This window comes from Lepidochelys kempii, chromosome 12, assembly GCF_965140265.1.
Source record: "Lepidochelys kempii isolate rLepKem1 chromosome 12, rLepKem1.hap2, whole genome shotgun sequence".
In the NCBI taxonomy this organism is placed as follows: Eukaryota; Metazoa; Chordata; order Testudines; family Cheloniidae; genus Lepidochelys; species Lepidochelys kempii.
Genome location: NC_133267.1, coordinates 11625964 through 11770142, shown reverse-complemented (window position 1 = coordinate 11770142; position 144179 = coordinate 11625964). Strand labels below are relative to the sequence as shown.

The 144179-nt window shown below is 41.0% G+C and overlaps 1 protein-coding gene across 1 annotated transcript; it reads left to right on the top strand.

The window, feature by feature from the left end:
- The first annotated feature begins 88733 nt into the window (after nucleotides 1–88733).
- MMP2 (matrix metallopeptidase 2) lies at nucleotides 88734–139148 on the top strand. Its single transcript, XM_073307587.1, has 13 exons — nucleotides 88734–89057; nucleotides 93433–93659; nucleotides 95599–95747; nucleotides 97888–98016; nucleotides 100264–100437; nucleotides 113888–114061; nucleotides 118764–118937; nucleotides 120349–120504; nucleotides 123760–123889; nucleotides 129915–130051; nucleotides 132343–132502; nucleotides 136408–136517; nucleotides 138433–139148. Exons 1-13 carry the CDS (start codon nucleotides 88905–88907, stop codon nucleotides 138534–138536), a joined length of 1977 nt encoding a protein of 658 aa, XP_073163688.1. The 5' UTR covers nucleotides 88734–88904; the 3' UTR covers nucleotides 138537–139148.
- Nucleotides 139149–144179: the final 5031 nt, after the last annotated feature.

The window sequence follows — 144179 nt, the reverse complement described above, 5'->3', positions numbered from 1 at the left end:
AACCGTAAGCTATGTAGTGTTTGTACTAAGTACTGTTTCAGTTTACTAGCTCTTCACAACCAGAGTGCTTATGCGGAAAACAAATGAGGGGACTTCAGAAGTGACAGACACAGACAGGTAAGATTTAACAGTACCCACATCCTGATATAATGAAGGGTATATGTAAATATTCCTTACGAAGTTTCAATGGGAAAATATTTCTTTCCAGATGACCCCCATAAAGAACAAAAATGTTTCCTCAGAGTATATGGAATCTCTCTCCTTATATTTTGTAACAAATAAAACTTTAAAGTATGTAAAGTATTCCTATCACTTGGAGGTGAACTGATGCAGTTAAAATTTCAAATAGACTTTAGATATGACCTGAAACCCATTGTAACTGAAGCTTTTATTTTTCCATTTTTCATTTTACTTTGATCCTGAGTATAAGACATGCGCACACAAAACGGTACCATTAAATTTGTAAAATATTATGCTCACTTTTTGGCTGAGTAACAACGTGCGCAAAGCTATAAAAATTGAATTAAGACAAATTTGAAATGCTCTTTGTTTTTCAGTTGTTTTAATTTCCATTTTTCATGTTTTTTCCAGAGGCTGGTTTTAGTCTATTATATAGAATACCTGTCTGTTTCTTGCCCTGTCAATCATTTGTCCCTATATTTTACTGTTCATTGATGCCTGGAAATGTTAAGGCTTTGTATTCTACAATAAACAATATGAAATATATTTGTTGATAACAGAAAATAAAACTTCACGAGGCATAGATTCTAGTAATCAGAGATGTAAGTATTCAAATTTCTACTAGCCGACAGTAGCTAAATAAGGCACAGGAGCCTTTTCATAGACTTTAATGGAAGTTGTAGCAAGCCCTGCAACCACTATCCACAGCAGATAAAGATTTTTAAACACATCACTTCTTTTTCAGTCATTAGTGTCTGCTTAAAATAACATCTTGCTTTGTTTCCTTGATCAAAGCTATGGAGTTAAGAGTGAAAAATACATTTCACTTTGGAGTTTTACTTTAAAATCATGTCAGCCTCATAAGTAGGCTAAGCTTTGGAGATGTATTATGATGGATTGCACTTACTCATGCAAATTGTCTAAACAGTCAATGTGCCACTCATTAAAAGGAATTATTTTTCCTATGCAAATCTTGGTGTATGGTTGAAGGCTAGATGGACATCAATGTTCACATATGAGCCCTAGTAAACACCCTCTTCTTTGGGTCAGTCATGTGGTTGGTATCTAAAATTATCACTGATTCTTCAATGATATTTGCAGGCATCTTGTGGCTAAAACAATGCCAAGGGGCTGCTAAAGGCATTGTGAAGCAAGAAGTGAGAGTTATCGTCTAATTTAGAACTACGGGTTGTAGCTTTGGAGAAAAGTAATCTCTGCATTTTACTGTTCTCCTCATAGACTTTCCACAGTGATTTCCCACCTAAATAGTTGGGGTTGTATGTGCACTTATAAGTCAACAGAAGAAGTGTTTCCCTCCACCAGCACCACCCCTTTCTAGGGCTTGACCATAAAGCCCTTAAGGTAAGTCTACACTGCAATTAAACACCGGCCTCTGGCCCCGTCAGCTGACGCTGGCTCTCTGTGGGGCTATTTAACTGCAGCACAGACATCTGGGCTCGGGCTGGAGCCCTGGCTCTGGGACCCCATGGAAGGGAAGGTTCCAGCCTGAGCCCAAACATCTGGATTGAATCATAGAATCATAGAATATCCGGGTTGGAAGGGACCTCAGGAGGTCATCTAGTCCAACCCCCTGCTCAAAAGCAGGACCCATCCCCAATTAAATCATCCCAGCCAGGGCTTTGTCAAGCCTGACCTTAAAAACTTCTAAGGAAGGAGATTCCACCACCTCCCTAGGCAACGCATTCCAGTGTTTCACCACCCTCCTAGTGAAAAAGTTTTTCCTAATATCCAACCTAAACCTCCCGCACTGCAACTTGAGACCATTACTCCTTGTCCTGTCCTCTTCCACCACTGAGAATAGTCTAGAACCATCCTCTCTGGAACCACCTCTCAGGTAGTTGAAAGCAGCTATCAAATCCCCCCTCATTCTTCTCTTCTGCAGACTAAACAATCCCAGTTCCCTCAGCCTCTCCTCATAAGTCATGTGTTCCAGACCCCTAATCATTTTTGTTGCCCTTCGCTGGACTCTCTCCAATTTATCCACATCCTTCTTGTAGTGTGGGGCCCAAAACTGGACACAGTACTCCAGATGAGGCCTCACCAATGTCAAATAGAGGGGGACGATCACGTCCCTCGATCTGCTCGCTATGCCCCTACTTATACATCCCAAAATGCCATTGGCCTTCTTGGCAACAAGGGCACACTGCTGACTCATATCCAGCTTCTCATCCACTGTCACCCCTAGGTCCTTTTCCGCAGAACTGCTGCCTAGCCATTCGGTCCCTAGTCTGTAGCTGTGCATTGGGTTCTTCTGTCCTAAGTGCAGGACCCTGCACTTATCCTTATTGAACCTCATCAGATTTCTTTTGGCCCAATCCTCCAATTTGTCTAGGTCCCTCTGTATCCTATCCCTGCCCTCCAGCGTGTCTACCACTCCTCCCAGTTTAGTATCATCCGCAAATTTGCTGAGAGTGCAATCCATACCATCCTCCAGATCATTTATGAAGATATTGAACAAAACCGGCCCCAGGACCGACCCCTGGGGCACTCCACTTGACACCGGCTGCCAACTAGACATGGAGCCATTGATCACTATTATTAATATTGCAATTAAACAATCCTGGAGCCCCAGCCCTGTGATCCTGAGTCAGCTGACATTGCACGGATAGCCACGGTTCTTTAATTGCACTGTAGATATACCCATGGACTTTGCAGGGAGTTTTGCCTGAGTAAGGACTGCAGCTTTGGTCCCTTAGAGGTTATTCCCCCAGTCCAAATCTCACTGTTCATTTGTGGGTGCTACTGGTCAGTTTTTATATAAGTTCTGCCCTGACATAGTTTTCAGGCAAAACTATTGCACATTGTCTAAATGAGAGCAGGGTTTGATATTCCATGAAGCTGTAAAATATTTCCATTTAAGAAAAAAAGCTATCCCTGAAATTAACAAGCATATCTGATCTCCTGTTAAATCCCTATTCAGTCATATTCCAATAAATCCATGATTATTTATTCTCATGTGCTGAGATAAGGAATACTTTATTTATTGGCTTAACTATGTCTGTTAGACATCGCCTAACAAGCGGTAGCTTTTCCTGGTAATACAGATAATCTCTTTGAAGAGAATTAGTTCTTGGAAAGTAGAAACTCACCTTTCATCAAATTCCATTTTATACTTTCCGTTCCTGAGCGATCAGGTATTGGATCATATAAGGAAGGTAGGAAAGCGGAAAAGAGAGAGATTAAAGGTGTAACAGTAATTTTTTTTGTTCCGCATCTGCATGCGAGAGAGATTACACAATCTTCAACAGATCAGCAAAAGGAGATTTGAAACTACTAGTGTTAAACCTTCTGATCAGCTAAAAGAAACACTCAATGACTTTCCTTCCAACCCATACCAAGCTTTCCAAGTCCATAACAAAAAAACAGCATCCCACTTAGCTCTTCCTGTTGTCTGCTATCCAATTTTCTAAACCGTCAACACCACGCTTCAGTAGCTCTCCCGTGCTATCAGAGTTAGATGGTGCGAGAAAATCCAATCCCTTGAAAAGATGTATCTACTGTGAAAATGAAGGAGCCCCATGGCATTGAGATGTGAACTAAAATGCTAAGACAAATGTCATGCATTGAATCTGGAAATGAACTAATTGTCACAAATACAACTAGCATCTTTTCCATAAATGTTAGCAACAAAATAGGGAATTCTTCACAAAGGAGATGAATTATACAACTGTATTCACTTTGAATTAAATCACAATGTTAACAGGATAGAAACATTAAACACAAATGGCTCTGGACTTGTCTGGTGCAATAGTGCAATTCATTTGTAATACAAAGGAATGGCTGTGCTGGTGACGTGATTGGGTATCTCCCAGAGTTTTGGTTTTCCAGGATGTGAATATATAGATTGTAATTACAAGTATATTAAAGCATCCCGAGGAGCAGAGGATTTATTTAGCATAGGTCAAGTGTGTATAACTAGGAATAATGGGGTGAAACCAAGGATTTATGCTATCAAAAAATAATTGTCATGTCCTATATTTGTGCTTTCACCACTAGAACAGGGCAATTGTCTGCTAATGTGAAGTGGTGGGAACCCCTTTGCTTGAAACTGTTGAAACTACAGTGACAAGAACACTACCAAATAGTGCACCAGAGACAGATTAAATAATATAGCAGGTCTCTTCCATCTCTAACATCATGAGAATATGATTCTGTTATGCATGAAGGGCTTTCACCAACACAACCCTGGCAGAAGTTTGCCTGGACCGGTGGCATGAAGTTACAAAAAACTCACAACTCATGTTCCACTAAGGGCCAAGAACCAGCCAGAAAACCCCAAGGTAGATGGGACTGGGCCTACAGGAGATGTGCAGATTGTTTCCCAGACAGGATCTTCATAAGGGGCTCATCTTATGGAGCCCCACCCCGATTTTACAACCGGGTCCTAGCAAAAATCCAGCTCACAATGAAAATGCTTGAAAATTAAAGAGAAACAGATATTTCAAATTGGCTGAGGAATATAGCTGAAAAAAACACCACCACACAACTAGAATTTTGCTGGAAGATAAAAATGCACCACAAATTGCATTGTTCGATACAGGATTCCGACTCTATTCTCCAGCCATTTCAGATGAAGTATAGGAACATGAAGCCTTTGACTCTCCCCAACCTCAGGTTAACCTCCTCCATCCCGCACAATCAACAAAGGCACCTTAGTGACCTAAGGTGGAGCAACAGCGTTTCATCGATTTTAAAAGACAGGAAAATGGAAAACTCATTGTATGTCTGGAGGCAAGTCCTGCCCCCACCATCACTGACATTGAAGGTCCCTGACATGGAGCAGCTGTGGTTACCAGGCCCACATACAAGGAGTACCACCTGTACACAAAGGAGTCTAGATTCATACAGACATCCAGTGCAGTTGCATTCAGTGGTTCTTTGGCATAGAAGATAAAGCAGGGTGATCTCTGGATCCTCCAGTTCCTCCCACATGACTGGGGAGGCTAGGGATTTTGAAGGCTAAACCACCTCTTAAACTTCAGTAGTGACTGTGCAGCTGAGGGAGGGAGGATTCTTCCTTCTCCCCCTTGTAGCTATGGAATCTCCCAGCACCAGCTCCCAGTACTTGGAATGGATTCTTTGTGCACAAATACTAGTGGATTTAGCTACAGTGGAGCAAGCCCTGTTTTGTGTCACTGCAGCCTGTCTATCTTAAGCTATTACACCAGTTTCCTTGATGTAAACAGGGCCTGAGCAGCCTTTTTTGCTCCCACTGAGGTGAGTGGGAGTGGGATTGGACCTGGGCCTTAAATCATGTGAGACGACTCCCTGACGATATACAAGATGGATTCTGGATTGAGCAGTAAAATCAATTTGATTATATTTCTATTGAAGGGGAAACCCTCAAACCTTCTTCAGGCAAGACATAATGCAGTGGAAAACCATGCCAATTTGCAGAGTAAACAAAATGCCTATGCCTTCTCTTTTGTGCTATCTGCAAATCACTGACTAATGTGGTTCACTGCCCAAGTGAGTTATTTTCAAGGAGCTTGGCACATCTTTAATTACAGTATATGTAAAAATGAAATGCAAACACGTTGCACATATTTCCTTTATGGCTGCTGAACTTTTCTTATGGAAAAAGCATCTGTTTTTATAAAACTGTCTCTAAAAGCCATAAGATGTACAAGGGGTACGTTGACAATATGTTAATTTTCTCAATGCATATATTTAGCCATTCCCCTGATAAGGTTGCTCTTCTGGATGCATATGGTTGCAGATCTATTTTATAATGGGAGACAATAGCTTTTCACGTGTTATGGCTGCTTTAAGATTAATCACAATATACCAACCATGTTATAATATTTCACTTGTGACTCAGGAAGAATTTTAAAAAATTCACACTGGGCCCTATTTACTAAACATTTATGTGCCCTTTATGCATGAAAAATAAGGACTTTGCATGTTGACAATGATTATGTAAATTTCCTGTTTTGGGAATCACGTCCCAGAGGGTTCCCTGGTTGAACGCAATACCCCTTTAAAGGGACTATCACTCTTCAGAACAGTGGGCTCTTAAGACAATTTCTTCTTCCGTAACAGTAAATTCAATTGTCAATCATTTTTGTAGGCTTTACTCTTAGAAGTGGTATCCTTTCTTGCTTTTCTGAGAGTAGCCATCAGTAAAATCCGATTAATTTGCTTCCTTTGAAGTGATATTGTGGATGGCATTCATATTTTACCCTTCACTCCAGGTACGCTTGGAGTTTTGGCTCTAAATCTTGCTGTCTAGGCCAAGCCCTAAATGCCATGACACACAATTTGCAGTGTACATTTAATCCAGCAACTAAAGGGTTGATGTATTTTGTTCTCTGGGCCAAGAGTTTGGTGTTAACGCTGATGTGTTCTGGTTGATTAGGAGTGCCTGAAAACACTCAGACGACGTGTTGCTGTAACTTGTACATTAACTGGTGGGCTATATAAAATTGCAAAATATTGGTGCATTCCATTTTATTCAGCTTCACTTACTGCAAGATGCCTAAATTTGTATTTTCATGAAAAATATTAATTTGTCTAGAAATAAAAGTAAAAATGCAGTTTTTACTTTTTCACAATATAAGTAATGGCACGTGCAAATGGGCCTCTGAAAGTCATTGCACTTTAACAGAAATATTAAAAATCAACCAATTTAGAATTCAAACCAGGATTTGGTCAAATGTCTGCATTTCAAATTTGACTAGGAATGTGTCACATCACTACTTCCACTGCTCTCTCGGTTTAGTTAGGCTGACTGTCTTGCAGAAAAGAACAATACAGAACAATCACTAGTCTCAGATCAGATTGAAGTTTGGTCTCAACTTCTTGGAATCCTTTCTGTTCAATAGAAGCCAAAATTCAAGAGGATGCTTTTTGATTATCTAAGTCATGCCACTTTGTTGGTTTCCTACCACTTCTTATATAGTCTAGTAATAACACTTTGCACTTACTGAACTACTAAATGTATTTTTAAGCCAAGAGAGAGAGCACAAACTAAACCAAGAGGCTCAAATGAGCTAATCTGCATCACTGACTGCTCTCCTTGGATACTCAATTATCATTTAGTATCACTGATTTGTATTATGGTGATGTCTACAAGCCTCAGTCATAACCAGGGCGCCATTGGGATAGAAGATTTTTCAGGTGTTCTGAGATGGTCTCCTGAGCAGTTGCCTGAGGTGGTGTCTACAATGGTGGTTTAGCTACTGGTGTATCCGTGCAGGTGCAAATCCCTCATGTTGACACTTTACATCAGTGCAGCACAATTTGCACTGATGCAGTTTGGTCTGGTTTCAAACTGGGGTAAATCTGACTACTTGTAACGGGCTACTTAAACTGATGGAAGTCGTACCTAGACTAGGATCAGTACAGCTACACCTGTGGGAGAAACCCAGTGTTGACAAAGGCTAAGTCTCCCAGGGACACAACAGGAAAGGAAGATTGGATGCTTTCCCTGCATACACTCCTATTCTCTAGAGCTAGTCAAGATTTTTCAATCAAAGCAACACATTTTCTCTTCTACATTGGTTTTTCTACCATGCTCATCACAATAGTGAATTTGTCCTTTTTCCAACAAGCTCAAGTGTTCTGTGTAATCTGTTAGATAGTTTGTTCCAGCCTATGATTTATGGTCAAAAATCTTCAGAGCTCAGATAAGCTAGCTGGACAATGTAGTGACATTTTGGTGCACCTTGCTCCTTCAAAGGATCTGACTCCTCCTTCCTCGACAGGCTGCTGCCATTCAAACCTTCATCGGGAAGATACGCTGGATGAGTGGAAAGCTCAGGAGCTCTCACTTCTTTACCGAGGAGAGAGTAGGCTCTTCTAAGTTACGGAGAGTAAGTGAAGTGTTGGGCTGTGTTTAATGGAATTATTCTTAGAACTGCATTGGGCTAGAGGTCGGGCTGAATCACTCTTAAGAACAGTCTCAGGATTTATGGGGTGAGATTCTCAAGGCGGTTTTCCTGCTATTTTTGTGCCCAATCCAGCCTGGGCTGTTTTGAGGTCTGGAGAGGCCCCAGTGTAACTGACAGCTTTGGGACTTGTCTGTATTATGGCATCCTGTCTCAGGTGCCCTATGGGCCACAGTGCTGTCCTGAACCTCTGCAGTACTGCAGCCCTGCCCTGATACACCTCTCCTGCTTCCAGCCTCACCACCTATTTCAGAGTTTGCAAGAAGGTCCTCAGGATGCAACCTGATGGCCATCTTCTGCACTTCCTGCACCAGAGGATTTCTCCCCCAGCCAGATATGGAGCTTATACAATGAGTTTATGCTGCTCTTGTCTTTTTATACATCATAAAGGAGCTGGAGTGGGGATGAAGAATTCACCCCTGGTATTTGCCCCTTTGAGATTCCTGCAAACCCAGACACAGCCTTAGTCCTTCAGTGGGACATCTGGAATTGTCTTGCAGAAGCTGTATTGCATTTATGTTTGGATTGAAAACTGACGGCAGCCTTAAGGAGCAATCAGGCTTTCCCCCTAATTTATATTTTACAAGTGAGCAAGATTTTACTTTTCAAAACTTCCAGGACATTTATCTTCTAGAGGACTGGAAGAAACTTTGCTTTAAAAACATAAATACAAGTAACTGAACACTGGTAACAACAGTATAGTAACCGCATTCTCTAAACGTTTGTAACAAAAAGCCTCCCCCAGTGGAATATGGAGCTTGTCGTTTCTAATTTAGGAAAATGAATCAGTGCATATTTATTGTTATACAAAGTCCTTGCATAAAGCCTCCAGATTCTCAGATCATGAGCTGAACAGCAATGTGCTAGGCACTGTACAAACATGAGTCAGGAATGTAAACTCTTCAGTACTGAGAGAAACAGCGGATTGAAATGCTGTACCACCCCATGCACAGTGGGGATTCCTGTAGGTGATGGTGTAGGAACAATTTTCACACAGGATATGACATGGCCTCCAAGGTGAACACTAATAGCAATTATACACCATGCATTTTGCAGGAGGGGATGTATTATATAAATAAAGCGAACACATTATTTTATAGATTAAGACCCAGCAGACATGCTTCTTCTTTCTGTAATTTATTTGAACAATTACTACCAACATACACAAAGCCTCCTTGAGAAAGGAAAAAATAAGAGTTAATCCCACTGTCCTGGATAAGATCCCTTTTACGGGATGCTGGCAACAATTAGAATGTCATGCACACTATTTCCGTTTGCAGAAGGCTGCCGCCAGCGCCCACATGCTGGCTGGGATGAGTAGTTCCAGCACAAGAAAGGAGAAAAGTTATCATATGAGAGAAGACTTGTTGATTTCCTTGCCACCTTTTGTGCTAAAGAAAATAAACCATTTGCTCCATCAACAGATGTTACCAATAAGTTGGTCTAATTAATGGCAGACCACTGAGAAACTGAGAAGTGTTCTTTATCAGTGCAGAAAAGAAGCATGAGTTGGCTTCTAATGTTTAAAGTTACTTAAAGGAAACTACCTAGACATGCTGAGCTGTGAACTCTGCTTGTCTTTCAGGGGGAGAAAAAAAAGATAACACTGGTTTTATTTCAACTGATGCCAGCACACATAAGAAGGAATATTAAGCATATTTGTATGAAAGCAGCATGACACTTCCACTTCCCTGAAATCTGTTTTCTTCATAATGCCAGTGGCTGATATGAAGCACAGTCAGGAAAGTTAATCCAAAAGATTTATAGAAGGTTGAAAAAAATACAGATAACACTGTATTTATGATGTTTTTTAAAAAAAAAATTCTGTCAATCAGCACAACTACCCACTGGCTTCGCTGTTCCCTAAAACAAAGCATACTTTTAGATAGCTCAGAGTGAACAATGGTATCTCATATGATGATCTCAAAGTTAGACAAATTAGTTATGTACAGGTAGGGTAATCCTGTCTTTATTCGCTATGCAAAGCTCTTGCCAAAATATAAAGAATAAGATATTTAATTGCAATGGTTGTGTCCTGTCACCTAGGATCTCAGGTTTATACAGTCAAGCTTAGAACTAAATGAATGCGTTGATTAGAAGTTTAAGTGTTTATTTGTCTTTATACAATTAGAAAAATTGAAACATCCATTTCTCCAAAAGAAATTGATGCAGAGAAAAAATGGGTAGAAACAAAATTTCAAAATGTTGAGGTGTGGCTTGGAAATTCACAGTGAGGTTAGGCATTTTTTAAAACTTATAATAAGTAACTTTATAGCGTTTCTTCCCAACGATCCCAAACTACTTTACATAAAGAGGTGGACATCCATCCACCACAGAAATACAGCCGCACTTGGATTGAGTCGTGGAAGCCATTCTGAACAAACAATGCGAACAGAGCGGGGTTGGAGGGAATGAAAGAATGTTTCTTTCTCTTTTATTAAACTGAAGCAACAGGTGGAAATGTAGGTAGGAAGATGATAACATTTAAATAAATATAAAGAATACTGGACAGTGGTGGAAGATAAATAGCAATCCGATTTCTATCCAAGAGGACTTAAATCACAGAACTGGTGTTCAAGACAGAATGTATCCAGAATAGGATATGGACAATGAAGCCAATTTCCCACCATGTTCAAAACTACTTTCACATTAGCATTCTTTTCTTTACAGAGATAGTGATGAGGCAAAATAAAAGGTGTTAGAAATGATGGTACATGTATCAATATGCAAGAGTAAAGATACCATTGATACATGATTTTCTGATATTGATACAGATCTTAAGACTGAGTTTTGTCACTAAACAATTTAAGAAAGGAAGTTGTCAGTGCCAAAATATGAATTAATATCTATTCCAATAGCTTAATATGCAAGTATTAATATATTTCTAATTTATATTCCAATAGTTTTCCCCTTGAAATAACTTTTCACCATACTCCTACAGCAGGTATTCTCTTTCTTCCATAAAACTTGAGAATGTAACTGTAATGATTTTCCAAATAAAAAGTGAAAGGCTATCAGTACAAATCTCAGTTTTTATCCCATCGAGATATTATTATGGTAATAGTAATAATTCCATACCAGAATTACTTAGAATACCCACTCAGCTCTGACCTGACCTAGCTCTCACTAAGATGATACCTTTCCTAAGTTGGAAGAATTTATTTTCATTTTTCAGCTGAGCTCATCTGCTTCATTGTGACAAAGAGTTCATTGCTTTTGTGCAAATTGCAGTCACCACTCATGCCCTGCTATTAGGAACCAGGTACGGCTACACAAGATTCAGCCAACTAGTTGGGAGCAGAATGTTCAAATCAACACAAATAGTTCATTATGTTTACACTGAAAGGCTCTTCATGAGAATTTGTCTACTTTAATACAGCATTAATAATGCGGTATGGATCCCACTGTTAGGAATACAGTGCAACTCATTTGTTTTATCATTAAACAAAAACTACCTTCTTGTAACACCACATCTGTTACCCTTTTAACATCTTTGCAACAGTTAACGTTTACCATTTCCACAACTCCCAAATGTTTACTTTCCTGCAAAGCCTGTATTATCAATTTTTGCAAAAGCTATTTCTAACTTTTCACTCACTTCTTTAAATCACTTACTCCTACATTCAGTTCTTTAAGGCAGTGCAATGTGTCTGTAACAACTTAGCCACCAAGTACAATTATTGCCACAGAGCTGCCTTACCCTGTGCTGTCTTTACTCTGAGACTGTTCAAAAAGGCAGTAAAACATTTGTCTCCATGGATGCCCATGGATCTTTTACTCCAAAAAAAAAAAAAATCCAGTGAAATACAGCAGACCTCCCTCATACTATGGGCAGGGAATCAGGACATTTGGGCCGTTTGTTCTAAACCTTACCATTCCGTTAGGTTGCTGAATGACTTGGCTAATGCATTTAACTTTACCTGGAAACCAACTGGTAACCAATGCAGATCATAGAGCACAGATGTAAGCGATCACCTTGCTAAATAGATGGTCCCCTGCATTCTGTATTAGTTGTAAAGTGTAACCCCATGAATGGCAGCAATCCATCCTCATGGTGACAAAAATAACGGTAGCAACAACTGACATCTGAAAGAAATGCATGCAGCTTCTTGCCAGCTAAAGACAGCAGAATACCCTGTTGTCCATTTCTACCTGACCATGCAGGAGCAGCCGGGGTATTCAGCAAACCGATCAACAACTCACCTCTTCAACTTATTTTTCCTGCAGTAAGTTCTTACACACAAACACAACCATGAAAGACAAACAGTTTAAGAATGTTATTTACCTCTGGCTGCTTGGAAGAAAGAGGGGGATTATTGCCACTGGGTTTTGTTTGTTTGTTTGGTTCTTAGTTAGCGCCCCAACTATGGTGATGACTCCCATATAAAAATCTAGTTTAAACAGGTAAATCAAATCAGGTAGATCAAGTTCAGATTCTAACTCAAAGAGAACAAAATGATGGGCATACCCCTACAATTGGAAATACATACACAAACACACAGCTGGATATTTACACACAAAAAGAGAGGAACTGGGTACGTATACACATAAACACAACATTTAGGCTTTTCCAGTGCACCTTTACTTTAATATCTCAGTTATGTTTGTGCATAAAGAAAGAAAATATATTTCAAAGTTTTAAAACATTTATGATCGGAGCAAACTCTATGCCTTACAACGTGTCCAGAGCTCTGTATATAGTCAAAGCATTGTACAAATAATGAATTAAACCTTATTCTCTTTCCCCCACCACCTTTAAAAGAAGGATGTTGATACTTGCTTAATTCAAAGTCATAATTGATGCCAACTGGGGAAAACAGGTTAACTGACTTTTCCAAGGCTGCATAACAAGAGAATAAGTAACAGGGAATATACTTTGAGTTATTTTTACTTGCTCAGTTCTTGGTACTTAATACCTTTTCAGGTGGAGGTAAAAACCCAACTCTATTAAGTGTTTGACATTCACATAATACTGAACTTGGCCCATTCAAAACTACAGAATGGTAAAAAGCTTTGCTACATGTAATCAGAGTAGACAAGCATATCTAAGTGGAAAATTCCAATACTGGTATGGTATAGAGTAAGCATTTCAGTCTAAGACTCTTCATTAGGTAATAATTCATGTCACACATTATTTATTTATATACATGTTATATTTATATATTTATATACATGTTATATTTATTTTAGCTTGACAGGCATATCACTAATTTGGTTACATTATTTAATGTCACATTCTTTGACCTACAATATATGCCTGAGATTTGCTAAATAGAGGCCCGCCCATCTGGTTTTATACCACACCCCGCATTATATGTGACTGCCAGTCTACCACCACCTTTCATGAATATAAAATTCACTTGAGGCGGGGGGAAGACACATTCTTTCCCACAGTTTCAAAAAGTTTGATTGTTTTAAAAGCCCTTGGGTTTTATACAGAGCCTGGTTCAGTGAACATGTTAGATATAAAAGGACATGTCATATATTCTACTGTAGCACTAGATTTTAACTTTTTAAACCAGTTATTGTAATATTTGCAGAGAAATACTATTTTGCTTTGGTTAAATGGAGTATCATCTACTTAATTAGGTTTAAGAAGAGGAGAAGTACACAAATACTGGAACCACCTACAGGCTACATATAGGGACAACTGCCGGGAGGGATCAATATATATGCGCACGAGGCCAGATTCTGCATTTGAACCAGCTCCAGGCATTCCACCAGTGGAGTGAGGTTTCCAGATCAACAAATTAGTGCAGAAAGTCTTCCATGGCATGACAAGGGGAGGGAAATGCTATCCAGCCACCTAGTCCCAGGCTTCCACCTTACCTCAAAAATTGTTTTAATTAGCACCTGAATGGGTGGAACTGACAAACTCAGCAAGAGGACACCACAAAGATTTAATGTACTGGAGGCAAGATCCAGATTGCATCCCATCTGTGCATGGATTTGCCTCTGGCTGCACAAGAATTATGCCCCTTCTCCTAGCATTGCAGAAGGCACCCTATGGTGCTGGGCATTTGTGTGGGAAGGAAGAAGGCAGAAATGGAGAGAATGTGGGTGGGACTCAGGCACCCGACAAACAAGTTAATGAAGGCCGAAGCTTTTCCATTATCCAGACCTCTCTTGCATTGGGGAAATTCTTTTTAGTGAGATTCTAGGGTAGAGCTGGACAGGCACCACCTTAATGAACCTCACACTTCCAGTGAGTCAAACGATGCCAGCCACAAAGACAAGGCAGAAACATGAGGTTTCCTCCAGCTTCCTGTGGATCATCTGAGGCCAGCAAGTTTACTCCTTCCCCCCAGAACAGAACGATCTGGGAGACATTTGACAAAGAAAATCACATGATGTTTTCCCTCTTGTAAGGGCCCTCCTGCAGTTTCTCTCATAAATGCTATTTTGACCTGGCTCTGTGAGAGGTTGAGTTGAACCTCGGCTCCCGAAGTAGTTTATGGTGAGAAATTAAGTGGCTGGAGACTGGAACACATGTGCTTTCTACAGCTCCAAGAGTTATAAACTGTACTGGTTTTGCTATCTGATATGTTATCTCTACAGAAGTGTAGATATTATGACTAAATACAGACTAGGATAAGCTATCCCATGCGTGGGTCTACTTATTTCTCTTCTAGTAAGGAAATAACCCAGTGCTGGAGTCCAGACCCTCTTGGCAGCTTGGAAGCCATGATAAATGCAAATTCTGTCTAAAGGCAAACATCTGCTATGCTCATTATTCAGAACTTACAATTTCTACAAAGAACAGGGAGGCAGAAATATGTCTCCATATGTGAAGGAACGGTAATAGAGTGCCAACTCTCTCTTCTCAAGTCATGGTATAGCTAGTCCATACCAGGACTAGTGCTACAATGGCATATGCCTACTCAGTAAAATTAGCGTATACAGCAAAAGGATTTCTGTGGGAGAGGTTGTCTTAGGGGAGATAAAATTTTAGTGGGTGGAAACCTATCCCAAGGACACTTAACATTACAGTGAACAAAATAGTAAATATATGCCATCGGGAACAATCCTGTATTGGCAAGGGAATGAACATTACATTCCTCCATTACATTTTCCTCTCCAAGAGTATAAATTAAGATGATTCCTTATATTTCTGAAGCAGAGTTGTCATTAGCAGCATCCACTCTAGGGAGGTTTGTGTTACTTTTACTGTCCAAGTTCCACTACATTATTGTGGATGGTTATTTGGAAGAAGTTTTCCCTCTAGGGATACTATTATTGTAGTTCAGCTCTTTCGTATAATAGTCTAACAAATTGGAAAAAAAGCAAAGATAAAGTGGAGTTTCATGAATACATTGTTCAAGAACTATAGTACCCTGCAAATCACACAGCAATATTTATTGGCACTTGTGCTAATGTTGATAAAATCTATTGGGTTCTTGGAAAAAATAATCACTTCAGTCTTGTTATCAGAGGACTGAATCTGGGTCAACAGATGCATTTTGGATATGCACCAATTCTTAAATGATTTGGCACTCTGATCTGTGGCTACAAAAAGCAATTTCCTACGTCAGCAGTACCCTCTGCCTAATGTGCAATTTCATCCCACCGCCTACATTTTTGTAATCATTAAAATGTTATAAAACATCTCTCATAAAGACAAGAAAGATTCTGATATATTACTATAATGTAAACCAGTGCTTTGGATTATGGTTTGATACTACTTCAGTTATTTATATGTGTTTCAACTGAAAACATCCAACTGGATTTCCAATATCACAAGATTAATCTCACTAAGACTTTATATATACAGATGGTCAGACAAGAAAAATTAGGCAAATATGAAAAATTAATATGGTCCTCTTGTATAATATAAACTATGATTTGTCTTGTGAAAGATTATAGCTGGAGCTACTAGTCCCAAGAAAAACTGACCTAGCAAGCATGCGCCTTCTCCTTTGTGGAAAGTTCTCCTTTCTCTTCCAGCTCAGAAGCTTGAAGAGCATCTTCCCTAAGACAAAAGACATCTACAAGCATGAAAATATGCTATTTTCCTCCTTGGATTAATTAGTATCTTATTTACTGACCTCGTAAAGGAATAATTTACGACCAGATCCTACAACCTTTTTTCACCCAAGACATCCAGTGGAGTGAACTGCAGAATTAAGCCCAGGAATTTGATACCCCCCAAAAATTCTGAGCCAATGCATCCTGCTCAGTGAATGTAGTTAACATTAAATGGTGCAATATACTGTAAACACCAAACCTAGCCTCATCATTGAGCAAGAGGATAAGAGTTGAGGTGGGATTCTGGGTGGGCCAACAATGATCAGGATTTCAAAAAGTGTTTTTTAGGTGTTTGTTTGTTTTAAAGCAGGCAAGCCTGGGCTAAAACAGATGCCCCGGGGGGAGTGAACTGTGTGCTGTGAAGGACATCAGACTGAACACTAACACACCAACGAGTGGCAAAATAACTGAGCTGCTAAAAGATAATGAATGACGCCAGAGCAGAGATCTCTGACAGAATGAGTATCAGAAAGGTCTCAAATATCCAGAAAAAACAAAACATGCTGACATCAAAATATTGGCAGCCTTCACGGTTGCTTTAATTCCAAGTCAAATGGGCAAACAACAGGCTAGCTTTCCAATCCAACCTCAGTTCTCTAGCAAGCCATGTTTTGTAGCTCTAATTATATTTTTGCATTTGTATGTGCACTAGCTAGTTGACTAGGCAAGGTACATTTCAGAACGAATGTGCTTGCATGTAGAGACTAACCTCAGTCACAAAAACAGCAACAGAGTTCAGCCACCTGCAGCTCTTTACAATTTTGGTGGCTCTTGGCCATGTTGCCTTTTCAGAGGAGGACATGAGGCTCAGCAGTTCCTTTGGGGCTAACAAGACATAAGAGATAACTGGTTTATTTGCTTTTGGAGGACTGGGGGGCTGTGCTTGTTTGAAAAATGTTCTTGGTTCTGTTAATATTTTGCCTGTTTAGCTATTTGCTCTTATTTCCTGTTCTGGTGGAGCTAGTTTCTTTTGCTTCATTACCTTATTTACCTCTTAGACTTTTTCTCATCTTATTGTTGAAGATTACGTATTTGCTTATATTGGAATTTTTTCCCCACACCTCGCTCTGTCCAGAGCAGACAATTGTCAGTATGGCAAACCAGATTACTTCCTGATATTACTGTCCAAACTAACCCAGACTTGGCCACAGAAATAGGAAAAAAGTCAACACTCAACAGGCCTTATTCACATCTCATACTGGTTTCAGGCCAGTCCAATGCTATGGGTCTAATTTTTGGTTTAATTGCACTAGTTTGTACACTGCTGAGCTACTCTTGCTTTACACTGTTTACAACAATAGGACAATCGAGTCAATTGACTTTGGTGCTGTTACCCCTGACTTACACTAGCGTGAGATGAGAGTTTTCTGCTAAGTCTGAATGCAGCTCAGTCTGAGTGCCACAGGGAACAAACGGTAGCTCCCTGGCTGCTTGGCTTCAGAAGTTAGAGCAACAGGGGGCACACTCTAACCTTTGCCATGGCAATAGCTTTGTAAGGGAGTTTGTGCCAGTGGGTAAGCAGGCATGGTCTTCCATTGTTCACATACCTCTTCTCCTGCGCATGCAGGGTGTTGTGGAAGATGGCTGACAGAAGAGTCCACCACACTGCCTTCCCTAGCTTTATGCCAGCAGACCTACCCCCTAAACAGGGGGAATACCCAGCTGGTTAAAGTTTGCTTTGTGCTATACAGTGCAAAGTGAACATACAGACCATAGAACCCAGCCCAAGAAATTTCCATCTTTTCTGCAGCTCTGAAAGTTAAGTGTTAACAAGATATCAGAATTTACAGGGGCATCATTAACCCTAAATCCAGTATATAGCCATGCAAGGATTCACACATAAGGTGACAGTCGCTCATTTGCATTGCAGTCCTATACTCCTGCAGTTAGAGCTCATGCTTTGGGCACATCTGGGTCTCAGATATTCCCTCAATATTTGAAACAGTCATATACTTTGAATTTCATTCTCCAGTGGGTGTTAGATTCTTGGGAACAAAAAATTTGACAGCTAAAAATGCCTGCTGAAGAAGGCAGGAGTGACACAGGTTGGGAGCTAGGTAGGAGGAAGGAAGTCCTGAACACTTTTGAGACAGAAAGACAAGGGCACTAGCGCTTGTCCTAACTATTAAAGTACAACACAATTTGGCTCAGTTAACTAATCATGTCAGAGAGCCCAATTCAAGGGTCCCGTTTGCTGGTCTGCCCCCTAAAACTAATAATCTAAATCAAGACAAGGCTCAAACCATCAGTAGTAAATGATAATTAAATATTTCATAAGGAACAATAGAAGCAAGGTCATGGTGTTGCTGGTCTATCTGAAAGATGCACATGTAGTAACAAAATCAAAAGGAGAACATTAAATGAACATTCTCCTTCTTAACGAGAAAACTCAGATTATAATTTACTGTGTTATTAAAACAGTCGAAGGTCAACAGAGTTGGTAGCAAAAAAGCCCAAATTTGTTTGTTTGTTGGATTTTGTTCAAAAATCAAATCTGGAAAAAAAAAGCATCACTGAAAATTTAATATCTGGAAATTTCCACTCTCTCTATGATGGCATAAAAAGCCACAACCACATAAAAACAGACACCAGAGACTGAGACCTTCACATCAGGCTTTAGCATACCTTTTCAGAGCTGTCATTTACCAGAAGCCTTTCTATACTTCACCTCAGAAGGAAATGAATGTGGAAGAACTTGAAAAAGAAAGCACCACTTCCACTTTCCTTGTGGGCTCTTATAGAGTTACTCAAAACTCAGAATTTTCATTTTGCAGAAAATCATATAATTTGGGAAAAGAGTTGGTTTGGTTGAAACGACTTTTTCCTATGGAAAACCGTTTTGATGAACATTTTCCAGCCATCTTCAGTATCTTGTTTTATGAAAGTTACACTGAACCAGAGCAGATAGAAATTCCAGACTTGCTTTTTCTTCTGGCATGCGATTAATGAGCATGCTAGCCAAAACAAGCAGATAGTTAACTTTGTGGGAGAGGAAAGTACCTCCGCAATACCTCTCAAAAGATCATCACAGCAAGAGTCACAGTTAAGTCTAGTGTTTATCTACTATGCTCCTTGATTTCACACCCTGATGGGCTTTGCAAAGGCACATTTCCATGATAACATTACACAGTGTCACATTTGTATAATATCGAATCCAAATTTAATTGAACAATCCCAGAGACCAAGCAAGCATCAATAGACATGGACAAGTGGACAAACAGCTCCATTTACATGAGTGCCACAGTTCACTGGGTGTCCTTCCAGAAAGCATCTGCCTCCACAGTCTCATCTGAATTTGATGAACAAGCCCAACTACACGGTGCATTTCTGAATGTAACAAAGATCACACAGCTGCCAACATACTATCAAAGCTGAAAGACCAAATAAATGTTTGGCTTCCCTCCAAAAGTCCTTCCCCTGGTATGATTATTACTGACAATAGAACCAGAGAAGAAAAAGCAGCGAGATGGCAAATTTACACATGTGCCATGTTTTGTACATTGTCTACATCTGCTGCTACAAGATTTTAAGTAGAACACCAGTGAACATCTTCTGGCAGAAGTCTGACCCATTTCAAAGGCCCATAATATTCTTATCAAAATGTAATAAGAAGAAAATCTGCTCCTCGACAAACTGATCTAGGAAACACCAATTCAAAGGGCTTTATTCATTTCCCCATTCATCTAGAAATAGACAAGAATTCTCTTTTCTGGATGGTATATTGGCCTAACCAATTTTGCCCTTTTTAAAAGCTATATGATATCCTTCTGCTTGGAGAGGTGCATAAAATCCCTATTCATTATAATGGGAGAAGCAGGCAAATACTGAGGGCAGAAGTTAGACATAACAATTCTTCTCTTTGACCCGCCCGATGGATCTTTACTGTATATTTAAGAATAATTACTAACGGATCTCCCTTGTGACAAAGTGCCAGGGTAAATACAGCACTATGGCAACAACCACTGTATCAATAGATACCGACCCCTGCCATGTGACAGTGGTATAACATTTTATAATCTGGACCCTGTCAGATGACTAGGGCCAGTCCTCCAGCTTGTCAACCCTTTAGTATACCTTTCCCCTGGTGAATTTCCATCTATGGACCATACAGTGAGATCAACATGGAGAAAGGAAAATGTGTGCAGTTTGCCTAGTTCATCGCCAACTGCAACAGATTCAGGGCACAATCTTGCATGGTGCTTCCTGTGAGGTGCTGAGAACCCTCCACTGAAGTTCATGGGACTCAAAAACACTCAGCATCTTGCAAGATTGTACCCTTTGTTTTTGTGAACAGCTTTGTTCTGTCTATTAAATTAAGTACAGAGAGAGACTCAAGAGGAGAGAAAGAGGACACTGCAGCAGCCTCAGAGAGGAGCAATATTTTGGCGTTCTTGTTCCAAATTTCATGCAGCTACTTAGTTGCCAAGACACAGCAATACATGAGCTGCATCTGTAATTATTAGCCTCTTAAGACATAGGGCACGGCATTGGGTTCTCACCTTCCATTGTTGTCTCATTGTATTTCCCACAGTACATGACAATCTTTATCTTTCAGATATCCCATCCGTTGAACCAGATGAGGGCTGGCATCCAGTCCTTATGGCTTTAGGACAGAGGGTTTTTGTATTGTTTACTTCTGCCCTAATTTCCAACCACACCCCTTCTTTTATATTTGCAGTTGATTTAAATTAAGCTTGCTCTAGGCTTGCAAGCTGGAATGGCTTCTTTCTAAATAAGGAAAAGAGTTCTTGCTCACTAGGCAAGATTACCACAAGCTTTAATGTTGATTTATCTGCACAATGTGTGAGGCAGCATTGGGAAATGAGGCAACCCTCCCCCCACCACAATATTGAGCAAAAAACAAGACCAGCGTGTTTTTAGAAATATTTCTTTAAAATGTCCCCTTGACCCTGAAAATATTGGAGCTTGGGTTTTTTCAAGGCTTCTTTTAATGTATTCTTTCTTCAAAGTTTGTGGTATCTATGTAATTTTTCAATCAAGGATTAGAAAGGATTAAGTCATTGCTAGACCATGTCTCCCAGGGAGTGTTGGCAAGCATAGTTTACGCACATTTCCAGTGCATGCTCAGTAGAGATGAATAGTGGGTCATGTTATATGTTACAGGATAAAGTCAGGACCACCCCAACTGTAAATTGTTTTTTGCAAAACCGTGACTGGTCTTTCATTCATTCTGCCTGTGTCTTTTAGGTAGAAAGTTCTTTGGTCAGGAACTGTCTTTCTGTGGCCTGGTCTACACTTTAAAATGTCAGGTGTGAAACATACCCCTGGCCTGACTGGCATAGCCAAGCTGAACTAATCCCCAGTGTAGATGTAGCTATGTCGAATGAAGAAAGGTACCATCATTCAGGAAGATGGTGATCCTACACAGAGGGGGAAAAACTGCTTCCATCAGTGCATGCTGAATCTATACTACTGGCTTATGCCTTCAGTGAGGCTAAATGAGGGAGCAATTGAATTCCCATTTGAGTGGTGATGGCTGAGATGCTGGAGACCACCACCTAAAGGCAAAGGCCAGCATAGCAGGGGTTGGGTCATGTAGGCTGAGGAGTTTGCCCATGGTCTAATTGCAAATACAGGGGCTAAAGCTTTGACTGGTTGTGTTAGAGCAGAAAGCCAAAAGAAAGCCAGAGTAGAACTCGTTAGCGTGATCCTGAAAAAAAGCAGAGACAGAGTTCATTGGGAAACAGGACTTAGCTGGAAAAGGCACGTGTGGAATTTATGAGCGGGTAACCTGCCCCATGGTGGTTCCTAACACGTTCAGAGAAACAGGACTGTGTCTACAGTCTTTGTAAATAAACAGGATTGGACCAAAGAAATACCTGACTCATATCATCAATTTATCCTTCTAACAGAAACATCCTAGCAAGGCCCTGAATATTGGCTAACCATTCAAGCCAAGGGACTACATTACTAGTAAGAAAAGGGATGAAAGTGATGTTCAGGCTCCAGCTCTGAATCCAGTCCTGATTTCTGGGCTGTGATTGCCATAAAGGGTATGAAAGGGCACAGAATCAGCTGTGGACCCTGTGTTAACAAAATGTGATCGCAAGGGGTATTATCATAGACAAAGTGGATTAAACTAGTCGGATATTCATAGGAAGGTGTAAGTACTCATATCTGTACTAGAAGTAGATATTGAAGAACTGGATTCAATTGCTAAGGGAAAGCCAATTTTAAGTACTTACTTTGACTAAGCATGTTTGCTAAGGAGGCAGCAATCAGTGTTAATGATTTCATATCTTGTATTTAACTAGTCCAAGCTCCTTCAGAAATGAACATGGATGTCTAATTTTTTTTAAATGCTGCTTTTAATTAAAGAAAAAACTACTTTAGATCATAAGTTGCAAAAAAAGTACTTGCTCCCGTTCTGGTTATGCTACCCAGATCTGAATTCCTTTATCATTTAAGATCCCTATTAAGTCACTTGCATGGTATAGATTACAGTTCAATCCTAAAATTCCTCGACATTTATGTTTCTTGTGTATTTTACTTTGATATCCTGCCTGTTTTAATGAAGAACAGGATGTGCAATAGCTTGTTACTTACGGCACTACTTTGACAAGGAACCTGGATCTTAATAAAAAACAGGAAATAAAATCCTTCATATTAAATCAATTCTTTAAAAATAAGCATGTGAATGTCATATTTAAGATTAAAGGTATTTCTCTTTCCAGGAAAGGATCATAATAAGGTGGGCATGTGGCTATTTCAGAAACTGCACACATTTGGTAAAGAGCTTATAGAAAACAGTGTCAAATCCCATATTGAACCCAGCTGCTGGTACTTACTTTTTGATGTAAGGCTTACTTCCTGCAGATATACATCAAATTAAATTCTTTACTAAGCTCACAATGGTGTTTTCCCTTTAAGCGGAAAGGCAATACTTACCTGAATGAAATATTATCTCTCTTTAATGGGTTTCTACAGCAAAGCCACATTTTACATTTAAAAAGGTGCCGTGACAGTAGGAATGAATAGGGACTTGCCATCTATTAGAACCATTTTCTTTTCTTTTTTTTAAATCACGATAGTTTGAATTAAGCCAGTTGGGGTTTGTCACATTGATGGTGCATCCGGACTCTTGGGAGAGATTTTCACAGGATTGTTCCAACAACTTCTGACAGCCAAATATATAATAGGTTGATATTAGCATCAGTTCAGACTTTAGAAGAGTTCCTTTTTGTATCAAGGTGTAGATGGTTGCGATGGCAAATGCGGCTAGAAGGCGATGATAATGAACAATGATATAAAGGCAATGGAGGGATTTCTTCTCTGAATTCTGCCAGGTCTCATTTTCTGGGGCCTGGGACTTCCTATGGTTCTTGTGGCTGGAAGGACCAAATACCATTAGATGCAAACAAGCAATTTTTAGCTTCTAATTTTAATTCAGCAACAACTGCAAACTCCTGCTTGAATTGACAGGAGAGTGTTTCCAATATATAAGGCCAAAAGAAATCTGCCTTCGACATTGAGGTATGGCAGACCAAAGTCTAAGCTGAGGGGGTAACATGTTGTAAGTTAGTCTCCCTTATATTCAGTTAGGCTCCTCAGACGTTTAGATATACATATGCCCACACACCATTCTCTAAGGGAGTCTAAGTCAAAGTCAAGGAGCTCGAAGACTCTGCAAGCTACAGAAAGGAGGCAATACCATCAATGAGCTTCTCTTCTTGCAACATTCCCCTCCTCTGGCCCTTGGCTTGCACATTACACCCAGAGAGAGTCACACATCAATACTGGACCTGTCCAGCTACGTCAGGGTATACATTGCACACTGATGGATGGGCAAGAGTCCAAGTAAGCCTAAAACAGTCTTCTAAAAGTCTAAGTGTGTTTAAGCCTAGAGTCTTAATTTGTGTGGAGGGAAGCACTGGAAGGAGGTGCAAATCTCACCCATTTACAACAGTCTCTCCGGACTCTCTTTCCTGGAGTTTTGATAGCACGGGAAGAGGTGAATGAATTGTTGTCTAATCAGCCTTCAGTACCACTGTCAACGAATAATGGGGGGACAGAGAAGAAAACAAAAATAGAAGGAAATGGTACTGACCCACCTATCGTGCTTCCACTTAAAGCCCTTTCCATGTTGAAAGATTCTTTAGATTTAAGAGGTTTCAGAGTAACAGCCGTGTTAGTCTGTATTCGCAAAAAGAAAAGGAGTACTTGTGGCACCTTAGAGACTAACCAATTTATTTGAGCATGAGCTTTCGTGAGCTACAGCTCACTTTATCGGATGCATACCGTGGAAACTGCAGCAGACTTTATATATACACAGAGAATATGAAACAATACCTCCTCCCACCCCACTGTCCTGCTGGTAATAGCTTATCTAAATTTAAATCTAGATTTAAGAGGTATTTTCATACTTAAAATGGAGAATGCTAATTGGGACAATAATATCTTAATAGGGGGCACCCTTTTGTAACCCTTCTGTTAGGTGTTTGTGGCAGTAACTAGGGTCTGGTTCATCACCATGGGTAAGTCCACACTTGATTTTCAGCTCAGGGAGACAGCTGCATTCTAACTTTGACAAATAGATTCAAGCTAGTACACTAAAAATAGAAGTGTATCCATGGCACCCTGGGCAGCAGGGTAGGCTAGCCACCCCAAGTACCTATCTAGGATTCTGGCCAGGACTGTACTCAGGGTGGCTTACTGATCCTAATGCCCGCGCTGGAGTGGCTACACTTCATTGCTAACGTGCTAGCTCAGTCAAATCTAGCACCTGAGCTGGAAGTTACCGCCAGCATGAACATACCTTTTATGAATCTTGGGGACCTTTCTAAAAAGGTGGCCTCTGGCTCAGAAACCTGCTTAAAACATCATTCTCTCCTCACGTTCAGGAACTTAAATCTGAATCTCCTCATCACCTTTCTGAGTGTTCCTTCCCCACACCCAAGCACCTCCATCCTCTAGAATATCGATCAGAATAGCTTTTCTTTGGGAAACCTAATGAAACAAAATGATCATAACCACAAAGAGAGGAATATGGTAAGACCCTCAATCCTTGGTAATTACATTGTGTGACTTGTTAGGGGTAAGCATGTGAGTAAGGCACACAGCCCTTACCCACACTTCCGAACAGGTTCAGTAATGGTTAAATGGGTAGGAGCCTGGAGGTTTCCTCAGCCTGTCTGTTTTGGTCCATCCACCCAGACCTGTGAGTGCTTTGCTGATCCCAGTACAGTCCTGGAGAATCTGCTTCATTAGTCTAGTCCTCCCCAAATTGCTCCACACCGGGTTGAGAATCTCTGGGATGGAAATTCAGAGCAAGGAAAGACCCCTGGCCAGAGTCTTTGCCCTTTAAACACAGCCCCGATCTCACAAAGACAGCCCTCACTTCCTGTTGTGCATTTGGAATTTTCTACTTAACCTAAGTCCTCTGTGTGTCAGCTCAGCGTGACTGCCTTTCCCCAAGCTGTACCTTTCACAGTTTTTCCCCTAAGCCTTCTAGTTCTGGGCCTTAGACATTTAAAGTGTGACTGTTGTATTTCTTAGCCCCATCTCTCAATCGCTAAACAGTAGGGGGGAAATGATTAGTTTATAAGGGTATTGCTTTTTTGCATGTATGAAGAACCTCTTGAAGAAAACGTAGGCAAAGAGAAGAGTGTGCATTTAGTACAGAATTTGGCATGGTATAGAATCACTTCTCTTTTAGGAGGATTGTCAGTCTTGGTCCAGTTCCTGTGATCTTTCTGTCTCTGAAGTTCCTGAGTTTCCCCCTATCGATCAACAGTTTCATTGTCATTTGTGATCATGCTCTTTCCCACTGAGGGCTTTGACTAGCAGTAGGACACAGACCTTGAACAGGACTCTGCTCTCCAGTTTTTATTTTGACCCTGCAGTAAAAGCTAACAGATATGGAGTCTCGTAGGACCAAGTCTGCTCAAGTTTTCAAAAAAACCCAAAGTTTCCAGGTAGTTCCTGACCTTCCTTCCTTCCTCGCAATATAATCAGGATTTGCCTTGTTTATCCCATTCTTGAGCCCCAGTAGTCAAAAGTCAAACAAGGATCCAGGGCAACTTGGAAGAGTGTCACTGTGGTGGAGCTATTTGCAGAACTACCAAGCTCTTTGCTTATATTCACTCTGCTTTATATTCCCAGTACTCAGTTTCAGCTTTAAGTTTAGTTTGTTTGAAACAAGATTAGTTTGCTGTGTGCACTCCTCTCTGTGCTATTAGAGTCTTAATATCAATATACTGCAGCAACTCATTGTACTGCATCATATATTCATTCATGACTCATTCAGTTAACCTGTGCATCTGGCTTGCAGGATCCAAGACAAACTTGTGAACATCAGGATTACCCTGGCAACTTTGGGCAAATGCCAGCCCAAATTTGACTAGCAGGATCACTCCCTATTTTAAGGATCCTATAAGAACCTGCCTTATCTAGAACCAGCCTTATCTAGGGGTAAGGGCAACTAACTTCTCAGTCCAGTTTGTCTTGAACATATGGCACCAACACTAACTTCCTGAGCAGCCATCTCAAGGCATTCAAAGCTTGGCACGAGAATAATTTCCATTACATGTCATTCACTGATTGTTCGATCCACTTTTATCTACCTATGATACAAGGCCCAAAGAGATCAGATTGACTAATTATTTCACAATGATTATTTTGCAAGGCTCCAGTTACCGATGTCAATGACAAACAGGAAACACAAAACATAATACAGTGAGGTGATAACTACCTGTCTCAGCTCTGCTGTGCAAGAGACCCTTTTTGGGAGAAATGGCACTGGTGAAATGGAAAACTTCAAGTAACCAAGAGGATTCAGGGTTCTGAATGTTCCAACACATTTGTACTCTTGAATTCTATCAGCAGCCTCCCTATCTGAATATAGGTTATTCTCTCCTCATTATTGTGTATAAATACATGTACCCTCCACATGTACCCTCCACAATACATTATTGTGTATAAATACATGTACAAAACTGCTATCATTTGGTCATAACCACAGCTATGTTGGCCACCATCCTAGGAGTCACTCATGGGAGTAAGAGGGGCAGTCAAGTCATCCCTAATTATGTCTTATTTAACGTGACCGTTTAAAGAACTAAACTTTCCAATACTTTGCTCTTTGAGTTCCAACAAGCCAGATCCTCAGTGGGGTAAGTCACATATGGAGCTGTGCTGATTTACAAGTCAAGGGTGTTTATGTGGCTCAGCTGCTCTTTTTGTAAGTTGGCATTCTTTTTATTCCCGGCACAAATTGTTTTGCTCAGATTGCAGTGGTATGCAAACGCATCACATTTCTATACAATACAGAGCTGGAGAGGAAGCGGGTATTTCTGGCAAAACCAAACACTGGCTCTGCTGAACATTTTATTTCGTTAGTTCAACTGATGAAGCAGACTTCTCATGGCCCTATGGGTGTTTGGCTGGTCTTCTCAAGGAATTTTCTATGTGGCTTCTCCAGCCTCTACTTATCCCCTTCAGTCAGCTGGTTTTTCTTTCCTCAGAGCTACTTCTCTTGTGTTTTGCTTTTGATGCCAAAGCTGCTTGAATATTTTTGTATTAAGAGGGACATAAGCCAAAATGCCAGCTAACCAACTTCCTGAGGTGCAACACATCTGGCTCCCCATCTTCAGCTCAACTTAGGAGGCCTTCTTCCAAGCAAGACCTAGCTGCAGTGAGCTAATCTTATTTCACGTCCTCGAGGTGGGCTGCTTGCCATGCACTTGCCTGGGCAAAAGCAAGACTTGAGGCTCCATGTTGCTTACAGTGGTGCTGACAAAACTCTAAGCCAGAGCTCTACAGGGCAGTATAAGGCAACATTTCACAGCACAAGCATGATTCGTTCGGTGGTGCCAAGAGAGTGCAGCCCTGGGGAGGATCTGCTAAAAAAATCACCAAAAAAATGAAATAAAGAAAGAATAGGGGCCAAAAGGGTACAAACAAACCAGAAATAGCTACTAAATCATTGCTGTAGTTAAAATATTGGAGGGGATTAATTTTTTGGTTAAAGCTTGACTTCACCAAAGCGATATCCACCAGGTTCTGCAAGTCTTATTGCTGTTGCATTTTAATATCACTAAAATTTTCAGCCATGTACTTGCACAGTATCTTTTGACCAACACAGCCTGTGAACACATCATTCTGAAAGCCCATAACACAATATGGCATCTGCACTTGTAGGACACTTATAAATACAAACTATGCATCCTGCTGTGTTTCTCTCCCCAATATAAGCTATAGCAGGGTCATTATTATGCCTGCACGTTGGAATAACTGAGTTTCCATACTGTCAAAGCTGTTTTATAGCTTTAAAGATTTTTTTGTCAGCACTCCAAAGAATAGATTGGAAAATTAAGCAATCTGATTAGAAAATCAGGTTACAAGCATGATATAATCATTGCCCTCTGAAATGTGGATTACCCGACTGCTCCTTTTACACATATTTCACATGCACAATAGATCAGAGAAGAGAGTTTTATCCATAATATGTTAGCATTAGTTTGTAGGGAACTCCATGTGGTATTGCTAAACTCAATGAGAAACTCAATCCTTTTGTTTCACAGAGATTCGCGTAAATATTTCCTTCAATTTCAATGTGTGAGAGTCTGACATCACTTTGAAATTTCATATCAGTTAGAACCCAAAACTTAAAAAGTGACACTGACATAGAAGCTCACACCAAAGCCATGCAAAGCTGGGACAGTCACATTTTTTGGATGTATAATACAAGGTTTTCTTTGAGGTTACAAGCTCTTTGGGGCAGGTACTGTATTTGTGTGTTCATTTTGCAGTGCCGAACACACTGGTGATGTTCAACAAACCTTGAAAGCCACTTGACAGACTGGGGCTGATTTCAGTTTGCAGTGAAAGCCCAACCCCAAGCAAGTGCCTATGGAGCAAATCCTGATCTCATTTACACCACTAAATAGTTTTACTGCCTACAGTGAAACAGAAATTAAAACTGGGCGCTTTGTGAACATTTCATAAAGCTCAAGACACCCGTTGTATTTGAAATGAATACCATTATCATGGAGACAAAGCCAAAAGAAAGATGTTATAAAAGCTCTTAGGGTATTTAATTAAGACAAGGTAGGAAACTGTTTTCCTACCCCCACAAGAATTTTCAATATTTAAATATTTTTTCAATCCCAAATCAGGACAATCAAAATCTTGAAAATTTTTGGGAACCAAGAATCTGAAAAAAAAAATTCAAATGGGTCAATAGAAATATTGAAATAATTTTTAAGAAATCATTTCAATTTCACTAAGTTTTTAACATGTTTTTACTATACATTTACTTAAATTTTGAAACAGTCATTTTGAACCGAAAAATAGGGTCACCCTCTGCAGCCAGGCTCCCTAACTCCAAATAGTAACAGCTTCACAGAAAAAAACCTAAGATGAAACAATGCCCCTCTGCCATGTTCATTGACCAAACCGGACAGTCTCTACACAAAAGAATAAATGGACACAAATCTGACATCAGGAATCACAACATTCAAAAACCGGTAGGAGAACACTTCAGCCTCTCTGGCCACTCAGTAGAAGACTTAAGGTGGCAATTCTGCAACAGAACAGCTTCAAAAATAGACTCCAATGAGAAACTGCTGAGCTTGAATTAATATGCAAACTAGATACCATTGACTTGGGTTTGAATAGAGGCTGGGAGTGGCTGGGTCATTACACATCTTGAATCTATTTCCCCATGTTAAATATCTTCACATTGTCTAAATGGGCCATCTTGATTATCACTACAAAAGTTTTTTCTCCTGCTGATAATAGCTCATCTTTATTAATTAGCCTCTTACAGTTAGTATGACAACTTCCACCTTCTCTGTATATATATCTTCTTTCTATATGTTCCATTCTATGCATCCGATGAAGTGGGCTGTAGCCCACGTAAGCTTATGCTCTAATAAATTTGTTAGTCTCTAAGATGCCACAAGTACTTCTGTTCTTTTTGCAGATACAGACTAACACGGCTGCTACTTTGAAACCTAAGATGAAGCAGTTTCTTTAAGACCTGCTTTGACCTCTCCTGCACTCACCTCCCAGTCTCCCTTACAACACAACCTTCAGCAACAACACTTCCACTAAAACTGATCTTTCTAATAAGGACTAAAATTGGAAGAGCCTTCATTTTAAAGGGCCCCAGCCTCCTCTCCTTCCCAGCATGCTTCGTTAAAAGGAGATTGACAAGCTAGCCTTCTTTCCTTCATTCTTTAGGGAGATGTACCTGGTTTACACCATGCCCAAAGGCTATTCTTTTGACAAGGATCTACTTTTTGCTCTGTTTACTTGAACATAAACACCAGACAAAATGAAAAAAGTAGATGTGTGAAAACCTGGTTTTCCCCCGTTTCCCCACAACTTCGAAATAATTTTTTTTCAAAAATAGTAAAAACTTTTATATTTTCGAAAAGATTTGTTTTGAAATGATTTTCAAAAGACAAAATCCATTTAAGCAGCGTTTTTTCCCCCCATGAAATTTTCATTTCTGAAAAGACCTAATTTTTTGAGAAAAGTGCGTATTGCTGAAAAGTTTTAATAGATTCATAGATTCCAAGACCTGGAAGGACCACTGGGATCATCTAGTCTGACGTCCTGTATAACACAGTCCATAGAACTTTCCCAAAATAACTCCTAGATTAGGTGATGGGGTAGGTGATGACTGGGTGTGAGATTTTGGTTTGGGCTTGTCTCTAGAAGAGACCATGGGCATACCCTGCAGTAGCTCTCCTCCCCTGCCCATCCCTGCATCCCACCCCACCCGCTCAAAATATTAAAGAGTTTCTATTGCTTGCTACGGGTTAACACACCTCATTTCATGAAGACCAGGTATGCTCCCAATGAAATAAAAGTGATCTTGCCTGACCTATGGCTTCCAGTAGGTTGAGAACCCGTTTATTATGCTGAAATTTGACTCCTATTACAAGAATATTGATTTTAGGAAACTGTTTTTCCACTGAAGGAATCTTTGAAATACATGAAGTGCTAAAATAACCCTTGAAAGTGAAGTTCTGGGAAGGATGTACCATGATCATCGAGAAATGGAGACAAATTATTTGGTGAACTAAACTGAACCAGTTCTGTGTAAAGATATTTTTCTGCCCGGAAACAAATTCCTCTGTATCATCTAGTTTCAGTAGTAATTGCTGAACCATTTACCCAGGTGTGGAGTCTTGGATTGTGGTTCAGGAAACACTGAGTTTTTATTTTTGCAGTAGTACCCAAACTGTGGTGGACCTCTTCCAAACAGAGATCAAGACAATCTCTGGCTCAAAGGGGTTGCCATCTAATGCCAAGTACCGGTACTTAAGTTCTAACTTTTCATAATATAAAACAAAACAAACAGAAGTGTTGACAGCAAGGTGGTGTTTTTTGTCTTTTTTTTTTTAAACTGTATTAAAAAAGGTAACAGAGAGAAAGTAAAGGAATACAGCTGAATGGAAGCAGTATAGGTTGAGTTACAGTAAGTATAATGAAAAGGAGGACTTGTGGCACCTTAGAGACTAACCAATTTATTTGAGTATGAGCTTTCGTGAGCTACAGCTCACTTCATCGGATGCATACTGTGGAAACTGCAGAAGACATTATATACACAGAGACCATGAAACAATACCTCCTCCCACCCCACTCTCCTGCTGGTAATAGCTTATCTAAAGTGATCATCAAGTTGGGCCATTTCCAGCACAAATCCAGGTTTTCTCACCCTCCACCCCCCCCCCCCCACACACACACACAAACTCACTCTCCTGCTGGTAATAGCCCATCCAAAGTGACCACTCTCTTTAAAATGTGTATGATAATCAAGGTGGGCCATTTCCAGCACAAATCCAGGTTTTCTCACCCCCCCACCCCCTCCAAAAACCACACACACAAACTCACTCTCCTGCTGGTAATAGCTCATCCAAAGCGACCACTCTCCCTACAATGTGCATGATAATCAAGGTGGGCCAATATCTACCTCATTTGTAAAACACTTTGCGATGTACTGGTGAAAAGTACCTACCTAAGAGATAGGTATTGTAGCTATTGCTATTATACGAGTTATATCAAAAAAATGATCATCCCAAGCTACCCATGGGTGTCTCTAAGGCCTTATCTTCATTAGGAAAAAAGGTTTGTTCTTAATATTTGGCTCCCTCATCTTTTTTACTTCAAGCTGCTAAGCTGGGTTAAAGCTGGGTTAAAGCCTTGTTTTCACTAGGATTTTACCTCATGATGTTCATTGCATGTTAGCCAACATAAGGTAAGAACACATCTTTTTTCCCCCCCTCAACGAGAAGATGCATCCATTGTTATGTTAAATTTAATTCTTATTTGCTTTCACTTTGATAACTATTCCATTAGTGGATATTTGTGGTTAGCCTGTACAACTAGCAGGCACATTCCACAGCTAAAGTGTTTGAACATCTTTGTTTTTATGTATCTGATTTAAATACCTTCAAAGCGTGGGTGTTTAGTATCCTTCAAGTCCTCCCCCCCAAAATGGAGGCACCCAAAATCACTAGTCACTATTGAAAATGTAGGCCCTTGTCCATTTGAATGTGTACAAGTGATTGACAAATGGTAGAAAATACCTACAAACCAAGTTTTTGAACCCTTAGTTTTCCTCAGGTGTTGGTCACAAAATTAAGATATGCTGGGTGGATATGCTGTAACGAATCAGATGGTTTGAAATGAACGCAGTTTTATTAGTCAGTTCAGGTAGTGTGTTTGTCCACTAGATGGCACAGTGAAATAAAAATACAATGACTAACTCGCCTATGGAGTGTCTGTTCCAGGGGTTCTTGTTTGCTTTAGCTAATGAACATCATAAATATTGTATCATTACGTCTTCTCCATGTAAATGTTGGGTTATTTAGAAAGCAAGGTTAAATGAAAGTCTAACAATTCTTTAAGTGTGAAGCTGAATGGCATTTTTTCCCTTTGATAACCTCAAACATTAGACATTTCAACTTGAAACTTGCAGTACAAAAATGCAATCCTCTAAACATGAAAGGTAAATAGAGTTTGTGAGGTAATTGTTAAGTCAATGGTGTTCTAGCAATATTTTAACAAGAGGCTTCCACAATGTTTTCCACCGAGCCTGTGATATATTATACTTAAAACTCTGTAAGTTTGTTGATGGTGAAGTTGTGATTCAAGCCAATGAAAGCAAGAAATACCAAAGAGATGAGAGAAATGATCCTTAATTCTCTCTGTGTCGCAAAATTCACATTGCTCAGTCACAAGTTCTCTATTTTTCTCCTTTGGTGCTTATAAAAGTACTTTCTTGCATTATCAAGATACATAAGTGAGTTGTAGAAGTCTTTGCCATCTGCAATGATATAGAAATATACATATATATGGAAATCTGAGCTCTCATCTATCCTAATTAGTCATTACCACTTTTCCTTTCTGTTAATTGTACTGATTTATTAAGACAACTGTTAAAACAGCCAGGAAAAAAGCAGTCCCTTTGGTAGATGTTTACAGGTTTCACTGTGATGTTCATCATACATTTATTTCCACCAACATTCAAAACAAGTCACCATATTCAGAGGGAAGGAACAACTTTTTCCACTGGACTCAGGTGTTTCAACCAGCTTCGCCCAGTGTAGTCTTCTGTCTGTCTCCATATCTACAGAAAGCACAGGAGTCAGGCTATGTGAGGTCATCTTTAAATATGTTGCATCATGTTGATGACTTTATTTAGAATGTGATGGAATTCATAGACTAATTAACTTGGGTCCCATTTCTGCCACCATTGCTCATGTTGAGCAACACTTAATCCTGTTAGTAACCTCATTGAAACCAGCAGTGCTACTTCTGGAGTGAGGAATCTAGTCCCTTAAAAATACAGTGGGACAAAGTCCAGCCTCTGTTATACTGACATCTGGAGCTGCACAGGTGTAACTGAGGAAAAACATTCCCCAATTTGCCTGTATTAGCAGCATAGCTCCCAGCAGCACCACTCTGCTCTGCAGGAATTCTCAAGCCAGGTCCACATACATATGTCATATCATCCCAGATCCCCTCGCCCTGGCCAGTCCACTGCCAAGAGTTTTTATTATATATCTTAAGAGATAGCCTTAAAACCAGCTTTTGCTCGTGGAAGTTCCGACAGTTACAGCTGCTACTTTCTAACTTCCTCCCTCTTGTTGAGAGTTTGGACTTACTAAGCCATCAGGAAGCCCACTACATGATAGTTAGGTCCGAACAATTTCCCTTCTGATTGCATCCAGACACTTTTTAGGACAGTGCTCTTTTGGACAGCCTCTCCTATACAGTACAAAACTCTGCCAAAAAGTATACCTGGCAAGTATTATGAATTGCAATAAGAGATCTGATTCAGAAGCCTTGTTATAGCTTACTACATTGCTAGTGAAGTAATGAATATACCAAACCCATAGCTATTTCAGTCACTTTCTAAGGGTTTGGCCTTTCAATTTGCCTACTTTTTCCTCTAATGTTAGTATTTCAGGCGCTTCATCAGAAATCTCAGTTGCCACTAGAGGGCACTTCGAACCAAGATGTCATTTCAAATTACTGCAGTAGCTGCAACCTAAAAAGATGAAAAGGAGTACTTGTGGCACCTTAGAGACTAACCAATTTATTTGAGCATGAGCTTTCGTGAGCTACAGCTCACTTCATCAGATGCATGCCGTGGAAACTGCAGCAGACTTTATATATACACAGAGAATATGAAAAAATACCTCCTCCCACCCCATTGTCCAGCTGGTAATAGCTTATCTAAAGTGATCATCAGGTGGGCCATTTCCAGCACAAATCCAGGTTTTCTCACCCTCCACCCCCCCCCCCCACACACACAAATTCACTCTCCTGCTGGTGATAGCCCATCCAAAGTGACAACTCTTTACACAATGTGCATGATAATAAAGTTGGGCCATTTCCTGCACAAATCCAGGTTCTCTCACCCCCTGTCATAAAAATAAAGGGAAGGGTAAACCCCTTTGAAATCCCTCCTGGCCAGGGGAAAGCTCCTCTCACCTGTAAAGGATTAAGAAGCTAAAGGTAACCTCGCTGGCACCTGACCAAAATGACCAAGGAGGAGACAAGATACTTTTAAAAGTTGGGAGGAGGGAGAGAAACAAGGGGTCTGTGTCTGTCTGTAATCGTCTTTGCCAGGGACAGAACAGGAATGGAGTCTTAGAACTTTTAGTAAGTAATCTAGCTAGGTATGTGTTAGATTATGATTTCTTTAAATGGCTGAGAAAAGAATTGTGCTGAATAGAATAACTATTTCTGTCTGTGTATCTTTTTTGTAACTTAAGGTTTTGCCTAGAGGGGTTCTCTATGTTTTTGAATCTAATTACCCTGTAAGATATCTACCATCCTGATTTTACAGGGGGGATTTCTTTATTTCTATTTACTTCTATTTTTTATTAAAAGTCTTCTTGTAAAACACTGAATGCTTTTTCATTGTTCTCAGATCCAAGGGTTTGGGTCTGTGGTCACCTATGCAAATTGGTCAGGCTTTTTATCCAACATTTCCCAGGAAAGGGGGGGTGCAAGTGTTGGGAGGATTGTTCATTGTTCTTAAGATCCAAGGGTCTGGGTCTGTAGTCACCTAGGCAAAATGGTGAGGCTTTTTACCAAACCTTGTCCAGGAAGTGGGGTGCAAGGTTTTGGGAAGTATTTTGGGGGGGAAGGACGCGTCCAAACAGCTCTTCCCCAGTAACCAGTATTAGTTTGGTGGTGGTAGCGGCCAGTCTAAGGACAACGGGGGGAATATTTTGTACCTTGGGGAAGTTTTGACCTAAGCTGGTAAAGATAAGCTTAGGAGGTTTTTCATGCAGGTCCCCACATCTGTACCCTAGAGTTCAGAGTGGGGGAGGAACCTTGACACCCCCTCACCCCCCTCCCAAAAACCACACACACAAACTCACTCTCCTGCTGGTAATAGCTCATCCAAACTGACCACTCTCCAAGTTTAAATCCAAGTTAAACCAGAACATCTGGGGGGGGGGGTGTAGGAAAAAACAAGAGGAAATAGGCTACCTTGCATAATGACTTAGCCACTCCCTTAAATAGAGACTGGGAGTGGCTAAGTCATTATGCAAGGTAGCCTATTTCCTCTTGTTTTTTCCTACCCCCCCCCCAGATGTTCTGGTTTAACTTGGATTTAAACTTGGAGAGTGGTCACTTTGGATGAGCTATTACCAGCAGGAGAGTGAGTTTGTGTGTGTGGTTTTTGGGAGGGGGGTGAGAGAACCTGGATTTGTGCAGGAAATGGCCCAACTTTATTATCATGCACATTGTGTAAAGACTGGTCACTTTGGATGGGCTATCACCAGCAGGAGAGTGAATTGGGGGGGGGGGGTGGAGGGTGAGAGAACCTGGATTTGTGCTGGAAATGGCCCAACTTGATGATCACTTTTGATAAGCTATTACCAGCTGGACAATGGGGTGGGAGGAGGTATTTTTTCATATTCTCTGTGTATATATAAAGTCTGCTGCAGTTTCCATGACATGCATCTGATGAAGTGAGCTGTAGCTCACGAAAGCTCATGCTCAAATAAATTGGTTAGTCTCTAAGGTGCCACAAGTACTCCTTTTCTTTTTGCGAATACAGACTAACACGGCTGTTACTCTGAAACCTAAAAAGATGGAGAGCTAGGCCTTGAAAAAGGGTTTTTGGCTTCCACTAATTGTGGGTTGATTCTCCCATATAACTTTCATAATATAAAATCATTAGAGATGGGCTTGAACCAAAGCATCACATCCTAACACTTGTAGCATTTGGAGGCTCAAAATCTGGATCTAGAGCTATATTTTGTAACTTGGGCCCAACTCTGAAGACTGCTTATGATACAAAAATCTTCTTTTGGTCCCATATTAAAGTTTTCAGGCAAGCTATGAGTGATCTGTGGCCAATCCTCACTACTCAACAACTGTTACTTAATGGGTTCAACTTTACTGTAATGGAAGCAAGGGACGAGCAGTTCTTTGCCATTGTGCTTTTAACATGTTTTAAACCTGGAAATCAGAGACAGTGTAAAAGTTATGAATGAGGATGGAAAGCAGACAGGAAATGAGAATTCCTACAAAGGCCTGCAACTCAAGTGCTTGAATATTGCATCAGTTCTTATCCACAATAACAATCTTGAATTTGTACAGCACTTGAACTCACAGCGAACAGTTTGTGGTAAGCTATGTCTTGCTGTTTGTGAATTGTCCATGAGCCAGTTTTAGCAAAATGTATTATTTAAATGTGTAAAGCAATCTTCAAGTCCAGAGGAAGGTTCTGTCCCTTCCATGAAGAGAGTACAGTAAAGAGACAAGTGGTGAGGCAAGGAATATAACTTAAAAGCAGGATGGTGATTGGTCCCCATCTCTTCCCTCTTCCCTCTACATAAGTAAACAGTCCAGTGGTAAGTCAATGAGAAAAGTAGATTACTTAGCTAGTTTCTTCTAGCCATCACACAAACGGTGGGGGTGACCAACTCACTGTGGCTTAGCAACATAGGAAAACATTTGGGAGTGTTCCACAGACTGATTCCTATCTTTAAGAAGTTTTCCCTGCCCGTTCTCCTGTACAACTGGGATCAGTTGTCTAGCAGCCACAGAAGCTGTTTGCTGCCTCTTAAATGGGATGCACTTGAAAAGATCCAGGTATCCATTTACGTAGGAAGAGGGTTATAAAAGAAGTCACAGGAGCCTACTGCGAAAAGCTCCATCAGGTAAAGTTCTCTTTGTTTGTGCTATGAGTGAACCATAGATTGTCTAAAGTCTTTATGTGAGGCTTGAAAATGACTCAGTCATTCAGAATTTTTAATTCATGCACTTCAGACATGGGTACCAAGCACTCTGTATTTCATAAAGCAGATTGGGAACAGAATTTTCCTTCTCCGTTCCCTTCTCAAGACCTACCAACACAGTGGCTCTTCATGAGGGATTTAAAGGAGCACAAGGTGGCTCTGCACTTCACCTCAGGAAAAGCTTACCATGTGTAGGTGTGGCATGGAAAAAAAAAGAAGATTTGGGGAGAAGCAGACAATGGTGCAATACTGGCCGCACTAGCAGAATGGGGCGGGGGCATAGTATTCCAATAAATCTAGTCTGTAGATTGTTCACAAGCCATATGTTGTGCATATTTGGTGTTTAAATTTTGAGGTGTTCGTTGTTTTTGGTGGGTCGCATGGTTATCAACATTTAAGGTGTTATTTGCTTTTGAGACATATACCGTCTGGTTAACAGTTTTTATTCATTTACTAGATAAACATTACCCTTGACTGGAGTTTGCTGAGGGTAAATCTACTCAGATTGATCTCAGCTTTTATTCAAGTGAATATTTTTAGAGAAACATTTGAGGTATTCTTCCAGCTTTGTATAGGGTGTTTCCTACTGAAGGTGCTTTGTGATAGGCACATGGCTACACGGGGCAAATTCATCCATCAGTTTGATGCAACCACTTCGGTGTAGAAAAAGACATTTATTAGAGGCCGTGGTCCGGCAACATATTGATTACTCTTAACTCTCATTAATGTCAAGAAAGCTGACTGTGCTGACAATGTCTCAGGATCCTCACAGTACCTTGCAGGGTCAGGCCTTATTAGTACAAAGCAACATTACACTTTACTTTAGTGGACAAAGGGAAGCATACCCTGTTCAATGAAACTGCAGAGAGAATTTGAATAGACAGAATTATCACTATAATTCCCACATATACATAGAGAACAACTCTTACTTTAAGCATGGGGTGTCTTACATTCACAGAATCTATATGCTTCTTAATAGCTTCTCTCATTAGCACTGTTGCTGATCAGAACTTTGAAGCAAAGCACAATTGCTCCAGGGCTTGAGAATATGGTTTGTTTTACACAATTGGAGATCATTAGTCTTAGGAAAACAATCCAGAGAATCCTGTCCTTCAGTACTGATAAGGGGGTATGGATTTTTATTTTTACTAGTAATGCAATCATCATAAAAATGTAATATGTATGAAGTTCATTAGCAGTGTGCCAGATGCTGCCCTGCATGAAAGTAGAACTATGATTCTGAAACCTAATTCAAGAGAACAGGATATTTAAAGAGCTTAAATCTTAGTATACACATCCAAAAATAAGGGGAATAGACATGAACATGGGAATTGCTATACTGGGCCAATCCACTGGTCCATTTAGTCCAGTCCCTTATTTCCAACAGTGGCCAGTAGCAGATGCTTCAGAGGAAAGTGCAGGAAACCCTACAGTAAGTAGTTATGGAATAACCTGCCCAAAGGTTTCTTCCTTACCCTCAGTAGAGGTTGGCTTAAACTCAGAAGCATGAGGAACATTTATATTTCTTCCAAAACATATACATATTTATTATAATTTTGGATACTCTTATTTATCCCATTATCTAATGCCTTTGTGAATCTGCTATATTTGGCCACAGAGATAGTTAGCTATATTTTTAAAGACTATTTTTAAATGATCATGTTAACAAATAATTAAAATTATTAACATCTTAGAAAATTAAACTAAGTCACTTTTTAAAATCTAACTTGCTTTTAGCCATATGCTCTGTAGTTGAACTGTTAAAGCTGAATGAATTCCAAAAATTAGACTAATCATTTTCACCTACCGGCTTTCAGACAATAACCATGACTGTGCTGAGAAACTGGTTAATCACCACTACAGGAGAACATTTAATTGAAAAAGAAACTTAAATCACACTTTAAATGGTTCAGTTTATTTGGCTTGTCACAAAGGAAATCTGTGTATATCATTGACAAATCTCATAATTTTATTGTAAGTCTCACTATACTTTTTTCTTAAATCCCCAGCTCCTGGAGTCATGTGAGTAAATGCATCTGTGTTCTGAATGTTAAAAAGTAAATTTCTAATCCTCATGGTTATGGAGAAAATCTAAGGCTTAAAAACCAGAAGGCAAATCAAAAGAGCCTGACTTTTTAAAAATCTCATTTTTGAGGGCTGCCTAATGATTTCTGAATGCTTAGGGTTGGCAATAATGAGCTCATCACAGAATTTTGTAACCATAAAGCAACTTTCCACAGGTGCACCTTGTCCAGATGTGATGCATGATCAAATTTGGTAATAGGTATTTGTAGGGAACTTACTCCAGGTAACTGTTCAATGTGGCAATATCAATATCTATTCTTGCCAGCCCCACATAGAAAACATGTTCATGAGAATATTTGTATTCACATTAGGTTTTATAAAATTCTGCTGCCTACCCCTACGTCTTTTTATCAAAGACTAAATTATTTTGATCCTATTGCCTGACAGTTTCCATTTCAATAACTGTTCCCTGATCACAAATCAGAAGCAATGAACAGTCAGAATCAATGAGCGGATAGTGTTTTTTAATTTTATAATGCTTTATTGTAACAGGCTTCTTGAATTTAGTGTCAGAAAAATCTAATTTATGCTCCAAATGAAGTCACTTTAATGGAAAACAAAACAAACAAGAGCTGGTTGAAAAGTGATATATTTTCCGTGAAATTTCAAAAAAAAAAAAAAAGTGTGGAAGTTTCCCTTTTTTCATGAGAAAACCAAACATTTTCACAAAAAGGAAGCATGAAATTTTTGGTTTGATAGATTTTTAAAATTATTTTTGTCTGAAAAATTCTGACAAAGTTTTGATCACCTCTAATAAAAACAGGTTAAGGGTCTGATTTCAAAGGCTACTGAAGTCAATAGGAGTCTTTCTACTGAATTCAGTGGAGTTTGGGTCAGGCCCTATATGTTCAGTAAAGTCCCAGTTCTTTGTCTGAGCTGTACTGTAGCGTAGCATATGCTAAGTCTGGCAGATGCAGTCCTTTACTTTCGTATAATTTGCTTAGTCATTTGACATGTACTTCAATGACTATAGTATGGCACTTTTGCATTATTCTAACATGCTTGAGAACTGAAGCTACAAAGACTCTAACTGCTGTTCTGTGTACATAAGATCACTGGAGATACTGGCTGGAGCAGAGAGAGAACTGCTGACTCTCTGGGCCTGGATTCTAGCTTGACCCCTTGAATTTTTATCTTCTATCATCTTCAATGCAGTATACGTAAAGCACTTTTTACTGTGTGTTTCTACATGAATATCCTTGAAAGAGCAAAAAGAACCAGCATGGAGGCAATGATCATGAAAGCTCAGCTTAGATGGATAGGTCATGTTTTCAGAATGGGTGATGATGGACACCCAAAAGGTGTGTTCTATGACAAGCTGAAGCTCAGAAAGCCCAAGAGAAGCAGTCAATGAAAATGCTTCAAAAGCACCCTTAAGCAGAATTTCACCTCATACAGCGTAAATATGGATAACTTCAAAGACAGACAAGGACAGAATTGAATGGAGAGCAGCTATCAATAAAGACTGTAAACACTTTGAGGAAGACAGACCTGAAAAACTTATTGAAAAAGGACCAAGTTTTAGTGGGAACCTGTGTGACATCTGTTTTTGATCTTGCTCCTCAGGGCTCAGACTATATGGCCACATGAGAACACACGTGATGGCGTGACATCATCGTCAGATACAATGGACAACCATACTATGATGTGTGGACACTTAAAAGGAGCAAAGGCCTGTCCCAATTTTCATTGGAGTCAATGGAAACCTTCAAACTGAATTCAATGAGCATTGGATCATGCCCCAAGGCACAATCTGCACATAAGACAAGCATTCTGCAGCTATTGTATTTCCAATCTAAATGCTGGTGTTGTAAGTAGAACTGACTTCTTTTAGGCCAGTGATTTGTGAACTTCATTATTGGGAGCTAAGAGGGACTCCTGTAGAAGCGAGCCAGTACTAATATGTACCCAGAGGGTGTTGTTGTAATGTCATCAAATGCAATTTTCAATGAAAAGATACTAAAAGAATAAAAATGTGTGCAAGTGGCTTTTAGATACTGGGCTAGCATGACAAATTTTGTCAAATCAGGTGCTTAGGGCTAGCATAAACAACATTGAACACATTTAAGACTTCATAACACCTAGGATTCTTGTCCATAGGCCACAGGCCAATTTAGTTCTGGAACAGACTGCAAGCCAGTTACATCCATCCAACACTACTGAAATCAACGAAGTTGCACAGGCAAAACTAAGGATAGAATTTGGCCACAAATGTCTGTGTTGTCTGCTAATTTGTCAACAACTGTGGCTTACAATAGATATTTCAGCAGACGGAAAACTCCACCCTATAACTGTCTTGACTAATTGTAGAATGATATACTGGGCAGTATATTTTTTCCTGACTCCATCTTATATTTATTTTTTATTTGTATTTGTATTTTTTGTGTGGTCCTTGCTAGAATAACTGCAAATGCTATTCATGTGTGTGTGCTATTGTTAGTATATAGGAAAATTGGTCTTCTCTGGAGCATTCACAGTTTTTAGATTGTAGCCATTACAAAAGCCTCTAGTTGCATTTACAGGAGTAAGAGCAAAGCAATGTGTCTGGGAGGTTTGATGCAGCTCACTAGTCAGCCTTTGCTTTAGGCTGTACCTTAGGGCACAATCTTGCCTGAATAAGCACCTGGGTACACCATTCCCTGGATGTTAGAGAGGCTTTGTTTGCATTTCCACACCTGGCAAATATGTTAGGGGAAATTTTATAAAGAAAATAGATATTGGAATATTGGAATAAAACCCTGAAGTTCTTACACTAGTGGATGTGTTCTTTTTCTCCCAGGAGTTCAGCCCATAGAACAGAAAGGGGGCCTCAGGCATTCTGAACTGCAACGTGCCATCCTAAGGAGATGCAGTTTAGTGTTGAACTGACGGAAAAGGAAATGTTTCAGGTCAGTTCAACAGTCTGACATATTTTGATTAAGGTCAATTGGACCTAAAATGAAGTTTTGTTTCAGCATTCCCAATGGAGAAGTGAAAAAAATCCACAAAAGGTGGTGGTTGTTTTTTCAGGAAATTTTGATTGCAGAAATTTTCAATTTTGAGAAACTCCATTTAACCTGCTACACAACCAGGTTCTGAGATTCATACACAGCACCACACTACGGAGCTGTGCTGCCCAAAAGGGAGTGCATCAAATTACTATCAGAACAGGGGTCTCATTGGCTAAAAGCATGATGAAGTAGTTTGCACCAAGGTACACTCATTCACAGGGTTCAGGTAGTGCAGTGGAATGCACTGTGCCCGGAGAATTCTTAAATAGCTGGTTAAACGAGCTTTATGGCCCCTTAATGCTGCCAGCTCAGTACACAGGGAATGTATTGAGTCTGAGGAGCAGGCTTAATATTTCAAGTACCTCCAAGAATTGTAATGCCCAAGCACTTTGGGCCAAATCCTGAACCTTACTGAGTCAAATGCATCGACTTCTAAGGGATTTTTGTCCAACTGAGGACTGAGCAAAAACTGAATAAGAATCTCAAGATTTAGTGCTCAGCTATTAACAGTATAGATGCAGAGAACTGTTTGGTTTTTTTTGTATTCCAGGGGAGAAAAGCAGGGCTGGACAATCCAGACTTTTAAACTGAACTTAAACCAGATGTTACTGGAAGTTCAAAACTGTTCAGCCAACTTCTCTCTTTAATTTCTCTCTCTCTTGCTTCTGCATTTCCTGGTTGTGGCTGGAGCTGGAACAGATAATACCAGGGCAACACAACCATCTATTTTCAGAAGATTCCAGTTCAGCTTGGCAGACTGAAGGTTTTCACATATTTCAAAGGGTGTCTAAAGGTGAAATCCCTCTCTCTATACATGAAGCCCAAATTAATTAGATTTGTGGTGGAGGGATACAACTAATCACACACACACACACACACACACACACACCCCTATCTTGAATGCAGGAGACAGTGACTCCTCTGATTGGCCCACACACACACACACCTATCTTGAATGCAGGAGACAGTGACTCCTCTGATTGGCCCACAGCCACCCAACCCCTGCCCCACATCTGCCTATGTGAGAGTCCTTATGGCTCCTGTAGCCAACTTTGGGGAGGAAGAGGTTGGTAGGTTTCCTCACAGAGGAAAAAAATGCCAGAACAACAGTTGAAGACATATCTCCAGTGATCAGCATCCCCCTAACACCACACCTGTCAAGATCCGTGGGTCCTACACATACCTATCACAACATGCAGTGTACCTCATCCAGTGTACTGAATGCCTTAATAACAATTATGTGAGTGAAACCAGACAACCACTATGCTCTCACACAGGAAAATGATAAAAGATGAAAACACCCTATAATCTGTGGTTGAACACTTTTCACAAAATAATCACTCTATAGCTGACCTATACGTCCTTGTCTTCAAAGGGAACCTGCACAACACTGTCAAAAGATGAGCCTGAGAGCTTAAATTCACAACTTTGCTAGACACTAAAAATCATAGTCTCAATAAAGCCACTGGATTTATGTCTTATTACAACAATCTGTAACCCCATATTTTGTCCTATGACTACAAAGGTATTGGCAGGCCAGTTCACCTTGAATAGTCCCTTAGCATATGTGACAGGTTTCAGAGTAACAGCCGTGTTAGTCTGTATTTGCAAAAAGAAAAGGAGTACTTGTGGCATCTTTTTTGAGCATAAGCTTTCGTGAGCTACAGCTCACTTCATCCGATGAAGTGAGCTGTAGCTCACGAAAGCTTATGCTCAAATAAATTGGTTAGTCTCTAAGGTGCCACAAGTACTCCTTTTCTTTTAGCATATGTGATAATTACTATTCTAAACTATCTGTCCGATCTTGTATTTACCTGTGACATTCTCAGTACCTTTCCCAGAAAGAAGAGCTGTGTGTAGCTTGAAAGCTTAACCAACTCAAGTTGGATATTTGCACTCAACAAAATATTTCCTCACCCTCTTGTCTCCTTAATATCCTGGGACTGATGCAGCTACAACACTGTATACATCAGGGACTGTCAGTCCTGAAGGGAATGACTAGATGCACCTTGTTAAGGAAAAAGGCTTTTAAGAGACAATTGGGGGGCCATAGGAGAGGCCTTGGGTTCCAGAGAAGAACACATTCTGCCTAGAATTCAGTCCAAGAGGCCCTTGGCCAACAGGACCTAGAACCAGAGACTCAACCTTGTTTTCTTAGGACACATGGGACTGTTCATTTAATGTTCCCTGGAGAGAACCAGGGGTGTTTGTGAGTTAACACATCACAGGGGGAGGGCTTTGGACTAATATCTGCAACAGAGTCATTCACCTTTGTGTAAATTCTGACATGGGTTGGAGCCCAACCAACCCTCTTTGTGAAGGGGCTATGGTAAAGTGCCATGCAGACAGGGGTGAGTTGCCCATGCTAGGATGAATTTCCTAAGGGTCCCATTCTGCAAGCGAGTGAGAGCAGCAGTAGAGCCTAAATATGCAGAGAAGGCTTCATCCTTATTTCCCCATCCTTCTGGTTTCTACCCATTCAGCTGTTTTATGCACAGTGATTTGGTGCCCCATCTTTCTCCAGCTGAATTCAATAAGAGCAGGAGCAGACAGACTGAGAAACTAGTATACTTAACCTTTACACTGTAAGCTGAGTTCAAAATAATTTTGCTTTATACTGTACCACTTAGAATTGCTCTCAAAGGAATAGGCATACTTTCACTGAGAGGAAATATAACAACTCTATAAATATACATTTGAAAATATTCCAGAATGTTGTATTCCTATCTGTAGGTCATATAATAAAACTAGGGTGTAGGGACTTTATAGAGAAAATTTTAAAGGAAAAAAAATTCAGCTGGATTTGTCAGTTTGAAATGTTTTATTTTTGATCCTAAAATCATTTTAAAAATCTCCTTAGTAGCAGCTCTAGAGAACATACTAAAAAAACCAAATGAAAAACACAGTGAAATATCCAAGACTGTGGAAGTTCAGTTTCATGATTTTTTTTTGTACTTGAGAAGTGCATGCATCAGATTTTATTCTCTACGTTGAACAACTTTAATATTAGATTTTAGAAATGTTGTGAAGACAAATGTGTGTCCTGCTTTGTCATAAAAAAATTCCCTGAATTCATTCAGGTGACCTTAATTTCTTTAACCTGTGAAGAGGGCAAAGATGCATTGCAGACCTAGCAAATCTCACTTTTGCCTGATGACACCCTTTTAGTTGAGAATTCTCAGTAAAACCTGGATATTGTAGCTAGTTGTAGTCTCTCCTACTACCCAACTGTCCCTTTACAATAGGATTTTATTAGGCAGAGGAATACCAGCTCCGGAAATGGGGTAGTTAAAGGGTATTTTTCTCATTTTCTCCAAAGTGCCTCTCCTTTCTGGATGCTGAAATATTTGTGGGAACCTTCCATCATAAGTTGAAATTTGCTTCTTCCACCTTCTCACAGGATAAAGGAGGCTTCTTCAAATTGTGAAGACCCTTGTCCTAGTGGTGTGAAGTTATGGACAGCATTAACTAATACCAAAGACTAAATTACGCACCTGGGTGCACAGATAGGGGAGACATTTTCCCCATGACAGCTTGCTTGTGCAGGAAGCAGCCATAATATGGTTGCAGCCCTGAGTGTTGGAAAGGCTGGCCAGAGATTGTATGTTGGAGTGTACTGGTAACATGGACACACAGCTGCACCAACCCTGTGCTGTGGAATCGCCTGCAGGCCAACCCAATGCCAGCTAAACACATAGGACAGATACCACAAAGGACATTGCAAAGTACAATCCAGCATTATCCCTGCTTCTTCACTGTGTAGTTAACCTTGCCTTCAGATGTTGCTCCTCCTCTTCCCCCTCCCGGCACATTGCAGATCAAAGCTTCTTCAGTGTTATATACGGTGGTCACAACTAATTCACCATTCTCACAAATGCCTTTTGCTGATGATACCTGTGAGCACAAGTTTCTCACACGGAAGGTCACTTTTTTGTGGCAACTCATAGAATGTTAGATGCAGACTCTGGACCCTGATTCAGGAAAACACTTGAGCATGTGCTTAAAATCCCATTTAAAAATCAATGCTTAAAATTATGGCCCCTACATCTACTCCATACCAGATTTTACAAGAAATTAGTGGTACTATGGCCCCATGTCACTTGCCTGGATTTCCATCCTAATAACCCAGTTATACTGTTCTTTCTTCTCCCATGCTGGTGAGGGCTGAACACAAGAATTTGTGGGGAAGTGGTGATCTATACTGAGTGTTGCTGGAGGAGGTCTCTTATGAAATGATCACCAGTAGACTAGTTAAGTTATGCTTCTAGCTGTCACTTGTGCTAACGACACAAAGTTTACATGCTTACACTTGTTGAGATTGAGGCCCTAGGTATTGACAGAAAAAATATCACAGTCACAAGTGAGTTCAAAACTTAAAATGAGGTGTATGTGTGAAAACAATTACTAATACTGCTTAAAATGCAACAAACGTACCAGTTGAACATTTACCAGTTGAAGCCTGTTAAAACTGTCATTGAGCAGTCAGTTTGCATGTTAATGTTGTCCTATTTCAGTACCACACTGCTTCATATTTATTGGAAATTCTGATAAATTGAGACTGCTAAGCACTTTCAAAAAACAGTCTTGCCTTTGGTAACACTCATTTCTTTCGGAATGTTTGTGGAGCATCACTTTGGAATTGATTGAGTTTATCTGACCTTAGAAAGTGCATTTCAGAGCATTTATGATGTGTTATGTAACACTGTCCAGACCTGCCAAGCCTCTCGGTTTTGCTGCATCACACAGCTTCGATGGGGAATTCCCACTCAGATGATAAAACTTTTTTTCTCCCATTATGCAGTTATCCCAGCTTCATTATAATCTCTGTCAAGATGCTCCTGGAATGGGAATCAGCCATCAAGACAACAAAAAAAGAGACTACTTGATTTAATCAAAGGAACATTTCACCTTATATTTACTTCTTTTTAAAAAGAAATCCGCACAAATGTTCCTAAGGTCCCAAACTAGGAACATATTCCACAAGGCAACTTTGAATGATGAACACATTAAATGTACATAGCATCTTTCATCCAGGGATCTCCAAGCACTTAATCAACTTAATCTGATTCTTTACTTATACTGAATAGCATTACTCACTCTGTGAGGAGTTGTTTAATTTCAGGGAGACAATTTGTAGAGTTAAGGAACTTCTCAGTTTGAGCAAGGGTTGTAGGATTGGACCTTAAACATGCCTGTATGATAGGTCATTATTGTTATTATTACTTTCCAGATGGGGAAACTGAGGCATACAGGTTAATTGACCTGCTCTAGGGGACAGTGAGTAGAACCCATTCAGATTTAGAACCCAAGAAGTTCAGATTTCCAGTCTTACGCTACAAAGATAAGTCGACTTAAGTTAAGTTGATGTACAGCCACAGCTGTAATTAAACCTGTAATTAAACACGCTGTTGCATGTCTACACTACGCTCCTTGTGTCAGCAGAGCGCAACCCCAGTAGTAGCTCTTGAATCAACGCAGAGAGCAGTGCACCGTGGGCAGCTATTCCACTGGCCGCAGGGTGCTTTGGGAAGGGTTTGCAATGCCTCATGGGGGCAGGTTTCTCAATCCTCTCATTCTGAGGGTATCCTACTAGGTTTCCAGCCGCTTTTCAACCACCCTGGTAACCTGTGAGCCAGCCATCTCTGTCAGAAAGCCTGGATCCCGCACGGCTCCTCAGTGTTGTGCTGTGCGTTATGAACACAAGACTATAAGCAGAGCTCAAGGAGAGGGAAAGAGGAGGCTATTCACCTCCACCCTGACCCTAGCCCCCTTCTTGTAGAAGCAGGACGTCTGCAGCTCTGCACCAGAGGCAAGTATTTGCCTCCCTAGCCCTCTGCTGTGCAGGGCCAGATTAACATTTTGTGGGCCCAACACAAAATATATTTCTGGGCCCCCATGTGGGCAATGGTGCATGGCATGGGGAGGTCAGTCTCTGGAGCAAGGGGCCAGCCAGGGGCAGTGAGGCATGGCATGGTGGGGGTGGCCCTGTCCGCCTAGCCCAGTGCGAGAGCACTGTTTACAAACTGGCAGCTGCCAGATGTACACTGGCCCCCACTGCACCACACAGCCCCCACCCCCCTGCCCAGCACCCCCGGGCCCACTATGCCCAGCAGCCCCTCACCCCGCTATGCCCAGCACCCCCCACAGGCCTCCCACCACAAATGCACAGCAAACCACCACAACTGCCCAGCACCCTACACAGAATCCCCACTCTCTACTGCCTCAACACACAGACCTCCCCCACTGCCCTTCTCCACAGCGCCACCACCACAACTACACAGCGGCCCCCACTTCCCAGCACCCCAACACTCACAGACCTTCCCCACTACCCAGCACCCCCCTTCCAGCCTCCCCAGAGATCCACTCCCCCACACCCTGGCCCTGGCCACACTCATCAGCCCAGCTGGGAGGTGACTGCGTCCGCCGGGCTGAGCTAGCAGCATGATCAGGGCCGGTCCTGGTCCCAGGGCAGGGAATTGCTCCAGCCCCTCGGGAGTGGCGTGATCATCCAGGCCACTTGCCTGGAGGGGCCCTGCCAAGCCCCCCCTCAGTGCCCACCCCATCCACCCCACACACTGGCTGACACTGGCAGCTTGGCTCTGAGAGGCAGGCGGGATCCCACAGGCGGTGGGCAGCAGAGATTGCCTGGAGCTGACGCTGCACTGGGGTCTGGCCAGGGGGCAGAGAGGAGCTGGTGGGCGGTGGTAGGGGGCAGAGAGGAGCCAGCGGGGCCTTGGTGCGCAGAATGGGACGGGACAGGGCCCCTTCTGAGTGTGGGCCTGGCACCAGGGTGCCATTGTAAACCCGGTACGCTTCTATGCCTGCCACAGCTCGTTGACTTTACACGGCACTGCTGCGTGTCCCTCTCGTAGCCCTTCTCCTCCATGCCCCAAGCAAGTTCCTTCAGCTGGAGCAGGGCTGTGGCTACACAGCCTCCTCTCCCCACACACCCAGGAGATCCACCACCTCCCGCAGACTCCAGGCAGGGGCGCGTTTGCGGCATGGAACTGGCATGCTCAGCTGGGCAGTTGCTATGGGAGCTTGCCACACCAAGCAAACAGGAAAAGCAAGATCAAAACTTCCCAGAGCATTAAGAGTGGAGGGGCCTTCACCTGTGTACATGGCTGCGGGGCAGCGAAGTTCAAAACAGTGACCAGAGCAGTCACAGTGGGCATTGTAGGACACCTCCTGAAGACCATCGTCAAAGGTGATGTGAGCAAGGCAGTGTTTACACCGACACTGCGTCACTGCATCGCCATAAGCTCTATGTCCCTCACTGAGGTGGCTCTATTACGTTGGAGTAGCAGGTGAGTTAAAGCAGCAGGAGGAGCATTGCAGCATGTACATCTCCATAGTTAGAGATGTTAGCCTGTTTCCTCTTGTTTTTTCCTACCCCCCCCCCCCCCGATGTTCTGGTTTAACTTGGATTTAAACCTGGAGAATGGTCAGTTTAGATGAGCTATTACCAGCAGGAGAGTGAGTTTGTGTGTGTATGGGGGTGGGGGGGATGTGAGAAAACCTTGATCTATGCAGGAAATAGCCCGACTTGATTATGTAAAGAGTTGTCACTTTGGATGGGCTAGCACCAGCAGGAGAGTGAATTTGTGTGGGGGGGTGGAGGGTGAGAAAACCTGGATTTGTGCTGGAAATGGCCCACCTGTTGATCACTTTAGATAAGCTATTACCAGCAGGACAGTGGGGTGGGAGGAGGTATTGTTTCATGATTTCTGTGTGTATATAAAGTCTGCTGCAGTTTCCACGGTAAACATCTGATGAAGTGAGCTGTAGCTCACGAAAGCTCATGCTCAAATAAATTGGTTAGTCTCTAAGGTGCCACAAGTCCTCCTTTTCTTTTTGCGAATACAGACTAACACGGCTGTTCCTCTGAAACCTGTCATAGTTAGATCAACGTAGGCTACTTTATGTCGACAAAACTCTGTAGTGTAGACATGGCCTTAGTCTCTAACCACGACACAAACTCCCTTCCAGAGCAGACTCTTCATTGTACTGCAGAAACAAAGAAAACCTGGGCATATTTCATGATGTCATAAATTCAAGGTGAGAAAGAGACGTGCAAAATCCTGTAGATAAAATAAATTCTTCTGTACGTTGGTCACATTATACACCAGATAACATACATCTGACTTGAATGGTAGGAAATAGCATAACTATACTACTAAGGACCAGAGTCAAAGTTTGGATCTGATGTTGAATAGACCCAAAGCTCAGGTGATGTTCATGATTAGTGTTCCAACTCAGTCCATTAAAGAGATCTGAATTGTAACGTATGGACCTAAATTTCAGTGCAGAGGTGTTTGGTTCAGACCTATCATAAAATACAGAGGACAAATCTCCAACTATTCCTTTGCACATCTAATGTCATTGAAAACTGCCCCAGCAAACAACTTATGCTGCAGCTCTTCTTTTGTTTTTTTTGTTAATAGAATGAACTTTTTGCACTTTTTTCAGCTAGAGAGGTGTATTATGTTGCCATGTATTTTTGGCAAGTGGTCAGCCATTTATTTAGTTAGAGTGTGTTTATCGCACACTTTTTAAAGTAACTTAATAACAAGACATTCCTTCCCAGTGAAGCATCGGCTTAGGCTTCCTGCTTCAGAGAGCAGAGGATTACAACAGGGGAGGTGGGGTGGGAGCAGAGAGAAAATGCTATCTCCTCATATCAAGTTTTTGCAGCTGGGATAAGGGGAGAGCCAGTGGGTAGAGACTATGATGCAGTGATCATCTGCATTACATGGAGATTGGAGATGATATAAATGTTCTAAATTCAGTCATGTTTCAGTTCCTGGTGAACGATTTGGGTCAAAATGTGTTTTTCATCCTCCCCCTCTGATTATGATCATGAACAGTCATAACCTAGTGTTACACTCAAGAGGATATATCCTGATTTATTTAACGGCTCAAATTACCACTACTTAATATGTCAACCCTTTAATTGCATGAGTCTTCCCCCCACCCCACCCCTGCCACATAGGATCTTCCTGCCTCTATACATGAGTCTTGTAACATAAACCTTGGACACAAGATCCTCCAGGTGGCAATTCAGTGGGAAGCTCTGTTGAAATTCATCATGGGGAAATATTTATTTATCTTTCAATTAAACAAATTCACATTCATCATAAACCAAAAGCTTGTCAAGGTAGATTGTATAAGCTCAAACATGAGGCTGTAAACCTGAAAACTAGCAGCGTTTCCCCACTGAATGTTTTCAACAGTCTTTGAAACGATGAACGAACATTACTCTTGTCCAGTTGAGTGCCTGGCATTTCATTTTGTGAGAGTTCCAAAGCAGTATACTACATGAAAAGCAGTTATCCTCCCCTAAGCATAAACTAAACAACATCACTATGAAAGAGAACTTCAGGCTAACTCTTCCAGTCCATATTCAGGAAAAACTACACTTGACAACACAATAAAAAGCCAAGATTAAGTTGGGAGTGTGGGATTTAATCTTGATTTAAACTGTTTGGGGCAGTGACTGTCTATTTAATACGTTTGTGAAGTACAAGCAACAAATGGGTCACTGAGGAACCAACATCATGTAAATGATGATGATAATAAATTGCTCCTATGGAGTTTTGTAGATTTAGACAATGTTTTCTTACAATACGTAGTAACAAAATTCCCCAAAAGCACAGAAAATGCAATAATTTCCTTTCCCATTGAGGTATTTCCCTAGAAGGGGATAATACAAACCCTAGTGACATCAAGATGGGAATGTTCCATAACAATGAACATGTGATCAGAAACACTAAATGGCAAGATACAGGAAAAGCCATTAAATGATTATAGAAAATTCAAAGTTAAAATAAGTTTGAACTGGTAGAGCAGTGCTGATGTGAAATGATGAGCAGAAGTGGTGGGAATCTTAACAGGAAAAGAAATGGACCGAGACTGTGGAAGGTTAACATTTCTGAATTATACTAACTAGGTTCATCTTGTCTTTTATATCCTGAAAGACTGCAATTAACTTTCTAAAACTATCTTCACAGAAAAGAGGAACATTGGGTTTTACTTTGTGTCTGATGAAGGATATACAGTGTTATTTCATCTGTGGTTTTGGTGAACAACTTTTGATTAATGCTTTCAGAACACTAATGTAGGATTATACTGGATTTATGCTTCTGGGTCTGACTACTTTGTGCAAGGAATTCCAGTGTAACCTATTTCTACTAAGTGTAGAACGTCTGCTAGGGAACATATATTTAGTTAATTAAAAGCATATGTCCACACAAGGAGTGCAGCACTTTCAGCTTGAACTTTAAGAGTATAAAACAGTTGGAAGAATAACCATTTGCAGTCACTGAGTTTCAGATTAAGATACTTGTAATCCCTTTACCTTGGAATACACTGGATTTTGTTCAGGTATAAAATCCCCTGGCCAACACTCTGTACGCCCTGGCAAATGCTGTCTACAGTTCCAACTTCAGTCTCTGGTCTTTACAAAATGATTAGCTCTGAGATATTTGACCATCTCCCAGTGAAGAAAATGGCAAAAATCCAGTTAACTTTAATGATACCCTTTATTTCTCTGAAACACAAGGACATCACCATTGTTCAGTCTCCTACAGTCTCTTTGTAACTCTCACAGTCTCCATGCCTAGACTCCTCCAGTTCCAGAACCTTCCCTCTACCCCAGATGTTCTATAATTTCTGAATGTAGAGAGAGTAATTCTAAATGGCTGTTAAAACTAATACCGTCTATGGTTCTCTTTCTAATTGTCCTGGTAAATTTCGACATTGCATCCACCATCAAACTGCACAGAAAATACATTCTTAAATTAACCATTGTTTTAAAGCTGCATAAAAATGTAAGAGCTCCAACCCAAGCCCACTGGAGATCACCATATAAACATTTTAAATCTTGGAAACGTTACTGAAAGTTAAATTATTACCCAAACAAAGCCAAAACTATTCTCAATCAAACGTTCAAAGTTAAATGTGATTAATTTGTGTATTCCAGCACCATAATTGTGGCTATAGGTAGATTATCTGCATCTGCACTCAGTTTAATGCACGAGTATCTCTTTACCCATTTTGAACATTTAATTAGGCATGTGCTTGTATGGGTGAAACCTTGGTTCCACTGAAGTCAATAGTACAAACTCCCACTGATTTCAGTGGCCCAGGATTTCACCTACAGTTTTGCTCACGGAATTGTGCCCATCTGATTTTGAAAATTGGGTCCCTGTTGCTACTAAAAAGTGCACATTAAAACTAGGCTTCCAAAGTTCTCCCAGTGACTGTTAGAGCACTCTCCGGACAGAGATTTAAGTCTGGAAAGGGAAGCTGGAGACACAGTAATCTTAGTTAATGCTTTGGGCAGTTAAAGTTCATGATAACTTCTATAAAGCTGCCCACGTTAGCAACATAGCATCAACACTCTCAGTAATTAGAAGTAACTCAAATAAACTACACAGAGAAAAAGGGGAATGATAGTTCATCAAAATCCATAGTTTCAGAATCAACCAGTTTCACTAGAGTAAGAGCTCTTTTGTGTTAAGATTATAGCAATTCCCTTTATAAGAAGATTTCTAGACAGGAACAAAATACTTGGACATTATATTTCATTAGGAAACATTCCATCCCACACATTTGTTTTCTTTTCTCCTTTTCAGACGCTGAGAAATCCAGATATAGTATTTTACAGTCTGCAGTATCTCCAGGGTCTCCTGGCAGAGTTGCAATATATAAAATAATCATCATCTTAGGAAAAAGCAGTAAATGGGCTAGAAAATACCACACTTATGATTTAGCCTGCAGTGAGTTTTGCACAGTTCAAATATTAAGTTAGCCCAATGACAATATCTGCAGAATTTCAAGTCGCTGTGCCAGGGTTGTTTCTTTACTTTGTGCTTTGTTTAACTTTGCCAAATGGTCATTCAGTTTTATCACAGAGACATCACAAGACTCCCGTATACCCAGAAATATGCAATTACTTGCCTCTTCTCATATTGTTTAAGTGAATCTGCTTATTGTGAAGGAATGAAGCCAAATGACTACAAACCAGACTTGATAAAATACAATTATTTCTGAGTTCACTTACTCAAACACAGTTTAAAACATATTTTATTACTCAGTAGCCTGAAGTGAATAACTAACTGTCCACTCTGTTTTATAACGTGGATCCCCAAGGCTCACTTAATCCCATTTAAAGAAACATGTCTAGTTATTTTGTTTCCATATTTGTCTCTCAAATTTTGGGCCAGAATTTTAGGTATAGTGGAAACTGTGCAGTTGTATGCTGATGAAGCTATGCTGATTGACACCAGCTGAGGGTCTGACCCAGTCATGTTACCTAATTAAATTAATCTTGGAGATATTTCACGGGATATTTCCAGAAGGTAGTTTAATAGAGAATACCACTATGTCTTAATAACTCTGTCAAGCCTTTCTAAAATAGTGAAATTCATATTGAACAGAAAAAATAGATATGTTCCACAAGAAAATTCTAAAAAATAGAAAATATTTTAGTTTAGTTGAAATTTTTCATTAATTTTTTGTGGGTTTTATTTTAAATATATTTTTAAAAGGGTGTATGTGTGGCTGAGGGAGTGGGAGACTTACTATCTTTTTATTTCTCTCTCTCTTTTCCAAGTGGGAGAAAATGGTGAGGAGAGTTAAGTGAAAAAAGTGGGATTTTCCCCACAGAAATGAAGGAGAAGCTCTTGGAAAAATTTGAAATTTTTCATTTCAAAATTTTTTTTGTCGAAACACATACCAAAAGGAAACCTTTAACTTTTCATTGAAAAGCTACTTTTACTCAAAAATTCTTTTAAAGACAGATTTTGACAGACTCTAGCTTTCAGACTTAAAACAGGAACGATCACACTTTAGATATGCTTTTTCTCTCATGTGCAATGAGTTCCATCCGGAGTAACTCCACTTAAGTGAATACAGTTACACTTATCTAAGGGAGAGCAAAATCAGCCCCATCAATTTTAAATCCAGATTATCTGTCAGAGCCTCAGCTGGTGTAAATCAGTGTAGCGCCACTGACTAAAAGGTCTTTTGACTTTAATGGAGGTAAGTTGATTTACAACAGCTGAAGACCTGACCCTGTATATGGGCTTGCTCACTAAGACTTAATACATCAAACAATTCAGGAAATGATATTCCTGTCTGGACTGGACAGAGGTGAGTCACAGGCCCATTGGTTGCAATAGACATGACCAAGTGCACAGCCATTTGTGCAATTCAGTTCATGGTCTTGTCTGGTTTAAGTTTCTTTACTTTGTGCTAAGCAGTTGGGTTTTTTTGTTTTGTTTTTTACCTCCTGTACCATGATTTTTAATTCAAGGAGGCCAACTAGGGATTACTTAGAACGGATGGACCAACATGAATTTCTAGTTCCTTTTGGTGTTCAACAAAAGCTCGGAGTTCAGACATGGAAATGGGATTTGGGAGATATGGGTTCTACTCCCAGTTCATCCAGACTTTAAGTGACTTGCTCAAGGTCACACAGAATCACTGTTTTAGTTCCTTGTTTGTAAAATGGAGAACATAGTCCCTTTGTCTGTTTAGATTGGAAATTCTTCATGGGCAGGGGTTGTCTTTTGTGTGTTTACACAGTGACCAACTCAAAAGAGTCCCAATGTTGGCCAGAGTCTCTTGTAATACGAATATTAGGGGGATAAAGAGGTTATTGTAGGCCTACTGCCTGGCATAGAAGACATGACAGATATAGCTATCCATTTCTTAACATTGTTAGACAACATCAATTCTCTCCTCCTCCTGTGCAGAACCAAAGTGATGGTGCCTAGTACTAAGAGAAGAGCTGTGGGAATATGTTATTTCAGAATTTATGCATTACATGGCAGGAGTAAAGGATAGGAAACAAAAGGGCCTGCTGCTTTTTGGATCACCAATAGTTAGAGGAGTTAATGTGATAGACTAAACTAGGTTTCAATAAAGCATCTCAAGTCCTCCATACTCAAATCCTTATTCTGTTAAAAGACCTCATTAATATGCAGTTCACTAATCCCCAGGCTTCATAATCTGTACCAGAAAAACTGCCCAGCACTCCCTGCCCCTCAGAAATTTAACTAGCAGAGGTTTCAATGTCCTCTCCAGGCTTCATTATTTAAAAAAATATATATGTTGCAGAACATTTGCTAGTGTATTGCAGAGTTTCATCCTAATCCATTGAAAATTAACAATAAAGCAAGAGTAATTGTAAGTCTGTTATCTTTATCGGCATACTTGCTAATACACAAAATTCAGTAATAGACAATAGGTCTCTCCATCATTACTGCAAATTAGTGCGGTTCTGTTGTATTTAACTAACAGAGGTCTTTTAATGGTGGTTTTTGTATTGCAGGGGTTGGTCATTAAAATGGAAAGTGCTTTAAAACAATGACTTTATATATATATATTTCTCCAGGAGTGCAAGGTGCCAAAAGGGGGCACATCCATCTCCCACCGCATCAGTCAGCAGAACTGCCTGGTCACACAGAGGGATGTAGTAAACTGCAAAGGGGTGTGGTAGCAAGCATGCAGCCTCTGTATGACTCTCTATGGGCCAGTACCTCCAAGGTAAGTGAAGTCCTGTGATGACCCTACCCATAAACTGTGCCTAAATAACTTAATCTAGCATTAATGGAATTAATTCAGTGGGCCAAATCCTACTCTCAATGCTGGTCTAAATGCAGAGTAACTTAAATTCAGTGAATTTAAACCACTGCAGTGGAGAGCAAAATTTGACCTACTTTCTTTTGGACCAACTGTCCTGGATACTCTGATTCAATGTATGGGCCAGAGTCATCCCTGTACTTATGATTGTCTTTTCTGTTCGTTCCCTCTGAAGCACCTGGCACTGGCTACTGTCGGATGACAGGATACTGGGCTAGATTGACAATTTGCTCTGACCCAGTATGGCCGTTCTTATCTACTTCACCAGGTTTAGTCCATTGAAACGAATGGAGTTACATAGGCATAAAACTGGGAATAACAACTTTGTGAATCAGGCCTTCTCTTTTCTAAATAAGCATCTTTCCTCCACGTATGTGGACCGTTGAAGGAGGAAGGTGATTTGAAATTTTGTGTTGCCTGGGTTGCTATGTTTAGTTGCACAGCTGCACTTCAGTCTCAGCTAGGTAATATGTATGTTATATCTTTAAGTTACATAAAGGATACCTCAGACTTGAACAAATGCTAAAAAAAAAAATTATTCACAAATATAGTACGATAAAAATATAGAAATTGAAAATGACAGAGTGAATTTTCTTTATTTAGATTTTATGAAAAGTTCCAGGCAGAATTTGGTAGTCTGTCTACAGTACTCTAATGTAAATCAGGAGTAATTTAAGTGAAGTTATTCAAGATTTATACCGGTGTAACAGAGAACAGAATTTGGCCTAAGGGGATTAAAGGGGATCATAGCTGCGGATTAAAAAAACCCAACAACCTAATTCTCTCAAGCAGCGTGCCCCCTGTCACCAGACCAATGCACTACCATGTAGATTGGCAAACGATGTACTGTTGGAGAGAGAGAGGTGTCCCACAGCAGCCCACAACAACACATTACCACTGTTCAGACTAATAAGAACAAGCATTTAGCAAAGCTGGTGCAGAGAACTGGAGTGATCTGTATATGGCAGTAAGTGACTGCAGCAAAAGAGAGATCTATGAAATTTGGAACAGTACATGGAACAAAGGTACAGCTCTCCTCCCACCGTGAAAGAGCCTCAGGCTGTACACAAAGTACTGGGCTTTAATCTCTCCTGTATTTCTCAGAACTGAAACCATAATCAGTACCAGATAAACGGGCATTTTTTAGTATTTATTTATGTTCTGGAGGAGCAAGCGGTGCATGTAATCACTTACATGAAATATTAGATATCTGATTTTTTTTTGCATGTCACAAAACATTAAAGAAAAAGATCTCTCACTAATTTACTCAAAGGGATGATAGTTATAAAATAACTTTATAATCAAATAGTTGCACTGGCAGCTAGTTTTCTTTTTTGATGTTGTATCCCTGATAGAACATTGCCATGGCATATCCAGCTGCGCCTTCACTCCATTACATAGTTAGTGCATATCTGCTAAGCTTCCCCTCTTTTCCACATGAACTCTACAACTTTGGACCAGAGTTTGGACCGCAGGAACGGACCAAATGGCGAACGATTGCTATGGCCGACTGTCTGGCTAAGCTTTGAAGAAGACACTGCAACTTGGAAGATGGGCCTTAGTCTTACTCACTTCCTCAATCCCCAATTAAGAGCCAAAAATTCTGGTCATTTACATGGATGTAGATCAGGTATACTTGCATTGACTTCAGTGGACTTATAGCAGTGTAACAGGCCAGAATTAGACTCTTTTACCAAGGGATACTGTCTGGGAGACTTAGGTCTGGTCTACACTATGGGGGGGGTAAGTTGACCTAAGTTACGCAACTCCAGCTACGTGAATAACGTAGCTGGAGTCGATGTAGCTTAGATCGACTTACTGCAGTATCTGCACTGCACTGAGTCGATGGGAGAAACTCGCCTGTTGTCCTACATTACGCATCTCGTTCCGGTAGAGTGAGCAGAGTCGACGGGAGAGTGATCTGTGGTTGATTTAGAGGGTCTTCACTAGACCCGCTAAATCGACCCCAGTGCGTCGATTGCAGTGTTGATCCCCGGTAACTGTAGGCATACCATTACCAAGATTCTTCCCTGATATACACCAGTGAAACTATTGTAGCTTCAGCACAGTTACTCCTGATTTACATAGGTGTGAGATAAAGACTGTTCCTGACTAGAACAGCACAACTGTAGAAGGCTGGAAATTGTTGATCAATTATTATTTATATGCTCCCCAAAATGCACTGAGCATTTTGCAAATACATAGATAACATAGCTGCATAGAGAAACTTTAAATCGAAGCATTAGACTGACTAGCTGCTTTAGGAGATGGAGCAAGGGATTAGGAGGGTCTCCCTCCACCTCTTGAGCCCCTGCACAGAGGGCAGGCAAAATGCAATCCCCATGCTCCCCTAGAATTGTCATAAATATAAAGGGAAAGGAAACACCTTTAAAATCCCTCCTGGCCAGAGGAAAAACCCTTTCACCTGTAAAGGGTTAAGAAGCTAGGATAACCTCACTGGCACCTGACCAAAATGACCAATGAGGAGACAAGATACTTTCAAAGCTGGAGGAGGGGGAGAAACAAAGGTTCTCTCTGTCTGTGTGTTGTTTTTGCCAGGAACAGAAAAGGAATGGAGTCTTAGAATTTAGTAAGTAATCTAGCTAGATATGCGTTAGATTCTGTTTTGTTTAAATGGCTGATAAAATAAGCTGTGCTGGATGGAATGTATATCCCTGTTTTTGTGTCTTTTTGTAACTTAAGGTTTTGCCTAGAGGGATTCTCTATGTTTTGAATCTGATTACCCTGTAAGGTATTTACCGTCCTGGTTTAACAGAGGTGATTCTTTTACTTTTTCTTCAATTAAAATTCTTCTTTTAAGAACCTGATTGCTTTTTCATTGTTCTTAAGATCCAAGGGTTTGGGTCTGTGTTCACCTATGCAAATTGGTGAGGATTTTTATCAAGCCTTCCCCAGGAAAGGGGGTGTAGGGTTTGGGGGGGATTTTGGGGGGAAAGACATTTCCAAGCGGGCTCTTTCCCTGTTATATATTTGTTAGACACTTGGTGGTGGCAGCAATAACGTCCAAGGGCAAAAGGTAAAATAGTTTGTACCTTGGGGAAGTTTTAACCTAAGCTGGTAAAAATAAGCTTAGGGGGTTTTCATGCAGGTCCCCACATCTGTACCCTAGAGTTCAGAGTGGGGAAGGAACCTTGACAAGAATAAACACCGAACATCCTAGAGGGGTGCATAACACCTAAAAAGAGTCTGGGGAGGAGGATTCATTTCCCTTGTATTCCTTAGGTACCAGCCATCGGAGCTGGCTCAGTGAACAGGAGTCAGTATACTCCCTGAATGGGTGTATTCTTTGCCTTTACACTTTGGGTTTTTGCAAGGTGTCCTACATGAACTGCCCATGGAGGCCAACTTGGAAGGGACAGCAAGAGCAGAATGCAGCTGCCCAGCCACTTAGGGTATTTCTACACTGCAATCACAGGGTAAGCCTGCAGCTCAAGTAGACATACCCAAGCTAGCTTTAATCTTGCTATCTTGGGTCTCAGACCAGTGAAGCCACAGCAGCTTGCACTTAAGCAACAGGCTGTACAAGTTCATCCAAACACCTTCTCAGGGAATTTCTTTTGGCAAGACCATCCCGGAGCCACAGACCCTAGGCAGCTGCTGAGTGACATTGATGTTCTTCCAGGTACTAAGGGCTCAAGAAACAGATTTCCTTTTGGGAAACACTCTATTTTTCTGGGGGATTTCCAATTCACCAGGAAATTTTATATCATTTGGTTGTGTTCCAGCTCGGAACAATATCAGATTTTGAAAACATGAAATTTCCTGGTGAACAGGAAATCCTGCATTTTAGCCAGCTCTACCTGAGTGCGCTTTTCAATCCACATCAATGTGCTCAGAGAAATACTGGGTACTTCTTACCTGGCGTGTGGGCTGTGAACATCCAGTACAAAGGTTGTCTCTCACTACTTGGAACAACTGCATATTCTACAATTTGGCTGGCTCCCCTTAACACCATTTTTCTTGAGCTAGTTTGGAGTAAGCCATGGGCTCACGCAGAGCCTGCAGACATGCAGCATGTGACCTTTCATCCCCACATGTGTTCTGAATGAGCTTCCCAAGCATCTAAAGGAACACAGCCTGCTTGTCAGCCTCATCCTCTCCTCTATGGGTCAGGGATGCTGTATTTTGGCACATGAATGTGGAAAGTCTAAGAAGGCACGTGGTACCAACGTGGCATTACAGTGACAGCGGAGTTTGCAGAAGGGATTGTACAGCCTGCTTCCTAAATTTCATTGCATACAGCGCGATGTGTGACTTGACGCACCCAGTAGCATTCGTGCTGCTAGTATAAACGGAGAGCCTGACATAGAAATGGCATGTCTATTTTTGGCATGTTTCGGTTTTTGAAAGAGGAGAAAAAGTTACAGTCAGCTGTTTCATTTCCCTTTCTTTTACTCGACTTTACTCTCCAACCCGCCCTTGTCCACATGCACCAAACCAAGTTCACCAGGGATGTAGCTCTGGACTTTGATTTGGAACATAGCCTCACTCCTATTACACACCTCATTGTTCCAGAGTGCGGCCTCCACCCCCTGCAATATAGTGGGGGCATTGCTGAAGCTTTGGCTCAGTTTCCGCTTGGTTTTCTGCTGCCTTCTAAAGCCAGAAAAACAGTTATTGGGGCACTGGTGGACCATGGAGTTTTTATAGCATATTGGGGGGCTCAGAAAGAAAAAGCTTGAGAACCCCTGCTCTACCGCCCTCTCCCTAGGGTCGTGCACAGTCCTCTTTATGCCCCCCATAGTGCCTGAGGTAAACAATGGCGATGTGGCTGACTGAGTTTCTTTGGATTTGATACAGGGCTCAAATTTGATCACACTTTTTCCTCAGGTATTCTGCAGCTGGCAGCAGTGAGAAGTGGGTATATGACATGGCCATTTATATCTTCCCTCCTTTTGGCTGGAACAGAGCTCTCCTGCTGCCTGGAGAATGCTGCTGTAAACTAGCTATCCATCTGCATTAGCCACAGGACGTCTGAAAGGGTCACAAAATGATTCCACCAGTAATTCACTGTTGATGTTCCATATGCCTCTATGGGAACGCCCAACAAAAAAAATAGTAAATATGGAATTCAGATCAACTATTTGCCTCAGGACATGAAAACATACAGGAACTTTCATTTCAAGAGTAACTGGCAGAGGCTTCCAATATTGGTATAAACAACACCATGAGTCATGGGGGGTGGGGGGGGCTGAGAGAGAAAGAACAGATAGTGGTGGGAAATATCTCCAGACCCACCCAGTCCCCAAATGGTTAGCCTTTTACAAAAATATATTTCCACCCCTTTGCATTTCCTTGTTCTGACTAAAAATAAAAGCAGAAGTGCCAAAATACCACAACAAAGGCTGTTCTTGTGGCATTTCTGGCCTGACTAGAGGAGACAGGAAGTTCAGGAAAACTTATGAGAGATAATCAAGGACAACCAACTTTTATAATATGATGTGGCCACAAGGAATACCAATCTCAGAAGCAAGAATACTTGCAAGCATAGAATCATAGAAATGTAAGCCTGGAAGGGACCTCAAGAGTTCATCTACTCCAGCCCTCTGCTCTGAGGGAGAACAAAGTATACCTAGACCATCCCTGACAAGTGTTTGTTTAGCCAGTTCTTAAAAACCTCCAATGACAGGGATACCACAACCTCCCTTGGAAGCCTATTCCAGCACTTATCCATCCTTCTAGTTAGAAAGGTTTTCCCTCTCCCCCAATATCTCCCTTGCTGCAGATTAAGATGATTACTTCTCGTCCAACCTTCAGTGGACATGAAGAACTGTCTTTGTTATAAGAGCCCTTAACATTTTCAAAGACTTATCAGGTCTCCTCAGTTTTCTTTGCTCAAGACTGCCCAGTTTTTAACCTTTCCTCATAGTTCAGGTTTTCTAAACCTTTAATCGTTTTTATTGCTCTCCTCTGGACTCTTTCCAACTTGTCCACATCTTTCTTAAAGTGTAGTGTCCAGAACTGGACACAGTACTCCAGCTGATGCCTCACCAACGCCAGGTGGAGCGGGATAATTACCTCCCATGTCCTTCATAAGACATGTTAATACACCCCAGAATGATATTAGCTTTTTTCATAACTGCATCCCATTGTTGAGTCATATTCAATTTGTGATCCACTATAATCCCCAGGTCCTTTTCAGCAGTGCTACTTCCTAGCCAGTTATGCCCCATTTTACTACGTTTAATTTTTCCTTCCTAAGTGTAGTACTTTGCACTTGTCTTTAATGAATTTCATTTTGTTGATTTCAGTTTTCCAATTTGTCATAGTCATTTTGAATTCTAATCCTTGTCACAGATCAGGGCAATTGTATTTATATTCCACCTCCATGGTTCAGCAAGGGCACCCGCACAAGGCTCCTGGTTTCTTAGCCATCTCTCTCGGGAGGAGACCTGAATCTCTCTCCCTTCTGGCTGGGGTATTCCCAGGCTGAAGAGTTCTCTGCCTGTTTTATTCCCCAGCAAGATAGACTCAACAGGCAAGTTCCTGCACTCTGTTTTCTCTTCTGAGATTATGAACAACTATGATTTCCCATAGTTTCACATTACCACACAACTTTTCTAAGCACATTTATTCGTAGGGTAAAAGTATTACAGAGAAAACATTAAAAAGAGTAAGAGAATCTACATGCATGGTAATAAGCTTATCATGATCAGCCCTCACTCCAACAAGGGTTCTGGCTGGTGATTAGTCCTTCAAACTGCACTCAGTGGTTTTATCTGTGGTCACAAGTTCATCACAGCTTCAGATCAGAACCAGCACCCTCATAATTCAGGTACTCATTTATATAGTTCATCTTTGACCTGTCCACATGTTACAGGTGATCGTCAGACAAAAGATTGTCCACACCAGGGCAAAGCTTCAAAGGCTGAATCCATATGTGAGATTGCAATCCTGTTCTCCCAAATGCTTCCTAGGAATTCCACTTCACACATATTGTCCCAACAGATCATTCATGTCTGCTACATTGTTCAACAGAGTCTTTTGAATTCCCAGAGACTGCATTAATTCTGTCTGCCTCCCACAGAAATTCAATTCAATCCCACAATAATACATAAACATTTGCATTTTTAATAAAATGAATTCCTAAAATACTTAAACTTAATTCAGTAGGGATATTGCAGAAAAAATGCCATAACAGTCACAATCCCGTCCTTCGAAGTGCGAGCAACTCTTGCCAGGTTAGTGTCATCCACAAATTTTATTAGCATACTCTCCACTCCATTATTCAAGTCATTAATGAAAATATTGACTAGTACCAGACCCAGAACAGACTTCTGCAGGACCCCACTACATCCCCCCAGTTTGACATTGAACTGTCGATAACTACTCTGAGTATGGTCTTTCAACCAGTTGTGCACCAATCTTATAGTAATTTTATCTAAATCAATTTCTTTAGTTTCCTTATGAGAAGATCATGTGGGACTGTGTCTAAAACCAAGATATCATATTTAGAACTTCTCCCCATCAACTACGTCACTAACCCTGTCAAAGATTATTTGTTCTTGATCAATCCATGTTGGCAATTACTTATAACCCTATTATCCTCTAGATGCTTACAAATTGATTGTTTATTAAATTTATTCCAATATCTTTCCAGGTATCAAAGTTAGGCTGTTTGGTCTATAATTCCCCAATTTGAAGGTACCTGATTTATTCCAAACCATCTAGGCTCATCCCATTTTTAAAAGATCTATTTTATGAAATATAAAGCAAACCCGTTCCAGTTGGGACACCATGGTCTCATGCTTCTGAGCGATAGAACCTTTTCAGTGAGTTGCTTCCCTTTGTGAATTTGTGCACACCACGATCCTTTGAAAAGTCATATCTGGCAGTAAGTGATGTATGTGGGGTGAGCCAATACATTTTTAATAAAAAAGAAGTCATCCGAGAAAATTGTTGCTACTAACTCACACCAGTAGCCCCAGCTCAACTGTTTATGCAAGAGGAGTACGAAGCCCAAGTTTTTCCTCTTGTACCTTCTAAGTGGCAGGCAGGCAGGCAGCCTGAGGCAGGCCCACGCCTATGTTGGAACACCACCAGGGAGCTGAAACATTTCAGACTTATCAAAAAAGGAGAAAATTTCACAAAGAACCTTGCACTTTAATTACTGGCAATTAGAAAATCCTGGTTTGGGGTGTTTACAGCTCAAAAATGTTCATGAGTGCCAGTTGTGTCAGAACATTTGATGAAGCTCTTTAAGCCAAGCTTGCAAAACTTTAAACATTCACTGCATCTTATGATCAGAGTGTCTTGGGGGGCTTTCTAGATGACGCACAGAAGTCAAAAGTGCTTTAGGAGTCTCCACACGGTTCCCTGTGGACTAGAGTTTGCATCACAATCATGCGCACCCGACATGTTTGGCAAGAGACATTCCAAACTGGCAGTTTTATGGAAGACTGGATAGCATCTTAGTAATACTGGAGGTCATTATCTGAATGATAACATGGAATTCCACAGCTGGGGATAAAATGAATAACCCTGGTGTGATAGGTTTCAGAGTAACAGCCGTGTTAGTCTGTATTCGCAAAAAGAAAAGGAGTACTTGTGGCACCTTAGAGACTAACCAATTTATTAGAGCATAAGCTTTCGTGAGCTACAGCTCACTTCATCAGATGCATATCGTGGAAACTGCAGCAGACTTTATATATACAGAGAGAATATGAACCAATACCTCCTCCCACCCCACTGTCCTGCTGGTAATAGCTTATCTAAAGTGATCATCAGGTGGGCCATTTCCAGCACAAATCCAGGTTTTCTCACCCTCCACCCCCCCACACAAATTCACTCTCCTGCTGGTGATAGCCCATCCAAAGTGACAACTCTTTACACAATGTGCATGACAATCAAGTTGGGCTATTTCCTGCACAAATCCAGGTTTTCTCACATCCCCCCCACCCCCATACACACACAAACTCACTCTCCTGCTGGTGTGATAGTCGGGGGATAAGTGCATAGGAAGTGGAAAAAAGGTTAGTCTGTGTGGGTTGGTTACCTTTTAACATATGGTATAGCTGTGTTGATAATTAGCTCAGTAAATTAAAGACTAAAAGGAAACAGCACGGGTAAGTAATTATTTTAGAGTAAAATTAGTATGAAAAATACAACAAGAACAAAAATTAATTCTGGGGCCTAACAGATGATACATTCCATCACATATATAATGCTGATGATGAATACTCGCTACACAAATCTCCATGTGTCATAAAGCATAAGCAATAAAATCAAGACAAAGAATTGGAAAGACAAATGACAAAGCTCTGTGCATCATTAATGATTCATGAGGATAGAAAGGCAGATGATAACCCTCCATGCATATAATAATGACAACTTTGACTGGTGGTACTTCTCCATGCCTGAGTGTTTAATAATATGTGTTGGAATTAAAAATTTAAAAATCAAGTCTATGCACTTCATAAAATATGAGGAAAGAAGTAAGTCCTGCCAAAGTGAAGATGTCAGCATTGCACATATGATTAAAGAGTGAGATGTATCTTTTGATGCAAATGCACTTAAGTGAAGTGTGGTGGCATTCTAATACTAATGCCAAAACAAGTAGTACAATCAGTAGCTTCACATTTTGTTAACTTAAAGGAAGAGTTTTGATCCCTATCAAAAGACCTGGGGAGCCAGCATTAAATTTTATGCATCCTTGTATCTGCTGTCCTTTTTGCGAGCTACTTTATTTCGTGATAGGTCTTCAGATCTGAAGACCTGACATAATAGTCAGTCATCCAGTATGATTTCTTCATATAAGCAACAAGTGCATTAGAAAGAAGATCTAAGAGAGGTCATCTTGCACGCCTGCTTAGAGCACTGTCAGTTGTTCAAGAACTGAACATAACTTGTTTTTTGTGCATAGAGGACATCGAGTTTTGTGTAATCCTTTCAGTAACTTATGCTCCTCAAATTGAAGAGATGGCAGCAATGAGAACTCTTTCTTCCTTCACAACCACCGGTGGCATCTTTATGCTGAGATCTCAACTCCACTGGATTCTAAATTAATGCTGCCAAATTCTTTGCACCTACATCTGGAGCTACGATTGAATTTCAATCCTCATCTCAGTTTAATGATTTATCCCCAGTCTTCCCCAGAAATCTCAAATTGGTTTGGGATCGGGGTTTGGTCTGGTTAAAGTGCTGCGGCTTAGTCTGCTTCCCCCTCCCCATTAGGTAAGGCCAGGGAGCTCAGCTCTTTTGTTAAAGTAATGTCACAGAGTTCTATAAAATCCCCATTCCTTGGGGGCAATTCCTTGTCATGCACATATCTGAGATCATGGTCTCTTCAGAGATTGCCAGTACTTGCTTTGACATGCCCATATCACAGAGAAAGAGAGGGCTATGACCATTTATAACTCTGTTATATATTGCTGCGTTTTAGGTTAAATAATGTTAAATCCAACAGCCACAAAGGTGTTGAAAAGCAAGAATTGGAGATCTCAGCCCTGCAACCCTTATATAATGCTGCAATGCATGCCCATGGCATGATTCTGATCACATGTACACAGGTGTAACTGCATCTACCTAACTGGAATCGTTCCTGATTTACACGAGTCTAAATGAAAACAGAGTATGCCTGCAATCCTTGGTCAAGTCTGGTTTACAATAAGAAGTAGCTAAGGGTTATTGAAAGCTAGTGGCTGAAGTCAAGATAATTCTAACTAGTAGTTACAAAAACATGGGAGTTGTTAGTTCCCTGGGTATTTTTATGACTAAGAAAAATGTTTAGCTTTACCAAATATGGGCAGTTAGACTACACCAAAATTCACGTTTTTCTCTTAATCATATCTTGATCCTGTTGCATTGTTTTTGAAAGTATCCAGCAATCATGTACTAGTCTTTTTCTTTGTTATCTTTATGAGTCACTGCAAAATGTGGACTTTTCTAAACCTACTCTGTCTCATTCATTTATGTACATAGCAGGGGTCAGTTCCAAGCATTCCTTTCACTGCCACTTCTTATTACTCTAATTTCCATGTCTTGTTCCTTTAACTATTTAACATGCAGGAAAGTACAAGATGTAATTTACAGTAAAAATACAATATTCCCTGTATTGTAAACATTATATACATGGAGAAGGAGGTAAGTGTAACACCAGGGTTCAATATTACCAGCACACTCAGGCTGCTTTGCACCACGGCAGCAATGCAAAGCAGCCATAAACGCAATTCAATTGGCCAGGTAAGATGAGTTTACAATTGTTTTCCATCACTGGGCAGAATAAAGCTGACAAAATGTACCAGTGCTTCTGGGCCTTAATCTGTATATAAAAAGTCATACTGAAGATCAAAGTCACTGTTGACAGCCATTAGTATGGCATGAGCCTCCAAGCTTGGAGAAGATTCAGCATCCAGGTATCCAGATGCTTATCTGAAGCTCATTTGAACCTAGGTTTTGAAAACTGGGAAGGATACCTTTCCTGGAAGCAGAAATTGCCAGATAATTTGCAAGATGGAAACAGCCTGGGTTTGGTTAGTATTCTGAATAAGGTGGTGGTGTTGTTGGGGGGAGGTCTTGGTTTGCCAGTCCATCAGCAATCATCAATTGACTGCCTTTGATTTAATCCACCAATGACTTTACTCCATGTCCTGGGTTTCAATATAGTAGATCTCCAAAGCTGGATCCCTGGTGCTGGGTTTAACTCATCAATTTCTAAGAAAAAAATAAATTGCTGGCAGAATTCTTTTATATTGTGACAATGGCAACAATTTAAAATACTGTATAAAATGGAGGGATGGAGAAGGAGATCCCAGGTGCTAAAATGAACAACAGTCGAAACAGGATGCATTTACACTGTGATAATACTCTGAAAAGTGACTGCAAAAGTGATTTATGGGTTTTTATGACCAACTTGTGACTTCGCTTGTGTACAGAGAGTGGAAGGAACAACTAGCATGGCCAATGGTGTTCTAAATCCCAAGAGGGTATGTCCCATTAAGGTAGGATAACAGGGTGGGGGGCCTCTAATCCCCTGCAGATCTACTTGTATCCAGGAGGAGCATGCTGGTTTGGGGGGCACTCCTTTAAAAGAAATTAACTCTATCCATCACACTACCCCTCTTGTTGCTGAGATATTCTGTTGACAGTGGCACTAAACCAGTACCTCAAGCCACCTCTTGTCTGTTACAGCTCTTCAGGGTCCCTAGCCTGGCTAATGTGCTTTAAGGCACCATTTAGCCTTTAGTATACAGTATCTCAATGTCTTCCAGATCAAGTCTACTCAGATTACAAGTCAAAGGATGATTTTTTTTCAAGCAGCTAGTTCTGCGGACTCATACTGGGATCTGAAAGTCAAAGTGTGATCCTTATGGCTCATGCATCACTACCAGTAATAAAGATCTGGCACGTGAAATTTAGCTAACAATGATGTTGATTAAGTGCCAGGCGGAACAGAAAGGCAGCTCACTTCACTTGCCCATAACTGTGTCATCTCTGCATCATTTCAGTTGGTTAAATAAGCAGATGTGACTCAGGTGTGTGGATCGCAGGACTGTAGGGTATTAGCCCCTTTCCCGACCACAATGGCATTTTCAAATAAGTCACTTGCACCCTGCAAACTAGGAGTATGGTGGCATCATAATTGGAAGAAATTGAAAGGCTTCAGTACAAGAGTTTTCTCCTGGTCCCCAATGAAGCAAATGGTAAAACTCATAGAATATCAGGGTTGGAAGGGACCTCACGAGGTCATCTAGTCCAACCCCCTGCTCAGAGCAGGACCAATCCCCAACTATATCTCCCAGCCAGGGCTTTGTCAAGCCTGACCTTAAAAACCTCAAAGGAAGGAGATTCTACCACCTCCCTAGGTAACGCATTCCAGTGTTTCCCCACCCTCCTAGTGAAAAAGTTTTTCGTAATATCCAACCTAAACCTCCCCCACTGCAACTTGAGACCAATAGAATAATAGAATATCAGGGTTGGGAGGGACCTCAGGAGGTCATCTAGTCCAACCCCCTGCTCAATGACAACAAGACCGTACCCACCCAAACTACTGGGAGCAAAATTCCACCCAGTTATTTCACCACAGTTTAACACTTTATCACCAATTCCTGGTCAGAACAAAAGTGGGTTGTTTGTCCATCCTGGAGTACTAATAATTCTGAGGTTCTTAGTCGTCAATGGGCAATAACGAGGCAGGAAAGGCAGATTCTATAGAGCTGACAATAATGAATGCAAACATTTTTTGGCAGGGGGAGCCACACAGGTAATCCTATAGAGAAAACTTAGCAAACATCCACTGTCTGGATCTTGTTACAAAAGAGAGAAAGCAAACAGGTAATAGTTTTGGCCTGAAGGAGATTGTAAAGATAGCTGTGTCACTAGTGGTATGGAGGGAGCTACTGCAGATATTTCAGAGTGTGGTGTCTCTTCTAAAAATATGGTGCCACATAACTAACTGAGGACAGGATCCAGTAACCTACCTCACAATTCCTATTGAACCCTATTATGGGGGTCATGAGGCATATTACACCCACTTTTCTCCCCTTTTCACGTCTTCCCATTATCCAGAGTTTTATTACAGAAACGTATTGATATCGAACAAGCTGACTTGGCCAGCCTGGCTTTTACTGTACATTAGAAGTCAAATGCAGAATGAAGGCAATAAACATTACATCCAGAGGCAGTATCACAAAAGAGAAAAACAAAAACTCTGTATCAAAAGAAGCTCTGAAAGAGGGAAACAAGTGTAACCATCACTACATGGAATAGCTTTTTAAAAATGACTCCCCCCTCCACCTCCAATAGAATGACAAAGCCTGTAAATTATATGCTGTGTAAATAATTTAACAGTTGGGGTGAGCACTAGTCGCATGACCGTCAAGTCAAGATTCAGTTCCTAGGCCACTGAGTCATTTGGATAAGTCACTTAATGGTTCCATGCCTCAGTTTCCTCATCTGAGAATAATATTTAATTTAACTCACAGGGGTGTTGTAAGGGTTAATCATTTACATGTGTACAGAATTTTGTGCTCCTGGGATGAAAGGTGTTATGTTAGTCTTGTGACCCTAAGACCCCCTTGATGCCAACTGGCAAAGGCTTCACTGCTCTGTAACAGAAGCGCCTATCAGGCCTGACAAACTCACTACACCTAAAACTTTTCTGTCTAGCATTTATTTATAAAGACTGTCATGTGAGATTTTCAATGAAAGTCAGGATCGTGGGATTATTATCATTGTAAATGTATGTACTGATTATATTTTAAAAGTTGTGTTTATATAATCTACATTGTGAAAATATGTCTTTATCGTTTGTATCAAGGGGTTACTCCCTAGCAGAGGCAAAGAACTGGTTTTGCCAGACAAAGGGATGTATATTCATGTCTGCCCCAGTTCACATGTAGATTTAGCATTGCAAGGCAAACACAATGGGAGCTACATTTACATTTCAAGTCAACAGAAGGATGTGAAGACAATTTAGAGCCATCATAGTGGAGAACAAACAACAAGGGGCCATCCTCACTTTGGCATCATAACAATGAGGTTTGGGAAACATAAGGAAAAGCAAAAAGCCATTTGGTATCTATTTACTGAAGAAACCCCTTGTAGGGTGTGGGGTACTCATGAAAACTTGGACCAATAACCAATAGCTGTGTCAAAGACTGAATCCTGGGGAGAAAAACTACTTTATAAAATAGAAAAGATAACCATTAATAAGTGTAGACCTGGGATTGTATTTTATATTTTGTTTTATATCTGTAACCAGCTCTGTTTTCACTCATTATCCGTTCTAAGTTTCTCTTAAATCTTAATCTTTGTTAATAAATTTATAATAAATGTATCATATAAATAAATTGTTCTCACTATAAATATATTTGGTGATGTGCTGTTAGAAAGGACCTGATCCTGAATTGTACCACTCAGGCTGTGTGTACACTGTCTCTCTGGGGACAGCTTACTTAGTAATTACTGTGTCCAGTGGCAGTGGCTAGCTACCACAGGGAGTGTTTCAAGGACTCAGGGGTTGGTGTGTACTTAGCACTAGGCTGCACAAAAAGGGTGAGGTTGTCTGCGGAGAGTTGGAAGTTAGTCCTTGGGGGACAAAGGCTGTTGGTTGTGGGGAGCTGAATGCAGGCAGAGCCTTTTCACACTAAGGGCAAGTAGTGGCAAGGTCTCTCACAACCCAAGTACTCCTGGGGAGTATCACAAGTATAAAATGTTGTTTTTCTTACTCATGTGGCCTAAGAGGTGTCTTCTTCCCGCTTCATGCTACTTACACGCAGGGCTATTTACGTGACTGAACTTCACCTATTAAAGCTCATCATAGGGAGTGGAATTTACTCTTTCAGCTATGACAAATATATTTTCTTTTCCTCAAGCAATAGACCCCAGTCCAGTAAAGCTTGTATGTATATAAGTAGTCCTCTTGGCTTGAATAGGACTATTCATGTGTTTAAAGTGTAGCACATGCTGAAGGTATGCAGAAGCCAGGCCTGCTTTCAGCCACTGGCTTCTCCCTCTCCCCACACAACGGGAGCAGATGTATAGGAGGTTCCCCTTTTGGTTCAGCCAATCACCGTTTAGGCCCATCTGGTAGTTCCTGCACACTTGCCAAAATAAAGTAAACTCATTCCCATGGCAGAGGAACACTGGAGTTTGAAAGAATGTTTAACCCGGCTTCGTTGGAGAAACTGTGCACGAGCAGTTTACCATTACATAGCATTGTCCAGAAACAGGGGTGGGGTGGGGTTGGGTGTGTACAATCAGCTTGTCGTGGCTCTGTCACTGCCATTCTCAAAGGGTAACCACCTTTCTGTATACAGAACTATAAAATCCCTCTTGGCCAGAGGCAAACCCCTTTCACCTGTAAAGGGTTAAGAAGCTAGGATAACCTTGCTGGCACCTGACCAAAATGACCAATGAGGAGACAAGTTACTTTCAAAGCTGGGGGTGGGGCAGGGGTGAAACAAAGGGTCTGTTTGTCTGCGTGATGCTTTTGTCGGGAACAGAAAAGGAATGGAGTCTTAGAACTTAGTGAGTAATCTAGGTAGATATGCATTAGATTTCTGTTTTGTTTAAATGGCTGGTAAAATAGCTGTGCTGAATGGAATGTATATTCCTGGTTTTGTAACTTAAGGTTTTGCCTAGAGGGAATCTCTATGTTTTGAATCTAATTATCCTGTAAGGTATTTACCATCCTGATTACAGAGGTGATTCTTTTACTTTTTCTTTAATTAAAATTCTTCTTTTAAGAACCTGATTGCTTTTTCATTGTTCTTAAGATCCAAGGGTTTGGGTCTGTGTTCACCTATGCAAATTGGTGAGGATTTTTATCAAGCCTCCCCCAGGAAAGGGGGTGTAGGGCTTGGGGGGATATTTTGCAGGGAAGACATCTCCAAGTGGGCTCTTTCCCTGTTCTTTGTTTAACACGCTTGGTGGTGACAGCATAAGGTCCAAGGACAAAAGGTAAAAGTTTGTACCTTGAGGAAGTTTTAACCTAAGCTGGTAGGAATAAGCTTAGGCGGTCTTTCATGCAGGTCCCCACATCTGTACCCTAGAGTTCAGAGTGAGGAAGGAACCTTGACAGGTGGGGTGTGTATAATCAGCTTGTCGTGGCTCTGGCACTGCCATTCTCATAGCAACCATTGTCAGATGAATAGGTTAACATGATGCCGTGCTGAAATCACATAGTGTACCCTCTGTTGTCTTGTGCAACTCTAGTAGATTGTCACATAAAAAGAAACATCAGGATTTCAGTGTCCTGTATCCAAATGTAATTTTTTCTAAAAAAAGGGTATTTTCAAATTGGGGAGCAGGGATTATTTTTTCCCCTGGGGGTTATTGGCTGAAATCATGGCAGATTAGCTCCCTTTTTGGCACTGGGTATTTAAGACAAGCTGGGTGTCTGTCTCATATTGATGGCCTGAATCGACACCCAGGGAAGTCAATAGGAGGCTTGACATTGACTTTAGTGTGCAATCAAGTAGAACCCTAACAGTGCACAGTCTTATTTTTGTCTGGTCATCGGGTTAATTCATACATCCAGCGCTTTCCTTTTTCTGCCCTTCAAACACATCTTTCATCCCCACCCTTTCCCCATATGGATACTATGATGGATACTACCAAGACAAAGAGAATCTGGTTTCTTCAAAGACAACTTTTAATATGTAGCACACCAACCAACACACTAAACAGTAGTTACTCCCCACGTACACAGTACAGGAGGCAAAGTTAAGAAACAGAAAAGGAAACTTACTGTACTTAGACAAACCAATGTTGCTGTATCAACAGAACAGGCTGGATGTTTTCACTCTGCTTTTTTATCTATCATAGGGCACATATGTGCACGGAGAAGAGTACCCATTACTTGTTTTACTCTTAACAGAAAACATGGATTGATCTGGTCATGATCACACTTGCCCAACCAACTCCTTTTGCCCAGCTATTCAATTTCTCTACAGCATCAAGAAAGGGCGAGATGAAAGACAGACATCTAGGCAAAGTAAATCTTCATTTAGATTCCTAGCTAAACCCTTAGACATTTTATTCTTTGGAACAGAAAAATTGGTGTGATCCAGAGCTGCCACAGGCTTAAAATCAGAAAACAATTCAGTTTGAATCAGTGGAGTTAAGCCAATGTAAAACTGGTGCCCGGGAGACTAGACTCAGGCCCACTAACTGGAAAACATAGAAGTAGTGTAAGGCTGATCAAGTTGCCTTTGGAAGCAGTTTAGCCATTTATTGGTCCTGTATTAATAATAGTCAAGTATGAAAGAAATTAACAGCTCATAAAAAGCATAGGAAGGGCAATAAAAATGTTGATAGACAAAACACTGGAATTTAATCTTTTTACAGACACATTCTCATTGGCCATTTAAATGCTGCCTTTATTCAACTGTTCCTGTTAACAACTAACACAAGGCATCTGAAGAAATGCAGGTGGTGCCACTGGTTCACATTTTCCTTCTAATGGATGGTTTCTTTTGAACTCAATACCTCTGAAGGCTGTTAGGCTTTAACCAGCTACTCCCCTTTGGGATTCCCATTGCTTCCCTATAGTTTTCCCCTCTACTGGCTTCCAAAGGTCATAGTTCTATCACGTCTGCCTCCTAGAACTAAGACCTATAATGATACAGGTCTTGCTCATGCTGCCTTATTGGTCTAGTTAAAAGGAAACATGCTGAATGTTACAGATAATAATACAGAAAAGAAAGTCACTAAATAAAATTAAGAGACCAATTTTTCAATTGCATTCACAAATTGGGTAATTGCATAGAATCATAGAAATGATGACCTATTCCAGTCTTTTCTAGTCCTACTAGTCCAATCCCCTGAACTGAGGCAGGACTGCATATGTTCAAACAGGGAGTTTCTTGTGTGTATACAGTTACTTCAATTGCTTGCAAAATCTTGGTACTTCTGTACACAAATTGGACCTGCAATTGCACATGGCTAATTTTGAAAGTAACCCAAATTGCCTGAAATGTAAGGACTGCTAATCAGACAGGAAGACCCCATAAAAATGTATTTTATTTAAATTTAATTTTTAAAAAAATCCATGCAGAACTCTAAATGCCCTGATAATAACTAGCCTTGTTAATACTAATACACAAATACATTAAGTCTGTCAGGCAAGCAGCCTTAAATAATCAAACTGATGTAACAGTTTACTTTACCCAGCTGATAAAAAAAAAAGTGGAAAAACTCTAGAAAAGCCTCTCACCCCAAGATCATGCCCACTTGTTAAGACACTTCTCAATTTTTAGTTTTAACAGCTGGTTGAATTACTATGTGAAAAGTTGGTAATATAAAGCAGGCACACTTTGTAACTCTCTCCAAGATTTATTAATATCTTGAATACCCACTCTTGCTATTCTCTCTTTTCCAGGGAAGTTATTTTTTATATGAAATAAGCTAGAATTTACTACTTGGATATAGGTAAAGATGGCAACTACGGCTGGTTGAATGTTATTCAAAAATAGTTTAATAAATACACTTTCTGTCAGCTATTGAATAAATGATTTGCAAATAAAATTTTCCCATTTCTGTGGCTAGTAAATAAACTCTTCCTGAATTTGCCAACATAAAGTAATTTCCCCTCACTATTCAATCACCTGTAAAAGCTGGCCTACACTGTTAAAGACCATCTCTGCCTTATTTTGACTTATTATCCAATTTTCCTGAGCTCTGGTAAATTGTAACGTGTTTAACTTGCTAGCTTTTGTAAGTTTACGGGTTTGAGTATGTTTGTTTGTTTGAGGGAGAAATAACAGAAATAGGTTTCTCTATGTAGTGGGGAGAATTTAGCAAAAATAAATGACTGTACATCAAGTAAGACACAACCAGCCAATTAATAAAAACCAGCAACACCAAAACACCTTTAAAATAATCTGAAATTTTAAAAATCAAACCCACAAATCCTACGCCAAGCAGAGTTTTCGGCCCATAAAAGGGAAGTGGCAGAGAGTCTGTGCAGCCCACTGGGTCTTCACTATTGCTATTGATTTTATGTGGAAGGTGCTCAGATACTGAAGTAATTGAGCAGCAGTACAAATCCCTTAGATAAGAAGTTTCTTAAATTAAGAATTTCTGGTTAAATGGGAGTTTTATTTTGAATAAGAAAGAAGAAAATGAGTGGCAACAAATTAAATGCCTTCAAACAAACACGTTCCCCAGCACAAACTACTGTATTTGAAACAGAGCAATGGAACCTTAATGTTACAATGTTTGCTAAGCTTGGTTATAACATAGCCATCAATAAATATAATTGATTAGCAGTCAGATTGCAGTCTTTAAGTTACTCACCAACTTCCACTCCATCTTCTGGATGAGAATGGTAGCAGTTGAGGCATTCTCAGCTTTGCCTCAGCAGAACGTTGCTGCAAACATCTGAGTCTCAATCAGAGCAAGGCCACATATTGTCATTTGTCCTTAGAAGGGCTGAACTGTTGCAGGTGTGACCTGTTTAGAAATGTTGTTAACATTAATTCCTGAATGACTGTTTGTGGTCGTGTTCAAAATCTGTGTCTATTTAAGGATCCAGCATGGAAAGTAAGTTTGTGCTCATGAGAGAGAGGCAAAAACTCCTGCTGATTTTAATTTGCTTTGGATTGGAGTTCTAAGTAAACCTGGCTTCATTGTCTTCAGCAAGTGACCTCACTCTTGTGTGCCTCAGTTTTAGCATCTGTAAAAGGAGCATTATCTTGCTGATATCTTGCACAGGATTCTTGAGATGATTATTTAGTGCGCTTTCATAGCATTTGCCACCCCAATATTAATATATAAGCGCTAAGCAAACCTGTGCAAATTTCTTTTAGAACAAGCAGACTTTTCACCTGTATGTGAACTCTGTAAAGAAAATAATAGAATCCAATGACTACAGGCTCTCAGTCTTTCCCCTTTCACAAAGAGCATGACAACAGGGACCTCTTTGCTTTAAGAAAAGCACATTCTCGTCTCTGAATCTAGCCTAATTAAAAGTCATTTGCATTCAGGGTATATGCTAGTGGTCAGAGGGAATCACTTTCCCCATCAAAGATTGTGCACTTCAAATCCTTTGCTATTTCAACCACTATGCATTTGATTTTAATTAAAGTTCTGCCATGAATTATAAAAGACCAGATCTCCACAGTCATTAATTAAAGCCCCTTGGTGTCTGCAGACTAACATTATAATGACGAGTGAGATGGACAGTGCCTATCAGCAAGCGGCTCTACAGCAGCGACAGCAAAGCAAGCAGAACTATTATTGTGACATGCTCGGGACTGCGCTTTCCAATTGTGACTGAAAAGACATCTCCCAAGAATATAAACACACCCACAACGGGGAATAGCGACACTTTGGAATGGCACATGGCGGGAAGTACCATGCACATCTTCAGACTAAATAAATAGGTCACTCAGTGATCTACTCCTCAGGGTGAACCTAAGAAATTAGAAAAAGCAAAGTAACAAAGGCCCACATTATGTGGTTGTGTATCTGATCCTGCAAGCACTGGTTGCTAAGTCTAATGCTCACTACTGTAAGTAGCCATCATTTTAATAGGAGTACAATTGCAATGTGGCTTGCTGGCTAAGGGCTAGATTCTTCCATGCTTACTCACATTTAGGCTTGACTGAATTAGATTCATTTTTAATCATTTTAACAGGTAATAGCAGTGTTTATTTGTAAGCATTTTTTTTCTATTTTTATTCATTTAAATGCTCACACTGGGTCTGAAGCATTTTTAAATTTTATTTATTTAATTTTCAAAGTTGTGGGAAATTTTGGAAGGGGTCCAACAATGGGGAGGTCAGACAATTCATGTTTAACGATGGTAGACGTTGGGATTCAAAAAATTAAAACTTTATAACCATTAACACACAAATTGTAACATCCCATGTCAAAGTGCACAAAGTAAATATCCTGACATCAAACGCCAATAAGTTCTCAAGCAGCGTTTTTCTTACTTTGCCTAGCTGTAGCTTTCATCAGTACTTTTTCATCAGTTTGTGTGTGTATGGTGAAATCAACATTTACTGATAAAAAAAAAAACCCTAATATTTCCAAGCCTACTCACATTGAGTAGTACCTTACTCTGTTAGTAGCTCCAATAAGATCAAGGGGATTACTCACAGAAAAAGACACGATTCAACATCAATAAAGGTGGTAGAATCTGCCCCTAATATTATTTATGATTATGCTGTGTTACGCAGGCTTAGGTAAATCTAGTAACGTCAGGACTACATTCTTCTGTCAGGCCTTAGGGGGTGATGTATTTCTTTTTAAGGCAACTGAATTTGTCTTAACATAGAATTTGATTTTAAAGACAGCTGCAATCAGCCAGAAGCTTCTTTCTTTGCCCAGGTTAAGAAGCGGGACTCTTCACAAAGTGTTGCTTAATGTGAGTACAGGACACAGAATCTGGCGTTCAGGTTTCTAGATATTGTTTTCTTATGTTGACGCCAATGAGGCTTTGTGCACTAGTAAGCAGTAATCTCAGTGGTAAGGGTTTGCCTGATCAGGTCTTTAAAAGAAATAGGGCTAGATTACAGCAGAAAACGGTAGTATAAATTGCAGGCACTAATTCCCATGATAAACTTATTTGAATATAGGTTTCAGAGTAACAGCCGTGTTAATTTTCAAGCCTACCCTGCACCCTGGGTACGTATTCTCATTGCTAGCCCATACCTGGGTCCATACTGTCCTAGGTAGCTTATAGGTATACCTACCTGAGCTGCAGTCACAGCTCCAGCTGCACTCGAGAATACCTAAAAACTAAGGCAGGGGTGGCCAAGCTGAGCCTGAGAAGGAGCCAGAATTTACCAATGTGCATTGCCAAAGAGCCACAATACTACATCAGCAGCCCCCCATCAGCTCCTCCCCTCCCCCCACTCCTAGCGCCCCCTGCCCACTTGCAGCCCCGCCGATCAGCATCTCCCCGTCCCTCCCCACACCTCTCAATCAGCTGTTTCGTGGCATGCAGGAGGCTCTGGGGGGAGGGGAAGGAGCGAGGACACAGTGGGCTCAGGCCCATGTTGAAGCCTGTGCTGTCAGGTCTTTACTTTTACTGCTATTTCTGCATGCTAGATTTAAGCTCACCTGGGTATGCCCACCTGAGCTACATCCACCCTTCCCACTGTAGTGTAAACATACCCTTTGTTTCACATAGCAGCTTATCTAGCAGCAAAGTCAGGCTGCTTTTCTTTAAATGAGGGTGCACCTGTATGGTAAAAAGGATTCAATTGCTACCCTGGCTGGATTCTGAGATGACGATGATGTACATATCAATATTCAATCTCACAGTGCTGCACAGTAGCTGTTCAATTTATTATTTCTTTAATTAATTGTTCTTATAGAAAAACGATTGTTCTGGGTAATTTCATAGACTCACCCTTGCGTTGTGTCCCCTTCATGGGGTTTTTGGAAAGTTTCCACCTCACAGACCTCATGATTTAATATTTTTAATAGGCTTTTGCACTTACTGGACTTCTGGGCCATTTGTAAGTAGGGCCTGTCAGCTTATGGTAAGTACGCATCATCGAAGAGACATGATTGCTGTTGCTTCTGTTAATAAATTAATGACCTACTGTGCATAACATCTAAATTATCAACAAAAAACTCCATGCCCTTTGAACTCCCTGTTGCTTTATCACACTTGTCCATATGATGGCACAGGAACTACATATCCTGTAAAACAGAGACTTAAACGTAACTCCACCCACCAATAGATCCCTATGGAGGAGGCATGCCCTATGCTTCATAATTAGGGGTTTGACCTGATTTTCTACCCGTTATGGATTTCTACCTCCTTCCCTGGATTTTGCAAACCCTAGCTCAAGACTCCTTCCCATCCAGGATTAACCCTGCTTCTATAGCTCTACCTCTGACCATAGTCGATCCTAAACTGTCAGACCTTCCCCCAGGCCCTTTCCCAGTGAGAGGGAGCACTCTCCTGCCAAACTGAGCTCTTTCAGGTACTTATACCTCCTAGGCCCACCTCCTTAGTCCAGGAGGCAATCAGTTAATCACCTCCCAGTGTGGAGCATCCCTAAGTAGGTTCTCTCTGGCCTTGCAAGTGATGGGGATTAAGCCCTGTCACATACCTCCCCTTCTTCTCCTTACTCAGTCCTCACTGGGCCACATTAACATCCATATTTCAGACTGTTCTGCATTCTCACAAGCTCCTTCTTCATCTGGTCCACTTCCACAAGCAATTGCTCCTTTTCCTCCTGGGCTTTCCATTTGGTGTCTTTCATAGCATCAAGTTCTCTTCACTACTCCTCTGTGGGGAAGGGAAGGAGGCTTCCCATGTCCTCTCCTCTGAAGGCTGCATTTGTGCCCCACCCACAGCTTTGTTCTCCTCCCAAGTTTCAGAAAAGGCCTCCACCACCAACTCCTGTTCACTTAGGATTGCCAATAGAGTCCGCCTAACATCACCTGGATCCTCTCATGGGCTCTTCACTGTCAGCTCTAGGCGCCCAGGGGTCATTTCCCTGGGCACTGACGCCTCAGGGAGATTTGCATCAGTGGACATAATTATTTCATTCCACTCTCCTTTATCCTTGCCCAGATGGGTTTGCTGAGCACTTGTCATTGTCTCCAGTAACAGCTGTGCTGCAACCTGCCTTCTAGGCATTCATGCCCTCTGCTTCCCCTACATTTCTTCTTTTCAGCATCTCCACCTCTTCAAAGGGCAAAATCTTTTTATGGGGCCCACGTCTCCACAACAAAAGCAATTAAGCCTTGTCTATCTTCCAGCCACTGGCAGAGTTTCTTTGGCTCTTCCCCTGATTCACCTCGGCAACTCACCCCAGCAACTTTTCCCCCTACTTCACCCAAGGGAAGCTCTTCTTAGATGTCCCATCTGTCCATTCCATAACATCTCCTTGGCTGAGTCTCCAGTCCTTTGGGTCCCGCCTGTCTACTCGGTGTGGTAGCCATTGCTGTCTCTTTCCCAGACGATCTGTGAGCCTCACTGAGCTGCTAAAGCTGCTTTACAGTCTCAGTCCTCCCCAGAAATGGGTGTATGAAATTCAGTGTCCGTATCTGTCCCTCTACACACCAAGGAAGAAGGGCAGCAGCACCAAAAAACTTCCTCCTTGTATTCTGATTTTCTCTCTCTTTTCTTCGTTCACGGTCCATCCCTTCTTTCCCCTTATTCCAGGTGCCATTCAGACACCATTTCTGGTACCACGTGTAAATGTATTTCCTGTTCTGGCAGCTGCTTACCCAGTTTCGAGGATAAGGCCCAGTCAATCCCTTCTCTGGACTCCCTTGCTCGGTCTGCTGAGGCTCAGCCTCTGACCAAATCAGACACAATTAAGCCCCCTTCTGGGGTTTGGTCCTAAACCAGAACTTCCTTTGCCCCTCCTGGGCTTGGCTTCACACACACACGGTCATTCTCCCATCCTGGGCTCACCTCCAAACCCAAACAGTAAATCTTTTGCCCCTCCCTGGCTGGACCCCCTTTTTTAGCTTTCTGGCCACCCAAGCTTTATTCTATCTATTTAGTGATTTCTTATGCGTTCATTGCTGTCACATCTTGGTGAGCAATCTAGACAGAATGCAAAATGGATAATAAATCAAAACATAGGGTGACACCTTGTCATTGCTGAAGTCAACAGCAAAACTCCCATTGACTTTGGGGGGGCCAGGATTTCAGTCATAATAGAAAAGGCCTTAACCTTTGATTAATTGAATTGCCAAAAATTCATTTCTAATTCAAGGACAAGCTGACAAACTGATTCCATTCTTGTCGTTTGGACCTAAATTCCAGAAACTAAAGGAAAAGAAAAACAACAACTGCTGTTGCTACTTTAAATGCTGTAAGCCAGATCCGGTGACAACCATTGTCTTTTCCCTCCGGTTTCCAATAGTTTAAAAAAGACTACCTTGTGTGGTAGTCGGAAGCTGCACATTTGCATGTTGGCATATTCAGTACAAAAGCAATGGCTTGAGCCAGTAACAGTGCAGGGAGAAAAGAGTTGCAAATAAGAGGGAAAATGAAGGGATTGAGAAGTTAAGGCTTATTATGTGTTGGAAAGGATCTATCACACAGCAAGCAATACACATTCTGTATTTAGATGAGCTCACTTGGCTTCCGTGTATACTGGTTTTGCTCCAGTTATTTTTTTTAAACTCACATTAGAGCTGCTGTCGCTAATCACTGTCTCCTGGAGGCAGTTCTCCCCTAACAGATAAACTGTTAGTATTAAGTTTTCCTCTGTTGAATATTCCTGTGTCAGCACTTGTCAGCCACAATGAACTTGCATTGTTCCTGTTACACTCAGGATAAAGCGGACTTCAGACATATATTAGGCATCATAGAGACAGCGGCAGTGGGTAGATAGATGGATCATATGCAGCTTGGAGAGGGTGGAGCACTGGGCTGGCAGTTCTCTAGTGGCCCTCTCAGTGCTAGATTCTGGCTGCGCTTTGTGCTAGGCAGTGGAAAAAGAGGTGGTGTACAGAGTGTCGGCTTCTCTTCTCTGCCTCTGTCAGCATCCATGCCTGGCCTTTTCCTCTGGCTCCTTGACTTCCCTGGTCCTTCTGAGCTCCTTCTCCCTGGACAGGGGAAGGAGAAAGAACTGAGGAGCAGGACCAGAAGAAGTTATAGAACATGATCAACATGCAGCAGAAGGAGCCATGTAGCAGCCACAGGGAACAGGGAAAGAGCTCAGGAGCAGGGAAGCTGGTAGCTGGGAAGTGTTCGAGAACACAGTTGAGCGATGCAAGCATGGGGGGAGATTAAGTTGGCAGGGCAGGAGGCAGTTCACTAGTGTAGCTGGACAGGACCCTAGAGGTTCCTCTGCTGCCCAAGAATTGCTAGTCCTGCTTTTCTAGCCTTCCTGCGATTGTTTCCCTAACTGTTCGGGAGCCTCTGTCCTACTAACCGGCTTACCCTGTGTTCCAGGGCATTCCCCTCTCCTTCCCCTATCTACCTGGGAACTTAAACAGCCCTCATTTCTGTTATAAATGAGCATCTCTCAACTAATTACAATGTAACAATTACAAATAAAGTCTCAAATGTTGCTCCTCTTCCTACAGCTTCTCCTCCTAGTCCCAGTCCAATCTAGGCAGCTTTCCCAGTCCAGCCCCTTAAAAGAAGAGGGCCTGCCACTGTCAGAAGCCTCCCGCACACATATCTACCCTGTTCCCAGCATTGCCTGCCTCACTGTGACTTGGATTTCGCCCCACTCAGAGCTATTTCTTCCTGGAGGAATAGGATCGGCCCCAGAATCCTGGATCTGAGAAGTGGAGCCACCTGGTGCAGGGGGAGAGGAGGGAAAGGGAAATACAGGATTTACTCTCCCCACTACCCTAAATGTATGATTTACTTGAAAGGATATTGCGGCTAGTGTTTTGTTACTTTGCTTCCCAGGAGCCTCCCATATTTTAAAAAATATGGTGAGAGGATAGGAACCACAGAAGTGGGGTGAGGTGAACCCTACTTGTGATTTATAATGAGGCACAATGGGATGAGCTGAGACAGGAGCATCCACCTAAACATCGTGTTTCCTTGTTCTTCTCAGCAAGTTTCACCATATTCAGTTCAGGCAATACTGAGGTTCCACCAAGTTCATCTCTGGTGTTACCCCACTGATTCCAGTGGTTTTAAGAAAGGGATGGATTTGGCCCACTCTACAAAAGAGAAGGGTGCTGCCATAAATAACTATTTACTATAAATGCAACCATTTTAACATTCTGATTTTTGAATTATGTGGGCCCATAAAACACAAACTTTTAAAAACCACAACACATTCCTAGGTTCCAAGGCCAGAAGGGACAATTGTGATCATCCAGTCTGACCACTTGCTAAGGAAGTTAGATTGGAATTTAAGGAGGCCAGAAATAAACAAACAAGTTGGAATTTGGCCAGAATATGGCAAACACTTGTTGAAAAGCATTGCCATAGGATTTTTAACAACAAAAGTGGCTTTTGTCTTACAGCAGTTCTTACAACATAGCGAGTGCCCTTTCACACTATTCTGGATCACTACTGATTTCATACTGACTTAGAAGGAAGAATGTCATTCACTGAAACATTAGCATCATCTCCAAATACCCAGTATTCTTCTGTTTATTAAGGTTCCTAATTTAACATAAGTTGCTGAACAGCTCACCAGCTGAAGTGGTGGAATGTATCTGTTCAACTAATGTCAAAGGTTAGAAGCAACATTTCAGAACAAAGTCTGTGACATCTTTGTTGCCATGTTAATTCAAAGAGGGATTATATAGGGGAATTCATTTCAGTGGGAACCTTCAGCAACACCTGTTGTCAGTGCTGTTGGGAAACAAAAGGGATTTTTCAAACTGCAAGGGATCTCACATTACACTCATGAGTTTCCTCATTCCTTTCTGATGCTATATTAATCAAAATGCAATGAGAATGCCTGAGCACTCATGTTTCAATAAGGGTTATGAGGGCAACTAGAATGTGCCAGGAAATATTCAGTTTTAAATGGCTGGCGTTACAATACCCTTAGAAAATGAAATACACTAAGCTATATTAAATTAATGTTAAGGGTTCCATGAAAGTCAGAAAATCCTTATGTAATAAGACTATCATAACACCCGACCTATTGCAAAATGTATCTGTAGATGGAGGATCTCAGAATCCTGAATCACGGATCCTAAAATTTCTACCAACTTAATTAGGGACAAATTAGCAAATGTAACTTGGGATTTCTTAGTTGTTGTTCTTTTATAACTGCATGAGGCCAGATATAAATAGGACCTGCCATTACAAACAGAAGACAAAAGCTGCCCTCCTCAATTTAGCATAGGGCTGTGGAAAATGGGTCCATATTTTTTGTATTGGTGTTTGTGCAGAGTTTAGTGACATGTCCTTGGAGAATGTGGGCATTCAAGGAAAAGTTAAACTGGGAGGTGTAGTTCCAAACTGGACCAGTGGAGGGAACCGTTCATTGTAACTCCTGTGTGGCAGACCAACTGCAAGGCATACAGAAGCATGAGAGGAAATGAAATGAAGAGGGTGTGGAGGATGTAGAGAGGCAAGTGGCCCTCTCAGCATGGCTGGAGGACATCTCCTGAATTGGGTAAATTGTTGGACAGTCAGAGAAGCCCTGTGCAAAGGAGAATTAGGGCAAATCAAGATTCAGAAGAGCTCTGTATAGAAAGGGGAGCTCCAGTACCCACTCTCAGATATTAGCAGGCTATGCAGGGATCTCCTCCCCTCAGCCCTGCTCCACAAAGACCTCATGGCAGCAGCTCCTGGACTGCCCTTCCCCTTGTGGTGGTTCAGCACTTCCTCCTATGCTCCTATTCCTCCAATGGCTGCTCAGCTCCTGAAGTTTGGTTTTTCCTGAGGGAAACTAAGCTCATTTCATGACAGTAGCACTCACTGAGACAGAAGCTCCTTCTATGGATTTCACATGGAACCCCATGACCACAGTGAGATACACATGGCAATTTCCTGCATATCCTTGGGAGACCTTATTGAATTAAGTTTAAGTATATTTGGGGTCCATTGTATTCAATGCAAAAGTTATGTATTATTGTGGGCCAGGATTTCACATAACTTTTCTAGGGGGAGATGTGATGTGAGGTCTGTGAGTTCAAAGACTATACTAAAAATATGCCAGAGCAGAATGGACTTTTGAGACACTAAATGTGAAGTGGATTACCTGAGGACTACCCAGGGAGAGATTAATGCAAATTCCCCACCTGTGGTTATACAAAAACTCAGCCTTTCGAAGCTACACCCTGAAGAGTGGGTCATTGTCTGCTGATCAATGGCCAAGATCAAAGGCCTGAGCTGTATAAAGAAACAGCTGCTTCGTCCAGCCTTTGTTTTGGCTCTGAATATAAGATCGTTATGAACTTGTAACTACAAGCAAACCACGTGGGTTTTGGAGGACTGGCATCTGCCAGAACCTGAGGTTGGAGTTGGGATGACCTCTGGCAAGCTTATTATTGTGTCTACAGGTTATTTTATTGTTTTAATATGTTTTCTCTGTAATGCTTTCACCTTAAGAATAAATGTGCTTGCTTAGGAAGAGCTATGTGGTGACCTGTGCCTGCAGGCAATACACTGGGCATAAACTCTGGAGAGAAGAGAAAGTGCACAGCTGGGAATATCACAATGTAAAGCAGGAAACTCTGCAGCCTGGAAAACCCCTGTATCGTAGGGAGAGAGTTGCAAGTCTTGGCCCAAGAGAGGTGGCAGCTGGCCACAGGAAGCCTGAGAGTGGGTGCCATTGGTGAACCACAGAGGGCAAGTATAGGTGCAGTTGCCCTGAAACTGTGGCCCGATTATAAGAGGGTTGTGTTCAGAGACATGGTAAAAGCCCCTTATTCTTTCTGTTGGCATGCAGTTAGCACAATGGCTTGGCAATAGAGCAGATACAAAATGTCCAATACAAAAACTTTTTGTGAACAAATTCCCATTTTTCAAACAGCTGCACTTGGCAAAAAACACAAGTTCCAGGACATCCTGCAAAAATTGCATTCAGTCGTAATTAGTATGATGCCAATGCAATCTCTGTGGTGCCATTTGGATCACAGGAGCACTGGTGAACACTTTGCGGGCTGTTTCACATTGAACAGAACATATTTTGCGGTTTTCTGTTGATTAGAGTGCACACAGTATGCAGTATTACCAAACCCAGGCATTCAGCATCATGAGTCAGGCCCCAGAAGCCATGAGATTAAAAAAAACTCACGATTTTTAAACCAAATTATGGGTTCTTTTAGGTTTTTTTATTCCGAGCCTTTAGAGGACACTTGGGTCACATCTTCAAGTTTTTCTCTGCAAGCATAAGGCCTAGAAATTTATTTTTATTTTAAATAAAAGCTGAGATTCACACCTAAGCCTGTCACTCCAGGAGCTGGGTCTTTAAGAAAATCGTTGAATATCATGAGACTTGTGATAAAACCATGAGAGTTGGCCGCACTGTGCATGAGATAAAAATGAAAAGTACCCAGGAGTGTGGCCAAGTGAGGTTGCACTGGTAGAGTTACACCGATGGATAAAATCCCTAGCATAGACAAGGTCTGGATCCCACTGCATCCACATGAGATTGCTATTGTATCTGCAAAATCAGCCTGAGTGTAACTGTACTGAGAGGAGGAGAGAATGTACTTTGCTTTCAGCGGACAAAGCCACATGTCGGTTATACAGGTTATCCCAAAGGAGTGTTGATCAAAATTTTATATCACATACTATGTGTTCTGTACATGCCAGAGAGGGAGTCCCAATGAGTCCTGTGTGCATAGATCCATGGTTCATGTAGCCTGACCAGGAGTGTAACAAGACTTCTCTCTCCTGTGTTGGTGTACAATCTAACTCCAAATGTAGCCCAAAATGTTTACTAAAATGCACCCTAATGTATTGAGACACACAGGACTGAAGCATGTTTGGGGCAAGAAAATAGTTTGAACAAAATGATGCAAATACCAAACTTTAAAAAAAATCCTTAGGCTTTTATTTTTAAAATTTACTAACCATGCATATGATACCTCATCAGCAATTAATCTTCAGTCAGATTTTGTTCCCAGTTGCACTTGGGCAAACCTAGGGCTTGAATGTAATTAAATGAGGGCAGAATTTGGCCTTTTGTCTCTTTCAGCCTAAATCACTATATCTGCCTGTGGCTACCTTAAAATCACAGCAAATCACATCTGGTAACTGCCCTTTTTCTCATGTTTCCACTGGTTTTCAGACTTCCTCTTGTGGTAGCTTGAGACTGCGCATCTGGATGTTTTAAACATACAAAGGAATTGCTAGAGCAAGCAAAAGGGGAAACGGTGCAGAGAGTTAAGATGTGCCGATAAGCAACTGGTGGACTGTGCAGCTAAAGTGACCGACAGTCCGTGAGGAGAAATCTCTTTGCAAAGAGGGTAACTCGAGTTCAGGCAAAATGAAGACTCACATTGTTTTTAGCCTTTTTGCCTTCATTTTTAAAGTACTCGTGCTCCAGTTATATTTTTTTCACCAAATTTTAGCTGCACCTTCCCCAATCATTAAGTTTCCTGGAGACAGCTCCCCCAAAACAGACAAAGAACTAGCAGTGGTAAGTTTTGGTTTTTGCTTCAGATTGATATTGTTGTTCTCCATAGCAGATGTTTCTTTCTGGTTTCAGCTGAGACTAGGGAGTGACTGACTGTAGCCTTTTCTCTCTAGAGTCTCTGGAAGGGAGAGCTGGTTAACAAGGATATCAGCTTTCATATGCAAAAGCTAGAGCCAAATAATGTTTCCTCTCTTAAAATTTTTAAAGCCAGAATGGAGAGTCTTTTTTTCCCCCACTCTGAAGTCTGAATATGTCAGAAGAATACTTTCATTAATTGCTGTGACTTTCACTAAAGTGGTAAAAGGAGGGGAGGGGGGAGGGAAATAGATAAATTTAAATTCAAAGTAAATAAAATGGAATAGAAAAATATAGGAAAACACTTACATAAACCTGAACTTATTGTTTGCAGTTTCCACAGCTTTTCAAAAGTTTGTTTTCCCTGTTGTTTACTATGCGTTGCATAAGCACAGCTTTAAGGGACAATTATAGCTAAAAGCTGTTCTGAGCTTCAAAGAAGATAATGACTAGTTCTAACTTTGCAATATACTTTCCTAAGCCAAATTCAATCCAGAACAAAGGAAAGAGTTTGGGATTTCTGAATTTGACACTAGCAAGTTATGGATATGTAGGATTTTATCCTAACCTTATTGTAACCCTGTGGACCTTCTTAAAATGATATAATGGGGAAATCCATTTTCGGGGAGACTGAGATAGATTATCCTTATTTTAGCATATAAATTATAGACATTTCTCTTCTTCAACAGTAAATCCATTTTAAGGAAGATTGAGATAGATTATCCTTATTTTAGCATGTAAATGATAGAAAGTTGGTCCCTCTTTCTTTAGGAGTTGATGTGCATCTCAGGGAAACTTGCCAGGCAGAAGGGAGGTTTGGGGACAAGGGGTGGAGAATTTCCAAAAGGGGGTGGAGATGTTAGCAAAAGCAAGCTAACTGACCCAAAATAGCAATTTCCAGTCTTGGCTCTCACAGGACAAATCACCAAAGGTTTTACTGACCTTGGCAGCATGACAATGGGTCATATATTTCTAACGGTACCTCAACTGTTCTTAAATACTCTCTCCATTTTGTTAGACACAGTCAGGCTTTTATTGAATAACGGTAATCATCTCATCTGCATTTCATTCAGCAAACTGATTTATTGTGTATATTCCAAGGAAAATCACCGGCTGCTTGAATGTGTGAGTTCTTCTTGGTTTCTCTTGTAGTATTCCTAGATAATGCTACATGACTAGGTTTTCCTTGGGCCTTGGATCTGAGTAAACTTACAGCTCAGAATCAGAACCTAGATCAATATTTTGCAGCTGGACTCTGTTTCTATGATGGCCTGAATCAAAACCCCAGAGAACCACACTTCCCTCCTGACTTTGAGAGAGGTGAATTTTGTAGCTCAGGCCAAGATATAATTTACATTACTAAAAGCCTGTTCTCATAGAGAAGCTGGCTGTGTTCATTTCTCTTCAACCCTAACTCCATTGTAGGGAAGATTGATATGGGTTATCCTGATTTATATTTTAGCTAGTAAATATTTTTATTGTGCCTCTTTGGTCTTATTGTTCAGCTATGTCCCAAACTATAGTATATGGGAACAGAAGCACCCTGCCCCTTCAGACTGCCTATAAACTTTTGCCCCATACACCCTAGTTTTGAGACCATGGCACATATTTGAGAGTTAAGGACAGAGGCATGATCAGGATATTTACATGCCAATATGAAAATCAGGATAACCTATCCCAAGTGCTGATATGGGTAAAATGTGGTGTTGAACCATTTCACATGAAGCTAATAGGCCCCATTAACTATGCTCTGGTGGAAGGAACCTCATGGTGGCAGAACAGCATGAAGAATTTGCATAAGATTTGTTTGTTAATTTATATGCTGATGCAATGGTCTCCAGAGCAAAAATGCCACCTCAGACTTGTGTCTCATCAAATCTTATAGCTAAGCAGGGTCAAACCTGGTCAGTACTTGAATGAAGCATCTTCAGAGGAACCCAAGTTGTTGCACAAAGTTAGTATATTGCAACCTTCCTTCTGAGTCAACAGTGAACTATTTCCTTGGCACGGTGATATGGGGTGCTGAGTTGGTGGACGTGCCAGCTTTCTGATGAGGTCCAGGCCCTGACCACTTTTAGTCATTAAAAAATCCCTTGCTACTTTTTACTGTTGTAGGGATGTTTGCCCTGGTATCTTGTTTAAACTCAATTAGAATAACTGTATTCTAGCTGCCATGTTTTCTGTTGGTTTAGGATGGTTCTTCACTTTTTGAATACAGCACATACCCTGCCTTCCATTCTACAATGTGTGTCAGGAATGGCTGAAATGATCCTTTTATACACGCACACAGAACCTGCACAGGGATTTGCAGACAACAGACTTCAACATGGAGTTCCACTGAAGTCAATGAGTCTGTTTCTACACAAAAGTAAAGGTTCCCCAAGGATCACTTTGTGAGATCAGGGCGATTAGTTTGTAGCTAGTTTGTCAAGGCATTTGGGATCTTTGGATGAAAGTTATGGTCTAAATATCAATTAGTCATTATTATTATTACAGATGTACCCAAACCAATATCCTCAATATGTATCTGAACACCATCAAACTTTAATAGGGATATCCATTCCCAAATTGGAACATAGTACCTAATCCAAATCTCATAGTTGGTCCAGTTTCTGTTATAAGCCAAACCAGTCCCCCAGGTCTGAACACCTTGAGCTGTGAAGATTAGGTAGGGCTTTTGAAATCGATCTCTGGATCCAAATTTTGAAGCTAAGCCCTCTAATTATAATTTAAATTAACAGCCTTTTGTGTACCCACTTCTGTTTGCTTTGCATCCTATAATAGCGTGCACTGTATGTATTAGAAATAGTTTAAAGTCTTCTAAAAGCTCCAGGGGGGGAAAGGAGAGTATTTTGAAAGGGGAAATGAAGGATCAAGTTTTGAAACTCAGAATAGGACTGCTACACAATGTTTTATGTATTATTTTATGGCAGCTTCCACAATATGGTAGGTGATTTCCAGACATTCAAACAGGGATGGTCTCTGCCCCAAGAAGCTCACAGTGAGACAGACCAGGAAATTATGGGTTAGGGTAAGGGAAGCATAAAATAGGGATTTGCTTTTTTGGTTGGTAGGTTGGTTAGTTAATTCTATGCGTATACACATTTGGGGGAGGAAAACACATACCTTAAAAGGATAATCATAACAACGATGGTATGCCTAATTCTTGTGTTAAACAGAAGTATCCAGTTAATCAGCATACAGATGAATGGTAGGACTTCTTAACTGGGATGATTGCTAGGAAACAGACTGAGTGTAATACACGTCAGTGATTAGACACAACAGGCCACAAAAGGCATGCCCTCATCCATTTTAAATGGAAAGTTATTTCCAAGTGATAAGCGAAGCAAACCAGTACCTTACATGCCTTTTTGTTCTCTTCATGTGTTTTAACCGTACAAGGGCTGATGAATGAATCAAATTTATGAAAATAGAGTTGTTTCTATAGAACAATGTAGAGGAAACACAGTGAGAAGGAAAAATGGGTAAGTGCTGCCCTTTGTGTTTCTTTACAATTCATCATGAAGCCTGAATGTTGTTTCTTAAAGAAAGACTACTTTGTGGCCTGTTTGTTACCATGGACCTATCGGGAAGGTCAAGGTTAGTCTTTCCTTGTTCTGTTAGAGGAGGTTTCAGAGATGTGGATTGTGCGCTTCTCATATTTGATTGTATGGGGGGAACAGTAAGTGAAGCTTTAGCAGACTTCTTTTCTTCCAACTGTTTCTCAAGCATTTGAGTTAAACAGAGAAACAAAAAACAAATCTAAAACCCCAGTCAGTTCTAACAGTCTGAATAAAAAGCACTTTCCCTCTTAATTAATATGGTTCCATTGGTTCCCATTGATATCATGACCTCAGAGTTCTTCAATCATCCATAGACTCTTCCAGGAAAAAAAGGATAGACTAAACCTGAAACTCTAAAGTATAAAACAAGCAGGTTTATACACAGTAAAGAAACCCATAAAAGATGAACCCATCATTTCCTTTGTAGTTCATTTTTAATGCTTTGTGCTCTGCTTTTTATAAAGCAATTCATGAAATAAAGACAACAAAGTGTTCCAATATATTTCTAATAACTGGAACGACTGCTTAATTTAGCAGTATTTTGTGTCCCAGGAGGTCTGTGTCAACTAAGAAGATTATCTGATGTTGGTTGTTAACATAGTAATTTTAAAAAAAACCTTACAAAGTATAGACAGAAAAGTTAACATGCAGTGTCAATAATTGTAGGGATGTCTCTCCGGTTGCAGAGTTTTGAAATCTTTGTTACTCTGTGTGTTTTTTTTCCTTTTCCTTTTTTAAAGCAATACCTGAATACATACTATGGGTGCCCAAAAGACAACTGCAATTTATTCGTGCTGAAAGATACTTTGAAGAAAATGCAGAAATTCTTTGGGCTGCCTGAAACAGGAGATCTGGATCAAAACACTATTGAGACGATGAAGAAGCCCCGCTGTGGTAATCCAGATGTGGCTAATTATAACTTTTTTCCAAGAAAGCCAAAATGGGAAAAAAATCAGATAACGTACAGGTAATGCCTTAGCAATATTGCTTTTTCACAAACTTAGGATGCCTTGAGAATTGAAGTGCTGCAATGTGGCATTTAGAAATGGAAGAATTTTCTGGTGGCCTGAGCTCCAGACTTTGAACCAGGGATCTCCAAATTATAATCCCTTTGTGTGTGGACAACCACTGGAAAATGTCTGTGAATCCCCAGAACTTAAAGTTTAATGAACATTCATCCAAAATGTGTGCCATAAATTCAAGGAGAGAAAGGATTGTCTTGTTGTTAAAGTGGAGGAAATCTGAGTTTTATTTTGTTCTGCTGCAAACTTCCTCTGAAATTTTGGGCAAGTCATTTAATCTCACCTCTGTCTGTACAATAGGCATAATAGTATTCCTGACTGCACTGGATAATTATGGGGATAAACCCAACAGTGTTCAGAAACTATGGCAATGAAGACCAGAAGCTACTAAAACAAAGGCATTAAAATTATTTCCTTTTTACTGCTCTTTAGTGTTTAATCTTAAGATTTTTCATCCAGTCAGGGACCTGAAGGAATACCATGTGACTTTAGTAACTCATCGTAAATAAGGAATAATGAGTAGTCAATAGTGGAAGTAAACAGTTTTCAAACAACATGGAGGCTGAACATTTTTCACCCAAGTGTGAATACTTATGAATGACAAGGCCCTTACAGATCCAGACTGGTTCATGAAAAACTTGCAAAGGTGAGGGAAAGAGGGAGAAAGGATTAATATTCCTCACAACAATTTGACCAGCTTTATTTATGACTGTGAGGCATTCTGTCTAAGAAGCAGCAAACGTATTTCATGGATGATAAAACCACAAAGAATTACGGTCCGATCCTGCTCCTGTTTAAATCAATGGCCAAACTCCCACTGACTTCAGTTGTCCAAGATGAGGCTCTTAATGAGGGGATCAGAAATCCTCACAGATTCCTCCTAGCTGCTTTTCTGTGTTCATCCTTCTTTGGCTGGGGGCGGGGTGGGTGGGTGTCAGAGCATCCTTCATAGTGTGAGTAGCCCAGCGAACTCTGGAGAACATTGTGGTAGATTTGCAGGCCTTCTTTTGCTGTTGTGCTCCAGATGATATCATCCCACTGCAGTAATCCCAGACACAAAGCCAATCCAGTAACCACAAGAAGCCGCACAGTGTTGGAAGCTTTTCTTTAGCAGGAAGATCATTGTCTGAAATGAGATGCATGAATAAGTCCCGGTCAGCATAAATCAAGATGAAGAAAGAGGTGCACTTGTGAGCTGTCCCTCTATTTTATGTGCTTGTGTCTCCCCTTCTCAGTCTTCTCGGTCTGTACCGCATCCCTGATGGCAGGGTTGCTGGGCATACCGGCAAGGAATTAACTATCATTTAGTCGACCCAGAACATGACTAAAAACAATAAGGTGATTTTTAAGCTTAAGGGGCAAAGTACCCATTTTTGGAGCTCCAAATTGCTTCTGGTAGTTAGGAGGCTCCCAAAATTCTGATGACTCAGTGCGTGCTTGTGTACACATATGTCTAATAGGATGATATGACTGGAAGGACCTTTAATTCTAGTGACGCAAAATATTGTCAGCTATGGCTCTTCCAGTATGCCAGCTCTGACATACAATTCATATTCTTAGTTCAGAGTGCATTAAAAATGTAAGTACTGCAGACACAGGTCAAATCACCGCTTATGTATGATGCTGTTTCCTGCAGTGTCCTCATTCTTAAAGGAAATATCACTAACTCTCTGGCAGATTATTAGAGATTGTTCCCAACAAATTCTCAATACCCCTGAGCGTGGGGAATGTCCCCATCTTTTTTGCACAGTTGGCACCTCCCTTTACCAAAGGACTTAATTTCACTGGTACTTTCAATACTTTAGACAGCAAGCTGTAAAGATCAACACATTTATGTGTCGTTTAATTTCTGAGACGGTGATTTTTTTTCCTTTTACCTTTAAGGATTTTAGGGTATACACCGGATTTGGACTCTGAAACAGTAGACGATGCCTTTGCCCGAGCCTTTAAAGTCTGGAGCGATGTCACACCACTGTCATTTTCCCGAATTAATGATGGAGAAGCGGACATTATGATTAATTTTGGACGATGGGGTATATTTTCTATTTTTACATATGCCTTTGGTTTTCTTCCTTCCATTAATCCTCAGTATTGGAATGACCTACCTTCAAGTGAGCACTCCAATGAGCTTTTCTGGCAAACCATGACCTAGTTTCCACTTGGTTTGTACAGACTATGTCAGATTTCACAAAGGGGTGTGCGTGTGTGTGTGCATACACATACACCTTTGATTTAGCTGTTACAAGAGAATTGCTAGGGGACAAAAAGTATTTCTTAATTTAAACTATCAGTAATAGAAACTGGGAAATATTGGGCCAGATCCTTAGCGGATGTGAATTGGCATAGGTCCACTGAAGTGAATGGAATGATATTATACTGTTAATTTATAGATCTCTGCTAGGTTTTCAAACGTCTTCAAAGGTTATTTGCAGAGGGTAGACTATTCTAATACTCCTAGACACTACAGATGAATTGGGACATGGCATCTGAACTTCACACTTAGCCTCTATTTACTTTTATGGGCTGAACTGAGGCCCTTAATCCAAACATAGTTAGCTTTGGGGAGTTCCGAAATCTAGATCTGAACAGCAAGTTGATCCAGACTTGCTCCAGTTTGATTTGTTAATTTTACTTCACACAGAAAGAGCCTGGGTTTCATAAGGGACCTCTGGCATTTTAACCAACAAGCTGTAGAGAGCCATATACTTTTTAATAAATATATTCACATGTTCAGTATTTTGGGAGACGGCATTTGGAACCAAAGGGAACAGCTCATGGAAAAGCTAAACTCTCTGAGGAGGTCTGTGTTTCAAGCTTGTTTTCTTTGCTTAAGTTAGTGATGGGTTAACCTCAGAAGGCTCAGAGATGGATAAGCACCCAAAATTTCTGATTCTTATCAGGCCTGTTTGGTCCACAAAACTGAAGTCTCACAAAATCCAGAGTGCTCATGCTGATTTTAGTACCTCTTGATTACAGCAGCCCAGAAATAGCACAAGAATTGCTTCCCCTATAGTATTTTATACTTAAGTATACAATATAGACATGTTTCAGTTCTTTGTAATCACTGTTCACGCCCCTGTGTGTCAGAGTCAAACTGGTGGGGACCCTATACAGCGTTTTGTTGTTGTTGTTCACAAGTTTTCTTAAACCAAGTCTTTACTGATGAAGACTAATGCCTGATACTTGGGAATATTGGGGAGAAGAAACTCCATTAATGTCAATGGAGTGAGGCCAGCACAAAATAGGTACAATGGAATAGAGACTCCAGCCTGCGTATTTAGGGCTTCTGTCAAATGGCAACACATCAGACCAAAAGGCTTTTAGTGATGTAACTGGAGACACTGGCAGCTTCGGTGGTCAGGTCACTGTGGTGAGAGAGCTGTGAATAACAGGGTTATGCCCTTGCCAGCTTGCGTTACCCAAGGTGGTGAGCTTCCAAGAAAAGCCTTCAGTGTAGTAACAGGAGAACTACTGAAAAGGCAGTTGCCCGGCAAGCGGGCTGAGGCTAGACATGGTTGATGTGGAAGTAGGATGGACTGAACCACAGACATCGGGACACTGAATAGGAGTCAGCTTTTCAGGGATTCGCTACTGAGAAAAATGAAGCTAATTTGCCTTCCTGTGAGCAGCACTGGTAGCCTGTGCAAAGAGAAGGGGACATACAGGGGAAGATAGCAGAGTACATTGCAAATTAATAGCTTGCTGTGTAACTGACTAAAGGAGCCTGCAAAGACAAATAGGTCCTCATGTCTGATGCTGTCAGTTGCAGACTGACAAGGACAGTTATATTCCTCTGAAAATATCACTTAACTACAATGTATATTTTACTGTTCTCACCAGTCAAAATCAAGAACATATCATGGATGTGTATAGCACAGTGTAATGTGTAAGTATCTCACAGAGCTTCACTAACTCCGGAGTACCTTCCAAATATCCTTAGTGCATATAAAGAAACATGCTGTAATACACACACTAATCTTGTGTGCTTTCTTTTTTATATGAAACAGTTTCCTCTCCTAGGGTCCAATCCTGCAAACTTTCTGCATGTGATGTATTCCCAGTGATGTCTTCATTGGGAATACCCATGTGACTATCTTTACTCATGACTGTGTTTGCAGGGTTGGGCCCATTATAACTTGTAAGTGCTACTCTTCTGTGTTCTTTCTTGTGCAGAGCATGGTGATGGATATCCATTTGATGGCAAGGATGGCCTCCTAGCTCATGCTTTTGCACCTGGGCCAGGTGTTGGAGGTGACTCCCATTTTGATGATGATGAACAGTGGACTCTGGGAGAGGGACAAGGTACCCAAACATTTTAATGTTTCAAAGCATTTGCAATATAGACTGCAGTGTCTTAAATGGTGGCCAGAGATCTGTTACTGAAATGACTTAAGCAGTAAATGCTAGAACAGAACTATGACTCTGGAAGCTGATGGTTATGCATTTTAATAATTTGAAATTCTGCTTTTATTGAAAGTTTATATAATTTTTTAGAAAAAGTTGAATATTTCTCCCCAAAATTAGAATTAATTATGGACCTGATCCTGCAAAGCTTTACTCATGTGAGCAGAGAGAAGTGAGTAAAGAGCCCTCAAAGCAGAAGGGCCAGGCCATGATTTTCAAGAGTGACTAGGGATTTTGAGTGCTTCCATTTTTGGGTCCCAACCACTGAGATACCTTTAAAGGGGCTTCCTTTTTAGAGGAAGAGAGCTCAGTGCTTTCTGAAAACTGGGCCTCTCTAAGTTGGACACCACAAATTAGTGATCACTTTTGAAAATGTTGCCCCATTATCTTCAGTGGGACCATTCAGATGAGTAAGGATTTGTCGGTTCATGTAATCTGTCAAAAGCTTCTGAGTTCTGAGCTCTGCAGGTTTATGACTTGAATTGAAATATAGATCCATATCAGGGCTGAGAAAAAACGGGACTTAGAGATGTCTGCAAGTTTGTCTTTTGGAGAATTAGGGGATGTTTTCTTTATGCAAACTATTGACCAAATACTGTTTGCCTTATACCTTGTGAACCAAACTCTGATCTCAATAAAATACTCACCTGAGGCATGCATGATTTGGCCATTTCTTTCACCTTTTAGAAGTAAATATTACTGATGTTTATTGTCATTTTTTCACTTTAATTTGACAAAAATAATAGTCTACTGATTATAATTCTTTGTGCCAGAAATTTAACAGGAATGGAAGCTCACAAAAGCAGAATTTAAAATGCATACTTATTTCTTTATTTCACTTCAAATTCAAAATTTCTGAAGTAATTTGTTCATTGGAAAAATAATTGAATCCTTATATCCTGGTAGTCAAGTTCCATCTCTTTTGGCTTTCTTCAAACTTTAGCAGAAGCAATAGATTTGTGGCTGTCATTATTTGACTGAATATTTGCCTAAGAGTAACAATGAACAGGAAACAATGAACAGGAAACTGTATTTGGATTTATTCTACAAATGGTCAATTTGTGATTGAGGTCTATAAAATTATGACTGGTATAGAGAAAGTAGATAAGGAAGTGTTGTTTACTACTTCTCATAACACAAGAACTAGGGGTCACCAAATGAAAATAATAGACAGCAGGTTTAAAACAAACAAAAGGAAGTATTTCTTCACACAATGCACATTCAACCTGTGGAACTCCTTGCCAGAGGATGTTGTGAAGGCCAAGACCATAACAGAGCTCAAAAAAAGAACTAGATACATTCACAGAGGATAGGTCCATTAATGGCTATTAGCCAGGATGGGCAGGAATGGTGTCCCTAGCCTCTGTTTGCCAGAAGCTGGGAATGAGTGACAGGGGATGGATCATTTGATAATTACGTGTTCTGTTCATTCCTTCTGGGGAACCTGGCCACTGTCGGAAGAGAGGATACTGGGCTAGATGGCCCCTGAGTCTGACCCAGTAGGGCTATTCTTATTTTCTTAATTAGTTCTTCATATTGAGAAATCACTAAGGGAAACTAGGTCAAATGCACTTTAAAATAAGTTACCATGTCAGTGTTGTATTCTTAAGGAAAGTTTCTATATATTACAATCTCCTGAAATAAAAACCAGGTTTGGGGATGTATGCATGAATGTATCCACTAGCACAGCAGTAGATCAGATTAAATTCTGACTGAAAATGCCAAAATGGATTAAGAGGCATGTTAAGATTACGCTGAAACTACTCCCTGGAACCTTTTGAATTATCGTGCACATTTTAGATTATGCTATTAAAGGATCTAAATTACTAAACAAATTAACAGCTTGGGTATAAATTTGCATTGTTATAGCAACTACTATAATTATCTTTCTGGGCCCTTCAACACAAATAATATCCATGCTTTTTTTTCAAAATTACTTGTTACAGTTTCAGCTTTGGTCATCATGCCAATTGGGAAACCAGAAGAATTTATTAGTTCAAAGTGTAAATGCACCTGAAATTTCTACACCAATGTCCCTTATAACTAAAGTTTCACTGCAGAAAAGAAACAAACCTGTATGCAGACACCATAGTGAATGAAAACAATTGGTGACGGGATGCACTGTTGTGTTTTCTCCCTTTACAGTTGTTAAGGTGAAGTATGGGAATGCAGATGGCGAATACTGTAAATTTCCCTTCCTGTTCAATGATAAGGAATATAACAGCTGTACTGATGCAGGGCGCAATGATGGATTCCTTTGGTGCTCAACCACATACAACTTTGATTCTGATGGCAAATACGGATTCTGTCCCCATGAATGTAAGTTGAACACTTGGGTTGGAGGATTGTCTCATGACTGATTTTAGCCGAGAGGTGTCAGCTGTAGTTATTCTGCATGTAAGGATATCACTGTACCTTTCTACTTTGAATGCTCTAAAGTATGTTGAAACAGATATCGAGACTTCAGTCCCAGGAACAAGTAGCAATATCAGCTCCTTTGTGTCCCTTCCCTTCCCCCTTTCAGTGCACCCAGCAGAGAATCTGGGCCACTATCTTCAGCTCCTGGAATCTAATTATAGCATTGACTTCAACGGGAGCACAGTCAGTCCTTATTAACTACATGAAAAAAAAATCAAAAAAAGGAATTACGAGGAGGATGTCAACAGAAAACACTAGCTAAACAACTCCCCACCATCTCCTTCTTGGCATCACAGAGGAAATTTGTGCTCAGGTCAGGTGAACTGAATAAAGTAAATGATCTGCCTGCTTAGTAAGAAATCCTCCTCTTTTTTCAGTCCTGTCAGTTGGCCCCCTCCAAAGAAAGGTCCACATAACAGGGGAGCAATGGAAAGGACTAGCATTTGGTTTTTGACTTCAGTGGGACCAGGATTTGGCCCAAACTGGGCATGCAGCCATTGCAAGGGTAAGCACTCACATTTTAACGAGCAGATTAGCATTTTCCCCCACACAGCACAAGTGAGCCTTGCAAGGAACTAATCTTGATTTATACAGGTCCTAAGTTTCCAAATGTCTTATGGCGCATCGAGGTCAGCTGAGGAAATCACAGGCTTTTCCACTGGATAACAGTCCCACTAAGGGTGTGGTGTAATTGCAAAGAGAATGAGAACAGATAAAAGAAAGATTTTTTCACTTGATTCACCATGCCTAGATTTTTAACTTGCTTGATATTAAATATCACCAATATAGGACCAGGTTGAACCTGCTGCTCAGCAGGAGGAGATAGCACAAGAAGCCTTCTGTGCGCTTGTTCCTTGACACCCAGCAGCCAAGTACAAGCACACTCCCCAAGCTCCCTGAATCATAGGGTCAGCTTCTCCTAGCAAGATGGGGCCAGATTCAGAGAGGGGAGTGTGCTGCAGTTATCTACGCATTGGGGCAGCAAATCTTTCCCCTTGAACACCATGCCGCTCCAGCAGGAATTGTAGCTCCCACAAAAGCAACAACTGAGACCACTGTTTGTGAAACTCACAAGGTGAAGGCAGAAAGAGTCAGAGGGCCAGAACCTCTGTACCTCCATTGACGTCACTGAAGCTCTGTCAATTCATACAGCTGAGGATCTAGCCCATTGTCTTCTGTTACAATCCAAGCCCCCCTTCTCTGCAATGGAATACATTGTTACATCACATTACATTACACTGAAATGCTCTGACTCCTTTACAGAATTCTGATGGTTGGAAATAAATGTTATGAAGTGTGACAAAGTTCCTGCTCTATCTTGGCAGGTCGTGCGCTTATTGGCAGATTTGCTCGTCTTGGAACTTCACGGCAGCCCTCAGCTTGGCCGTTTTTCTGAATTCACAGTCCAGGTCGACTCCTCCTGTGTCTGACCAAAAGTTGGGAGGATTTGGGGGGGGAACCCGGGCCCGCCCTCTACTCCAGATTCCAGCCCAGGGCCCTGTGGAATGCAGCTGTCTAGAATGCCTCCTGGAACAGCTGTGCAACAGCTACAACTCCCTGGGCTACTTCCCCATGGCCCCCTCCCCACACCTTCTTTATCCTCACCACAGGACCTTCCTCTTGGTGTCTGATAATGCTTGTCCTCCAATGGTCCGCGTTCTCACTCTCAGCTCCTAGTGCCTCTTGCTCCCAGCTCCTCACACGCACACCACAAACTGAAGTGAGCTCCTTTTTAAAACCCAGGTGCCCTGATTAGCCTGCCTTAATTGATTCTAGCAGTTTCTTGATTGACTGCAGGTGTTCTAATCAGCCTGTCTTAATTGTCTCCAAAAAGTTCCTGATTGTTCTGGAACCTTCCCTGTTACCTTACCCAGGGAAAAGGGACCTTCTTAGCCTGGGGCTAATGTATCTGCCTTCTATTACTCTCCTATAGCCATCTGGCCCGACCCTGTCACATATCCCCCCCTCTGCTCAACACTGCGGGGATGGGCAACTTAGGACGTCAGGCAGCGTACTCATGACAAGCCATTTACATTGCCATGGTGGCTTCCAGCCCGGTGTTGTATGGTGAATTGGGAAGGTTGTAGGGACAGGAACCATCTGGTCATCCTTGTGTTCTTCTCTTTATTTCGCTGCATCCACTAGAGGGGTGCATGGTCGGTCACAAGGGTAAACCGTCGTCCCAGAAGGTAATAACGTAGTGTTTCCATGGCCCATTTCACAGCTAGGCACTCTCTTTCAACCACGGCATACTTCTGCTCTCTTGGGAGGAGTTTCCTGCTGAGGTAGAGGATTGGGTGTTCTTCATCTCTGACCATCTGCGATAGGACAGCTCCCAATCCTACTTCAGATGCATCTGTTTGTAAAATGAATTATTTGTTGAAGTCTGGGCTATAAGCACGGGATTTTGTAAGCTGTTTGTAGATCCATGAATGCTTTCTCTGCAGCATCTGTCCACTTCACCATGGCTGCACCCCGGGCTTTTATCAGGTCTGTCAGGGGACTCACTCTGGTAGCAAAATGGGGAATAAATCATTGGTAGTACCCCACCACATCCAGGAGTGCCCAGACTTGCTTTTTCCGATTCGGCCAGGGCCAATTTTGGATAGCCTCTAGTTTGTTTAGCCTCTAGTTGGGGCTTGACCATGCCCCTTCCTACAATGTAGACAAGGTATTTAGCCTTGGTTAGCCCTATAGCATGCTTGGCTGGGTTGGCTGTGAGGCCAGCCTATCTTAGCGTGTCCAGAACCGCTTCCACCTTTCCTAAGTGGGTTTCCCAGTCGGGGGTCTGAATAATCACATCATCCAGGTATGCCGCTGCATAACTGGTATGGGGCCGTAGGAGCTTGTCCATAAGATGTTGGAAGGTGGTAGGTGCCCCATGCAGTCCAAAAGGAAGAACAGTATATTGAAACAGACCCTCTGGTATAGAGAATGCTGTTTTTTCTTTCGCATCTTTGGCAAGGGGAATCTGCCAGTATCCCTTTGTTAAATCAAGGGTGGTCAAAAATCAGGCATTGCCCAGGCAGTCAACTAACTCATTGATATGGGGTATGGGGTATGCATTGAATTTGGATATCTCATTCAGCCAGCGAAAGTCATTAAAAAACCTAGTGGTGTCATCGGGTTTGGGCACCAACACAATCGGGCTTGACCACTGACTGTGGGACTCTTTGATGACTCTTCCAACATCCTTTTTACCACTGCCTTGATCTCCTCCCTTTTTGCCGCTGGGACCCGATAGGGCCTTAAAGTTACCTTTGCCCCAGGGTGTGTGATAATGTGGTGATAAGCTTTGGTGGTCCAGACTGGTTAGGTTGAAAACATGTCCTGGTATCGGTTGATCATCTCAGTTACTTCCTTCTTCTGGTTTGGTGTCAGATCAGTGGATATCCTGATCTGCTCCTGCATATTACTTCCCTGGATTGGGGTCTCTTGGGCCACTACACACGCCTCTCATTTGGTGCCAAGGCTTTAAGAGGTTAACGTGATAAATTTCCGGCGTCCTGGCTGCCGCACCTTGTAGGTTACTTCCCCCACAGGTTCAACCACCTCATAGGGCCCCTGCCATTGGGCCAAAAGCTTGCTTTCTGCCGTGGGCACCAACACCATCACCTGATCCCCTGATTGGAACTGTTGGACTTTTGCCTGGCAATTGTAATGGGTTCGCTGGGCCTCCTGCGCCTTGTCCAAATGTTCCCGCACAATAGGGGTGACCCGGGCTATCTGTTCTCGCATCTGCAACACATGGTCAATTATATTTCTCCCCTCATTGGGTTCCTCTTCCCAGATTTCTTTTGCAATATCTAGTGTGCCACAGGGGTGGCGTCCGTATAATAATTCAAAGGGGGGGAAACCCCAGTTGAGGCCTGAGGTACCTCCCAGATTGCAAACATAAGGTAGGGTAGTAGAGTGTCCCAATCCTTCCTGTCTCGACTTACCACTTTCCTTATCATTGTCTGGAGGGTTCGGTTAAACCTTTGTACCAGCCCATCGGTCTGCGGATGATAGACTGAAATTCTCAGGGTATGTATATGGAGCAGAGTACAGAGGTCTTCATTAGCTTTGACATAAATGGGGTACCTTGATCTGTTAATATCTCCTTTGGTAGCCCCACTTGGGCAAAGATCCTCACCAACTCTTTAGCTATCGTTTTAGAGGCCGTGTTCCGCAGGGGGACGGCTTCTGAGTAGCGAGTAGCATAATCCAGAATGACAAGTACATATTGGTGGCCCCGGGCTGTCTTCTCCAGGGGTCCCACTAGGTCCATGGCTATTTGCTTGAAGGGGACCTCTATGATGGGAAGGGGTACTAAAGGTGCCCTCAAGTGGGGACGGGGACTGTGAAGCTGACACTCTGGGCAGGACTCACAGTACCTCCGCACTTCTTCATATACTCCGGGCCAGAAGAATCATTGCAGGATCCGTGCCAGAGTCTTCTCTACCCCCAAATGCCCCCCAAAAAGATGACTATGGGCCAGACTTAATACAGCATTCTGGTGTTTTTGAGGTACTAGGATCTGCTGTACCTTCTGCCCCTGTACTGGTGCAACCCGGTATAAGAGATTCTTCTTCATTATGAAGTAGGTCCTGGTCCCTGGATTTTCCCTTCCACGGGGACCCCATCTATTTCGGTAACCTCCTTCCTAATGTTGTCGTACCTTGGGTCTTCAGCCTGGTCCCGTCCAAAATTTCCTCTCCCAGGGCTAATCTGCCCAAGATCTAGAGGGCTAGTCTCTGTTGCCTCTACTGGTTCAGAGGCATTAAGGTGTGGGTTAGACTCGGGTGCTTCTCCCTCCTGGGTGGCCTCCTTTTCAGCTGCTCAGGTCTGCCTACCTACGAGAGCGACCCTCTGGCTTTGGGCCAGTATTCGGGTTCCCAAGGCCGTAGTGCCCTTCTTTCCCTTTTCATCTTTCTACGCTGTCTGGGAGTGGAGAACAAATCTGGGGATATTTCAGAGAAGGTTGGGGGTTGACAGTCTACTGTGGATGCCTCACTACTTTCAGGGCTTCCCCCTTTCTCCAATTCCCCTACCGGGAGTAAGTGTCCAAACCCTGGGAAGTCCCTCCCTATGAGCACTGGGTATGGGAGTTTAGGGACTACACCTGCTGCTACCTCAGTAGTGTTCCCCTGAATCTCGATTTTTACTGAGATGGTGGGATAATAATCAACTGTCCCAGGGACGCATGTTATCCCCATACGCTTAGCCCATGGCAGCTGACTATGCTTCACAAGCTTCCCCGAGACAAGCGTGATAGCACTCCCTGATCAACCAGTGCTGTGGTCTCTACCCCATTTAGCTTCACTGGTCTAGTGTACATATGTGGGGTTAGTGACACCCCCACAAGGTGGATTAGGGAGCATGGGTCTGCCCAGTTCCCCAGGTTACACTGCATAGGCTCCTTGGCATTGGACACTGTGCAGCTATGTGTCCCCACTCCCCGCAGGCGTAACATCTGTCTGGAGCCCTAGGCATTCCCTGGTCTCTTGGTTTGGGTAGTCTAACATCACAATCCTCTTCCCCCTCAGTGCTCCGACTCTTTGCGGCTTCTGGTGGGCCTTCAGCCCCTCTCTTTTTCCACCTGGGTTCTCCTGGTGGCCCAGTCACCCGAGCTCTAGGGCTTGGTGCTGCTAGTGTAACCTGGGGTGCTTCTTCCTTAACCGGTCAGGTCAGCTCCCTCACCGTCCTTTGCCTTTCTACCAGCGCGACAACCTCGTCGTAGGTGGAGGGTTCATTCTGGCTTACCCAGGCACGAAGGTGTGGCGGTAGTCCTCTCATGTACTGGTCGATGACCAGAACCTCTAGTATCTCCTCCGGACTCTGGGACTCAGTTTGTAACCACTTTCGTGCGAGATGGATGAGGTCATATAATTGGGACCGCGAGGTTTTGTTTTCCTGGTACCTCCACTCATGATATTGCTGGGCCCGCACTGCAGTCGTTACCCCAGATCTGGCCAGGATCTCTGCTTTCAGCTGGGGGTAGTCTGCCACAGCCTCTTCAGGCAAATCATAGTAGGCCTTCTGGGCCTCCCCACACAGGAATGAAGCGAGGATGCCAGACCACTGTTCTCGGGGCCAAGCCTCCCACAGGCCAGGAGGTATGCCTCTACATCATCCTCCCGCGTCGTTTTCTGCAGCCAATTGCTAGCCCGCATGATCTGCGTCCCCTCATGACTGCGGTTCAGCTCTGTAAGGGCCTTTACCTGGTTTACCAGTTCCCGCAACATAGCCCAGTCTTGAGCAGCCTGGTCCATCAGCAGGCGATTAGTCTCTTGCTGCAGCTGCACTGCCTCCTGTTGGGCGGCTGCCTGGACACGAGTAGCCTCCTGCTGGGCAGCCATGGCTTGTATCAGTGCCTGCACTACCTCCTCCATTGTGGTGAAAAATAATAAAAATAGACCCTCTTCCCTTTTTTTTTTTTTCCTTCCAAACACCCTCCTTCTTCCGCCGCACTGTGGACACCAGATCCCACTGCTGATACCAGTTGTGACAAAGTTCCTGCTCTACCTTGGTGGGTCTTGTGCTTATTGGTGGATTTGCTCACCTTGGAGCTTCACGGCAGCCCTCAGCTTGGCTGTTTTTCTGAATTCACAGTCCACGTCGACTCCTCCTGTGTCCAACCAGGAGTTGGGAGGTTTGGGGGGAACCCGGGCCCGCCCTCTACTCCGGGTTCCAGCCCAGGGCCCTATGGAATGCAGCTGTCTAGAGTGCCTCCTGGAACAACTGTGTGACAGCTACAACTCCCTGGGCTACTTCCCCATGTCCTCCTCCCCACACCTTCTTTATCCTCACCATAGGACCTTCCTCTTGGTGTCTGATAATGCTTGTACTCCTCAGTCTTTCAACAGTCCGCGTTCTCACTCTCAGCTCCTAGTGCCTCTTGCTCCCACCTCCTCACATGCACACCACAAACTGAAGTGAGCTCCTTTTTAAAACCCAGGTGTCCTGATTAGCCTGCCTTAATTGATTCTAGCAGCTTCTTGATTGACTGCAGGTGTTCTAATCAGCCTGTCTTAATTGTCTCCAGAAAGTTCCTGATTGTTCTGGAACCTTTCCTGTTACCTTACCCAGGGAAAAGGGACCTACTTAGCCTGGGGCTAATATATCTGCCTTCTATTACTCTCCTATAGCCATCTGGCCCGACCCTGTCACAGAAGTTATATAGTTAATGGTATATTGCAAAATGCTAGTCAGGTAAGTGAGCATGCTTTTAGAATTAGGTTTTTATTGTTAACAAATGCCAAATGAGTCTTTTATTTAAAAAGTACTTTCAATTTCCTAGTGCAGACAGAGGAATGACACTGAGTATTTCAGAAACCATATATTAGAAACCATATTAATGGAAAAATTCTAGTGGGTTTTGAAAAACTGAGATCATATGTAGGGTATTTTTATTAAGCTTTTTGAATTGTGAACAGAGCGCTAGGACTCACAGATAATTTGGAACTTTTTTTAGGAAAGATCATATACAGATGAAATAATTTGTATAACAATTTCATTCATTCAGCAATTTTTGCACATATACGTAATGTGGTGATTGTTTTTAAAGTAACACTAATTTGGTGAACATTTTTCCCTTCATACAGTTTTAATATGTCCATTGTTTAAAACTTGAGGGTCAGTCTGCAAAGTAGAAGATTACAGAAAACTCTTATGTTATGTGAACTTTAATTTGATGTAATGGATGTCAAACTGCAGGAAATATTCTGGAGAGGAAGTGTGGCCCTGTGAGTAGGGCTGGGGCCTACAGCTCAAGATAACTGGGTTCTATTTCCAACTCTGCAACTGACCTACTGTGTGACCTTGACCAAGTCATTTTACCTCTACATCCCCCTTCCATTCTTTTTCTACTTGGATTGTAAGATCTTGGAGTCAGGAACTGATGTGTTGGGGGGAATCGATCTGAGTTACACAACTTCAGCTACGTGAATAACGTAGCTGAAGTCAATGTACTTAGATTGACTTACCATGGTGTCTTCACTGCAGTGAGTCGACTGCTGCTGCTCCCCCGTCAACTCTGCCTGCTCCTCTCGTGGCGGTGGAGTACAGTAGTTGACGGGAGAGTGCTCGGGGGTCGATTTATCACGTTTAGACTAGATGTGATAAATCAATCCCTGCTGGATCGATCGCTGCCCACCACTGACATACCCTCAATGTTGCTCACAGCTGTACGCATGTTGTGTATCATTGGCAGGGGCACCAATTGGGGGACAGAGCTGCCCAGAACAGGGGGAAAAAGGGGCCCTATTTGGGAGGGCCCCCAAACTGAGTGGCATTGCAACCTGCCATACAGGATCATGGCATCACTCAGATTTCACCCGGCAGCCCCTTGACAGAGGGTCTGCTGGGATAATGAGTTGTGCTGAGACCCCACGCTCCAGGTCGCAAGCGCTGCTCACTGAAATTTGGCCCATCAGCCCCTCTGTCATGATTTTTAAGTTAAAGTGAGAGTGGTTCAGCTGTGCACAGCATATGAAAAATTTCTGGAGGGTGTCCCTGGTGTATTTTATACTGTGCCCAGAACAATGGGCTCACAATCCCATTGGAAGTCTCCAGGTTCTACTGTAATACAATAGTTAATTATATAATAATGAGTCAGAAAGGAATGATTGAATGAAATATATTGGAGGTTTTGTTTGAAACCAAAAATTGTTGGAATTATGCTGTTCCTCCCTGGAACACTTGAAGTGCACCTATTTGCAAGGTTGAGGCTGGAGTATATCTAGACTGTAGATTGTATTGGGAAAGGGAGTGCATCTTAATAAACATCTTATCCAGTGCTTTAAAATAAAGCTAATAAAACCAGATATGCTCAGTATCTTGCAGGATCAAGCCCATGCCAGCCCAGTCTAACAACCCTAACTACCATGTAACATATACTGCGGAGATCAGCAGTGGCTCACATAAAACAACTGCCCACATGGATATTTCTATTTATATATTTATCAGTCCAGCAGCCATAATTTTTGAGACAATAATAGCTGTTGTGTAGAAAAAGGTTTTCTCATACCCTCCTTTTCAATGCTTTCCTGCTTGTCTTCTTGTCCTACGAGTGATCAGAGGCAATCATCATCTGAGGTGTTTCTTGGGCTCCCTTTTCAGAACAGGAGGTTTTCACTATTAGCAAAATGAACCAGGGTTTTTCAGAGTCATCAGTAGTTTCAGGTATAGTGGCACATACTTCATTATTCCAACCCTGAGGTGACAGAAGGGGGTCCTTCATTTCTGAGGGCATGTCAATATTGCAAAGCACTCTGAGGTGCTGTGTTCTAATTGCCCCAAGTAAACCCTGCTGGTGCACTCAGAGAGGTACCGAGTTCACATCATCTTAGTGCGCACTAGGTACTCTTGGAGTAGGTCAGCAGTTACACTGGGCAGTTCGAGCTCAGCTCATTAGAGCATTCTAGAAATCACACTGCTGTGGGGCACTTTGCTTCACCCATGTCAGCAAGCCCTCAGTCTTTCCGCCAACTTCCCCACCTCCCCGAAATCACTCCCTTATAAACTCATCAAGTTACTTTTCCTTCAAGCTGGAAAGGAGGAGTAGAGAGAACTTACGGTTGTTACTTCTTTAAAATACTAGAGGTGCTTAGATACTGCAGGGACGATGGTTAGGTAGGTAGGTGGACAGATAGACATTCATGTATCTTGGGCTATTTCTGGGCCTAAAATTACATGGGTTAGAGAATTTAAACAGTCTCTTCAAATGTCAAGGGGAGTTATGATTCTGAATGACCAAAATGCTGGTGTCAATGTTTTGAAACTGAATTGGTGGTTTTGAGCTGTTTGTTTGTGATGTAATTGTTTTGCAAGATCCTTGAACAGCTATGCACAGATGTTTCTTGTTAAACACATGGTATTGTGCACTTATTATTCCAAGACACCATTTTCTAAAACCTAGGAATACATTCAAATACGGCAGGATTGGGGATTTACATCATGGAGTCTGTTGGGTCAGGAAAGATTTCTAATTGTCAGTAGGTTGCTCTTTTATTTCTGAAGTCAGTGTCTTTAGTTTTCCTGTAACATTATATAACCAGAGAATACATGTGAAATGATTAAAAGAACTGTTTAAGCCCTGAATATGCACTGAAGGCTTTTTTAAAGCTATTCTGCCCAGAAGAAGTATAGGTATTTTAAACACTATACGTGCACCTTTCAGAACGCCAACCCAGCTATCAACTAACATATATAAGTCAGGTTTCAGAGTAGCAGCCGTGTTAGTCTGTATCCGCAAAAAGAAAAGGAGTACTTGTGGCACCTTAGAGACTAACAAATGTATTTGAGCATAAGCTTTCGTGAGCTACAGCTCACTGCTGAGAACATATGGCCTTGGTTCTCATTTACACTGAAGTCCTTCGACAACATTCTGGTAGTGTAACAGGGCCTAGGGTATAACCCACTTGCAGGCCCCTTTATACTGCCTAAGTGGTGTAAAAGGCCCTCTGTGTAAAGGATAATCAAACTCAAAGGTTTGTTTTGTGCAGTGGGCAGGATAGGAGTAGAGAACCTTTATCTCATTTTATGGGGCCCATGTGAAGCCCGAACTGCATCGCAGACCTGGTGCTCCGGGGAGTAGAGGGACCGTGGGAAAGCCATGCCTCAGTCCCACACACACCAGCCAGCTGAGAAATGTTCAGGGTTGAATGACCTTCCTCAAAGAGTTGAGGGTGCTGCACCCCTCACAAGTTCGATACTTAATTGAGGGCTGGAAATACTGGACCTGATTGTACTCTGACATTAGTGTAACTTTGCGTTAGCGTTACTCCTGATTTACCCTGCTTTAACATCAAAATCAGGCCCTGGATGATGGCTTGATGATAAGTAACTGCACCTTTATTTCAGTTCTCTGAGCAAGTGATACTTTTATTTTTCATTTACAATAAAACTCAAAGAGGTTTAAGTTTAAAAAAACTTGTAACCCTGTAAGAACTTTGTTGGAATGAGGGACTTTTAGCATCACATGTCATTACCTGTGGGTAAATTGAAGAACCTTATTTTGACTGTGTTTTAATATTGTACTGAAATGATTTTGCAATGTATCCCTAGAATCATAGAATATCAGGGTTAGAAGGGACCTCAGGAGGTCATCTACTCCAACCCCCTTCTCAAAGCAGGACCAATCCCCAATTTTTGCCCCAGATCCCTAAATGGCCCCCTCAAGGATTGAACTCACAACCCTGGGTTTAGCAGGCCAATGCTTAAACCACTGAGCTATCCCTCCCTCCATTCCTCCCTGTTCAAACCAATGAAAAATTCTACTCATAGACCGAGGCTGCCAGATCTGTACCTGGAAGCCGAATATGCAGCAAATGAGTCATCCAAACAACTCAATTTTGTTTTGCTTTCCAAGTGTCTTTTCTCTTAAAAATCTTTCACCAATCAAAATAAAGACAGCACTGTTTAATGTATGTGTCCTGACTAACTCACCACCAGAATCTGAGACATAAATACTGAGTCAGACACTTGTCTCCAGCTCTGTCACTTTTGCCCTGCTCCCCCAGCATAGGGGCCATATGTTTGGACATTGCCAGAGCGTCTCGAGATCCAGAGGTCCCTGAAGGATGCAGTGCCCCCTAGAGATAGGATCCTATTGTGGCCGATCGCAGGATCAGTGAAGCATAAATATGGCGTTAAGCCTCACTCTCCTGGATCCTGTGCAGAGGATAGCTTGGCCAGACCAGAAGACCATGCTTGCTACATTTAAGCAATAACTTGTTCTTTTATAATTTCTGACCCAGTCCTGGAAGGTACCGAACACCCTCCCCCCAATGGGACCAAAGCACGCTAACTGGAAAGATTGGATCCTTAATGCCCTAGTCAGTACATACTTTAACTTGGAAAGGCAGTCATCTGTGTCACAATATTTCCCTATTCAGCAGTGATGCCACTCAGTTCTGTTAGCCCATAGAGCTAGAAGGTGGTTTTCCCCCTAAAAAAAAGCAAATCAAGCCAAGAAACAATGGATTTGTAAATACAGCCATCTTGCTGTTTACATAACAGATTAAGCCCAGGGAAAAACTAATCCCACAAATACAAAGTGCCTGTGATAATTTTTCAGTAGTCAGAACTGGCTGAAATATAGACTTAAAAGTAACATACACCTTAAAGGAAAGATACCGTGTCCTAGGTGCAACTTTCTTACCCCCTAGATTTTGATGCTCCCTTTAGATGGATACCAGGTCATTATCACACACATACATTACTCATTTTCACACCTATTTTTGAAAATCAGGCCAAGACCATTTAATTGCCCTTTCCTGGGCCACACAGGATGTCTGTGGCAGACCTAAGGAGATAACCCAGATCTCCAGCCATAGAGTTAGTTCTGTGGCTTCACTTCAAGACCCTTCTTCCCCATTTATGTGATAGAAGGAGTCATGATTCTCAGGGACTATAGAAATCTTGGGAATGTTCATAAGTCATGAGGCTTGTTTATGTGTGGGTGGGTGAGAGGGAGGATGCAAACCTGAACTTCTTGAAGAGGAGCATCTCATGTCCAAAACTATTAACTGGGAGGGAACTCAGGAGGCATGCCCATCTGTCCCTCTTTGTCAGAGGAGTGAAGTTCAGTCTATCTAGCTTGGATGTTTATAGAGTGTCAATCACTGCAGCATCAAGTGACTGTTGTGTGGGCATTCAGAAAAGTAAAGCAGAGCTATTGAGAAGTTAAAGGAAAGAAAAGTGAGATAGTAAAAATGCCAGGGTATGGTCTCCCCTGCTTGTATCTTCTATTGCAGTCTGCAGACTAAACAAACAGAGGAATGTCACATAACATGCTCATTAGGAAAACTGTCATCTAAAGTGACAGCGGCAGGCTACAAACCTGTCTACATGTTTAAGATGCTATTTTAGCAACCTCTGTAGCACAGTGTAAATTAATTAGCAAAACACTAAGGAAAATAGATGGCTTCCTGGAACACTCCCTCAAAGCCTTGTTTGAAGCAGAAGTATTAGCTACAAATAGGCAGTAATATATTATGAGGCAGGGTATAAAAGATATATTGCCATAAACTCGAGTAGCCCAGTGGACTTCACTTGAGCCATGTTAATAATTATTGTGAACAAGTCACTTAATCTCTCTGTGCCTCAGTTCCTCCATCTGTGAAATGGGGATATTACTTCCTCTCTCCCACCCTTGTCTGTTTAGCTTATGAACTCTCTGGTCTCTTACCATGCGTATGTACAGCACCGAGCACAATGGGCCCCTCATGTTATTTGGGGCCTCTTCATGCTGCCATACTACACATAATTAATCAATAATGTTTTTTCTTACCAATTTCTAGTTATAATGTATACAGTTACTCCTTAAAAATATTCTATTTTTTTTTCTGCTTCACTTTCACTTCAGCTCTTTTCACGATGGGTGGAAATAGTGAAGGGCAGCCATGTAAGTTCCCCTTCAAATTTCAAGGCACATCCTATGACAGCTGTACAACAGAAGGAAGGACAGATGGGTACCGGTGGTGTGGAACTACAGAAGACTACGACAGAGATAAGAAATATGGCTTCTGCCCAGAGACTGGTAAATAGATATTTGTTATGCTGGTCTAGTTTGTCATTGATCTGTATGTCGCACAAGTAATTCTCCATCCTTTAGTTGAAGAGTTACAAGTAGTTGAGTTGGGGGCATATGTGCTGATATTTCCACTTTACTGAAAATCTGCTGATTGTGGCTTCTAGGTACATGCACAATATAACCTATAAATAAGCCCATACATAAACCTACATGAGTTTATATGCAATATAATATTAAACCAAGGCAACGTCAGTTAACAAGAATAAAGAACTACTGAATTCCCATCTGACCCTCCAACCCCCAGGAAGAACAAAAATCCTCCAGTCATTTCTGCATCTCAGGAAAAGTCAGAGAAAATAAAATAGCTGTTCAATATGCCTGGCAGGTAGGGAGCAGTGCTCTGTCAGACCAAAAGGGAAGTGGATTCCAGAATTCTGTCCCCTTTACTGTGTATGCTCTTCCAGCAGGCCCCAGATAAATAAATCTCTGGACTATCAGCCCAAGTACTGGAAAATAGCTAGGGAGAGCTGTGCAGTACAGATCAGAACTAACCCCTTGAATTACACCCAAAAATGAATTGAGGCCTTGGTATGTCTTTTTCCTTCACCACTCTAGTCACCTGACTAGCAGTGAATATATCCATTCAGATGTAATCAGAACCACACTTGGAACATTGGACCAAAGCTCAGAGCTGAAGCTTTCCTGAGGTTTGAAAGAGTTTGCTTGCATTTTTCTAACATAAGTCACAAATAGCAACTTTCCCAGATTCCTTGGCTCTTTCAGCTTCCAGATGGAAATGGAATTACCCACAACAGTCATATATCTGAGGTATACTGCAGGCCAACCAAAGGATGGCCCAAATTTGTAAACCCATATGCATCTAAGGTTGCATGCAATTTTGCATATACCCAATTCAGATGAAAAAATCTTGGATGCATACACACAATCCTAGATAGCTTGCCCATGGACATCAGGAATTTGCACAGCTAAATCAGGAATGAGCATAAGCACACATGTATGTAGGAGCATGCCTTCAAATTTTAGGGATAAATGTCTACCACTACATGGTAAATGTGGGTAGATGATTACTTTTTAATATCCCTGAAACATGAGCCGCAAATGAAAAAAGCAGTACAAAGGAAATGTGAAACTTAAACAGCCAATGACTAATGCTCAACATTTAATTTTTTTCTTTTTTTAAAAGGGTGTTTAGCACAGTCAGATTTAACTCAATAAACATGCCTTTATGAATTTACAACATACTAGGAAACAAATTGAAAATTATCCCTTCACTCCAGAAGAATGATCTTTCTGCTTTCTTGACAATTTTTAATGCTTGTTAACTTCAGTTGTTACTACGTAGCGTGTCACAGGGACAAAATTAGTTTAGAGGATTGTATAACTTGGCAGGGATTGTTTTTCTGAGATACAGACTAACGGCACAGTTACTCATTTAAACTGCCTATGATGGTTCAGAATTCTTGGCACTTAAGGGAGCCAAGGTGAAGCCACCAAATGTAATGAAACCCAAACTAAATGTAAGCCTAACTCTGGAGCAATGGCTGGCTGATGAACAAACAGATTGACTCCATTTCCAGGCTTTTTAAAAAGCCATCTCTGTTTAAAATAGGCACTTGGAGCATTTTGATTGGTTGCTGATTATTTCTGACCCTCTGAGCCACCATTCCTCTTAACAGTAAAAAAGAATGTAAAAGTATCAAACTTTGCATAACTGGTAATGGGGACACAGAAAAATCTAAGTGATAGTTAAATGAGCAGGAGAACACTGGAACTAATATACTGAAATTCTTACACAAAACCTTAACAATAACTAGAAGTAGTTCAAACACTTACCTGTAAGGACCCTCTTTTTGTTTTTTGGACAGTGTCTAGCACGGTGGGGTTCTGCTCCAAGACTGGGGCTCCTATGTGCTCTGGTAATACAAATAATTACTAACTTTTGGGCAGAAGTTACTACATAATCAGACTGTTGTGCTTTGCATTTGTTTATTGTTTATGTCTGGTTTGTGCAAAATACCAGTCTTCTAAGTGGCCTGGTTAGTCCTGATTCCAGCTCTCTATAGATTTACAGCAAATATAGGAGCTCTTTCCAAATTATGGCACAAAGCCCCCTATGCCATTTAAGCCCAGTGATGCCTCGGTACAGTGGGTGTGGAAGTGGAATGACCCTATGGCTTTGGCATAGATTCTGCAAATCCACAAAGCAAACCCCAAATCCTGCCATATTTAACTATCCTATTTTCACAGCATGAAAGTCCGTATGTCCCACATGAATCCTGTACAATCTACATGCGAGCTGGCTAAGCCAGGCTCCTGCACTGTAGCTACTCAATACCCTTCATTCCAACCTTGAGCAACAAATAGGGTGCACTGTTCTTCAGCATCCTTTCCATGAAGGTTCTGACCCCTTGGCCATATTTAAAAGCAGATCCAGCTTCCTCTCTCTTAGTGGCCCGCACTGACCTGGTCAGAGTTGTAATGCAGCCCCTTTCCACAGTTCACAGCAAGACCTTGCCCTGCCTACCCAACTTCCAAGTCGGCGATGCTGGCTTCATGCAGGAGATAGTGACTTTCCCACTGTGTAAAGAAGAGAGTTATGTAAGGCAAGTTTGGGGTTTGCTTGGTGGATTTGTTTGTTCCATGTAGGAATGGCAAAATTAATAACAGCCTAAGGCCCAAGTCTTGAATCCACAAGTGAAAATTCCACTAAACACTGAGGAATAAGGGGAAGAAACATCCGCCCTACAGGCCTATAAAGTTGGGCTGCAGCACACTATAATCAGAATCTAGAGCAGGGGTTCTCAAACTTCATTGCACCATGACCCCCTTCTAGCAATAAAAATTACTACATGACCCCAGGAGGAGGGAATTGAAGCCTGAGCCCACCTGAGGACCACTGCCCCAGGCAGGAGGGCAAAAGCCTGAACCTCACGGTCCTGGGCAGGGAAGCCAAAGACATCACTGTCCCGGGTGGGGTGACCAGAGCCAAAGCCCAAGGGCTTCAGCCCCAGTTGGGCGGCCTGTAACCTGAGCCCTGCCATTCAGGGCTGAAACTCTCAGTCTTCAGACCTGGGCGGTGGGGCTCAGGCTTCAGCTTTGGGCCTGGGCAGTGATCCACTTTGGGGTCCCAACCCACAGTTTGAGAACTGCTGGTCTAGAGGCTGGAATAGCCGTAACAGCCCATGGATAGCCACTAAGCAGTTTTATGGTTCAGTGGATCTGTTCTAGTTTTGGATGCAGTGGCCATTTCTCTGGCCTTCTCCCAATGCAGAGAGCTGTAGAGATGGTCACAAAGACATGCAAGGGAATATGGTGTCTTTTTGTACTGGGTCTCTGTAGCCCCTGTAAACCTGTTTCACCCACTTCAGTGCTGTAGGTGGAGGATTTGAGCATTAGGACTTTGCTTCATTTGCCTAAGTGCCTTATATATTTTCCTTATGTCCATATAAAACAAATTGTTGATATAAAATTAATGTTACTACTTGCATTAGCTTCTGTTCAGGAACCATTACCACATAAACAACTGACGGGATGTGTCCCAATTAGCATTAAACCTGGACTTAGAAATATTTGTTACTGTGCTGTGTGTATTGTATGCATTATTGAACACTACAAGCTGGAGTTTCATGACTGCAGGAGAATTACATACATTCCACCACTAAATAATTATGTATTTAAATTTCTAAGGCAATGTTCGGCTGCCAACTATCATTTGAATCCTGTACAAGAACAAGTGACTTTACAACAGCTAGCTAGTACTGTACATGTGTTAAAAAGGCAAATGATTTTTTTAATGGGGGGGGGGGTAGGGGGAGTGTATTCTCTGTTTGTGATACTTGCTTTAGAGTATAATTTCTACTTTGGGTACACACAAGTACAACTGTGGTCTTCCTGATGCACTATGCTCAAATAGACATACATGTTTGCACACATAAACATATATACATGTCTCTCTCTCTCTCTCTGTATGTATGTTTACACATGAGTACCATATGTAAGTGTGGGTGGATATGGTAGAGTAGGAAGACAAAAGTGGTCTCCATGAGTACCAAAGGTAGAAATTTTACCCCACAGCATGTATCACTTATAGCTTATATCCTTTTCATTAGAGTTAGTTTAAAAACTACAGCTTTTAAATTGATCCTTTCTATCAATACACCTCAACTATCTCAGCGTGCAAGATCTGACTTTTTGACTCCTCTAAGATCTTCTTTTGTCCTTAGAAGCTAATTAAACCTCAGTTCAACACTTCACAATCTGCTGATATATAACAAAATGATAAAGTTTCTATCAATACATCTACTTGTGGAAGACACGTGAAAGCATTATCAGAAAAGATCTTATTAATTAGGCTGATACCAGGTCATTTGTTAATCAGTTCCCTCTCCAATTGCACATGCCATTGAGCTGCCGTAGAGTAACTGCTTCTTTTAAGTGGTTGCCAGTTGCAGTTTTTGTCTTTAGCTTCAGTGGCTTTAGCAGGAACAGTTAGACTTTATCTCTCTTTTCCTCTGTTGCAGGCAATTTCCTTTTCAAACTGTCATTTTCAGTCACAGTTTCCCTGTTTGTTACAACAGTTCAGATTTTCCAGTTGCTTTCTGGGCTTAGGTATGATTTAAGAGAAGTTTTATGTCACAAAAGCTGGTTGATTCTCTACTTATTGTATTTAAATATTATTTCCCCATAGCAATGTCAACGGTTGGTGGAAATTCAGAAGGAGCTCCTTGTGTATTTCCTTTCATTTTCCTTGGCAATAAGTATGAATCCTGCACAAGTGCTGGACGTAGTGATGGCAAAATGTGGTGTGCTTCCAGTGGTAACTATGATGATGACCGCAAATGGGGCTTTTGTCCAGATCAAGGTAACACAGTTTCTTGAAATACTTGAAACCCTTTAACAATGTGTATTACTCCCGCCTCTGTCTCAGGCTAACCACAGATAGAAGAACATTGACCAAAATGCTGTGAGTAATGGATGTAATTGGCATGACATCCTGGATAAGTTTGGGCCCATATTTATAATTCATGTACACTTGCATGACTTTCCCTAAAAATTTGGGAATGCATATTTTACTTTTGAAAATAAAAGAACACTCTCTGAGTACATCAGGCACCCAAAGTTAGGTTTTGGAAAAAGCTTGTCAAAATAAATACATACAAATGTTCGCATGATATTTTTAAAAGACAACAAAGGAAACAGGTTTTTTAATCATAAATGTTCCCTTAAAGCAGTGGTGGGCAACCTGTGGCCCGTGGGCCGCAGGTTGCCCACCACTGCCCTAAAGGCTAGTAGAAAAAAACGCCCAAAGCCCCCCAAAAACCCACATCTCTTAAAAATGTGGGGAAAAGATTTTTTTAAATAAATTCTTTTCATTTTAATAATCTTTGGTGTTATTTGTAAATAAATTAGAGATCTTTTTAAATGCAGTATTTGCAACTTTTACCAACAATTGCTAAATTTGGGTATCTGATATACAGAAGCATTTTCCATTTTCTTAGAACAGGAAATAACTGCTATATTCAGACACTGTGATTTGGTAACTGTTGGTAAAATGCTGCCCTTTTGCAATATGGATGATTTTTCACCTATCGGTAGTACTTTAACAGTACTGAATCAATGCCCTTCTGTACTAATAAAGATTATGGAGGTGACAACGTGGTGTTGACAAATATGTACTAGACTCTAAGATGGCAAACAAAATTACTAGTGACCTAAGGTAGGTTTTAAACTCAGAAATCCACAGGTGAAAGGCTACTGCACTAATCCTAGGCCTCCTCCCACCTCATCTTATTTTCAACTCAAGCAAGACAAATAATGAAAACAGCTATTTTGTTAAAATAAAATAAAAAAAAACAGTAGATCTGTATATCCCCTGGATGGTTTTTAATGATTGAAAGCAAGATTCAAGGTCCAGATTAATTCTTCCATGCTAAATAAATCAAACGTTTCACTTAAACTACTTCCTTCCTTCTCAGAAGTACTAAGTTAATGTTCAAGGGCACTTTACATGGGAGACAGTGAAAGTATATGCACGTGTCAACTGTACAATAGGATTTAAAAGAAATCTTTCTGTAGAATGAAATTTCCTAAGACTTGGCAACATGCATGGCATGTTTATTATTATTATATGAAATTCCACATCAAGCAATATTTATTATGGGAATCTTTTAGTGGAGTGAGGAGTGGTGGCAATTTTATGGGACTAGCATAATAGAGGTAGTATATCTTTATTTGGATACAATCAACCTGTGTTGACTCATTGTGTTGTTCAGGTTACAGTCTTTTCTTGGTTGCTGCTCATGAATTTGGCCATGCCATGGGACTAGAGCACTCCGAGGACCCAGGAGCTCTAATGGCTCCAATCTACACATTTACCAAGAACTTCAGACTATCTCAGGATGATATTAAAGGAATCCAGGAACTTTATGGTAAAGTATTCAGCATCTATCAAAAGTACAGGCTGCTCTATTGTTTTCAGATGCTATTGTAAATAATGTGCACTTCTGACCAATTAGGGATGCAAATTTCCATTTCCTCGCCTGCCTCACTCAAGATATTGTTAGTGTTCCTACTTCCCATTAATGGTACAATTCAGTAACAAGTGGCCACTTAAGCTTCTGAGCTGTGAAAGCCCCAGAGCTGCATAGGTTAATCCCAAATCTTTAGGTGGAACTTTCAAAGGCCCTCTCTCTCTTTGGCTGTGAAACGCCATACTGGGAATTGTGGGCTACTTGTTCTCTAACATGGAGTCCTTAACTCAGGAGTCATGACCAGGTGTCAGGGGATCATAATCTCCTTGCCCTACATATTGCTAAATGGGGTGGTCTGTCTTGACTAAATGGCAGAGGGCAGTACAAGGGTCCTGGTATGGACCCTCCCCACTCTCCCCATGGGCCGCAGCCCTGGGGGAGAGGAGCTCTTTCTTTCTCCCTGCTGAGGAGTTCTGCGTCCTGCACCATGCCCCACCCCCAGTGCAGGAGGAGCTCACTCTGCAGCCCCGGGGGGGGAGAAGCTCTCTGCCCCCCCTCCCCTTTTTTTCTATTATGGTATTTCCTCCTAACATGCAGTGCACAAACTCAGTGAGTCATACACGTATCCCCATAACGTGAGGTTATGGATGTACGTACACCTACTTGGTTTGCACATGTTCCCCCCATATGGTTAAGGAGCCCGTATTAGAAGTGGATTAAAGATACAGTTCATTGAAATAGTGAATACGCAGCTGTTTATTTCTTTGCATATGATGCATGTGTTGATATGGTTTAATGTGTATAATGTGTGTGTGTTTAATGTGCTCCCCCCAGCAAGAGGTAACATTTAAATTCCTGCCCACACCCCTGTTTCTATGGGAGATGTGCATGCACAGTTCCGGGCAGAACCTGGGCCTAACATGGGGGTAGACATTTCCCAAGGACAGTGTACTACCTACCATCAGCCAGAGAAAACTTCATGCCAGATATTCAGCTCTTCATTTAGTCTCCTTAAAGCAATGGGGTGATAAAGGTTAATGGCTGGGTATACACTTTTCTTCTTCTGACACCAACCAGGGAGGTCACTCTTTTAGCCTGTAAAGGACATTTAAGTCTGTACTCCAAGGGCCTTTTTCGTCGAAAAGCAATGCAAAGAGGGTAAAGCTATTTCACAGATGGAGACACACACGTCATCTTCATCCTCATACAATTGTTTTCAAAGATGGATGCTTCAGAAGATGAGCAATTCTACCTTGTTCATTAAGGAGTCACTCCCTAGACTTAGATACTAGTGATTGTTGGTGGTGGTTAAAATGAAAATAAATTGTGCTGGAGGGACAAGTTGCTTTTCATGAGTTTCTTGTCTCTACTCTGCTCAATTTAGTGATTATTCTCCACATGATAGATGTTTCTTGTTATTTCCTGATAAGTTGCAGAACGATATGTGAATAATAAACCTCCTCACCTGATTGATTTATTGATGATGGACCAGAATTTGCTTGTATAATGTGCAGTCTGTTACCTCTATCACAGCCCTATCAATCAGCCAACGATTTAGGTCGTACAACAGGAAAAACAACATGTGTAGATAATGTGTGGAAGGTGATATCTGTATATACAAGATGTTTCTTGTGGTTTCTGTGGGGAAGAAGGGGATATCAGATATTTGTATTCTGCATTCATCTTTAATATTAATTTATTTTTCTCCAGAGATCATTTTAGCTTATAGTTCATGGTGGTGGTTTCATGACTTTGATCAGTTAAAATCCATTCAGTCTGTACACTTGGTAAACTACTGTGTAGGGTTGCAAATACCTCTGAATAGAAGGCTGCTGATCAGTTTGAAAGGATCATATCATTTCTCTAGCCAGGCTTCTCACTTTTCTACCTGCATCACTTCTTAATTACTGGTGCCTTGATTCTGTAGTTCTGGACACCTTAGAAATGCTAATAATAATACCAAATAACCACCAGACATAAGTTCTTTATTCAAAAACCTGACTTGGATCTTCATTCTTTCCAATTCCTGGGCTCTTTAATTACAATTATTTAATCATTTGTGTAAAGTCTGGAGAGCCCAACCAAGATTGGACCTCATTGTGCAAGGTGCTGCACATAAACAGAAAAAGTATCCCTGCTTGGAATATTTTACAATCTAAATAGACAAGACAAAGGGATGAAAGCAGAAAAGGATGCAGCATACTACCAAAAGATTGGGAAGTGAGGCACACTAAGGTTAAGTGGTATTCAAAGTTCATAGAAAAAAGGCTCTGGAAGAGCTCAGAATTTAACCCAACTCTCTTAAGTCACAGGTCTAAGCCTTAACCAGAAGACCATCCTTCCTGCCTCTTTAAGTAACTGAAGTAATACTTTAACTCAAAGAACTTTTCATTTCTGCAAACAAACTTGTATTTTGCTTTTGGGATTATATTCATTACACATTTCCTAGCATTATTCAGAGCTACATAAAATCAGCCGGAGTCACATTTTGTTTAATGATGTAAAACCACCTGATTGCTAAGGAGCAGCCAGATGCTACACCAGGCAATGCAGCTGCGGCCAAATAACAAAACAAAATAAAATCCAACAGATGGCAAAGTGCATGTTTTGAAGAGAACATTTTGATTCTTAATAAGGGGAGAAAGGCTATAAATGGCTCAAAATGGGTATTTATGACTTGCAAACTATTAGCAGGCTGGAAAAACTGCAGTACAAAAAGCTGGTATGTATAGTACTCCTTATTCAGAATTATCTGCACATCAGCTCAGATACCACGGCATAAACTTTAGTTTGTTATATTTTAAACTACGCCATCACTGAGAAAAAAATTCTCAAAATTAATAATTGCAAATTGCTACCAAAAATTGTCAGCCCTGAAAATCTTCCAGACTAAATAGACAAGATCAACTATGAGTAGGAGGGGAAATACAGTCACATAGAAGTGACGTGTCTTGACAAAGGTCACACAGCAGGTTAGTGGCAGTGCTTGGAATAGACTCCTTCTGCCCCAAGACCTTCTGAGTCCTAATCTAGTGCGCTGTCCACTGAAGTACACAGCCTCTGAAACATTTTCTAATTTCTATCAAATATACCCTCCAGACAACTGAAGTGATTGCTTCCCTTAAACGATTTATAGCAGTTGGGGGGTCTTCACATTACATTAGAACAACAATACACTCAAACATTACAGTATAAATCTGTTCTTCATTGTAGGAGGATCCACTGATTTTGGGCCAGATCCAGCTCCAACACTTGGACCAGTCACCCCAGTGTTATGCAAACAAGACATTGTATTTGATGGTATCTCCCAAATTAGAGGAGAAACGTTTTTCTTCAAAGACAGGTAAGTGAGAGAAATTGCTTAGTGATAAGAGGCTGCCATAAAAAAGATGGAGAAAAGTTGTTCTCTCTTGCCACAGAGGGCAGGACAAGAGGCAACGGGTTCAAACTACAGCACAGAAGATTTAGATTAAATCTCAGGACACTAGTCCTAACTGGAAGAACAGTAGGACAATGGAGCAGACTGCCTAGGGAGGTTGTGGAAGCTCCTTTACTGGAGGTTTTCAAAAGAAGGCTGGAGCATCTGTGGATCTTTAGACTAGATGACCCTTGTGGTCCCTTTGAACCCTGTGATTCTATGATTACTTGGAGCAGAAGGAAAGTTTGTGCTATACTGTCAAAGCAATTCTGTAAAATTCTGGTCGAAAACTGGAATTTCCATCCAAGAGAAAATTCAAAATTCTGAACAAACTGAATGTTCTGTTTCAGAACAAAGTGGAAATGGTGAAATTTCCAGTGGAAGGGAAATCGGGAGGAGGGGGTGATTTAGAAATAATCTTGTTTGTTTGTTTAAATGACAGAGAGCCAGGAACCTAGAAGTCCTAGGAGCCTCAGATTTTCAGGGCTTCCAGGCTCTCCTCTGCAGGTTTGGGAGGTTTGTCTAGAGCTGGAGCTGCCAAGGGCTTCCAGGCTCCCATCTCTGCAGTACCTTGGGATCTGCCACAGGGAGCCTGGAAGCTCTGGGGTCCCCAACTCAGAGACGGTCTGAATGGCAGGGGTGCTCCAAGAGCCACTGGCCTTGGGAGCCTGGACTTCCCAGCAGCACGCCAGGTAAGGTGGCAGGAAACCAGGCAGGGTTCCATTGGAACCCACTTGTGTTTTGCCAGAAGTTCATTGAAATAAATATGTTTCTGCAAAATAGTTCAGTTTTGATGAATCAGTCATGAAAAAACATTTAGTCAGAAAATTCCCAACCAGCTCTAGTTGGGGGGAGTGTAAACAGCACCTTTGTGCTCCCCACCCCACATTGCTTATTTACACCAAGCATTTGCTGGCTATAGCTAAGGTTCTGGCCATGTGCATATAGAGTGTGTGTGTGTGTGTGTGTGTGTGTGTGTGTGTGTGTGTGTGTGTGTGTGTGAAACTCAAACACAACAGCTCAGATTTAGGACTATAAATTGAACCTGGCCAAACTATCCAATGGAACTGACCCATCCAATTTAGTGTCTGCGAGTTGCAAAAAGTAACACAAAATAAAAGAGTGAAAAGTACATTCATTGTTCCAATAATCCAATGTTTTATTATTGCCACAAAAACAGACAACTCTGTTATACAGGAGAGTAGACTAAATAATCATAAAGGCTCTTTCTGGCTTTAAATCTATGAACTCAGCTTATGTGTTTATGTACATGATATGTGTGGGGGAGTATATATGTATGCACATTCACACTCATTTGTGCTTGAGTAAATTCATTTTAGAAATTATGCTTTTTAATAATAGCTAAAAATGTAAAAACGAATCTAACTTGTTTAAAAGAAGCAGACTCCCTTGTTTAAAACTGCTTATGCAGTGCTGTAAAATATGAAATTGGCATGAATCAGAATGTCAATGGTTATATTATTGTCCCAGATAAACAGGCACAAAGGCCATTTTTCCAGCAGTACTGGAAACCACAACAGCTATGTGCTCGGCTGAAACACAAGAGACTTGGATGCACTGAACAGAATTAAATAACCAACTGGGCATCCTCACAAAATATCTGCAGTGGAGCTTCCGATCTCAGGCCATTCAATAATCATTTGTGCCTGATGGTGTTGTATGCCCAGAAATCTCCTCCACGTTTAATTTGCAGCTGGAACACTTTTGATTTTCTGCAAAATAATTGTACCTAAGCCATGTTCTTTGATCATCCTTTCGGAGAAAAAGATAGAGCAGAAGGGAGAAGCAAGCTCTTGGGGCCTGATTCACCACTATGTAACTCCACTGGTATAACACCAATAATTTAATGGATTTACTCCCACTTTACATGCATGTGAGATCAGAATCAAGGGCCAAGGTTCGGAAGATTTAACTTTTGTTCTGTTACTGGGTTTCTGGTCGAGTAACAGAGACTGGGGTGACAGATGGAGGAGAGAGGAACACAATAAAGAAACTATGAAGACAACTCTTGCTGAAGCTCCTTTGTGTTGCTAACGGTATAAGGGGCCTCAGAAGATTTCCCTTGGGAAGGAATCTCTGCTGGCACTGGGGCACATAGAAGTTCCTGTGCTATTCCTTTCAGCCCCCAAAAAAGTAGGTGTGGGCAGGGTTTCCCTACAATCTGGTGATGTGCAGCTGCCAGAATGGTCCCTTGTGGTCTGTGGGCGGTTGCACAAGCAGTCCATGGATGGCAAACATTGCAGAAAGCCACCTTTGGACCATTCCATGCTGCAAAGGGCTGGACCCCAGGACCTGAACCACTTCCTGTTTACCATACATATGGCACACACTTCTGCTAGCCTCGATATTTGAGGGCAACCCTCAGCTCAGGCTTCCTTTTAGCTAAACACATGGCCTTTCAATAAAGTCGATCACTTTTAAACAAAACAACAACAAATTTTAAATGCAGGGGGGAAATAATCTGTGGAGGCAAATTTGTTTCATTGCACAAAAGTAACTTGAGACGTTTGCAAAACCTGCCTGACTGGCGGCTAGCTCACACCATTTCTGAATTGTGGTATTAAAATTGGTACTCCAATGCCACACGTATCATTTTTAGCACTGAATTGTCAGCCAGGCCCCAAGCCAGCCTCCATTTTTGCCAGTGGAATATTGCTGGTGTAAATGGGTAGTCATTTAGACCCAGATTTGTCAAGGTATTCATGTGTTCAGCATTGCAACACCTAACTGACTTAACAGTGTAAGTACCATTTTCAAAAGTGATTTAAGCATTTAGATTCTAAGCCCCTTTGACTTTCAGATCCTGATTCAGGAAAGCACCTTAGTACTGCACTGGATATTAACATTGCACAAAAATACAGCCATAATTATTTTCTGGTACAAATGGAGTTCACAAATAGAGGCCATCTCTGAAAACAGATCCTACTAAAAACAGTTTCCCAGCCTTTAAAATCCAAGATTCCTGAAGAAATCTCCACTCAATCTCCTGGGAAAGAGAGAGAGGAGGCTGGCAGGTGTATAAATACGCCATACTTAGTTTCCTAATGTAGGGCACCTCTGCTGAGCCCAGCAACAGCCTCTTGCAGTTCCTCTCCAACTCTCTCCCCTCCTTCCTTTGTTTGGCAGCTGCTAGTGGTAATGCAGGTCATAGCATTAGTGTAATCAGCAATTGCCTAGCTTTAATCAACTATATTATTCACATAGGTCTCTTACACTTGAAACTCACGGGCAAGTATGAATGTGTATATATGAGGCATCAGCTGTGCCAGGTCAACATTTTATAAGATACAAAATCATAGGGAAATATGAAATTCAACATGCAGTCAGTATAATTTAGTTGTTCCAAGAACAATATAAAAGACTAAAACAAATTGTTCAAACTGATTCATACTTTATCTAACATTCAGCAAAGACAGGGTGTGACTACTTATTTGTTTTACTTTGGAATTCATTTGCCTATCAGTCTCCTGGATTTCCCAACATTAGGGAGAGAAGGCAGAAAACAACCTTGTGATCCATTTCTGGAATTAAGAAATAACCCTGAATCATGGGGCCTGTGACTTTTATGACTCACCCACCTTAATAATAAAATTTACCAAAGAATCCAATTTTTATATCACACAGATAGAAGACTGAGAGAGGACTAAAGAGAAAGACTAGATGAGCTCTTCAAAACAAAGGGTTTTGTTTTTGTTTTTCCTCTCCATACAAATGTATGTAGAATCAAGAAATGAGGGAAGGGAAATACTGTGCATATGTGCTACTCTACATAAGCAAGAGGTCTGGTATTAAAAGACCTGCCAGCCCTTCCAGTGAGGATGTATGAAGCAATCTTATGAATCAGTAGAGCTGGGAAGAAATTGGAATTTGTGTTCAGTGAGAAATTCCAGCATTTAGAAATGTTTTTTCATTCAATTGGAACAAAAAAAACATATTCAAAATTTCCTGCAAAATGAAAAGTCCAAAAAATTTAAATTCAGAGCCACTGAATCATTTTGTTTCACTAATGTAAAAACATAATATATTGTATGCATTATATGTATATGTAATATACACTATTAAATTAATATTTCATGTAAAAGTCTAAACAAAATGTTTCAACATTATTGAAATGAAACAAGAAAGTTCATTTCTCCTTTTTTGCCATTGAATTTTTTTGCTGGAATCAACACGTAACCACAAAATGTATCAATTTTGACTAAATTGCATTTTCCAACAGCAAACTGTTGTGTCAAAAATGTGGACTCCATTCATTAGAAAGGGGCTTTCAAACCCTTCTGGGCTCTGGGAGGTTTAGAATCCTAATGTGGATATGGATCCCTGGCCCTTTTCTCTGACTAGAACCTAAATTTGATCCAAACTTAGCAAAGGGGAGCAGAGTCACTAACATGGATCAGAATTCTGCAGTTTAGGCCCTTCTCTAAGGCTAATCATTTATTAAAAGCTATATATGTAGTGGCAGATATGTGTTACATGGAGTTCCTTATGTCACATGTGATCTGCTTTTCTGTGAAAGAAAAGAAACATATAATAGGCAATAGGAAAAGGACTCTTTTCATACAGTGTATCAGTACATTTGCTTTTTTTTTTGTCGTCCTGCTATAGCTACTCTGATTACTTCATTAAAAATAAAAATGAAATTGATGTTTATACCTGTGGAAAAATAGAACACATTAAGACATCATTATCCCAGTTATTAAGACTGTATCTCAGGTTATATCGAACAAAACTTTTGTAAAAAAAGAGGAAAAGTAATACACATTTAGCCATTTGCTGTCTTGCTCATATCAGCTACTACACCCGATTATCATAATTGTTTAATTTTAGAAATGAGACAAAACCCTGTCGTACTTATAAATACATATTAAAATGCTCTCAACGTGTGTCCTTGCTAGCTCCATTTGTTCATTGTCAGTTTTCAGCCGATGGTGGTACAGCAATCTATAAAGGCCAGTTAGGGCCTGATCCTCCAATGTTTAGGCCACCCTGAAATACAATTTCAGACTCTGAGAGTTTCATGAGGAAAGGGTTCCAGGTAGGGGTGAGCAGAACGGGCCCATTTTTTCAGCTCCTACTTTTCAGACTGATGAACGCTGGATTTGACCTGATGATTTGTTTACAAGCTACCAGCTAATGTACGTTGCAAGAGGGATTCAGCTAGCTTGTTGATTTTTCATCTTAAAAAATTGGCAAACTGCTGTAAGCTTTTGTTCTGTTGACGGGGAAAAGGCTGTTCCTTCAGCAGGGGAGGAAAACAGTAGTGCCTTTGTTACTATCAAGTGCCTTCTACAGAATGCCCTGCCACTGAAAGACGATTACAGGTTTTAAAATCATAACTCAAATTGAGGATACCGCTTGTACACAAAATAAGCATTTCTCTAATGAACATTTTTAATGTTTAAGGTTTCTCTTACAGCCAAGCTCCCTTCCCAGCTGCTTGATAGATAGTTCTTCGATTTGAACTTTTCGTCACTACAATAATAATGGCAAGAGCAATTCATGGAATGCAAATGTCTGCATTTGTCAAATGCTTGTCCATCTGCTCCATACACAACAGCAGGATAACTGTAATCATGTCACTGCCTTGTAAATGGTTCTATTTGTACAAGTGAAGCACAGAATACATTTTACTCTGGCGCAAGAAGCCACGTGAGCCCTTTGGCCATCAATCTACTCCATTTCAGTGGGGTTCCGGCGTGCGGCAGATTATGCAGCCATTCCATTAGCATGCGGCAGGAGGATTCATTTAACCTCTCAGGCACCGTTTTGAATGTATAGCCAAGCAGTTATAAGTTTGTGCTGCTGTTGCTAGACCATGTGAGAGCATGTGCGTGTGCTTGCACATAGGTCTTTGCCAGATATGATGAGAAACAGATGTGCTGATGAATCAATTCATTGTAAAGCCTGTGCCATTTTCTGTTCTGTTCAGATTCATGTGGAGGACTGTAAACCCCCGAAATAAACCCACAGGTCCCTTGCTTGTTGCTACATTCTGGCCAGAGGTGCCAGAAAAAATCGATGCTGTCTATGAGGCCCCTCAGGAAGAGAAGACAGTGTTTTTTTCAGGTATTGGTTTCAAGTTGTAAACATAGCTTGTATAAGCGCTGCATTCAAATTCGATCTTTTAAATGCTAAGCTGGATCAGGGACATGTACCTCTGAGGCCATATCAGATCTGTTATGAATGTCAGATTTCAGCCATTCCTTTCCTAGGACTAAAGGTCCAGAACCTGCAAGTTGCTGAGCACCCTCCACTGCCATTAACCCCCTGGGAGCTGAAAGGCTGTTAGCATCTTGAAAGAAAAGCTCAGCAACATGCAGAACCTGGATTACTCAGAGAGGCAGAGAGGATGCATGCGGGCATGCTAGCTAGCTTGATGGGAGAGGATAATAATAGATACAAATCAGTATACTATCCATTTTAACATGGTTGGAGTCATATATATGCTCCAGCTAGCCTAGCCAAACTAGTGCAGCTGGGAGGTTGTTTTCAATGTTTGGAAAACTGAGCCAGCAAAAACTAACCTCCAGAATCCATTGCAACATGACTAAACATCTCCAACCATGGAAAAAACACATGGTTGATGCTGCTGTACATTTTCTGCACAGGAGGGGAAAGTATTGGTAATTTATTCCACGTTTTATTGGCTATTGGATTAAGCTACATGATAAAAAATAAAAACTCAGCACAGTCAAAATGCTTTGATATGCCATCTCCAGTAAATATTATTGTTAGCTGTTGGGGACTTCGGAGATTTATTTTGTTTGGTTTGGTGTGGGGGGTTTTTTTGTTTGCTTGTTTGGTTTTTTTGTTTTGTTTTGCTTTTGGATTTTACATTTTCCAGGGAAATGCAATTGCTTTAGAAGAATTCTAAACAGGAAAGACTAGCAAACACTAAAAGATCAGTAGGAAACTGCCTGTAGCCCAAGTACCCTAAAATCCTTTGTACAGGAGCATCCACATTTTGCTCCTGAAAGGCCACGCTGGTAACTTACAGGATGGAGAAGATTATCCTGGGAAGCTGTGACTATAAAAAGATTTGGGGGTTGTAGTGGATAATCAACTCAACTTTGAGCTCCTACTGTCCTCTGTGGCCAAGATAGCTAATGCAATTCTGAGATGCCTATACAGGGGAATCTGAAGTAGAGCAGAGTCTATGAGTACCTACAAGAGGAACAAATATTTAATAATGGGCTCTAGTCTAGAAAAGAAAGGTAAAACCCGATCCAAGTTCAAGCTAGACACATTCAGACTGGAAATCAGGAGTAAATTTTCAATGGTGAGAATAAGTAACCATTGGAACAATCTAAGCTGGGCAAGGTGGATTCTCCATCACTGACCATTTTAAAATCAAGATTGGATGTTGTTCGAAAAGCTCGGCTCTAGGAATTATTTTGAGTTAGTTCTATGGCCTGTGTTGTACAGGAGGTCAGACGAGATTATCACAATGATCCCTTGTGGCCCTGGAATCTGTGAATCTATGAGTTTGCTAGGAACTTCAGTGTTGCACCTTACACCTTTCTCATGTTATATAACTTACTTCCGGATCCAACTCCCAGTGAAGTCAATGGAAAGCTTTCTGACATTCATAATTATTGTAATATAATTATGGCCAATAGAAATATTCTCTCATGGTGAAAGCTTCCATGGTCACCGGCGGGTAATCTCACTGGCGTCAATGGGAATATTCACTGAGTAAGGTACCAATCAATGTAAAGGTTGCAGAATTTGGCCCTTTGATTTGTATGTATTTTGGGTCATATTAGAAAGTTTTCCTGAATCAAGGACCACAGAATCAGGGCCTTTTAAAATGGAGATATAGACGACCACTTAATATATGATATTCTTGTATCTAACTCGATGGATGAATAGAAATTTCTGAACTAAACAAACCACAGATACATGGAGAGGGTGCGTGTGGGATATGGGCTGCATTTGGCCTTCAGACTACCCTGCTTTAAGACTTCATCATCCAACCAGATTATCATTGTTAATTATTTGTATTACAGTAAACCCAACTGACAGCAAAGCCTATGCATGCTCATAGTCAGAGGCACTCCCTGTCCCCGAAAGCTTACAATCTAAATAGACAAGCCAGATGACAAGCAGGAGGGGAAACAGAGAGGGGAAGCTATATGTCCAAAGCCAAGCATCAGGTCAATGCCAGAACCAGGAACAGAACCATAATTCCTGAGCCTCAGTCCAGTTCTCTGCCTACTGGAACACACCATTTACTAGTAATATAAGAAGGATGATAAAAGATCTTATAAAGTGTCACAAAACAGAAATAGCTTTTTTGGTTAATCCACTTTGTAACAGAGTTAACTACCATGTAACTAAGTGTTTTTCCCACTTAGGAAATGAGTACTGGGTTTATTCAGCCAGTACTCTGGAGAGAGGATATCCAAAGAAACTCACCAGTCTGGGGTTACCTCCTGAGGTACAAAACGTCAATGCAGCTTTTAACTGGAGCAAAAACAAGAAGACATACATTTTTGCAGGAGACAAGTTTTGGAGGTGAGACACATTACAGTTAAGGTGGTGAGCCCTTAACTAAGCTCACAGCTGTTGCGGTGGATCCTTGTTCTCATTTAGGCTCAGGTGTTTGCTGCAAAATGTTTTGCCAGACAAGAGCCTAAAAAGATTATATCCCTTGGCAGCAGAGAAACAAGGTGGTCAGGTGACAAGGCCTGGAATAAATCTCTGAGATTTTCAGAGGCACATACAGCAGCTAGGTAAAAGTCACTGGCAGTTAAGCATCTAACTGCCACCTGTGCCTTTGAAAAATCTCCCCTTAAACCACTATTCCTGAAGGACATTGGACATAAAAATGGGGAAACAAGGGATGATATAAGGCTAGCAAACTTTGGGATAACTGCTTTTCTTGTCACAACAGAAATAACAAAGGGCTAACATATTTGCTTTACTTATCCAGCTGGTGCTGAGGGGAGCTGGGCACATCCTGCCAAAATATATCTGTTAATCGTTTGTCAAATCTTAGTTTGAAATTTATTTTGACAGCATCTTCAATCCTTTTCATATGTTTTCTATGCACAGCGAGGCAAGCACCTTTTGTAAGGATGTCCACAGATACCCAGAAATACTAGCGTGTATATTAATGTACCCTAAGAGTCATGTTGGAAATGCCTGTCAGGGAGTTAAAATAATGTTATGCAACATAAGTAACCAAATGCAGAATTCAAATGTCATATTATTATTTTTGTTATTTATCACATATTATGATGGTGCCTAGAGGTTCTAACAAAGATGGGATCCTTTTATGCTAGGCATAGTAGTTACATATAGTAAATGACAGTTCCTGCACCAAAGAGCTTATATTTTAAATAAACAAGACAGACAAAGGCTGGGAGAAATTAAGGATTATCCCCATTTTACAGAAAGGCAATTGAAGCACAGAGAGACTTGACTAAAGTCACATAGAAAGTCTGTGGCAAACCTGGGGACTGAAACCAGATTTCCTGAAAATTATTCTTCCTTCCCAAATAATCAAAGTAATACTCAAAGAGTTGCACAGCAGGAAGTTTTGGCTAACTTTGTGCTACAAGGAAAGGACAGCTCCTTCACACCCATCCCTGACTAGAAAGTCTAACTGAGTCCCATGCTAGAAGGAAACGTTTTTAACCGTGGGTCTATGAGTGTGATTAAAATAGTATCAAATATCTTACGTTGTATCTGAAGAAAACTGGACCCATTTTATTTGATTTAGTGGAGTTGCAGGAGTATAACTGTCAGCAGGTTTGGGCACAAAAATAGGTTCTTAAAATTAGTTACCGGTCTGAGTGCTTCACTGAACTGCGGTGACTTACCTAAGGAATACACATCAAGAAAGGAGTAGAGCTGGGAGCAGAATCCAGAGGTCCTGACATCCTGGCTCCTGCTTTAATCTCCAGACAGACCTTTCTCGCACATGGAATTAGGGCAAGGTTTGGTTTTGAGAACACACACTTTACATTCCAGGTAGAAATAAGAGCCAGTTATTAATTGATAATATAGAAAGACGGAAAAATCAGGAAACTCCTACTACAGATGTAATATATTCCAAAAGTTTCAAGTATTCTTTCAGTGAAATGTAAGCTATATCACACATCGAAGGTATATTTAGGGTGTGTGAATCCTTTTTATATGAACAATAATTTCATGTTGTGAACAGAGTAGATGAAGTGTCTTTTTTATATCCTAGTAGCTATGAATTCCTATAAGTACATAAACTATCCTTTCAGAAAGGTTGCCATTTGAAAGACAAGTATGATTAATTACCTTTGAGAATAGCACTCTTCTTTTCCCCATTATCTGAAAATACAGGCATTGATCTTAAAAAGCAAAAGATTGCTTATCACTCACTTTGAAAATATTAACTATGCAGCTGATCATGTTTCATGTTTTCAAGTATTTACAATATAGCTACTTGTAATACTTCAAATTACAGACCGTGAGTTAGCAAAGCCGCTAGTTTGCTCCTGAGCACTCGCTGTTTTGATTAACTGTACATTTGGGTCTCCAAGAAATTTATCACTCTGATCTCAGACACTATTTCAATCAAAGCCCCTTCCTTATCAATTGCAGTCACTGTAGAATGTATAATTTATTGTTAAGCAACTAAACAGCTTAACTGATTTATATCTGTATAAAGAAGATAGCAAGCAATCAAAAAACATTTGGTAAAAGGCAACTGTGTTTAACACAGACATTATAACCGTAAATATGCAGCTGCTTTATTTTATACAAGTACTCTGCCAGACAGAATGAAAATAACTACTTGGCAAAGTCCTTTTCATGCCATTATCACAAGCTTTAAACTGAGGTATAAGAAGGAAGCCCACTGCCTCCCTTTCAGTGTCTTCAGAACAGGATGGTTAAGCCAGGGAGGTTTACTGGGCTGGTGTCTAAACTTTTAAAACTTCATCCCAGGATGGTTTAGCCCCCCCCCCCCCCCCCAAAGTAGGTTTTGCTTAACTAGTAATAGAAAAAATAGTCATGATTTTAAATCTCTCTCTGAATATATGGGCTTAATTTTGATCTAAGTTACATCAGTATAAACCAGGGGTAACAGTCAAAATCGAGAGGAGTTTAGGTGTGTAAAACTAGTAAGGGAGAGGAGAATCAGGCTCTATATAGAACAGGAATATAAACACTTCTGTAGACAATTTGTGTGTAGGAAGTGAGGATGACCATAAAGAGATCAGTCCACTATCACAGTTTAAAATGAGGCTCACTGATGCAATCCTGTACTGGGGGCATAGGTACATCCATTGCTACTGTCCCTTGGTAAATCCTGCATACTCTCCTCTCTCCTCCTTCTGGGAATCAGTCTCAGTTACTAGGTCCATGTGAGGTGGCGAGCCAGGCTATAGCCTCCCTGACCCCTTGGGGATATCCTTAGGGTGACCAGATGTCCCGTTTTTAAAGGGACAGACCTGTTTTTTAGGACTTTTTCTTACATAGGTGCCTATTACCCCCCACCCCCTGTCCCGTTTTTTCATAGTTGCTATCTGGTCACCCTAGATATCCTTCATCCCGAGGGTCACAGAATGGGATTTGTCCCTGTGCTCCTATGTGCATAGGGACAGTCACTTGTGGATTAACTGTATGTGGGCTATGAAAATGGGGGAACGGCTTCTTACATCTTTCCTCTCCCTGTGCACAGGCTAGTCTAGAGCGAAGTGCCCAAAGTGAACAAAGCATGAGATCCTCAACTGGTAGAAATCGGCAAAGCTCCAGTCACTTCAAAAGAATGTTGGAAAGTAGATATGAGTTCAGTGGAGCTAAACTGATTTATACTAGCTGAGGATTTGGCCCCAAAAGTATAATGAATGAAAGTAATTGGGATGGTTTAAATTCTCTGTTTTTCCAAGCTAAAGTATTACTGGTAGTTACATATATAAGGAAGTTTAGCTCTTGTAACCTTTTTATCATCACTGGTAGGGCTGTGTGAAAACAGTGAAGATTTGGGGTGAAATTTCATGCAAAACTATTTATAATTTCATGCTGGGTAATTTTTATGGCTCAGAAATGTCGCTTTGAGTGGCCATTATACATCAAACTGTGCCATTTTGAAAAGTTGCTGGTTGCAGAGCTCCTTCATCGGAATTACGTTTTGAAGTTTAAAATATGAATTTTGGGAACTCGATGTCGTTGCTCAGAAAAGATGATCTGTGAGTGAAAGCGAGGTCCATGTTCAGTTCAGAACTGATTGCCTTTTCAAACAGAAAAGCTGAAAAAATTCACAGGATTTTCACAAAATTGGACCAGTTTAGTGAAACTGAAACAGTGTGAAAACAGAGTTACTGAATTTCACATGTGAATGTTTTGTACAGCCACAGTTACTGGTGACTTCCTGAAAGGTAGTGTCAGACGCTACAATTAAATAAAGCCATGTGATTATGGGGCTTTATCTTCTGCAGGTACAATGAAGTAAAGAAGAAAATGGACCCTGGGTTCCCTAAATTAATTGCTGATGCTTGGAATGGAGTTCCAGATAACCTAGATGCGGTGCTGGATCATAGTGGAAGTGGTGAGCGGCAGTCTGTCATAAGTCATTATAGAGCTTCCTTTCAAGAGTGTATTGCCCTTGTCTACTTCTAGACTTCCTGGAGACATTCAATTCTAGTGGTTAATGAACATGCAGCCACTCCGTCATTCTGCTTGGCATGCTGCCAGTTGAAATAAGTTTTTCAGTTAAATATCCCATTGCTCTCAATTTATTCTTTAGGAATTATCAAAAGCTTTAGGAATTATTACATTTCCTGAACGTTTCTGGTTCCTGTAAAAAACAATCATCCTTTCAGATCAGCACCACTTTCATGCAGTACATGTATTTAAAAAGTCTGCTACCATTGATATTGAAAGTATTTAAGCTCCCCTGACACTGGTCCCTTGGAAAGGAAGTCTCTTAGAAATAGGGATTTAGTAGCAAAGGAATCCTTTGATTTTTAGTTCTCATTTTCCCTTTTTAGAAATGGGCAAACCAAATTAGATAACAAGTTCCTCCCCATTCCAAAACCATATTTAAAACAGCCCATTAGAGAACTGGTTGGAGTAGAGATGGGTTTGAACCATATTGTGGAATATGGAATCCTGAGGGGAGTCAGAATCCAAACTTAGGCCCAGAGCCAAATTTTGTCAACTGGAACATATCTCTACTTTGGAGGAGTTTTCTCCACTTGGTTTCCATTGTGGACCGGAAGTGGAAGTAATAATATACCTCAGGAAAGGGTCTTCTTCCAGAATACTTGACCAGAACCAGAATGCCAAAAACCTCATGGGGAAAGAGACTTCTCATGAGAAAGTCGGTGCAATGTTAGATTTTGTCTAAACACCTGAACTTTTGAATTGAATCCAAATTATGAACTGTTGGGGACTTACCCAACATTAACCTCATTGTCAATATAATTTGTATACTGGGTCTTCTTTTTGGCTTTATGTTTTATAAGCCATGTCTTGTCCATGGGTAGCTTGAAGGCCTTAGTTTTTTTTCTGTCACTATGCTCCAGGAGGTTACAAACCTGTTCTATATGTGGAGGAATGTAAAAAAAGAATCAGTCACACACACGCACTATAAATGTGTACGACATAATCCTTAAGGCTTGGACTGGATGTTTGGGTCCACTTTCTCGGCTTTGCACTATTATGGTGGTTGTGAAGCCTGAAAACCAGATTAGCTGCCTTCCTGTGGATTCTCCTTCTAGTCCAGGATAGGGTCAGCATAAGATCATGCTGCATGGCCTCTGATATAAGAAGTGTTCCAAGAGGAAAGGGCGTGACCAGGAACTCCTTGTGCCCAGGAGATTTCCCCACATGGCTCCTTGGAATCATGGGTGGCCAGTTAGAGTATGTTCCAGCACTGCTCTAATTCTCCCTGGGTCTGAATCAGACCATGGTAAGCTCCAGGACTGGGGGAATATATACAGGTAGCTTGGAGCCACCTTTGCTTCTTCCATCTTTGAATGTATCTCAGCTGCAGCTAAGGACCTAGTCCATGGTTTTCAGAAGTGGCCTGCCATTTTTGCACTGACAACTTCACAGGCACAAATGTTTGTGAGATGTCACGGAGGTGCCTACCTGTTCGCACCTTCATACCACGTGGCTAAATTTTAAAATGACATTAATTGTGCCAGCAAATATTTGTGTGCATAAAACATAGGCTCACAAAATTGGCTTCCTTCAAAATAAGGCCTCTCTTGATAGCCACTCTGGATTTCATATATATATATATATATATATATATATATATATATATATAAGTTATTAATACAAATGTAATTTTAAAAACCCTGTTAAAAACAAGACACAATTTCTTCTAAATATCCTTAGAAAAATTTCTTCTATTCCTATAGGTTTAGCTGAAATAATAAAGAAACAAACAAGAACTATTATCAAGAATTGTGTTTTCCGTAATATATATCCTTCTTTTTTTCCTCTCTTCACAGGGTACAGCTACTTTTTCAAGGACTGGTATTATCTAAAACTGGAAGACACTAGCTTGAAGATTGTTAAAGTCGGCAATGTAAAATCCGATTGGTTGGGTTGCTGAACTGTATAAAATATTAATAACCAAATACTTACTCTGTTTGTTATATGCCTTTTCTGTAACTAGAAATAGACCTGAATGCTAATTAATGGACCAGTCTGGTACTGGTACCAAAACACTAAGTACCAGTACTCTACACTTTCTTTCATCAGATAATTTAAGAGCGTGCACCTCCTAAATATACAAAAGATGTTTACTTACGTATCCCAAAAATAGGGTACCACTTTCCAATTGTCATGATCGTCATAGTGATGCTAGTAGCAGAACATCCATCACCTTTTATTCCCCTGGTGCCTGAATCAAAATCCAGTGAAGTCAATGGAAACTGACGTCTTTGGACCTTGGTTCTGTCTCCTGTAAGGTACCAGTCCCAAATAGGCCCCAGTCAGATGTACCAGCAGTGCACTTTGAGGTTTTTTTTTAATACAACTCTGAATATAGATGGACTTGTCTCAACGCTTGTCACCTTCTTGCAGGTTTTGGTCATCGTTTCCATTTATTTACATAGTAATACAGAAAGACTGTCAAAGGCACAGGTTGCCTCAGGATTTGATTTGTGTTGATGCATGATGGAATCATGGCAAGAAACTGTATTAAAAGTATTGTTTTAAAGTATTTTTTATTTTAATATCTTAGTTAAAATTTAGCAATTTGCTTCATGCACTTTGTTACTACTATCACTTGTGTATATGGACAGAATGACTCGGATTTTTGAGGTCGATGCATTATACATAAAAAGCCAAGTACTAATGTTTAACTTGTTTTATTTTATTTTGTTTTGTTTGTTCTCTATAACATTGCGGGCTTTGTTTGTTTATTTGGTTACCTGCTTGCTTATACATTGGGCGATGGAAAATTTTCAATCTACTGCCTGATGGAATGTTTTTATTCATTAAAAAAAAAGAAAATCCCACACACAAAATGCCAATGATACAAATAAAACCAAATGACGCTGTCAGTGATTCTCATAGACATGCTTCCTTGAATTGTTTGAATTTACGAAGCATTTTGGTAGCATGTTAAATTGAGTGTCTGTCAAAGGAAAGACAATATTAACCCACAACAGAAATGCATATCGGAAGCGTTTAGGAACTCAGGTTCAAATGCTCAGTTGGTGACTTCAATAGAGCTGCACCAATTTACACCAATCCAAATATTTCATAGAATCGTATGGTCAGAAGGGACCGCAAGGGTCATTTAGTCTAACCCCCTGCCAAGATGCGGGATTTGTTGTGTCTAAACCATCCAAGATAAACGGCTATCCAGCCTCTTTTTAATAACCTCCAGTGAAGAAGCTTCTACAACCTCCCTAGGCAGTCTGTTCCATTTTCCTACTGTTTTAACAATTAGGAAGTGTTTCCTGAGATTTGATCTAAATCCGCTATGCTGTAGTTTGAACCCATTGCCTCTTGTCCTGCCCTCTGTGGCAAAAGAGAACAACTTATTTCTATCTTTTTTATGGCAGCCTTTCAAGTATCTGAAGTCCTCTCTCATATCCCCCCTTAATCTCCTCTTTTCCAAACTAAAGATATCCAGTTATTTAAGCCTTTGCTCATATGGTTTGCATTCCATCCTCTTGATCATCTTTGTCTCTTGCCTCTGGATCCTTTCCAGTTTCTCTACATCCTTTCTATACATTGGTGACCAAAACTGGACATAGTACTCCAGCTGAGGCCTAACCAGTGCCAAGTAGAGCGGTTCTATCACCTCCTATGACTTGCATGCTATGCCTCTGTTAATGCAACCTAAAATTGCATCTGCTTTTTCTGAAACAGCACCTCATTGCTGACTCCTGTTGAGGTTGTGATTCACAACTCCTCCCAGATTCTTCTCAGTAATGCTGCTGCCAAGCCAGTTTCCCCCTATTCTGTATTTGTGCATTTGGTTTTTCTTCCTTAAGTGTAGCACCTTACATTTGGCCCACAGCTGCAGAAGAGAGCATTGTACTTCAGCATTTAGCTCCATGTTTTTCCACTGCAGTAGCCTTTCCAGACAGTGCCATTTGTCCATTAGCCATGCCCTTATTCCCTCAATAGCCTCCTATCACCTTGTCTCTTATTGCCATTGGTCTACAACTTACTTCTCTGGTTAAAGGTGTAAGCAGCCTATGGCTGATGATGTAATTCTGGCATCTGTCAGGACATGATTGAATAAGATTGGGTATGGCATCTGAGCAAGAGACAAAACACATTGCTTCTACAATAGATGGCCTTGCTGATCCCAAAGAGTTCTCCATTCACTCCCAAGTCTTGATTCCAGGCCTTCTTCACAGACATAGAAAGACGCAATTGAATAGCAATGCAAAGTCCCCAATCTGAAAAGCAATGTTGGTGGGCCACCAAGAATGTGTAGTGTTTAGTGATTTTAGTTCAAATGGACAAACCCCACGTACTGTTAAAAGAGAACACTGAGAATATACAAAAAAATCATAGGACCAGTTGTTAACATGCGGTCAACTTTATCACAAATTCATCACACACATCTAATTATCTACTGTTGATTTATAATAATGTGATTTTAAAAAATCTCACAAAAGGAAACAAAGTGCAAAAACACATCTTTTCCCAATAATCTGGGGATGTAAAATTGAACTGAAAACTAGAATTAGCACTGCTGTTGGGGACCAAATACTGGCTAGTGTACAGAAAGTGGTTTAGCAACTTCTCAGATTTTTTGGAGGGCCCAGAACGGAGCTCTTATGGTATGTGCACACATCTAGTGTATAAATCCATGATCACAAACAGGACACAAACTGCCAGCTAACTCTCACCCCTTCAGCACTGGGGCTCAAAAATAGCAATTAATCCGAAGACCAGACCTCTACAATTTGAGTAAAGGTGAAGTCTCTGCTAGCTACAGTATGATTAGGGCTATGTCCTCTGTAGACGAGTCACTTGAGGTCTGACATTTTATCCAGGAGAAAGTGATTATACACAGAGCTAGGCAGAAGATTTTAATCTGATATATTTGAGTGTCCGGGAGTTTTTGTTGCCGTGTTTTGCAGGTTTTAAAAAAATTTGGTGCAACCATTTTGTATTGGAAAGTAGTGACTCTAAAAGGAACTTTAGGGTTCATGGCGCATAACCAGCTAAATGTAAGTCCCCAACACAATGTAGTGGCTAAGAGAGCTAATGTGATTTTTGGATGATAAACAAGAGAATATTGAATTGTATTGTAATTGGATAGAACATTAGTGGCACCTTTACTGGAATACTGTGTCTAGTTCTTGTGTCCACACTTTAAAAATAATGTTTTAAAATTAACAAGTGTTCAGAAAACAACTACAAAAATGACCTGAGATTTGGGACACAAGTCTTACAGTCAAAGACTAAAGAAATTACTTGATCACAATCTGTAAGTACTTACATGGGAAGATTTCTGATAGCAGAGGGACCTGTAATCTAGCAAAGACATAACAAGATCCAATGGCTTGCAGCTGAAACTAGACACATTCAGATTAGAAATAAGGTGCAAATTTTTAACTGTAAAGAGAATGAACCATTGGAAAAAACAGACCTAGGAATGTAGTGGATTGTCCATCACTTGAAGTCTTTAAACAAAATGGGATGTCTTTCATTAAGAAGTGATCTAGCTCAATTAGAGTTTATAGCCTGTGTGATGCAGGTGGTCAGAATAGATTATCATAATAGTACCTTCTGGCCTTAAAACCTACGAAAGTTCGTGTCAATGCTTTTTTTCTGCACCCATAGAGGAAAAAATATAAATGGTATGATTATTTTAAAAGGACAAGAAATCACACTATGGACTACAATATTTTCTTTCTTAAACTAAGATGGGAGCAATCATTTATCTAATTAACTCTTAATATAAGTAGAAGTCCAAGAGACAGGATTTTTAAAAACCATATGAAACCTAAATGTTGCTTTTCCTAAAGAATGTCTAATTTGGTCACATTCAATCCATTTAAGTGTGTTTAAACTGAAAAACAGAGGGATCTGACTTAGAAATAGAGTAAGAAACATTAGAAATAAGCATGTACATCTGGAAAATGCTCAAATTGTTGATCGCTAGTATTTGACAATGCTGGCCTGCTCTAGTACAATGGTTCTCAACCAGGGGGCCGCGAGCAGGTTTCAGGGGGTCCACCAAGAAGGTACGGCATCAGACTTGCTGGGGCCCAGCGCAGGAAGCCGAAGCCCAACTGCTTGGGGCTGAAGCCGAAGCCTGAGCAACTTAGCTTTGCAGGGCTGCCTCTGGTGTGGGGCTCCGGGCAGTTTCCCTGCTTGCTACCCCCCTAACACTGGACCTGGCTTTTATACGTGGAAAAACAATTGTCACACAGACGGGCCGTGGAATTTTTATAGCATGTTGGCGGGAGTGGGGGAGCTCAGAAAGAAAAAGTTTGAGAACCCCTGATCTAATAGACTCTGGTATTTGTTGCAATAAAATTAGGGATGTGATTAAAGAGCATTTGTTGACGCGAACAGCCGAAGAAATGAATGGCTTTGTACCGTGTTTTTGTTTAAGAGGGGATGAATACAAAAAGTCTTTCTTATTATAGTTGCTTTAGACCAATTGTAGTATACCTGTATCCCTGCATTTAAAAAACATATGATGAAAAAGCAATTTCTAGTTATAAGAACCAATCTCCAGGGAATTGATCTCTACCTGTGTAATTTTCTGCTTCTAGGAACACTGATCTATTCATATGAGAATGGTTTGGAAATCAGATGTCTGTCTGTTTACTTCAGGGCAATGGGTGCATGCAGCTTCCCAGATTAGCCTCTCACTTCCTGTGTAGAAGTCAAGTCTATTAATTAGGCTGCTTCCCATTAAAACAAAAACAAAACAGGTTGACCCTGGATCACCATTTGTTACCCTGCAATAGTCTCAAATACAATTTTGAATCTTTGTGACCAGTTAACATGCGCTGATAAAGTCAACATGTTGGATAACTAATACTGTTCAAGGAACAACCTAGCCTAATTTTACATACATTGTTCAGTGTCTGAAGACTCCATATTTTCAAAATAAGCCATATGCACAATGAATCTATGAGAGATCTTATGGAGCATGGCTAATGTCTTCATGAAACAAAGTGAAAGTAAGGTTATGTTGCAGATGAAGTTAAAGCAGATGGGGAGACAAAGAATATATCAGGGCACATATTCAGAGATACTCAATGACGGGCTGGCACAAATAAATGTTAGTTTGAGCCATCAGAATGAAGCCTATCCTTCTGAAAAACTTCCTAAAACATTCTGAAGAATTAAAATGGAGATACAGACTGAAATTCACATATATATGGCACAGTACAGACTTGGTTACAAGTGCTGGTAGGCAAACCACAAAAGACATGGAGGACTGGTGTGGTTTGGTTCAGATAATCACCCGTGAATAGATCTAGGCATTCAGTTGGATCTAAATTTAGTCCAAACTACACATCTGATTTGTATAACCCAAAGTTAAATAGAGCATTAAAATTGAATTAGTGCAGCAGTTGGATATGGAACACTTAGTTATATTGCAAAACTCTTTGCTAACACACTCTTCGTATGCACAAAGTTGTAAAATGCAATGGTTGAGAGATTTCTGAAACACAACTCAAAAGGAAGTTTATATGCAAATCTCTATCCTTCAGCTTTCAAACTCCGTTGACGTTTTCTGTGCCTGTGTAACTGAAAG

Coding starts and splice junctions, on each gene's coding strand:
- MMP2 (XM_073307587.1), top strand. CDS start 88,905: ATGAAGACTCACATTGTTTTTAGCCTTTTTGCCTTCATTTTTAAAGTA. Junction 95,748..97,887: donor GATTAATTTTGGACGATGGG/GTATATTTTCTA, acceptor TTTCTTGTGCAG/AGCATGGTGATGGATATCCA. Junction 132,503..136,407: donor GCAGGAGACAAGTTTTGGAG/GTGAGACACATT, acceptor TATCTTCTGCAG/GTACAATGAAGTAAAGAAGA.